At 60.1% G+C, this 137,212-nt stretch overlaps 4 protein-coding genes across 14 annotated transcripts in view; all 4 read left to right on the top strand.

Moving 5' to 3' along the window:
- The window catches only part of CARD10 (caspase recruitment domain family member 10), a 27,869-nt gene extending 22,459 nt beyond the window's left edge, over window positions 1–5,410 (top strand). For 2 of the 4 annotated variants that reach the window (XM_084876765.1, XM_084876762.1), the window contains exons 17-21: window positions 780–882; window positions 3,341–3,499; window positions 3,593–3,708; window positions 4,083–4,198; window positions 4,378–5,410. In XM_084876765.1, coding sequence (XP_084732891.1) covers window positions 780–882; window positions 3,341–3,499; window positions 3,593–3,708; window positions 4,083–4,198; window positions 4,378–4,615 — 732 coding nt within the window. In that variant the 3' untranslated portion in view covers window positions 4,616–5,410. The remainder of the gene's footprint in view (window positions 1–779; window positions 883–3,340; window positions 3,500–3,592; window positions 3,709–4,082; window positions 4,199–4,377) is intronic. The other 2 variants (XM_084876764.1, XM_084876763.1) reach the window with 2 other exon arrangements.
- A 3,416-nt stretch (window positions 5,411–8,826) lies between these two features.
- Window positions 8,827–23,179, top strand: MFNG (MFNG O-fucosylpeptide 3-beta-N-acetylglucosaminyltransferase). Its single transcript, XM_084876955.1, is given in 9 exon segments — window positions 8,827–9,274; window positions 14,216–14,264; window positions 14,571–14,673; window positions 15,520–15,673; window positions 19,316–19,401; window positions 19,602–19,767; window positions 21,535–21,620; window positions 22,895–22,949; window positions 22,951–23,179. Coding segments are annotated over 9 exon segments (1,053 nt in total). The 5' UTR covers window positions 8,827–9,010; the 3' UTR covers window positions 23,041–23,179.
- Window positions 23,180–60,266: 37,087 nt separating this feature from the next.
- LOC311618978 (uncharacterized protein) lies at window positions 60,267–106,687 on the top strand. Of its 8 annotated transcripts, XM_084876824.1 has the most exons (4): window positions 65,848–67,655; window positions 69,391–69,552; window positions 93,490–93,620; window positions 106,551–106,673. In XM_084876824.1, exons 1-4 carry the CDS (start codon window positions 66,845–66,847, stop codon window positions 106,629–106,631), a joined length of 1,185 nt encoding a protein of 394 aa, XP_084732950.1. In that variant the 5' UTR covers window positions 65,848–66,844; the 3' UTR covers window positions 106,632–106,673. The 8 variants fall into 8 exon arrangements, 1 of the variants encoding a protein (XP_084732950.1); XR_014794423.1 differs by lacking the exons at window positions 65,848–67,655; window positions 93,490–93,620 and adding an exon at window positions 60,267–60,308 and having other exon boundaries at window positions 106,551–106,687; XR_014794424.1 differs by lacking the exons at window positions 65,848–67,655; window positions 93,490–93,620 and adding an exon at window positions 60,284–60,317 and having other exon boundaries at window positions 106,551–106,687.
- Window positions 106,688–106,828: 141 nt separating this feature from the next.
- Window positions 106,829–109,662, top strand: ELFN2 (extracellular leucine rich repeat and fibronectin type III domain containing 2). Its single transcript, XM_084876767.1, has one exon. It carries the CDS (start codon window positions 106,958–106,960, stop codon window positions 109,565–109,567), a length of 2,610 nt encoding a protein of 869 aa, XP_084732893.1. The 5' UTR covers window positions 106,829–106,957; the 3' UTR covers window positions 109,568–109,662.
- The last annotated feature ends 27,550 nt before the right edge of the window (window positions 109,663–137,212 follow it).

Here is a 137,212-nt window from a genome sequence, read left to right as displayed (position 1 = left end):
GCCAGCAAAGAGAACAGCAGGACTCAGTCTAGGGTAGTTGAGAGAGTAAATGAGGTGGAGTGTGCCTCCTGCTCACGAGTATGCCCGGCCCACGGTAAGCACTTGACAGAACAACAGTCACGTCCCCTTTTCCCGTCCCCGGATGAGGGCCGGGCTGGGTGGTTGGCCCCCTTACACCTGGGCAGAATGAGTTGCCATAGTAACGCAAGAGGCTATGGCACTAGAGAGGGGGCTGAGAGCGCAGGCTCTGGAGCCAGGCTGGCCGGGTTTGAATCCCAGCTCTGCCCCTTCATCAGCCATGCCGCCGTGGACACCCGCTGCCCCCCCCCGAGGCTCTGTCCTCCGCTGTAAAAGGAGGGGTCACGCTGCCTGCTTGGCCCCGGGGCGTAGAAGGCTTCAGTGGTCCATGCACATCCGTGGCCTACTTAGTATGAGTCACATTGTGGGCTTTTGATACCTGCCGGCTGTCGGTATAATAAATGCTGTTGCTGTTGGGTTCATTCATCTTCCTCCCCAAGGCCGCATTGCGAGTTCATTGGAGGAGACCCCAAAGTTCCTCTCTTGTGACATTTAGGTTCCTCTGGTCTCTGGGCCTCAGTTTGTCCATCTGTAAAACGGGGGCGGGCACACCTCACTTGTTGGGTCCTTGGCTGCCTGGCAGGGACAGGAGAAGAGCTGGTGGCGTGGGCCCCCTCCGCCTGGGGTTTCGTGTGCTCTCCCCTCTCCCCGAGGGGGACAGCGCAGAGTTCACAGGTGCCCCTCTCCCTCTGCCCGCCCAGCTGAAGAAGCGAGCGCTGGACCAGCTGCGGCTGGTGAAGCCCAAGCACGCGGGGGGGCCTGCCGGGGACTCCCCGGAGCAGCTGCTGCCGGAGCCCTGCTCAGGTGAGTGCTCCCTGTGCGCCAGGAGGCGCCCCTGCTGCCTTGGGCCTGGAGAGATGAGGCTCCCGTGGTGGAGGATGGGCCTCCGGTGGAGAGAGCCGGTGGGTGCAGGAGGCCATGTGTCCTCGTGGGTCCGTGGTCTGCGTGAGTGTGGGGCACGCATGAGCTCGGGCCTGTTCTCGTCTGGCAGAGCAGGCGTCGCTGTGCCATGAGGACCGCAGAACAGGTTCCTGGAGGCAATGGGTGAGGCTTAGGGCCAGGTCAGCGGGGCGGGGCGGGAGAGCCCACATGAGAGAATGGCAATTCTGAGGGGCCAGGAGCGGAGGATGGTGAGGGAAGACGTGCTGGAGCGGAGACGGTTTAAACCGGGTCCTTCCGGAGGGAGAGGGGTTGCTTCCAGGCGGAAGGCACGGCTGGTCCGGGCCCGGGTGGCTCCGTTGGTTGGGCGTCATCTGTGCACCAAAGGGTCATTGGTTTGATTCCTGGTCAGGGCACATGCCCAGGTTTCGGGTTTGGTCCTAGTTGGGGTGTGTACGGGAGCCATTGATCTGTGCTGCTCTCTCTTCCCCTTTCTCTAAGATAGGGGTGTCGAACTCAATCAGAGAAGGGGCCAAAATCTAAAATCCAGCCTAAATCGCGGGCCGAATGGTTTACTGAACAGTCATAAACTGACAATGTCATAAACTGACAGCGGAGTGCAGTGATGACAGCGCGGTGCGGGCCACATTGCAAGGCCTGGCGGGCTGGATTTGGCCCGCGGGCCTTGTGTTTGACACATGTGCTCTAAGAAATCAATAAAACACATTTTTTAAAAAAGGAGGCACAGCTTGTGCCAAGGCCCGGAGGCATGGCTGTGCCTGGTGTGTTTGGAGGACATCGGTATCAGTGCCAGAACTGTCATTCTTGGTCCATGGGACACAGGGGTCCCCCTCCCCTCTAAGCTCACTGCCTGGTGGGGATGGCGAGAGGCAGAGGCCTCTCAGCCACATAATCGCACTCATGGACGTAACTGCAAAGTGTGACACTGTAATGGGGGAGAATGGGATGCAGAGCGGGGCTCTGGCCTGCCCAGGGCACGGCCAGGCCCTGTGACCGGAGGCGGCTGAGGGCAGGCTGGGTCTGTGTAGGAGGAGTGGGATCTGTGATGGGGTGCAAGGCTTGCTGCCCCCAGGCTCTGGCCGTGCTGGGTACCCACAAGGAGGATGTGGGCTTTTCGGTTGGCACTCATTGAAAACATGAGAGTTATAAGATCTGACTTTCGTTTTAGAACCTCTCTCTGGCCTGGCCAGTGTGGCTCAGTGATTGAGCATTGACCTATGAACCAGGAGGTCATAGTTCGATTCCCAGTCAGGGTTGTGGGCTAGATCTCAGAAAGGGGCAGGCAGGAGGCAGCTGATCCATGATTCTCTTTCATCATTGATGTTTCTATCTCTCTCTCCTTCTCGCTTCCTCTTTGAAATTAATAAAAATATATTAAGCCCCGACCTGTTTGGCTCAGTGGATAGAGCGTCGTTGGCCTGTGGACTGAAGGGTCCCAGGTTCAATTCCGGTCAAGGGCATGGCATGTACCTTGGTTGCAGGCACATACTCAGTGGGGAGTGTACAGGAGGCAGCTGAGCGATGTTTCTTTCTCATCGATGTTTCTAACTCTCTCCCTTCCTCTCTCTAAAAAAATCAATAAAAAATATATTGCCGGGACCGGTTTGGCTCAATGGATAGAGCGTCGGCTTGGGGACTGAAGGGTCCCGGGTTCGATTCCGGTCAAGGGCATGTACCTTGGTTGTGGGCAGATCCCCAGTGGGGGGTGTGCAAGAGGCAGCTGATCGATGACTCTCTCTCATCGATGTTTCTAACTCTCTATCTCTCCCCCTTCCTCTCTGTGCAAAATCAATAAAATATATTTAAAAAAAAAATATATATATATATATATTTTTTAAAGTGCATTTATTTCCTTGGTGAGAATTTCAAAAGTTAACATATTATTCCAAACTCAGATAGTACTCAGAAAGATAGTGCTTAAATGTAGGAATGACACAGTTATTAAAAAGAAGCAAACCTCTGCATCATCTTAAAATTTATATAAAAGATATATATATATATATATATATATATATATATATATATATATATATATTTTTTTTTTTTTAAACACTTTCTGACTGCTGAGAGGACAATGGCCTTTAGGGGGCGAGAGTGAGGCAGAGATTAGGGAGGAATCTACTGCAGCAGTCCCAGGGAGGACTGGGCAGCGTGTGTGTGTGTGTGTGTGTGTGTGTGTGTGTGTGTGTGTGTGTGTGTGTAGCAGCGGGAGTGGGGGCGGGGGAGGGGGAGAAGGTGGGGAGTAGCCGCAGGACTTAAGAAGGGAAAAAGTTAGATGGGGGCATGAGAAGAAGTGATGGGGTTTCGAATATTGAGGGCACTGCCTGCACCCTCATCTCTCCTGCCCCCGCCCCCGCCCCAGATCCAGAGTGGAGCCTCAAACCCTACAGCGCGGTGCGGCCGCTGCTGGTGCCCTCCCTGCGGCCTGTGGTGCTCTTGCCTGAGTGCCTGGCACCTCGGCTCATCCGCAACCTGCTCGACCTGCCCAACTCCCGGCTGGACTTCCAAGTGTGCCCGGCAGGTGAGCCTTGGTACCCGGAGAGGGAGGGCAGGCTGGCACTCGAGGGCAGCCAGGCCCACCGGCCCTCCGTTCTGGCTTCTTCCCGCCCTCCAGAAAGCCTGTCTGGGGAGGAACAGTGCGCCCCCTCCGCTCCCGGAGCCCCCAAGGCCCGGCCTGCCACCCCTGGGCTGGGCAGCAGGATCCGTGCCATCCAGGAGTCTGTCGGGAAGGTAGGTGCCGAGGTGGGGCTGCTCTGGGCAGTCCCTCCCATTCCGGGGGCCTGCCCTCACCTAGGAATGGCTGGTCCATCTCGCCGGTCTGCTCCTTGTCCTCAAACTCTCCCCGTCCTGGGAGCTGGCCGGGACAGTGCGGGTGGGGGTGGAGGTAGCTTGATCCTATAGATGTGGAGGCTGAGGTCCAGAGAGGCAGAGTGACATGTTCCCAGGTCTCCCGCCTCTCCCCCTCCTTGTTTCCTCACTGCCAAGGTCCGTCCGGATGGGGAGGCAGGACCCTGAGGGGCAGTGCTATGGAGCCCGGTGTGGGGGGTGTGGGCAGGGACATGGGTGTCTCCGGGCCGGAGTGAAATGTAACCTTGACCCCCGAGAAGAAGCACTGCCTGCTGGAGCTGGGCACACGGGGCGTGCGGGAGCTGGTCCAGAATGAGATCTACCCCATCGTCATCCACGTGGAGGTGACCGAGAAGAACGTCCGGGAGGTCAGGTGAGGCCGGGCCTGAACCTCCTCTCCGGGGGCATCCGTCTCCGTCTGGCTCTTCGCCGTCCTCCTTCGCCATCTGTCTCTTCGTCGTCCTCCATCCGTTTGTCCTTTCTCTCTCACTCCCTGTCATCTCCGTGCCCTTCTCTGCCCACTGCCCACCGCCCGCTCTCCTCTCTCGGCAGGGGCCTGCTGGGCCGGCCGGGCTGGCGGGACTCGGAGCTGCTCCGGCAGTGCCGCAGCGCGGAGCAGGTGCTCTGGGGGCTGCCCTGCTCCTGGGTGCAGGTGCCCGCCCACGCCTGGGCCCACTCGGAGGAGCTGGCCAAGGTCGTCCGCGGGCGCATCCTGCAGGAGCAGGCCCGCCTCGTGTGGGTGGAGCAAGGCAGCAGCCGGGGCAGCAGCAGCAGCAGCAGCGAGGCCTGAGGGCCCCTTCCGAGGCCTGCGACGTGCTCCCGCGCTCAGATGCCCCCAGGAGGCCCTGGTGTCTGTGGCGGAGCTGGGTCCTCCCTGTCCGGAGCCGTCCAAGCCCCTTGGGCTCAGCTCTGGGCTGACACTGAGTGACCCTGCTGGAGCCGAGCCGGAGTCAGAGCCAGAGACAGAGCTCCCACCCTCCGGCCTGTACCTGCTGCTCTGGGCCTTCCCGTGAGCCCTCAGGTCTCCGTGTCCCCGCGCGTGGGTCTGTGTCCCTCCGTCACTGCCCGCGGGGAGCATCGTGGTTCTCACTCCTGTGTACTGTTCCATCCGCCCGCGGCCTCACGGGCAGGCTGCTGTCTGTGCCTGTCCGGGCGCTCGAGGTCTCCCAGGCTCTCGGCCTGCCCTGCTCACAGGGGGGCCGTGCCCGAGCCCCGCTTCGTGACTCCCACCCGAAAGCTCGCATCTCTGTGGATAGCTCCCCACGTGGGCGTGGTGGCTGCCCTGGTCCTCCGTCGCCTGTGCGGTGTCTCAGGTCGCACACGTGTCCGTGGTTCTCTCCTGTGTAAATGTCCTGTCCCCCACCCCCTTGACACTTGGGCACTTAACACGGGTGTGTTCCCGATGAGCACACCCTGGACCATGTTCTCAGCACCTCCCCCTGCCCGGCTGCCTCCGGAGGGACGGGGGGAGGGGCCGGCTGCTCCGGCACCAGAATGTATGTATGGCTCGTTTTCATGGGCCCCTTTCACTCAGAAGCTGCACATTACGGAACATTAAACAGTTTGTCATAGAAGGTGGTGGCCTCCTGCTTGTTTGCATCCCTGGTGGGGGTGAGGGCTGGGGGCGCTTGTCCCCACCTCCAGCTCAGCTTGATCCCACCTTTCAGGTTCCCTCTCGCCCTTGGGGAGGGTCAGATTTCACTCCTGACTCATCCCAGAGCTGCCCAACCGCCCGCCATCTGTGCTGGCATCACCTTACCTGCCCCCGGCCCCCGAGTGACCGGAGCAGGGCCCCACGGATGGGCCACCCCCACAGTTAGCCCACAGCTCGCCCTGCTTGTGTCCCCTCATCAAAGGAGAGTCCCCTCGGGTGGGGACCCTGAAGCCAGCAGGGCGTGGCGTTGGGGTTGAGGGCCTGCCTGCAGAGTCCAGGGGACCAGGAGCAAGCCTTCGGTATGCAGTCTGGTCCCTGAGACTCCTCCAGGGAGCTGTCAGTTACCTCCACCGGGAGAAACCTAGGCGGGCCTGCTGGAGGAGGTGCCACTTGAGTTTGAAGTCCCTTTTTAAAAAAAAAATATATTTTACTGATTTTTAACAGAGAGAAAGGGAGAGAGCTAGAGAGCTAGAAACGTCGATGAGAGAAACATCGACCAGCTGCCTCTTGCACACCCCCTACCGGGGATGTGCCCGCAACCAAGGTACATGCCCTTGACCGGAATCGAACCTGGAACCTTTCAGTCCATAGACCGACGCTCTATCCCAGGGGTCTTCAAACTACGGCCCGCGGGCCACATGCGGCCCGCAGAGGAGTCTGATCCAGCCCGCCAGGTTTTTTGGGCAGTGAGCGCAGCCGAGGTGTTACAGTAGGAATTAGTAGTTCATATAGTCCAGCCCTCCAGCTCTCTGAGGGACCGTGATCTGGCCCCCACTTTAAAAAGTTTGAGGACCCCTGCTCTATCCACTGAGCCAAACCCGTTTCGGCTGAGGTCCCTTTCTTCAAGAAGCCTTTGTTGGACTTGTGTGCCTATGTGCTGTCCTAAGGTCCTCCTGTGACTGTGTCCTCGGTAACAGTAATGAACTTGGGCTGGGCCCTGGGAGATTTGGGGCCAGTGGGTTACTAGGTGGAGAAAACCTCAAGAACAGAGGCTCAGAGGCAGAAAACGGGTTGTGTTTGGCCACAGGGAAGCGGAGGAAGTGGCGCTGGGACGTTCAGGGTGGGGGCTGCCTGATTCCGTGTCCTCTGAGGTCTGGCTCAGACACCATCTCCATGCAGCCGGCTTGATTCTCAGCCCCTGGGGCTTCTCCTGGGCCGTGCCATGCCCTGCCGGGTGGCAGGATGGCGGGCCGCTGTGGGTGGCGGTGGGCTCCCTGGGGGAGGAAACTGGGTCATTCTCATCCGGGTGAACGAACCTCTCCCCTCCCTGCTGTGTGCCTCGTCCTCGGTCTAAGGACCCGTGAGTCTGGGTGAAGAAGTGGGACCCGGGTCCGATGTTAGGTGGGTGGCCTTCCAGGGATGAAGGAGTCCACTAATCTTTTCATTTTTACCACGTCTTACATTGTCCTTACTTTATATAAATGATGAAAGTCAAGTTCAGAGAGGTCGGGTAACTTGCCCAGAGTTACACAGCCAGGATTCGAACCCTGGTCCGTGTGGCAGGAAGCCTGGTGACGCTGGTCTGAGAAGATGAGCTGTGAAGGGCCTGGCATGGGGTGATTCCAGAGGGTTAGCTCCAGCTCTGCCAGCGTGGCTCAGTGGTTGAGTGTCAACCTGTGAACCAGGAGGTCACGGTTCAATTCCTGGTCCCAGCTCTCTCCCCTCCTTGAAGCCTGCCAGACTTTTGCTTTTGCAGTGGGTGGGAGTTGGGGGAGGGTCCCTGCCTCACTCCCTTGCACTTCCTTCAGGTCCTTCCGTAAATGTCGTCTTCATAAATGTCATCTTCGCCCGGAGGCCTTCCAAGACCACTTTATTGAATTGCGATCCTGCCGAAACCAGTTTGGCTCAGTGGTGGAGCGTCGGTCTGCGGACTGAAAGGTCCCGGGTTCAATTCCGGTCAGGGGCATGTGCGTTGGTTGCGGGCACATCCCCGGTAGGGGGTGTGCAGGAGGCAGCTGGTCGATGTTTCTCTCTCATCGACGTTTCTAGCTCACTCGCTCTCTCCCTTCCTCTCTGTAAAAAATCAATAAAAATATTTAAAAAATAAATAAATAAATTGCGATCCTGCCCTGGCTGATGTGGCTTCGTTGGCTGAGTGCCCTCCCTATGCACCCAAAGGTCAGGCTGCTGGTTCAGTTTCCAGACGGGCCCATGCTCAGGTTGTGGGTTCGGTCCCCAGTTTCGGTGCATGTAGGAGGCAGTCAATCAGTGTTTCTCACATCAATGTTTCTCTTCCTCTCCCTTCCTTTCTAAAATTCAATAAAACATATTAAAAACAAAAACAAATGATAAGTAAATCCCAATCCCTTCTCTCCAGCTACTTCCCAGGCCCCTTTCCTACTATATTCTCTCCACTGCTCATCCACCTCCCCACGCCTGTATGTTTTACTGATCTATTGCCTGTCCTCCTCAGGAGACTATCAGGGCAGAGATTTCTTTTATTCGCTGAATCTACAGTGTCTAGGACAAATAAATATTATTGATTACATATAAGGAAGTACCACGTGGCTGTGAACTGAGCTGGCTGAGCTGGGCCTGCTATGACCCAGCCCTACATTAGGACTGGAGAGAGTGTAACGGAAAACAATTTTTTAAAAAAAAGTATTTTCATTAATTTCAGAGAAGAAGGAAGAGGGAGAGATAGAAGCAGCCATGATGAGAGAATCATTGATTGGCTGCCTCCTGCATGCCCCACACTGGGCGTTGAGCCTGCTTCCTGGGCATATGGCCTGACCAAGGATCAAACCATGACCTCCTGGTCCACAAGGCGATGCTCAACCGCTGAGCCACACCACCCGGGCCACTTTGGAGCCTTCTGGGCCTTATGTGTTCAGTTCTAAACTGGGCCTAGCAGTCCCAGTGCTGTTGTGAAGACCAAAGGGGCTGAGCCAACCACCGAGGGAGCCCTGGACGTTGGGAGGGGCATCAGAGAAGGCTTCCTGGAGGAGGGAGCCCTTGAGCGGAGCCTGAAATCCCAACGGAATTCAGCCTGGTGGAGGGAACATGGTGAGGACGCAGGGGGGTCGGGGAGAGCATACAGGGGGAGGAACCCTGGGCAGAAGCTGGGAGGCCGGAGAGCAGGGCACCATGAAACAATGGGTGTTGAATGAGCTCAGCTGGCAGTCTCTGGGGAGCGGGAAGGCTGGAGGGCCCCTCCCTTCCCCCTGGCACGGACGGACGGACGGGTTGTGGTTGCCCCCACCCGCATGGCAGCAGCTGGCAGGAACGGGGCTGTCCCTTCAGCTGCCTCTTCTGCAGCCACCTCTGGGGCTCCCAGGGGCCGCCCCGCCCCTTGGGCTGCGCTGGAAGGAGGGGCGGGGCCGGAGCCCTGAGCGGCGGGCGGCTGCGGTGGGGAGGGTGGCCAGAGCAGGTGGAGGGCTGGCGGAGCAGAGACAGAGGGGCTGCTCTCCCCTCCTGGCCGCCCCCGATGCCTGCCAGACTTCTGGCTGTGCCGGAGCCCCTGCCTGACCAGCCGCCCCGCCCCGTCCAGCTGGGATTCGGGGGCCCGAGCTGTCTGGGGTCCCAGGGCCAATGCAGTGCCGGCTCCTCCGGGGCCTGGCGGGAGCCCTCCTCACCCTCCTGTGCATGGGGCTCCTCTCCCTCCGCTGCCGCCTGAGCCGGTCCCCGAAGGGCGAGCAGGAGGCCCCCGGGCCGAGCCCGCCAAGCCCGCCGCCCCCGCCGCCCCCGGAGCTGCGGCTGCAGGACGTCTTCATCGCAGTCAAGACGACCCGCGCCTTCCACCGCTCCCGCCTGGACCTGCTGCTGGACACGTGGGTCTCCAGGACCCGGGAACAGGTGACGCGCCGGGGACTGGGCCGCAGGAGCGGCCCCTGGCCTGCGGGGCTCATGAAGGCTTTTCTGTGGGCTGGGGTCCCTGGCAGCCCTGAGGAGAAGCGGCTCACCCACCTGCCCACGCCCCCTTCTTCCCAGGACCCGGGGGCTCCTGCCGTCCTGGCTGTGCCCTGCCTGGCCCTGGGGTGCACCAGCCCTCGGGCCCACTGCTCCGTCTCTTTTAGGGGCCCCCCTGGGCTCATGCCCCAGGCTCTGGGGTCCCTCCAGGGGATCCTCTATTCCCTCGTGCCCAGCCTGGCCCAGCCTGGCACTGGGGGCAGGGGTGGGTGTTGGGCAGCGGGGGCAGAGGCCTCGAAGGGGTCCTGGCTGACATGAGCCTGGCCAGGCTGCCCCCGTGCAGGCTCTGGTGCTGGGAGAACTGGGGTGAGCCCTGAGGAGGGGACCATCTAAGTGGGCCTGTCTGGAGAGGGTGGAGGGGGAAGCACCCACAGCTCTGGTGCCCAGGGGGGATTGTGTGTGTGTGCATGCACACGTACATTTGCACATACATGTGTGGAGCCAGGGTCGGTGCTAGACATGCAGACAAGGCGCATGTGGGTGACAGGCTTGTGGCTTCTGTTTCCCCCAGAGGCAGCTCTACAAGCCGAGTCCCTTCTGGCTCTTCCCTTTCCCTCAACCATCGCCCTCCTCAGTGGGTTGGGGTGTTGGGAACCATCTCTGGGGGAGGTGGGGGCATATTTACACACACACACACACACGCACACACACGCACACACACGCACACACAAGCACGCACACACAGACACGCACATGCTGTCACCACTTTGGCGGAGGCTCAGGGAAGGAAGTGACTGAGCCTTCAGAGGGGCTTGGGGACTCCTGGGGACCAAGGATGGGGGCAGGTGGTGCCTGGAAGAGGCCAGGCCCCTGGGGAGAGGGTTACCGGCCCCCAAGTTCCGGCCCTGATGTCCTAGCATCTTGGATTAACACTTCCCCACCGGCCCCAGCAGCCCAGGCCCCGCCCTGCGCCTCCCCTCCCCTCCCCTCCCCTCCCCTCCCCTCCCCTCCCCCCCTCCCCTCCCCTCCCCTCCCCTCCCCTCCCCCCCCTCCCCTCCCCCCCTCCCCTCCCCTCCCCTCCCCTCCCCTCCCCTCCCCTCCCCTCCCCCCCTCCCCTCCCCTCCCCTCCCCTCCCCTCCCCCCCCCCTCCCCTCCCCTCCCCTCCCCTCCCCTCCCCTCCCCACACACACACACCCAGCGCCTCGCCTGGGGGAGCTCCTAGTTCTCTTGGCGGAAGTCCCTGCGCCCGGCCCTCCCCGCAGACCTTCCTGTTTGTGGCGCTGTGTCTGTGTGTGCCGGGAGCGTGGCCCCACGTGGTCTGAGGCCCCTTCCTGTCTTGTCTGGATCACCGTGCTGGTGCCCTTCCCCGGACAAGGAAACTGAGGCCCAGGGAGGAAGTGCGTACTTGCCGGTGTGTCACCCCGAAGGCCTGAGGGGACAGAGCCCATGGGGCCACCCCCACCTCTTGGCCGGGATCCAGCTGCCTGGTCACTGGCTATGGGAAAGGGTCCTGGGCCTCCAGCCGGGAGAGGGGAGGCACGCAGCCAACCCCTCTGTGTCCCCAATTCAACCCCAGATGCCACCCCGGCAGCCAGGGGAGAACCCGGTCAGCATCTAAGGGCCGCGAGTCAGAGCATCCCTCAGCCTAACCCTCCCGACAGCCCCACGTGGCAGCCATGACGGGGTCGGTGGCAACTTCTACTGCCCCCACAATGTGCCCCCTGGCACGCAGAGGCTTTGGAGCTGAACTGTACCCAGGAAGAGGCTCAGACCCGTGCCTTTGGTGCCTAAAGAGACGGGAGAGAAAAGCTGGTCCAGGCAGGAGCCGCAGCACAGCCGCTCGGCGGGAGTGAGTGGGACGGGCAGGGGGCAGGGGGCAGGGGGCAGGGGGGACGCAGGCGAAGATCTCTTCCCCAGATGCCCCTTCCCCTACGCTCCCCGTCGTGTCCGTTATTCCTGGAGGCCCTGCCAGAATCTAGCCCACGTCTGCTCTTCCTCATCCACCTGTGAATCCCTCTGGTCCAGAAGCCTCCCTATTTCGGGAATTTTCGTGCCTATGTGAATTCCCTGTGTGCAGGCATTGCAATGTGATTTTCTCCTGTTCGTGCGCTGTCTGAGCGACTGCACCGGCCAGAGGAACGGAAGGGGCGAGAGGAGAGTGTCCCCGGCTGACGCTGTGGATATTCCCATTTCACAGGCCGGGAAAAGGAGCCAGTGAGGCAGGGGCGGGAGGTGAATTCACTCAGTGAACTCCCCCCTCAGTCACCCCCCCCCCCCCACCAGTGCAGGGGCGGAGTCCCGAATCGTGTCTTCCAGGGCGGGCGGAGGTGAAAAGAGGAAGGAGGAGGGGGGTCAGACCCACTCCAGCGCTGCGTCTGCAGCCTCTGGCTCCTCTCTCTGTGACCTTGGCCCAGGCCCTCCCGCTCTCAGCCCTCAGTTTCCCCATCTGCGCAGGACAGGAAGGCCTCGGCACCTCTCCCAGCTCTGCCATCGGGAGCTGCCTGAGCTGGTTAACGCCAGGCTGGGCGCCCACCCCAGCTGGTTAAGGGCGGCGGGTGGCAGGTGGGCCTTTGTGGCTGGGGCCGGGGCTCGTGTGCGGCCTTTGTCCCAGGCAGGAGGGGTGGGCTGGGGGAGGCGTGTTTTGTGACCCAAGAGGAGCCTTTCTCTTCCCCACAGTTCCCTCCAGGGCTGGGGCGGGGCTGGGGGGGAGGGGTGGGTAGGCGCGGGCCCCTCACTTCCCTCCTCTGGAGCAGATGGCCCTCCAGCCGCCCCTCCCCTTCTCTCCCCTCCCCTCCCCCCAGCAGGCTGCCGGTCCCTTTGTTTTCCTGTGAGATTTTAGTCTTTGTCAGGGTCTCCTCTTTAAACAAATCGAATGCAGCGCTTGCTTAAAGGACACTGCCCGCTGCCCTGTGCCACCCTCAGGATTCCCATGCCCCTGCCCAGCCCCCAGGCCCTGCTGTGGGACCCCCCCCTCTCCCGCCCCCTCCATTAATTCCCGCTTACTCGCCCATCCACAAACATTCCCTGGCCCATTTGGCTCGGGCTCCAAACTAGAAGAGTTCCACTATCTGGTGGCAGAGGTTCGCCAGGGAGCGGGGCCGGCCTGGCTGACGTGCTGGCTCCCTCGGGGGCTGTGTTGACATGGGTTGGGGGCAGGACCGAGCAGGGAGCCCGGGGGAAAGGTGACTGGGAAAGCAGGCAGGAGGGGACAGGGAGGGCAGGCTGGACCACAGTGAGGCCTGGGCTGAGGCTGTGGGGAGAAGTTACGTCTTGGGTCATTTAACGGTTGAAGGTTAGCTGACAGACTGGATTGGTTCAGTGGATAGAGCGTCGGCCGGCGGACTGAAAGGTCCCAGGTTCGATTCCGGTCAAGGGTATGTACCTTGATTTTGGGCACCTCCCCAGTAGGGAGTGTGCAAGAGGCAGCTGATCGATGTTTCTCTCTCATGGATGTTTCTAGCTCTCTATCCCTCTCCTTTCCTCTCTGTAAAAAAAAAAAAAAAAAAAAATCAATAAAATATATTAAAAAAAATAAAGGTTAAAGGTTAGCTGACAGACTGGATTAGGGGAAGGAGGGAGGTGAGAGAAAGAGAGGAGGCATAGGGACCCCAAGGTGTTGATCTCAGAATGATGGGGAGACCAGGAGAAAGTACAGACCTGGGGCGCTGAGCTCAGGGTCGAGGCCCTGGGTCTGGGAGCTTTCCCGCGTAGCCGGGGCTTGAGAGTCAGGGAGTGGTCCCGGGCCTGTGGGTTTGAATCCCGGCTCCCCTTGCCAGCTGCCACAGCCTCGGTCCGTCACTTCGGCTCCGTTTTGCCATTTGTGAGGGGCCAGACGGAGCGCCTGTCTCATGTTTAGTCGGGAAAGCCCCTTTTGGGGGGCGGGCCTGTCTGCCTGGAGAGCTGATGGGGACGGGATGCAGAGTCTCTGAGGTGCGAGGGGCCCCCACGCTCACACGGATTTTTTCGTGGCTGTGAAAGCCACGGCTGCTCCCTGAGTGATGCCGTCGCCCAGCTTGGGGGTCTGTTCACACAGCCTGTCTCCTGACATGTTTAGGGATGTGTATGTGTGGCTGGGAAGGAGCCAGGGGGGACTCTGTGTGTTTTGTGTGTGACTGACAGGGTCCCTGTGGTGCTGGTCCGTGAGGGGGCCGAGGGAGTGAGACGGAGGGGTTGGGGCACACAGGGAAGGTGTGTGTCTACAAAAGGAGGCTTGTGGGCGGAACCAAAGCCGCGTCGCCCTGTGGCTGCTCTTTGGGGCCTGGATGTGAAGCTGTTTATGAAGGAACAGACCCTGAGGGGCTTTGCCCGGCGCCCCTCCTGCCTGCCTTCCGAGGGGAGCTTTGCACAATCACCTTAAGAATCTCCACCTTCACCGTTAGCCGGCCCCTCCTGCTTCCTGCCAGGTGTGCTCTGCTCCTTAACGACCTGCAAACGGCCCGTTCTCACCTCTGAAATCCAATTCCTCCCCCTTTTCTCCTTCACCCGAGATGTCTTCTATACCCACTGTGTTTGGAGTGTTTATGCCTGTGTGGATGCCCCCTGCACACGTGTTAAAACTGTGGTTTCCTCCTATGGTCCTCTCTCTGGGAGTTTGATTGTGTGCCCAGCTAGAACTGAGCAGGTGGGAGGAAAAGTGGCTGTTTTTTAGTCCCCACATTTGAGTGTGTGTGTGTGTGTGTGTGTGTGTGTGTGTGTGTGTGTTGTGTGGGGGTGCAGCTAGGAAAGTCAGGCTGTCCTAAGGGAGAGTGTGACAGGGCGAGGGCGTGCCCCTCCCTGACGGAGCAGAGAGGTCTGTGTGTGCGTCTACCTGGACGGGTGGGCTGTCGGGCTGCAGGCACCCTCCGCGCCTCCCACTACCCCATCCTGACTTCTCTCTCTTCTTCCTAGACGTTTGTCTTCACGGACAGCCAGGATGCAGGCCTCCAGGAGAGACTGGGTAACTGCCTGGCCTCGGGGTGACAGGGCTGCCTGCTCTTGGCATGTGGGGGTTCCCCTTTGCCCCAGAGCAGAGCAGGCTTCTTCCCTGGAAGTGGGTGTGGGTGTGGGTGTGGGTGTGGGAGGGGCTGTGCTGGACAAGCCATCAGCTGTGGGGTCCTGGGCAGGTCAGCCCTCCCTGGCCTCAGTTTCCCCGTGTGGAAATGGGAGTGGTGGACTGGCCTTGCTCTGCCCTGTCACGGAGCCTGTGTGCAGAGCTGTGGGGAGGAGGCGGGCAGGGGCCTCACACTTGTCCTCCCTGCTCCAGGGCCCCACCTAGTGGTCACCAACTGCTCTGCGGAGCACAGCCACCCAGCCCTGTCCTGCAAGATGGCTGCTGAGCTGGATGCCTTCTTGGCCAGCGGACTGAGGTGGGTGCCTCTGGGTCTCTGAGGGCAGGCGTAACCTTTGCCTGAGGCCATTTCCTGAATGCGGTGTGGTGCCAAACGGTGAAATTCGTCGTGGAAGGCCTCCTGTGGTAGGTCTCTGGGCAGACTGTCAAGGTTCAAATCCTGCCATTCACTGGCTGTGTTACCTGGGGCAAGTGTCTTAACCTTTCTGAGTCTTCGTGCCCACTGGTTACATGGGCACACGTTCTTCGAGAGCCTACACAGATGCTGCCTGGCACAGAGCCACCCCCACCCGTAACTCTTTATTGATTGACTAGAGGCCTGGTGCACAACATTTGTGCACGAGCGGGGAAGGGAGATGGTGGTGTCCCTCAGCCCGGCCTGTGCTCTCTCACAGTCCAGGAGCCCCTTGATTGGTCCCCCCACAGAGGGAGCCCCTGCCCACCCACCGCAGTTCCACCGCAGGGTAGCCTGGGCCTCCCTCTGTGGGGCGACCAATCGCGGGGCTCCGTGATCCACCATCCAAAGAGGTAGGCCCTACCCACCAGCCGGGACTTTGTGATGGATCCCTACCACAGAGGGAGGCCCCGCCCACCCGCTGCAGCCTGCTGGTCAGTGGCCTCCCTCTCTGGGGCGATCATGGGGTGATCATGGGGCGATGGCTGGGCCCCGACCAGTCGCATTGCACCCGCCTTGGCTGGCCTGGCGCCAGTGGGCGCCAGTGGTCATCCGGACGGTTGTTCCGCTGTCTGGTTGTTTGGTCGATTTGCATATCATGCTTTTATTGTTATAGATTATGGGGGCACAGCGGCTGGCAGTCCTTGGGGAGCCCCCTCCAAGCTCACTGTCCCCCTCCCATCCCCTCAGGTGGTTCTGCCACGTGGATGATGACAACTACGTCAACGCCCGGGCGCTGCTGAAGCTGCTGAAGGCCTTCCCGCAGACGCTGGACGTCTACGTCGGCCGGCCCAGCCTGAACCGGCCCATCCACGCCTCGGAGCCGCAGCCCCACAACCGCACGGTGGGTCCCTCCCTGGCCCCTTCGGGCCTGGCCACCTGGGCCGTGGGGCTCGGGGCGGGGCTGGGCTGCGGGCAGGGCTGCGGGCCAGGCGGCGGGTTTTCTGGGTCTCGCGCTGGCTTTACCTCTGACCCTCTGTGGAATGGGGAGACTGCGATCCTGCCAGGAAGGCGGAGAGACTGGCACAGGGTCGGGCCTCGGTCACGGGGGAGCGGTGGCTGGTCTGGCCACACAGCGAGCGCGGGGATGAGCCGGGCTCCTAGCCGCCTGGTGCGCCGTGTGGCTGTACAGGTTGTTAACGTGCAAACACTGCCGGGCCGGCTGGCTCACCGCCCAGGCCTCAGCCCCGGAAGGTTCCCCTCCCTTCGGGGACCCCCTCCCTTCAGACTTCACCAGCCTGCCCTGGAGAGTTGACCCCGACAGAGCAGGGCCCCAGCGCCAGCTTCCGCTCCAGGCCTGGGTGGACTTGGACTAAGGTCGCCAGTTTTAGGAGCCAAATAAACCAAACCAGATGCCGGTTACGTTTGACTTTCAGACGAGCAGAGGATTTCTTAGGTCAGGTATGTTTAAGGTGATCAGACGTCCGGATTTTGAACAATTTGTCCTGTGTCCCGAGGCGTTTTAAAAAAGTCCCCTTTTTTTGCCGGGACCGGTTTGGCTCAATGGATAGAGCGTCGGCTTGGGGACTGAAAGGTCCCGGGTTCGATTCCGGTCAAGCGCATGTGCCTTGGCTGCGGGCATATCCCCAGTAGGGGGTGTGCAAGAGGCAGCTGATCGATGACTCTCTCATCAATGTTTCTGACTCTCTATCTCTCTCCCTTCCTCTCTGTACAAAATCAATAAAATATATTAAAAATAAATAAATAAATAAAAAAGTCCCCCCCCTTTTTTTTTTATTTTTTTATTTTAAATCGGGACTTTTTTTAAAATGCTGCGGGACACGGGACAAATTGTTAAAAATCGGGACTGTCCCGCCAAAAGCGGGATGTCTGGTCACCTTAGGTATGTTGCATGCGTTCCCACCTGCCCCCAGGATGCCACCCGGGGGTTCAGTATGGGGGGCCCGGGCCTCAGGGCTCCCTCGGCCCCAGGAAAAGGCAAGTGGCTGCTTCTCCGGAGGCAGCGTCTGCGGCAGGCGCTGGGCCCGCACGGGGCTGCCTCCTCCCGCCCGCGGTCACCATCTGCCTCATTAGGGAAACCAGGAGAGCGAGACACACAAACCTTAATTATCAGCAGCTAATCAGCCTCTGAGTCCTAATTAAACCCTCCGGGGCCCCGGGGTGTGTGTGTGTGTGTGAGTCGATTTCAGGTGAGTTGAGGTCCCCCAGGCTCCCACACCACCTCACCCTGCCCTCAGAGGGGGAGAGCTCTGCTCTGGAGCCAGACTCCCTGGGTTCACACACCAGCCCTGCCACCTCTGGGCTTCATGACCTTTGATGGAAGTCGCCTTACCCCTCTGTGCCTCAGTTTTCTCATCTGTGAAATGGGTGGTAATAGTCTCTTCCTCATAGGGTGGTTGAGAGAGAGAGAGAGAGAGAATGAAGTGGCATCTATCCAAGTGAGTGCTCGGAATGGGATCTGATATGTAATAGACACTAGTAAGTGTTAGCCATCGGTACCCCACTCAGCCTTCATCTCTGAGCGGGTTCAGCACCCTGCTGGGCACACCCAGGCCCGGTCCCCAACAACGTGCACGAATGCCCTCCTTGGCACATTTCCTAGCCTGTTCAGAGCCTGGGACAGCCCGTGTGGGTCAGAAAAAAGGGCAAGATCTCTGGCTTTGGGCTTAGTCCCAGCTCTGGGACCTCGGGCAAGTGTCCTCACTTCTGTGCATCTTGGACACTTCATCTGCGGCACAGTCCTCGGCACAGCCGGTGCTCAGGGTGCGGTGGTTGCATTGTCACTGCTGCTACTACTGTAATTATCATCAATGCATTAAACAAGCACTTATCGGGCACCTCCTGTGTGTTCGGTCCTTAAGAAGCCATTCATCCTGTCCTGTTGAGCCCTGACCTCCCTCTGGGAGGGCAGCGTCTCCAGAGTCAGCTCAGAGAGGTTTTCAGAAGGATGCTCTGGGCCCGGGGACCATCGGATTTTAGAATTTAGAGCCAGCGTCGCGCTCACAGGTGACAAATCAGGCCCAGAGGGGGCAGTGACCTTCTTAAAGTGGGGGAAGCAGGAAACCCAGTATCGGGCTCCCCAACTCCCTGCGGAGGCCTCTTCTCACTGCTGCATCATGGGAGATGCAACCCAATGCAACATGCATCCATGAGGCAACAGCTGTGTCCGTGGGAGGAGGTAACCTTGGGGAATTTGCTTGACCAAGGGATGGTACAGCTCAGAGGGCCCGGTGTTTCTCAAAAGCCTTCGAGAAATTCCAGGGTGAATTCACAGGGCCTTGCAGAGGAGCTGGGCAGGGGCGGAAAGTGGTTTAAATCCCAAAGGGATGTGGTTGGTTCCTGAGGTTGAGATGTCAAGGGGTTTCTGGCCTCAGCGGCTCACAGGCCTGCTGGTTCTCTTCACTCAGTGAGAGGTCTCAGTCTCTCCTTTTGTGGAAAAGTGTTCTTGGTCCCCGGAGACAGGAGTGGCAAGAGCCGTCAGTGTATGTGTCCCTGTAGGTGGCATTGGGATTATAGTTTGCAGGCCTGGTGAAAACATGTCTTCCTCACAGTTGCATAGAGAGCTCAGGGAAGGATTCTGATTGGTTGGGTCTTAAATGATGTGCCTGTTGCTGAGCCAATCACCTGGTTAAGAAGTGTGGCCCTGTGGTCTTTGCTGCCCACCCCTGTGGCCTGGGGGAGCAGGTGCTGTGTTTGGCAGCCCCTCTCAAACCACAGGGGCAAGGTGGAGACATTTATCTGGGGAAGCGGGGAAGGTGTGCAGGGCACACAGCTAGCACACCTGCCCTTTTTAACTGGAAGCCAACCAATGAACTGGTCTAATTGGTTAGACCCGTGGTCGGCAAACTGTGGCTCGCGAGCCACATGCGGCTCTTTGGCCCCTTGAGTGTGGCTCTTCCACAAAATACCACGGCCTGGGCGAGTCTATTTTGAAGAAGTGGCATTAGAAGAAGTTTAAGTTTAAAAACTTTGGCTCTCAAAAGACATTTCAATCGTTGTGCTGTTGATATTTGGCTCTGTGGACTAATGAGTTTGCCAACCACTGGGTTAGACCCTGATTAGCTAGCTATGTGACGTTGGGCCTCAGTTTTCTATTTTCTTTTTTATTGCTTTCAGTCAATCTTTAAAAAAAAAATAATTTTATTGAGTTTTTATAGAGAGGAAGAGAGAGGGATAGAAATCTAGAAACATCGATGAGAGAAAAACATCGATCAGCTGCCTCTTGCTCAACGCCCCCTGGGGATGTGCCTACAACCAAGGTACATTCCCTTGACCAGAATCGAACCTGGGACTTTTCAGTTCGCAGGCCGACGCTCTATCCACTGAGCCAAACCGGTTTCGGCAAGGGCCTCAGTTTTCTTATTTATAAAAAGGGCATAATAATGTGAGGCTGTAGTGAGACTCCAGTGAAGTGTGAATTAAAAAGCTTTGGAGCCATGCTAGGTGGTGGTGAGGGGTGGCCTGGCTGTTGCCCCCGCCCCCCCCCCCCCCTCCCCCCCCGCTCACTCCCCTCCTCTCCCCCTAGAGGCTGGTCCAGTTCTGGTTTGCCACTGGGGGTGCTGGCTTCTGCATCAACCGGAAACTGGCTCTGAAGATGGCCCCCTGGGCCAGGTAAGCGGAGACCCCCAGGTGGGTGGGGAGGGAGGGGGTTGCTGAGAGCAGGTGGCGCTTGGTGTGTGTGTGTGCACTTGGCCTTGGCAGCAGGAAGGTCTTAAGGGACAGTTGGCCCCAGGAGAGCCTTGTGGGCGGCAGGGAGGGCTCCGGGTGCTGAGGGTCCAGGCCAGCGGCCACAGCACGGCTCTGCCCCTCAGCGGCCCCCGCTTCGTGGACACGTCTGCGCTCATCCGGCTCCCCGACGACTGCACCGTGGGCTACATCGTCGAGTGCAAGCTGGGGGCCCGCCTGCAGCCCAGCCCCCTCTTCCACTCCCACCTGGAGACGCTGCAGCTGCTGCGGGCCGCCCAGCTCCCGGAGCAGGTGAGCGCTCAGGGCTCGCGGCTGTGGGGAAGGTGCTCCTGTTTGGGGTTCTTCCCTATTGACAGGGAAACTGAGGCCCGGGTGGCAGGGGACCCCATAAGGGCACCCAGTGGCTCTCCGCCGTCAGACCTCGAGGGTTGTGATGTGACTGGTCCCTGAACTGGTCCCCACGTGCCGGCAGGAAGGACACGCACAGATGAGGCGAAGCTTGTCTTCGGGTTCAGACAGCCTTGCTCCAACCCGCTGCCCCCCGTCCCCCTCTCCTTTCTCCAATCTGCCGTCCTCCCCTCGGAGGGACGAGGGGACCGGCCTGCCCTTCCAGCTGTGCCCTTTGTAGAGTCCCTTCCTTCGCCAGAGCTTACCTGTCCGCTGCTCGCTGTGTTTCCTTTGAACCCAGACATTACTGGGAAGGACCGGTCTTCGGTGAGGGCGCTGAGTATGAAGTCAGGCTCGGGGAGGGGTCGTGACTCCTGAGGTCCCACTGGCTCTGCCTGGAGGGTGCTCCTCTCCAGCTCAGAGGTCCCAGCCCTGTTGGCGGTCCCAGCGGGGGGCCCTGGGATCTTCCGCCCAACAGCGCGAGGCCCAGCCCTTTCGGCACAAGTGATAGCAAAGCAACGGGGACTGGATCAACAGCGGGACCGTTATGGGCCCGCGCACCTGGGAAGCAGAGGGCTTGGCTTGACTGGCTGGGCCTGGCTGGGCCTGGCTCTATGAGTCTGTCCCCTTGTTCATCTGCCTCCCCGACACCGGCTGGTGCTCAGGCAGACTCGCCCCTGTGCTGGCCCGTCGGCAGCCCCAGGTTTCTCTGACCCGGAGGCGGGGAGTGCCTCCTTCCTCCAGATCCTGAGGCTGTGCCCTCTGGTCAGGTGGCCCGCTTGGGTCATGTGACTCGTCTGTTGTCAGCGCCCAGAGTTAGTGTAGGTCCTCGGCCTGGAACTGGGCATGGGGTTGGTCCCATTAGGACTTCGGGGCCTGAAGCCAGGATAGGGGGCCAGATTTGGGGCAACCAGAACCAGGGCACCCTAATGGGGTAACCAGGGCACCCTAAGGGGGTTTCCAGAGCACTCGCTGTGCCGGGCACCACGCTGGGGCCTTATCTTCTTTCACTCCCTGCTTCCTCACAACATGCACATGCGGTGGCGCTCACACTTCCATTCCACAGATGGAGAGACTGAGGCCCAGAGAGTGGAACTAACCATGGCCATGTTAGTGCGTGGCAGAGAGGGATTGGAGCCCTGGTTGGGTGGCCCCTACGCACACAGTCGATGGCCACTGGCCTTGACAGCCTTGGACTGGGGTCGTTGTCCCAAGTCCCTGCTGCTTGCGGAGACCCTGAGGCTCTGGGGTGTGGAGGGAGGTCTGCTGGGGCCCCACAGTGAGCCCGGAACCTCCACCGGGCACACAGCACACTGGGAAGGTGCCTTCCCTCTTGGGCCTCAGTTTCCCAACCTGTAGATGCGGGAATCATTGCAGCCTCCTAGTAAGCTTACTGTTGGGGCTGCGATGGGATTTGGGCCTGAAGGTGGGCTTCACACTTAGAATGCTTGGCCGGGGGGCGGGGGGGTGGGGGGCCGGCAGGACGGAGTGGGGGCTCTTCAGGGACACACCCTCCGCTAACGGGGTTTCAGGCGCAGAGGCAGGCTCCTCTCTGTGCCCTCCAAATGCCTTGTGTGCCTTCCTGCTTCCCCCCCAGTTCTGCCCTCTTGTGGGGTCCCCAGTGGAACACCCCTCAACCCTCGCCCCTCTTCCCCGCTTCTCCCTGCCCAGGTCACCCTCAGCTACGGCGTCTTCGAGGGAAAGCTCAACGTCATTAGGCTGCAGGGCCCATTCTCCCCCGAGGAGGACCCCTCCAGGTGGGTCTGGGGCTGACACTGTCCAACGGGGGGGATGGGGGCTGAGCCCAGGCACCCACAGGTGGGCGAGCCAGAGGGAGGGGCGTGAGAGAGGCCCTTGGGCTGACAGCACAGAGCGGGGAGTGACGGGCATGATGCTCGTCCCTGCTCCACCACTGGCTTGCTGTGTGATCTTGGGCAAGTGTCTTGCCTTCTCTGGGCCATAATCTCCCCATTAGAGAATTTGACAGCAATTATTAAACCTCCTGGGTGCGGTGGGTCTGGAGGCTCTCCCAGCCCCGGTCCCCTGGAATATGGGAATGTCTTCTCTGAGCAAGGACCTGCCCCCGCGGGGGACCTGCAGGCACCGATGGGGAGTTACTGATCTTTGTCAGCTCTTTGTCTCCTTCATTCCCTTCAGTGGCTCTTCTCTGTGGGTAGACGATCCGAATGGGGGCTAAGATGTCACCAGGGCACCTTCCGGTTCTGCCCCTACACTGGCCCCAGATTGATGGGGGCTGCTCGGCTGTGGAGCAGCTCAGAGCTCAGCCTGGGACACACGGCGGCGGGAGGGAGACCTGCTGCAGGAGGCAGAGGAAGACAGTGGGACACGGATGTGGGACAAGAGAGGAGGGTGGTGCCAGTTCCTCTCCCCGCAAGGCCTTGGGTCTTTGGATTTATCTGAAGTCTGTAACCCGTGGGGGGACCAGGCCTCCTGGCCCTGAGGTTCTGCACAGCTGCCTGGTGGGGGGCGTGAGACATGACTATCCCTAGGGCTGGGGGACAAGGGGTTCCCTCTAATGGGGCCAGCTCCCCATTAGCGGAGGTGTGCAGACTGTGGCTACACTGCTGGGAGGTTTAATAATTGCTGTCACATTCTCTAAGCCCGAAGGTTCTAGTGTCCTCGAATTTCTGCCTAATGGGGCTGGAGCCGACTGGGATATGCAGGGTTAGAAGGTCCTAGGTCCGCGGAGGAGGCCTCTGGCTTCTCTGGCCTCGGAGGTGACGCTAAGCCAGGGGTTCCTAGCTGGGGGTCGTTGGCCCCTGCGGACACGTGGCGACGTCTGGAGACACGCTGGAATGCTGCGACTTAGGGAGATGCTCAGGACCTCCAGTGGGCAGAGTCCAGGGGATGCCGCTAAACATCCTACAGCGGACGGGACAGCCCCACAGCGAAGAGTTCGCATCCCGAATGGGAACGGTGCCGAGGGGGAGAAACCCCGCTCCGAACGCTCGGAGCCCCGGGGTAAGGGTCGGAGTGGGGTGACGCTTGTCCATTTCCGGTCTCTCCGTAGGTTCCGCTCCCTGCATTGCCTCCTCTACCCTGACACGCCCTGGTGCCCACAGCTGGTGGCCCAATGACCCCTGCACTGCCGGGCGACGGCTGAGCCGAGGCCTCTGGCTGTCCCTCGCCTCCCAAGGCGGCTCCGAGGGCCTGTGACGGCAAGTGCCCTGGGGAGGGTAGCCCCTGGCAGGGCTCCCGAGAGGTGGGCAAGCCCAGGATTGGATGGTAGAGGCATCCCACACTCCGGAGAGGTGGGTCGGCTGGCCCCGGGGCTGGGCTCCCACGGGCCCTGGGTGGCTGCATTGAACAGGGTAAGGGCCACTGAGTTGGCCTGGGACACAGAGTCTTAAACCTCAACAAAATGACTTGGGCTTCTGGGTGGGCTGTGGCACCAGCCGCAGCTCTGGCCTCTCAGTCACTCCCGGGGGTCAAGCCCTGGGCCCGCCCTTCACGCCTGGATCCCCGGGCCTGATCCGCCACCACCGGGCGCCAGGAGGAAAGGTGGCCGGTGCAAGGTCTGCAGCAGGTGCTGCTGGTGCCTGCAGTCTTCAGCTCCGTGCTCCCGCCCCCTGCTAACAGACCCCGGTTTTGTTTGGAGCATCGGCCTGCCGGACCCGATGCTGGATCCTCCTGGGTCCCAGCAGAGCTGGATGAGCCCTTTGCTTCCTCTCTCAGCTCCCCGAGCTGTGAGGCGCTTCCATTAATCTATGGAAGCTCTGCCCCTGCGTGTGAACTGAGCAAAGCCACGGGGGAGGCCTCCGGGGAAGTGGCGCAGCCCCGCACACCCTCTTCCTGCTGGGAATGTGGGCGTGATGTCTGGCTCTGGGCAGCCCCTTTGTGGCCACGAAGCAGAGGCCGGGACAGCCTTCCACACCTGTCTTGTCTAGCTGGTTCTGCTGGAAAATTAAACCCCTGTTTGTTCACAGCTCTCCCGGCCCGGATTTTTGTTCCCCGGGCTGAAGGGTCCCCGGCGGGGCCGGGTCTCTGATCTGCCGGTCACAGTGGCGTTGAACTGGGACCTGAGCTATCTCCATCCTTCTCGGCCCTCGCTGTGTGGCCTTGGGGAATCCGCTAGGTCTCTCTGGCCTGTTTGCCCAGAGGGTCCTGCTCTAATGGATGAGGAAGAGAATGCCTTCCTCCCAGCCTGATGTCTGGACGGAAGGATGCGGTGTGGGGCATGGCACAGAGCCTGGCTCAGGGGAGGTACCTGGCTCAGCTTGTGTGAGTCATGGTGTGGCAAGGTGTGTGTGTGTGGCATGTACTCTTCCCCACATGTCCGTGCTAAGCCTTGCGTGTGGGGTATGTATGAGTTTGTGCCCCTATCACATGTGTGTGCATGTACACGTGTGTGAATATGTGTGTGCCATGAGGTTCTGGTATGCGGGAGCTGCTCCTCCTTCTCTCTGCCCTCAGGCCTGGGCTGGGGGAGGCCAGGGCGTCAGGGAAGGCAGAGTGGAGACTCGGAGCTGAAGGTTCAGCCTCTGGTGTCGGATAAAGTGGAGGGAGGGGTGTGTGACAGCCAAGGTGGGAGCTGAATAAATGCAAGTGCCCTGAGAATGTCAGGTCCCAGAGAGCCTGGCTGGGGGAATGGAGTGGTTGTGGGAGATTTTGGCCAGTCGTGCACGGCTGGGGAGGGCAAGGGATGGGAGGTCTCCTTCCCCCACCCATCCCTCCCAGGGATGTGGGGAGTCAGGGACACAGTGGGGCTCTGGGCTGGGGAGGAGAGAGCCTAAGGGGTGGGGCTCCTGTGGACACACCCTCCAGCCCTTGAAGGACTGGTCCCTGCTGCTCCTCTATCTGGGACCACTGAGCCCCAGAGCCTCAGCCCTGTTCTCCAGCGGGAACCTGAGCCCCAACGAGAGACCACTGTGCGCTTGGGGCCACACAGCAGGCCAGATGCTGAGCCAGAGAGCTGGGCTCTCCCCCGGGGCTGTGTCTGTGGGATGTGAGCCGGGAGGAGTGGCCTCGGGCCTGCAGCCCGGGGCCGGTGGTGTGTGCTCCAGAGCCGCGGTCCGGTCCGCGGTCCTCTCTGCGCTGCACCTGGAAGGCTGCCTGCCGCCCCACTTTTAGAAGCAGCGGAAGACTTGCCGGCTGTTCCCAAATTCTGAGGGTCGAGGGGAGGGAACAGGCCATCTGCTGCCTCCATTGTCCCAAAATAGCTGTGGGAGGGGGAGCAGAGTCAGCAAGGACCGGAACTGGGATGGAGGACGGAGGCTGGGCTTAACCCTGTGTGTGTCTGGATGGGAGAGCACGCAGCCGCCTGTGCTCTGCACTAAGGTGGCCCGCTGGGCCCGAGGGCCGGGCCTGGGAGGAGGGGCAAGGGTGAGCTACCCCATCTTGGCCTTGCTGTGCCCCTGGGGCACATATCACTCCCATTTTGCAGGTTAGGAAACTGAGGCACAGAGAGAAAGCAGTCCCTTCCTTAGTCCCTTCCTTCTAAGTCACAGGGCTTATGGGTGCCAGAGCCAAGATTTGGGTGCCCTGGCCCTGCCGAGGTCATGGCAGTGTGGGGCGGCTCTGGAGGTCAGGAGCCTCTCCAGGCCATGCCCCGCCTCCGGTCCACAGCCCTGTACCACAGGCGCCATGACTTGTGCCTGGCGTGCGGTGTGGTCTCTGTAGGCTGCACAGGAAGCTCCTGGTGCGGGCAGCCTCTTAAGAAGCACCACCTCCCTGTCCTCTCTGAGCTGAGCATTCTGGGCTGTAAAAGGGATTAGAAAGGGGTGCTGGTCTGGCCTCCCTCTCCTCTCCGCCACCCAGGTCCCAGCCATGTCAGTCCCACCGGCACAGAAGCCTTCTTGCTGGTCTCCCCACGCCACAGGCATGGCACACTGCTCCCACCCCCGTTTCTCCTGCCGGGGGCCCAGGCTCTCTCCCTGGAGTGCGCCCCATCTCTGTGTGGCTGGATCAGGCTCCCGTGTCCTCTCCAAGGGGCTCCCCCGGCCACCATGGCACAGTGGCCACCTCTGCAGAGCTCTCACCCTCGCAGACGAGGCTCTGGGGCCTCTGCTTGCTCACGTGGTGGTTGTCTGCTCGCTCTGACCGGGGCTCCGCGGTTCCAGGAGGCGTGTGGGTTCTGTTCCCTGCGGCTCACTGCCTGGCAGAGGGCAGATGCTCCACAATCCTGTGGGACGAGGAGAAAAACCAGTGAGAGGGTTTCTCAGGCCTCTCCAGGTCTGCGAGTGCTTCCAGGTACTGCGAAAGGCGCTAACACCTGCGGGGGAGAGGCGGCAGGCAGCTCCCTCATGGGGAGACCAGGCTGGTGACACTGGTCATTCTTAGTACAATCCCAAAAGGATTTAAGTGCTTTAAGTGCTCCCGGTAGATCCAATAGGGAGGGCCCAGTACCACCCAGGAAGTCTGTTTGTCAAAATAACCGACCCTTCACAGAGCGGCTCTCTGGGTCGAAATACCCATTTTCTGGAAATGGGGGGAGCAGTGGAGCATGCCAAGTGACACCATGAGGGTGCAATCCACCAGCCAACAGTGAGGGCAAAGGACCTCATTTCTTCAACAAGTAAAAGGGCATAAAAAAAAGGAGAGAGGACCAGAATTGGTTTGGCTCAGTGGATAGAACGTCGGCCTGCAGACTGAAAGGTCCAGGGTTCGATTCCGGTCAAGGGCATGTACCTTGGCTGTGGGCACATCCCCAGTGGGGGGCGTGAAGCTGATGTATGTTTCTAACTCTCTATCTCTCTCCCTTCCTCTCTGTTAAAAATCAATAAAATATATTTATTAAAAAAGAAGGAGAGGGACTAAAGGAGAGTTGGGAGATTGAGGGTCATGACAACAAAATACAATCGATGGACCTTGTTTAGGTCCTGGTTAAATGAACGGATCCTGAAAAGACATTTTTAAATTTTTCTTTTCTTTTTGTTAGGAAAATGAGACTATTTGAACATGGACTTTATTCGATTGGGATTCAGAAATAATTTTATTAGGGTGTGATAACAATATGGAGGTTTTTCTTGATGTAACATACGAGAGACACATTTGGAAGTATTTATAAGTAAAATGATAAAACATCTGGAATTTCTTAACAAGGTGCTCGAGGGGAGAAAGAAATGAGAACGGCAACGTGGGGGCGTTGTTGAAGCTGGTGACGGGCACACGGGTTCCTTGTCTCCTTTTTACGTCGGCATGTGCTTGGAAACTGCCGTAACGAACGGCAGACTTAGGTGCAGGGGGCCTGTGGGTATCCCAGTCTGCGGGGAGCCTCTCCCCCGTCCCTTTCTCCTTCCCCTGCCCCCTCCCCCATGCCCCACATTCAAGCCCGGAGGACATCTATTTTCATCAGAAACAGCCACCCGGACTCCACTTCCTGTTCTTCCCAAACGCCCAGAGAAAGGAGAGCTGACCTTGACCCCTGCCGGGTCTGCATTTGGCTGGTCGCCTGGTTTCACTCCTCACCCCCCTCCCAGGCCACCCTGATGTCTTTGGGTTCTGAGCACTTGTCCCAGCTGCTTTGTAATAAACCAGCAGCACTTTCATTGACACATTCCCCCACCCACTTACCACTTCCCCCAGCTAGCCAGCCAATGAGGATGCTCACCTTGGGGTGGGGTGGGGGGCTGTCCCTGTGCCAGAGGCTACACAGGGGACTCAGATGCAAGCCCTGCCCTCAACAGGAGCTCATATCCCAGCTGGGACAGCATAGACTGTCACTGATGACATGCCACCATGGGGCACAAGGAGGGAGGACTGGAATCTGGGGGTCTGCGGGGCAGCAGTGGTCAAGAAGACCTGATGTGGGAAGTGATGTTGGGTCTGGGGCTTGATCCATGAGGAGGTGAGAAGGAGCAGAATGCATCCCATGCTGCCTTGCAGAGAGGGCTGTGGAGACACAAATGCTATGGCTATGAATACAACTGTTTTCATGCGTCTACTTACCTTGCAGGGTGAGTGGAAGGGGGTACCTGGCCCAGTGTCCACATAAAACACGGAGGACTCACCCTCTTTCCCTCCCTACATGTCCTGGATGATTTTGTAAATTCCCCACAGAGCAGAGACCATATCTGATGCATCTCTCTACCTCAGGATCTGGCACTTCACGACAATTGACTATGTAGGTGAGAGAGTCCGCCTCAGGCCAGAACCAAGACTCACAGGTGCTCGATAAAAACATATTCCAGAGCCCCTGAGCTCTTGACCTGCAGAACCCAAATCTCCAAAGGAAGGGCCAGGGACGCTGTATTTTTACCTGGTTCCCCAAGGGCTCTTGTTTGGTTGGAGACAGATGGGGCTAAAGGGAATTCAGCACCACGGACAGATCATCCATGGCCGCCTCCGTCTACTCTTCCTGGGACTAGCTGGGCAAGGGCATTCTACCTGAGCCTGTGGCGGGGGCTCCGGGTCTAACTCTGACGGGAGCGAGGTGGACACCGGTGGCCTCGGCCCCCATGGGCCACAGCCCTCGTCTGAGCTTCTGGAGTGAGTCTGTGGCAGACAGCTCTAACTGCCCGGGAGGGGACCTATCATAAGTATCCCCTCCATTTCTTTTATTCGTTGTAAGCAACCCCGTGCTGCGCAAGCAGCAAAGTATGAAGCCTGAACCTTAGGGAACAAATTAATCCCCGAATGTGGTTTGAGCACCCACTGTGTCCACGGGCTGTGCCGGGAGACGAGGGGCACGCAGGGATGAGCGAGATGCCGCCGCCAGCATGAGGAACCCACAGCTTGTCAGACACGGTTCGTCGGTTGTAAGGCGGGAGAGCTGCCTTCACGATAATGAGACTCCAGGCAGCGAGTGGGGGTGGTGGAGAGGCAGCCAGGAGTGTGCAGAGAACAGACATTTGGCGGGGGGGAGTTTCAGGGTTTGAGACCGGGCTCTGACAAGCTATGTGGCCTTGGCTCTCAGACCCTCAGTTTCCTAATCTAACAAATGGGGGCATTACCTCTATCCGGGCCCCCATCCCGGGCATTTGTACCCACTCGGCCCAGTACCCAGGGCCCAGGGCCCAGCACCGTTCATTCACTCATAGACTCCACCCCTGTGCCAGGCATCTTGTACTGGGGAGCAGGGCAGCAGTGGCTCTTCCTCTTCCTGCTGGCCCCCGGCCAGACTCCATGTCCAGTCTCCCTAGCAGGGAGGGTGGTCATGGGACGAAGCTCTGGCTGCTGGATGCGCCCCACATGCAGACCTGGCCCTTAAAACCCTCCCACTCACCATGATCTCTCTCTGTCCTTATCGTTGGTTGGTTGGTTGGATGGAGGGGACCGAGGTTAGAGGTGGGTGGAGCCTGGAGGTGGGAGGAGCCCAGGTTCCTGACTCTTCTCCCAACCTTTTCTCTGTGCACCAAACGGTGCAAAGAACTGTTAGAAAACCCAGAACCAACTTGTGTTGAGTTGAGCCTGTGGGTTCGGGGGTGTTTGCTACAGGGCTTAGCCTACCCACCCTGACTCATTCAGGGAGACACAACCCGCAGGAGACAGATGAGCAGGAGTTGCAGTGAGTACTGCATCCATGAAGATCTTGGGTGGAAGACACATGACGGGTTTGTTTGCAAATTATTTTGAGCTTAACTCAGAACCCTTCAGCCCCGAGCGGGCCTGCTCCCAAAGCCTCTGGCTCTGACCAGGTAACTGCCCAAGAGGGGACCTATCATAAGTATCATAAGTCCTCTCAAGCCTCCTGAAACCCCCTCTCGCGAGGCATACAAATCCCCCACTCAACTCGCCACCTGCTAGATTTTGTTCCAAGGACCTGCCTACCTGGTTTGCCTCTAACTCAGCCCCGCTGGGTGGGAAGCCATGCTGGGCAGCTCCAGCGACCTTTCTCTCCCCAACCCATGTCCTTCCCCTCTGGGTGAACAGCCCTCCCGACAGACCTCCGTTCCCGGCTCTCCAGCCCATGGGCCACCCCACCCAGCTCACTCAGCATTCGGTGAAGCATCTTCGCACCTTCAGTGGCTTCACAGAGGCAGGATGCAGAGAGTGAAATCACCCCGTTGGTTTGCAAGAGGCATTGATGAAGTCCAAAGCGGTTTTATTTGTGTCTGATTATTTTCAAATCAAATGGAAATACATTCGAATACATAAGTAATGTGCTTGCTGTTCCATTTAGCCATTTTTTTTGCATAACAAACTACCCCCGAAGACTCAGTGGCTTAAAGCAGTAACACCACTTATTTTGATCACACATGTGTGATTTGGGCAGAGCTCCCCAGACAGGTGGGGCGGGCCATGGGAGTGCTGGGAGCATGCGCAGGCTCCCTCCTGTGCCTGACACCTTGTTGGCCCCGTTCCCGTCTCTGTGAGGTTGCAGGGCGCTGGACGTTCTATGCTGGCTCAGGGCAGCCCGCCCAAAGAGCGAGGTAGTCGCTGGGTGGCCTCTCAGGACCCAGCCTAGGAGTCAGGCAGCATCACGTCATTGGAAACCATTAACCAATGCCCGCCTACATGCAAGCAGAGGGGACTTGGGCCCCTGCAACCCCCCTATAAACAGTACATTACAAATTTTAAAAATTGTGTTTAAATATATTATATAAAAATTCCCATTTTAACCATTTAAAAACATTTTCTTTATTGATTAAGGTATCACATATTTGTCCTCAATCCCCCATTCCAACACCCCCCTCCATGCCCTTACCCCCCTATTGTCCTTGACCACTGGTTAGGCTCATATGTGTGCACATAAGTCCTTTGGTTGATCTCTGCCTTTTATTCCCACCCTCCCTCTGAGGTCCAACAGTCTGACCCATGGCTCCTTATCTCTGGGTCTGTTCTTGTTCATCGGTCTATGTTGTTCACCATTTCCCCTAGATGAGTGAGATCATGTCCTACTGGAAATATACTTATAAGAATAAAAAATGAGACAAGCAATAATCATTATGCTGAAAGGCATATGAATCAGTCTGTAGTAAGCTTCTTTCTGGGCCACCAGGTCTTTTGAGACCCAATTTCAATGTCAATCAGTTCCTTATGTGTACATGTCAGCCATGATATTTTGGTTTTGGATGGTGGGCAAATGGTGGTAATGCAGGTCCAACCCTCTCTGGTTTGGTCCTGGGCAACCTGCAGTGACACACAGCTGCTGACTGCTATTATGGCAAAGCATCATCAGCGTCTTCCATCTCTGGACTGCTTCTCTCTGTCTTCATGGTTGTAGTAGTCCTGTTAATTCCTCTCTGTTGCCAGAATCCACATTAACCATTTTTTTAAGTGTACCACTCAGTGGCATTAATTATATTCATGATGTGAAAACACCACCAAAACTTTTTCATACTGTTTAAGCCGACGTTTTCAAGGCCCATCCATGTTCACCATGCGTCAGAACCCCCTTCCTCCCATGGCTGCATACTAGTCTGCTGCAGGTGTCTGCCACGTTCTGTTTTTGCATTTATCTGCTTCTGTATTTTGTGAACAAGGCTGCTATGAACTCAGGTGCACAAGTATCTGCTTGCATTCCTGCTGTCAATTCTGTTGCGAATGTACCCGGGAGTAGAATTGCTGGATCATGTGGTAATTTCATGTTTAAATGTGTATTTTCTTTGTGTGTGTGGTTTTTTTAGGAACTGGCATACCATTTTCCACACCAGCTGCACCATTTTGCATCCACACCAGTCACGCATGAGAATTCCAATTTCTCCACATTCTCGCCAACACTTGTTATTTTCTCTTTCTCGTGTGTGTGTGTGTGTGTGTGTGTGTGTGTGTGTGTGTTTAAATAATAGTTATCTAACTCAGTGTGAGGCGGTATCTCATTTGGTTTTGATTTGCATGTCCCTAATGATTAGTGATTTTTTTTTAGCACATTTCCTAGTGCTTATTGGCATTTGAAAATCTTTGGAGAAATGTCTGTTCCAGTCCTTTGTGCAGTTTTTAATTGGGTTGTTTTCTGTTGTTGTTGATGGTGAGTTACCATTCTTTTATATTTTTACTTATTTTTTATTTTAAAATATATTTTATTGATTTTTTTACAGAGAGGAAGAGAGAAGGATAGAGAACTAGAAACATCGATGAGAGAGATACATCGACCAATTGCCTCCTGCACACACCCCACCGGGGATGTACCCTCAACCAAGGTACATGTCCTTGACCGGAATTGAACCTGGGACCTTTCAGTCCGCAGGCTAATGCTCTAACCACTGAGCCAAACAGGTTTCGGTGAGTTGCCATTCTTTAGTACAGCCATGTAGTATTTCAAAGAACAGTTATGTAGTTACTTATTAGCCTGTCTCCTCTTGATGGGGATGAAGGTTGTTTCCAAACGTGCTGTTCCAATAATTCCACAGGTTTTCTTCTCCAGCTTATTCCGTGCTCTGTGAGTGTATAGAAGGGGACATCTGAAGCAGTAGGGCTGGTGGGTGAGAGAGATAGTGTATTTGTCACGTAGGCAGATACTCCAATGCCCTTGAGAGTGGACGGACCGATTTAGATTCCCCGTAGTCATCCAAGAGAGCCGGCCGCAGTTTTAAAACTAACATGTATGTTTTCAGCATCTGCCAAAGAGTCCTTCCTTCTCGGGGAGGCTAATCTGACATTCCCTGACAAGGATTAAGACGTTGGCCCAGCACTGTATTCTGTGAAGGGATTTGCAACTTAATTGCATTTGTTCACAGGCGGAATTAATACCGGATCACTCGCCCTCAACAGAACTAATGTTGACCCCGTGCTATGAAAAAGCCATTCACGTTTTATGCTTTAAAAAATACGTTTAAAAAATTGCTACTTGAATACCATTACAAGGAGATTAAAAATCAGGTTCAGTCTCAATTTGTATGTTCATCTTTCCAAATAATACAAAACTTGTTTTTATCAATTCTTGCCCAGGGGTACAAGCCAAGAAAATTCATGACTGAACATTCCTTGCTCTTGTCAGCAGGTCTAACAAGATAATGGAACAACACACACGACAAATATTAACTCCACCTGCATGTTCAGGGCTCTGTGATTCAGAAGCAGAGAACGCCCTTCACAAGGCCCTCACCAAACACTCACTCCTTCAACTTCTGATAAAAATAAGTAACTGAAAATTGTTGAGTGAATTAGAGTCCAATGAAAGCAGATGAATAGATTATAGCCACATTACCAATGTTATATTAATATATGCTATTTTTTTCATCCTTACCCAAGGATATTTTTACAATTGATCTTTAGAAAGAGAGTGGAAGAAAGAGATGAGGGGGAGAGAGAGAGAGAAACATTGATGTGGGAGAGACACATTAACTAGTTGCCTCCCGAATGGGTTGGGAAACAAACTTGCAACCAAGGTATGTGCTCTGGACCAGGAATCAAACCTGCGACACTTTGGTGAAAGCCGGTGCTCTAACCACTGAGCAACATGGCCAGGGCTAATATATTTTCTTCATGAACTGGTTACAGTTTTTAAGAAGGGGAATTTTTTTTCGTAGGGATGAAAAAACTCCCCTAAATGAAGCACTAACTTGGAAGTAAACTCAAGACAGCAGATGCTATGTGTCCTGCATGGAAAGTAATGCCATATTGATAGTAACCGATACTAAACACATATGCCGAATGACGCGTGATGTGCAGGGTGAAGAAATGAGAAGTAACCAGTGTGTGAAAACCAGAGTAAACACACAGTAACTTTACGCCACGGGTCGCTTTAGAAGCTGGTTTATGTAAATGTCAGCTCACGTCACCTTCCTTGCATCATACCTCTGAGTCCGTCTAGTCCAGTGGTCGCAAACTGCGCTCTCAAGCCACATGTTGCTCTTAGGCCACCTGAGTGTGGCTCTTCCACAAAATACCACGGCCTGGGCAAGTTTTTTTGAAGAAGTAGCGTTAGAAAAAGTTTAAGTTTAAAAAATGTGGCTCTCCAAAGAAATTTCAATCATTGTCCTGTTGATATTTGGCTCTGGTGACTAATGAGTTCGCCGACCACATGTCTAGTCCAACCTCTCCCGCAGCACAGGAAGCCCAGGCCGCCCAACAATGCTACTTCTACCAGTTTGACTCAGTGGATAGAGCGTCAGCCTGTGGACTGAAGGGTCCCAGGTTTGATTCCGGTCAAGGGCATGTACCTTGGGTGTGGGCACATCCCCAGTATGCATAGGAGGCAGCTGATCGATGTTTCTCATTGACGTTTCTAACTCTCTATTCCTATCTCTTCCTTTATGTAAAAAATCAATAAAATACATTTTAAAAAAAGAATGCTCGCTTCCCCCAGTGACGACAGTTTCACCACCTCAGATGGCAGCGAAGCCAGTGTGGGGCCGTGGCTTTCCCCTCGGGAGCTGTCCACACACACCAGCGCCTCGTCAGCCTCCCCGGGTCCGAGAGGCACACCTGGCCGGAGGTATTTCTGAAACTGCCCCAGGTGGTCCCACTGCACAGCCACGGCTGGAGCCCCTGCTCTGGAAAGCTCCCCCTTCACCCCTTCACTCACCAGTGCCTGTGGAACCCCTCCCTCTGTGCCTTCCGGAGACACCGCCTTATTCGCCTGATGTTTTTCTTTGCATTCACCCTTTATACCTGCAGACAATGTTTTAAAATCATGGGTTCGACGGGCCAGATATATCATACACACACCAAAAATAAGTGCATAATTCCTAAAATAAGTAAGTTCATCATTATTATCTAAGTACTTCCTTGTATATTACTAGGGATGCTCACATTACCATTTAGGAAGCGGAATTCATTTATTCGTTCATTAACTCAGTGTACGCGTACTCCCAGGGGTCCGGGAAGGGTTTGGTGGGGGTCCGCGTTGCACCGGAGTTCGGTGGGGACATGCACTGCACCGTGCTGAGCTGCGCCTAATTCTACGTTCTCATGAGTACGAGGGGTACTCAGCGCTACGAAAATTATAGAAGGGGTACCCGTAGGTCAAAAGTTTGGGAAACGCTGCTGATTAACTCATTCCTTCATTCATCGCACATTTCCTGAGCTCCTGGGATGGACATCTTTCACTGCCCACTTTCGAGGCCGTGCTGGGTGTCCACCCGCCTCCACAGCCTCCTCTGCTCCTGCTGCTGGAACAGGCACGGAGCCGGCCCCAGCTTCTCTGGGACCCATCAACTCCTCGGGGTTCCCTTGCCCTGCCAGGCACATCAAGGGATGGCTGCCTAGACTCCAGGTTGGAGTCTCAGTGGGCAGTGCGGGCCATCACCACTAGGGGGCACTCTGGCCCCACCGCTGGCTTCTCGCTCAGGCCAGGGCCAGGGCCAGGGCCAGGTGAGTCTGTCTGGAAGGTTAGTGTGCCCAGGGTGCTGCTGGGGGAACAGAGGAGGCTGGGAAAGGCCTTTTGGGATAGGGGGCATGAAAATGAACCCTCTGGACTCAGATTCTAAGCAAAACCTCCCTCCTCCCTGCCAGAGGGGGGGGAAAAAAAAGCACACAGGACATCTCTTTACCAGGTTTAACAAAACAGGACCGGTTGGGGACAGCCGCCATCAAGCAATCCTGAGGTTTGGTGAAGGGCGAGGTGGCCCACTTGCCGATGCTGAGCCCACCACGAGCCCCAGACAGCATGCCTGTGGCCTGCCCCCGGGCCTGCCCCGTACCTAGCCCTCTGCTGATTCTGTCCGGGAAGAGGAGAGGGGCAGAGAACGGGTTCAAAGGTCAGTGGCGGCCTCTCCTGGGGACCGGGGCTGCTCTTCAGCCAGGGAGACCAGGACAGGTGGACTGGGCCTCCTGCAGCTAGCTATCCTCCTCCAGTGCCCCGGGCCTCAGTTTCCCCTTCTCTGAAATGGGGCTGAAGTCATGTCTGTCCTGAGAGTGTGGCTGTGAACGCCGCTGCAGACAGCGGAGAGCAGGTTTCAGCAAAAGCAGGAGAGTCTGCAATGGAAGCCGCCCGCCCGCCTCCCGCCCTCCCTGCGGGGGAGCCTGCGGCCTGCGATCTGGGAGGGCGGCCCTGGCTTCCGGTGCCTTCCTCAGCGGGTAATTAGGTGCCGCGGTGGCTCCTGCCTCGCCCTCCAAGGCCTCCTCTCCGATGGCTCTGATCTGTGCTCGCAGGGCCCGGCTGGCAGTGAGAGGAGCCACGGCTTCACAGGACTGAGCCCCAGGCGAGGGGTGGAGGCTGGGGGGCCCAGCGCCTCCTGTCGGCAGCCCCTGGGCTGTGGGCTGGGGAGGCCACAGGAAAATGGCGTGAGGTCCTTGTTCCTGGCTCCTCAGTTCCCAGGGCTGGAGGGCGGTCATGGAGGAGGTACGTGGGAATGAGGAGATTCCTGGGGGGGAGGCGGTGAGGGCTGAGGACTGGGAAGGGGGTGAAGGAGGAAAGGGAAGCCTGGTGGGTGTGGTTCCCCCAGAGAAGGCTTGGGGCTCCCAGGGGGAGGAGGGGAGCTGAGAGCCTCCGGGGCGAGATGCCCCCCTAGCTCGGGCAGGAATGGGGCGCAGGGGCAGAGCGTCCCCCGGGGAGGCTGACCTATGTCTCCCTTGTCTCTGGGAGAGCACAGCCTTGGCCTTGGCCTTGGCGGGACGGCTCCGTGTGGCCCCTCTGGGCTTGTCCCGCCTGCGGGAGGACGGCTCAGCGTGTGTCTGTGTCTGGTGTGTGTCCCTCGCTGTGCACGAGCGTGTGAGCGGGCAGCTGCGAGCTCCACTGCATCCAGCTCCCGGCTCTGCAGGCTCCCGCTCAGAGCCTCTGGGAGCCCCTCCTGGGACCGAGGTGGCTGGTGCACGGGGGGAGGGGTGGAGCTCGCCTGGATAGCAGCTTACGGCCCCTGTGGCTGGGATAAAGCGATTAGGGTGTGTGTGTGTGTGTGTGTGTGTGTGTGTGTGTGCATGTGTGGGCGGATGAGGCTGAAGTCACAGCCGTCAGCTGCAGGCCTCTCAGCCACTCGAGAGGGTCCAGCATCTGCCCGGCCTCGCCCTTGCGGTGACTCACTCCCCCGCTGACCTGGCTGCGTGCGTTTCCCTCCAGGCGCTGTGTCCGCACTGCTTCTTTCCCCGGGATCTCTCCTCTCAGGGGGACTCTCAGCCGGCGGCGGAGAGGAGAGCGCTTGGGATGCAGGGAGCTTCCCGGCGCGGCCTCATGACAAGGACACATGGAGATGCGTGACCTTGTGCTTGACAAACGTGTCGCGTATAATCACCTCTTATTTTGACTTGCATCAGCCTAAGTGGCAGGGAGGGCTCCGCCGGCTCCTTCCGGTGCCAGGAGGCCCTACGCGGGGTTAATGGTAATGAGAGCGGGGAGTGTGAAGTCAGCGAAGGCGACGTGCTGAAACTCAGCAAGCTCCGTTCCCTCTCACAAACAACGGCGAAGAAATGACATTCACGCTGCGAACCTAACGGCAGCTGATCCTCATCACCCGTCCCCAGTGACTGGCACGGCCCCCAAACTCTGCCCGGGTCAGCTCCTCATAGCCACCCTGGGCGCCCATTTTACAGATGGAAAAACTAAGGTGCAAAAAAGGGTAAGGCGCTTGCCCTGAGAGGACCCAGCTCATGGAGCGGCAAGCGAACCCAGGCTGTCCGGTGCCTGTGCTGTGCTCCGGCCACGGTGCGTGCAGGCTGGCCGGGGAGGGGGTCATGGTGCGGGTTTGACGGGGCCCCTCTCTCCGGGAACCACGGTGACTCAGTCTCACGGGGCAAAGGCAGATGAGGAGCCGGGTAAAGGGGACGATCTGCTCCCTGGCCAGTATTTGCTTTGTTTGCTTGTTTGCTCTCTGTAGCTATTATCCGGCTTCCCCTTTATCTCCCTCACCGGCGTGCTCTCCGGCCCTGCGATTTGCTGGCTCAACAGCACTAGGTCAACAGCTCCGGCCAAAACCGGCAGATCCGCGCGGAGCGCCATGTCTGCTGGGCTGACTGACCCCCAGGGGCAGGGCGCTGGGGCTTGGACGCTGGCCTGTGGGCATCTGGGGAGGCAGGGAGGCTGTGGCTGCGTCTGTAAGATGCGGATGCAATGATGCGGGTTGCACAGTAATACCCCCTCGCAAGGCTTTTGTGCATCACTTAGGGCAGTGGTCGGCAAACTCATTGGTCCACAGAGCCAAATACCAACAGGACAATGATTAAAATTTCTTTGGAGAGCCAAATTTTTAAAACTTAAACTTCTTCTAATGCCACTTCTGCAAAATAGACGCGCCCAGGCCGTGGTATTTTGTGGAAGAGCCACACTCAAGGGGCCAAAGAGCCGAATGTGGCTCGAGAGCTGCAGTTTGCTGACCATGGACTTAGGGAGTGTTTCCATTGCTGATGGGAGGCTGGAGATAACAGCGAATTAAACAGACTGAGCGCTCTTTCTTTCTCTCTCTCTCTCTCTCTCTCTCACACACACACACACACACACACACACACACACACACGATGTCAGGAGGCAGGCATGCGGGACTGGTAGGGGGCTCAGCAGTGACACAGGGACCCAGGCTCCTCTCTGTGACAGCACATGGCCTTCCACCCTCCAGGCCCCTCACGCTCCCAGCGGGCTGCTGGGCTCCATCATCACATCTCTTCCTGGGAGGCTGTGAGCACAGACCAGCGGCAGGTCCCTCGGTCCCACCTAATAACCGAAGGCTCGCCCCTCGCTAGCCTTCCCTAGCTGCAAGGGATGCTGAGAAATCAAACTGTTCGGCCGGACACATTGCACACAAGTGTTCGTTACTAAGGTAAATGGGAGACAAACTATATTTTTAAAAAGTTTGCTTTTATTGGGATTTATTTTATTTTATTTTTTTTAGAGAGAGAGACAGAGAGAGAGAGAGCGAGAGCGCGCACCAGTTGGCCAGGAGTCGGCTTGGTGACCTATTGGTGCCTGGGTGAGGGGAAGGAGCCCAGCAGTGAGCCGGGCTCAGGCCTCAGGGCCTGGCTATTGGGATTCATCTCCCCTCAGTGTGTGTCCTGTAGCAGCTCCAGCCTTGGGGCGGGGTGGGGGGGGGTGGGAGGAGGGGGGAGGAGGCTGCGGGGCAGGGGCCCTGTGCCTGCAGGAGGACTGCAGGCGGAACTGTGATTGATGACCTCAGGGATGCACAGTTGGCACTGAGTTGGGAGGTCTGAGTGGACCACCTGGCTGCTCCTGCCTCCTCACCCCTGTTAGAAGTGCCACCAGGAGCAGGGGGGAGGCGGGCCGAGAGGAGAGGGGAGTCTGTGGTGAAGTGTGGGGTTAAAGCCTAGATTACCGGCCGCCAGGGACACCAGATCTGTGTTGCTCACCCCCGGGGTTGGGTTTGTGCTGGGCTGCCAGATTAAAGCCAGAGAGATTAAAAGATTAGCTTCAGCTGGGAAAGCAAAGCAAATCCCACCCCCGCTCCGGGGTAGGGGAGGGCAGTGGTGGCGATGGTGCCCTCCCGTCCTGCCCAGGCCCGGCCACCCTCCCGTGGGTGGGCTTGGCCACATGCCCATCTCTCTGGGCCTCAGCTCCCAAACGACTGAGCGGGCAGGGAGCTGAGCTGGCCTTAACATGTGGCCCCAGAAAAGCAGCCCCAGTGTCAGCAGGAACGGGGTTAGACATGTGAACGGTAGCCCCTCGCAGACCTACTGAGGCAGGAGAACGGGAGGGGAGGGGGTGGCGGGCAGGCAGCCTTCTGGGTTTGAGGGCCCTGCGGGGGATCGATGCACAGGGTGGTTTGCACACCAGCGCCCTTAATGCCGGTAACAATTGCTAATTCTTAGAGCACTTACCTGTGTTCACCAGTGACTTCTACAGAGTATGTACCCATCCACTGAGGCCAGTGGTCGGCAAACTCATTAGCCCACAGAGCCAAATATCAACAGGACGACGATGGACATTTCTTTGGAGAGCCAAATTTTTTAAACTTTAACTTCTTCTAACGCCAGCTCTTCAAGATTGACTCGCCCAGGCCGTGGAATTTTGTGGAAGAGCCACGCTCCAGGGGCCAAAGAGCCGCCTGTGGCTCGGGAGCTGCAGTTTGCCAACCACGGACTTAGGCTGCAGTGGGGTTGCTCCACAGGAGCAAACAGGCTCGGAGAGGCGAAGCGGCTTGCTGAGGGTCACACAGCTTCCCAGGGGCTGAGCCTGGATTGGGACGTGGGAGGCTGGCTCCCGAGGCCGAGGCACTGACCACTGCTCTATACTAGTTCAGAACCCTCGGAGGGTTCAGAATCCGGGCCGTGGCAGAAGCCTACAGTTTTTTATTTTTTAAAAATATATTTTATTGATTTTTTACAGAGAGGAAGGGAGAGGGAATAGAGAGCTAGAAACATTGATGAGAGAGAAACATCGACCAGCTGCCTCCTGCACACCCCCCACCGGGGATGTGCCCGCAACCAAGGTACATGCCCTTGACCGGAATCGAACCTGGGTCCTTTCATTTTTTTTTTTTTTTTTTTTTAAATCAATCTTTATTGTTCATATTATTACAAAGGTTCCTCATTTCTTCCTCCCTCCACCAGGTTCCCACCCCACCCTCTGCCCCCTCCCCATCCCCCATTGTCCTCATCCATAGGTGCACAGTTTATGTTCAGTCTCTTCCTCCCTCCCTTTCCCCGATAGTAAATCCCTTTTCAGATAGTAAATCTGTTACTTAGCATTTTCTCATATCAATAATACCTCCACATGCCCAATGATACACTTCACACAAAAGACATTTTCAAATAGGTCAACCAGCCTCATCCAGGCCCCACCCAAGGCACTCACAGATCAACACCCCAGCGCTATACTAACTCAACACATCCAGATCTAAGCCTTCATCACTTGATTCAGCAGCCCCTCAAGTTTCCGCAAAAGTTTCCAGCCATGTCTGAGAGGCAGCCGTGGGCAGGTACAGGCGAGGAGCAAGCTGTTTCGGGCCTGGCTGCTCCGGGCCTGGCCTCTGTTGCTCTGGTTCGTTCCACAACCAGCTGCTCCGGGTCTGGTCACTGCCGCTCCCGACCTAGTTGCTCTGGACTTGGCTGTTGCTGCTACAGGCCTGGCCGCACCCGACCCGGCTGCTCTGGGACCGGTTGCTCAGGTCCCGGCCGTTCCGGGCCTGGCCGCTCCCAGCCTGTCAGCCGCTGCTCCGGGCCTGGCTGCTCCCAGCCTGGCAGCCACTGCTCCTGGCCTGGCCGCACCAGACCCGGCTGCTCCGGGCCTGGCCGCTCCCAGCCTGGCAGCTGCTGCTCCGGGCCTGGCCGCTCCCAGCCTGGCAGCCGCTGCTCCTGGCCTGGCCGCACCAGACCCGGCTGCTCCGGGCCTGGCCGCACCAGACCCGGCTGCTCCGGGCCTGGCCGCTCGAACCTGGGTCCTTTCAGTCAGCAGGCCGGCGCTCTATCCACTGAGCCAAACCGGTTTAGGCAAGCCTACAGTTTTGATCAGCTGCTCCAAGGGGCAGTTGCTCTAAAAGGCTGACAGTTCTGGGGGGCCCTGACTCTCAGGTCCTCTCCTGGGCTCCGCCAGGGCCGCTGAGCCAGCTCTGACCACCGGGGCCTCCTCACAAAGGCCTCTTCCTGCTCTGGGGACCGTGCTGAGGCTGAGGGGAGGGTGCTGAGTGCTGACCCCAGCGGAGGCTGAGAGAGGATGCTGAGAAGCACAGGCAGGCAGAGAGCCGGAGCAGAGAGGAGGGAGAGAGATGACGGGGAAGCCTGCCCATTAACGTTACAAATCTCCTGGCACCAGGGGTGGCGAGAAACCCCAACCCCAGTGCTGGAGTGTGATCAGGAAGAGCCAGGCTGAGAGGAGGAGGCTGATTTATGGGGGGAGGGCTGGCGAGCGGGAGTGAGTGCGGGCGGCGGGGGAGAGCAATTCATCATGGCTCCCGGGAGAGCCTAGAGGGCCGGCTCCCAGCGGCGAGGCCTGGGCTGGAGGCCTGACTACACATGGGCTGCCCAGCCTGCCCTGCTCTCGTCAGGCCAGCAAGGACCCTGCGGTCAGGGTCAGGGTCAGGGTCAGGGGGCATGCCGGGAGCTTCAGGGCCCCAGCACTCCCTCAGTCCCTCACCCACTTCTCCTCCTCACTTCCCTTGGGCCTGCGGTCTCTTAGGGCCACTGAGTGGGTGGGGTGCAGCCCTGGGCAAGCCCCTTCCCGGAGCCTCAGTTTCCTCATCTGTGAAATGAGGGCTGCAGCACTGAGGGCGGTTGTGGAGGTGAAGCGGAGTGTGCAAAGCTCGGTGCCACCTGGAGGCAGCGGGTGTGAGGCCGGAATAGGGACTTGCCTCCTCCTGCCGTGCTCCGGCCATGTGCTGGTCTCTCGCCAGAAAGACGTGTGCCGGGCACCGGCTGCTGCGGGGGAGTGTCTGTACGTACAGGGGAGCTCACCTGTGCGTGTACACAGCAAGTCCAAAGCTGCAGCTGCAGGCACGGTGCATATATGCAGGTGTGTGCACACATATGTGTGTATGCATGCGTGTGCGTATGTGTGTGCACTTGTGGACACATGTGTGCAAGTGCACCGGTTGTGAGCTGCACTTCTCATGTAATCCTCCCCCACCCCCACCTGCCCGCTCGGGAGGACCCCCCTCTGGGGCGGGGTGGGGGTGGGGCGCCCGAGTGCTCGTGCCCAGGCCCCGTGCAGCTGGTTATTTATTGATTAATACCGCTGCCAGCTGATGAATGCCAAGCCCGTGCCAGGCGCAGGCCCCGGGCTGATTTACATAATTAAAAACCATCAGTAATAGAGCCTGGCCTCGCCCGCCCGCCAACTGCTCCCTCCAGCGTGACAACAGGCTGAGCCTCCCTCCTCCTCCACCCTGTCCTCGGCTTCCCGGCCCCTCATCCCCGGCCCCTCATCCCCGGCCCCTCATCCCCGGCCCCTCATCCCCGCCGGCCTGTGCGGGCCCACCCACCTGGCCGCTGATGGAGAGGCTGGCGCGTTCTGGGATTCTCGAGTCACTGACTCCGAATTCTATTAGTCGATGGCTCGGAGGCTCTTTGATGGAGAGCCTCAGATTATAAGATTCAGCTGTGATCCTCTGAGTATGTGATTTTTCAACAGTCTATTACTCTGTGTGACAGGGGGGTGTTTGCTCTCCGCAGTCCTGCCTGCTCTCTGGAGGTGGGCCCGCCCCGGAGGGCCAGGCTTGCTGGGGAGGCCGCCATGGTGGGGTGGGCGAGTCAGCCCCTGCTTTATGGAGGGGGGAGGGGGGAGGGGGAAGGAGAAGGGAGGAGGGGGAGGAGGGAGAAGGGAGGAGGGAGGAGGGAGGAGGGAGGAGGAGGAAGGAGAAGGGAGGAGGGAGAAGGGAGGAGGGAGGAGGGAGGAGGGAGGAGGAGGAAGGAGAAGGGAGGAGGGGGAGGAGGGAGAAGGGAGGAGGGAGGAGGGAGGAGGGAGGAGGAGGAAGGAGAAGGGAGGAGGGAGAAGGGAGGAGGGAGGAGGGAGGAGGAGGAAGGAGGGAGGAGGAGGAAGGAGAAGGGAGGAGGGAGGAGGAAGAAGAACAAGGGAGGAGAAGGAAGGAGAAGGGAGGAGGGGGCAGGAGGGAGGAGGGAGAAGGGAGGAGGAGAGAGGAAGATGAGAAAGGAGGAAGGATGAGGGTAGGGGAGGGAGGAGGGGAGGGGGAGGGGGAGGAATTGCTCACTGAGGGGGCTGAGCCCGGTGGGCACTGCAGGGAAATGGGCAGAAACCGAGCACCAGGGACGCCAGGGGAAGGTGAAACCCTTGATGGCATTCGAGCCACCGAGAGGGGCCGCAGAGAACATGGATCCGTGGGCTGTGCAGTGTTCACCCCTGGCCTGTCACCCCTGGGCCGTCAGAAAGGCTGTGGCCTGTGGAGAGGCAGCTGGGGTGCCGGGTGTGGGCTTCTCACTTGCCAGCTGTGTGTCCTGAGAAGCGGCTCAGCCTCTCTGAGCTGTGGTCACCTTCCCCCATGAAATGGGGTGGCTGTGAGGATTAGATGCAGTCAGCGTAGTCCTTAGCACGCAGGCAGCCCCGGCTGAGCCGGAGTGAACCGGACGATTACTGTGTGGGTGGGCTTTGGGGGTCTTCGGCAGGCTGGTCAGAGTCGGGGAGAACAGCAACGCACAGGAGGGCTGGGCCTGCTTTTCTCCGCGGCAGAGCAGTTCCCAGCCTGCTCAGAGGATGCTTGTTGAATGAATGAATGAATGAATGAATGTTTTTCTCTCAGCCTTTGTAAAACACAGAGCCTGCAGTTTAGGGAGGGTGCCTGGGACAGCGGGTCCCCAGGCCTTGTTCTCTGCTCCTCCATCTGTCCCATCTCTGCCTCTCCCTCTCCATTCCCACAGTCTGATCCCTCTGCTCAGCTGGAGTCCCGGCCTCTCCCAGTGGCCCTCCCTGCAGCCAGCCCTCCTGGGGGCAGCCTGGGGCAGCCCCCAGGAGGGGGCCACCGCCTTGGCCTGGACGTGCACTCACAGACCCTGTCCCATGGAGCCACGCGCCCTCGCCTAGCATCTCAGTCCTCTAACCCAGGAATCCCGGAACCAAAGCCCCAGAGCAGCCTTGTCTCCTCCCTGCCCTCCGCCTGGGACATCCTTGATTATGTAATGGTGCAAGGCGCTCCGGTGAACCACCAATCTCAGGTAAACTAAGAAAAGATTTGTCATGATTTTAAAAATCTAAATAAAGTACGTTTAAAATCAACGACAGACTGTCAGACAGTGCAGCCGCTGTGGAAAACAGCTTGGCAGTTCCTCAAAAGGTTAGATGTAGAGTTTGCATGTGATCCAGCAATTCCGCCCGCGGGCATAGGCCAAGGACCCTGAAAGCAGAGATTCAGCCTCTGTACCCCGGAAGCAGCAATACTCACAACAGCCTGCAGGGGGCAACAACTAAAATGTCCACCAGCAGATGACCGGATATGCAAAATCTGAAACACACAAAACGCATGCATGCAGTGGGTCACTAAGCAGCCTTCAAAAAGGAGCACAGCCTGATACTTCACAGTACATGAATGAGTCTTGAAGACATCATGCTAAACGAAAGAGACCAGATACAAAAATGACAAATCCCGTATGATCCCACTTATTGGAGGTGCCTAGGACAGTCAAGTTCATAGACAGGGAAAGTAGAATAGAGGCTCCCAGGGGTTGGGAGGGGAGTGGGGATGGGGAGTCAGTGGTTATGGGGACAGAGTTTCAGTTCGGGAAGATGGAAAAGTTCTGGAGGGGGGTGGTGGGGATGGTTACACCACAGTGTGAATGTGCCTAAGCTGCTGAACCGTACACTTAAAAATGATAAACGTTGCATCACTAAAAAGGCTTCACTTGAATGAGAGAGATTATTATATTTTTGTAATCCTCTCCTTTTCATTTTCTTTTTTGAAAATATTAGTATTGATTTCAGAGAGGAAGGGAGAGGGAGAGATAGAAACATCAATGACGAGAGAGAATCATTGATTGGCTGCCTCCTGCACACCCCCTACTGGGTATCGAGCCCAAAACCAGGACATGTGCCCTTGGCTGGAATCAAACGCGGGACCCGTCAGTCTGCAGGCTGATGCTCTATCCACTGAGCCAAACCGGCTAGGGCTTATTTTCATTTTCTGATGCCCACCACTGGTCCCCCGGCCTCTGTGTCCTTGGCCACCGCAGGCCTGGAGCCGCTGAGGCCTGAGCGGGTGAATGGGCCAGGCCCCCTTCGGGCCGGGTGACCAGCCAGCTTGACCAGCGCTCACGGTTCCCTGCAGCAACTGCTTTCACTTTACTCGTGATTTCCGCAAACCGGGCGACCCAGCCCTCAGCCACGGGTCGTCGGAGACAGGGACAAGGGCCTGGTCCTGGGCTTTGAGGATTGGACGTGGCCCGAGGTGAAGGGCCGTGATTTCTCCCGAAACCTCTTCCCAGCGCCCCTCCGAAGAGAGGGCGCCATGGCAGCACTCCGGAGAGCCGGCGTCCCCCGGACCCCGCCCACGCGCCCTGAGATTCATTCATGGGGCCGCCTTTCACAGCGGAGAGGATTAGGTTCCTTCTTGGCGGCGGCGGCCGGTGGATGTCGCTTTAATATGCTCATCACTGTGTCGTCGGCATCCCGCCCTGAGCGAGGGAGAAAACCATCAAGGGCTGGGCAGAGTCAGGCCTTTGGGGATCCAGAAGTTTGGACCACAGTTTGGTCCTAGGAAACTCGTATTTTTTCATCAACCGTGAGAATTGCAATGCAACTCCAAGGTGACAGAATCAGATCAGGCCAGGTGCTGACTGCATAGCCAAGTCATTTCCTAAAATCAAAGAAATGGCTTTCACGGGTGCTCTTGTGCCACAGAGACTGTATATATATACAATATATATATTATTGATTTCAGAGAGGAAGGGAGAGGGAGAGAGAGGTAGAAACATCAGGATGAGAAGGGATCATTCATTGATCAGCTGCCTCCTGCACGTCCCCCAGCAGGAGACCAAGCCTGCAACCCCAGCAGGTGCCCTGAACAGGAATCGAACGGTGACCTCCTGGCTCCTCTAGGTCGATGCTCAACCACTGAGCCACGCCGGCTGAGGGGATGTTTCATCTTGTCCCTCATTTAAAACAATGGGATGTGCACCTTCATCCGAGAGCGAGGGTTGCAAGGGTTGAGGAGTTAGATACTAGTGTTTGTTCAGCCCATCTCTCCTGACAGCTGATGCCCACTCCGTGGCCTCGGTTTGATTGCACTAATTTTCTCCATTTCTCTCGGTGCTGAATGGAGACCGGGAGGCACGCCGCTGCCCACCAGCTGCTCTCGGTGAATAGCGCTGAGTGCTGGCATTCCAGTAAGTGGCTTCGTCCTCACCGCGGGAGAGGCACCCTGCCTCACGTCCACATGGCGCCCTGACCTCAGCGTCCCTTTCCTGTCTACGTCATAGCTTACAAGGTCATCATCAACTTAACACAGCGCCCTCCCTGCAGCGGCAGCAGCGCTGGGGGGTGAACAGGACCCAAATACATTGTAGTGATAGGAAAAAGGAAAAAGTCCAGCTACAGAGGCCTTCCTAGAGGTGTGTTCCTGAGTATATAGGTCGGTCTGCTACGATACAAAGCAACAGTGATTTATTTTAAAAAAAAATATTTTTATTGCTTTCAGAGAGGAAAGGAGAGGGAGAGAGAGAAACATCAGTGATGAGAGAGAATCATTGATCAGCTGCCTCCTGCACGCCCCATCCCAGGGATGGAGCCCGCAACCCAGCCCTGACTGGGAATCGAACCGTGACCTCCCGGTTCGATGCTTAACCACTGAGCCACGCTGATCAGGCCAAAGTAACAGTGATTTATATAAGATAGAAGTTTACTCCTCTCATGTGCACTCACTCCCCTGAGTATAATGTGATCAGGGCTGATCCGTTACAACTTTTTATTTTATTACTTTAGCCCACAGGTGGCTGTACCGTCGGGTTTCAGATGGCTGCTCCAGCTCCTGCCATTGCATTTCCATTCGAGCCTACGGGAAGGGAGGAGATAGGAAATTGCACAATTTGTCTCTGCTCTCATTTCATTGGCCAGAATACAGTCACATGACCACACCTATCTGTGTGGCACGCTGGGAAATGTAGTCTTTATTTGGGCATCTATGTATTAAGTAAAACTTCTGTTTCTGTAGAGGGGAGTGTGGCTATTGGGGGACAACTAGTGGTCTCCTCAGGAATTCAGTGAGTAGTGTTGACCTTCCTCCCAGCCCCCAACAGTGAATAAGAAAACAAGCATCCGGTTTTTGCAGAGCTTACAAGAAGGTGGGAGGAGAGGGCTTTGGGAGAAGTGAGTGGCCGGCTGTGTCTAATGTGGCTGGTGGCCAAATCCGAGGTGAGGCGAGAGCCTGGTGACCTTGGCAAGGAGTGTGTATGTGTGGGGTGGGGGTGGGGGGCATACAAAGACCGCCTGGAGGAACCCGCTGGGGAGGAATTGGGGTGAGCAAATAGAGATGGTCTTTGGGTATTTTTCTTTCTATTGTAGAAAGGAAAGGAGAGAAAGGGGCTGTGAAGTACATAGATGTTTGAAGATGGGGAGAGAGCAGTGTGTGTGTGGTGCTGTGAGCGATCCTGGAGAGGGAAAGATGGAAGTGAGGATGCAGGAGAAAGAGGGAGATGCCGGAGGAGCAGCTGGAGGAGGAGGAGGGGTGGGGTCTAGGGCACCGTGGAGTCTGGGCCTTAGAGGAACCTGGGCGTTGGTGGAGCCTTTTCTCCTTCTGTTTCCTTAGTGACTCGGAAGCAAGGTCGTCGATGGCTTGGGTGAACATGGGGAGGAGGGACTGGCGGTTGGGGAGCAGAGGAGAAGGGATGTGCCTGCCACCGGGGGCTGTGTTCCTCGTGTGACAAGAAGCCTTGAGGGGGGACAGGAGGGCGGCCACAATGGCGCCAGCATTGCAGGGGGTGGAGGCCGGGGGGGGGGGGGGGGGGGAAGAGGTGAAGGTGAGACCTCACCAGTCATGTCTGACTTTTAAAAGAAGAGACAAAACAAAAGCTTTCTTAGAAACCCACTAGCCGCTTTCTGCTTGGATCCCATTGGTCAGAATTGGGCCACATGGCTACCCCCAGCTGCAAGGGAGGCTGGGAAATAGGAGCAGGTTTGTCAGGATCGGCTGAGAGCAGAACCCATGGCCTCACTGAATGCAGCCAGGCTTCAGCTGAGAGAAAGAAGGGGGCTTGCCCGCCACACCCTCTCCTATATGTGCCGAGTCCTAGATGCCCCCCCCCCCCAGCAGTTTTGTGCACCTGTGAAGGGGAACGTATGGCGATGACTGACCTTTTACCTTATTGGCCATTAATTTCACAGTCCTCCCCTCCCCCCCCACATGCTGTTATCCAATGAAAGTAATTTTGCTTAATCTGTTTTTCCCCCCCTCGGACTCGGCCCTCACTCTGTGGCTGGCTTTCCTCACTCTGTCCTGGTGACAGAGAGGTTTGTACCTGGCTTATCTCGGAGGGCAGCCCCCTGGAACCACATCTCCGTGGCTTTGGGGTCTCTCTTCCCTGCGTTCGGTGATGAAGTCACCAATTCCGTGTCTGAGAGCTTCCTTCTGTGCTTGTGCCGGAAACACCCCGTTGGTTCCCCAGAGCGATGCCTGATGGTTCCCCGGGGGGAAGCCGGGAAGCTTCAGAGGCTCCCGCCAGCCCCTGTGACCTGACGTGAGAGACCCCACGCTGGCTGCCGCGGTGACGCCACCCCGCTTCCGGGCATTTCGGGTGGAACTGTCTATTTTTGCTTTCCTCTTCGCTTCTGCAAAAGCCTACCTGTCCATGCCAGCCCCTCCCACAGGCATAGCCGGCCCTGGGCACCGCTTCTGGCCACGCCTTATTCTGAACGACAGAGCTTTTGTTAACACTCTCATCCTCACGTTAGTGCTCCCACAAACCACCTGGCACCGTGGAGCCGTGGTTTTTATTGGGGCTGTCACACCGCCGCAAACACGTCCGGGGGCTTAGTCCGCGCCAGACGCCGTCCTCAGTGCGTGCTCGGTGTGATGGCGGCTTAAGAACAGGCCCCGTGTTTCAGCCCCTGTCCGTAGGCGGCATCGATACCCTTCCACTCTAACCCGGCTGGACCAGGGGCCCCCTGCTCACCGGGAGGAGCAGGCAGAGGGACGTTTTGGGATTTCCAGGCCCGGGGTGGAAAGGCCGGTGATTTCTGCCCATTTCATCCGAGACAACTCATTCTGGGGGAGGCCAGCCACCCTGTCAGTGGCCCAATCCCCCCCTCCCCTGATCCTGTCATGCTGGAGGCAGGCACCTCACACCCCAGCTCTAGCAGAGCCGCCAGCCGCCAGTGGGCACCAGGTGCCCGCCGTGGGCATGAGCCGAGCTGGATGTCCAGCCCAGCCAAGTGCTCAGACGATGGCAGGCCCCCACTGGCACCAGGCCCCACCGGAGTGAGAACCCCCAGTGAGAAGCGGCCGTGGAGCGCGTCCAGAACTCTGGCCCCCGGGGCTGGGGGCAGAGGGAGACAGGGACTCGGCCTTCCTTTGTTTCCCGCACCGCCCGCGTCCTTAAGCAGCGACAGTCATCGCAGACACAGAGCGGGCTCCGTCTCGGCTTCTCGGAGGGAGAAATGGAGCCCCGGGGAGATGAGCAGCTCGCGCGCGTCCTCACGGCGGTGATGAGACGTGCAGGCTGGCGGGTTCTAATATTCCGCCTCCCGACGATGAACGGGAAGAAGCAGCAGAGTTAACAAACACGCAGGAAGGCACGCGGTGGGGGATGGCTGCTTGGCGAGCAGCACCCGCCGAGGGGAGGCTGGGGCCTCTGGCCCTGCCGTTGGAGGCGGGTCCATGGCCTCTGGCGCACACAGCACCTTACGGATGGAGCGATTCCTGCAGAAACCACAATTCATCTCCCATCTCCGCCTTCTTATTTCATCCAAAGCTTCCGAACCGCCTGGGATGTCGAAGTTTGGAGCCCAGACGGGGAAAGCGTTGACCCTCAGCTCAGCATCCGAGGCACGGGGGCCCCAGGAGCTTCCCGGCCAAACACATATTAGAGCCATAAAATCAAAGGACATCCGATGTGGTTGTTTCACCTCCGAGACAAGGAGAAGCCACGTGAGAGCAAGCATCCGCTCGATACAGTGCCCCGAGCGGCGTCCGTGGGCGGCCGTGATTAATGGCCGAGGAATTGTCAGGGAAACGTGGCGGTCGGAGCAGAGTGAGGGTGGTTGCCAGGCTGGGGACTGGGTCGGCTGCTGCCATCACACAGGGCCCCTCCCTTAAAGCCCCCACACTTGCTTTAACACGCTGCACTGCTGTCTTGAAATTCTGAATGATTTCTCAACAAGGGGGTCTCACATGACCAGTTTGCTCTGGCTCCTACCAAGGCTGGGGCTGGGCCGGGCTGGGTTGGTGGGAGAGATGGCTCAGGCAAGCAGGGCCAGCAGAGCCTGGGGGGCTGGAAAGCCCCAAGCTAGCTTGGAAGGCAGACACTTGCCGAAGACCCCCTTGTCAGGAACGGAACCCCGTCTTGTCCAACGCCAAGGCTTGTGGTCTTAAACACTCTGCTCTCCTGGCTCCTGGGTGGACCTCACCCCTGCCCTGCCCTCCCGATTGTTCCTACCATGGTAGTCTCCTCTTCCAGGGAGCCCTCCTGGATTGTTCCGGCCCACTCATGCTTGTCATTCCCTCCTTCCTTCATCCTTCCTACCCCACCGATTCCTTGTACCAGCAGCCTGTCTTCTTTCCCTCCCCGTCCTGGTTAGTCTGCTGTGGCTCCCGAGCCCCCAGGCCAATCCTGACAGGGCCCCCCAAACCTCAGGAGAAGTCCTCCTTGCTGGAAACCTCATTCAGGCTCCATGGTGCAGCCTCTCGCACTTTCCCATTCCCACCGTGGGCTGCTGCCTCTGTTTTCCTGCCTAAAACTCCAAAGAACCGAGGGAGAATGGGGGGTCAGAAAGGCCTGGTTCACATTCGGTGCCAGAAATGACTCTACCACGAGCAGCTCGGCCTCTCCAAGCCTCAGTCTCCTGATCTGTTAAATGGGGAAAGACCCTAACGTAACCAAGTGACCGAGATGGCCGTCACGGGTCACGTGGGTGTCCTGTCCCCGCTGAGATGCAGCCGAGACAAGGGCACCGCCCCTCTGTGCTCTTCTCCCTCCCCGTGACCCAGACCCCTCCGGGGAAACATCAGATAAAACCCCAAACGAGGGGCATGTCGCAAAATACCCGTCAAAACGGCTCAGGCCGTGAACAGCAGAGGAAGGAGGAGAAGCTGTTCTGGGCCAGGGGAGACCGAGGAGGCACGGTGACAAGTGCGGGGCGGTGTCCTCGGTGGGACCCGGGTCCGGGACGTGGACATCCGTGGAGAAACAGGTGAATTCGGATAGGGTCCGGCGCTGTGCATGGGAACGGACCGGCGCTAATTCCTTCGCTGGATGGCTGCTCCGTGATTACATAAGGTGTTACTGCCGGGGGAAGCTGGGGAAAGGGTATACAGCAACTCCCATTGCTAACGTGGCATCTTTTAAAAATAAATCTAAAATTGTCCCAAAGGAAGATGTTTATTAACAAAACAAATGAACAGAAAGAACAAAACCTGCGTGGCTGCTGTTGCTCTTGTCCGCCAGGGTCTCCCTGTCCGCAGCTCCCAGGCTGTCTTCCAGCAGCAAGCTGGGGTACATGACCCCCACTGGGCATTCATCTGCCCGAAGCTCTTCCCAGGCATGGCTCTGCAAGGCTGCAAGCCTGGGTCTGTGGGTGCCCCTGGAGGGCGAGAGAGCGAGAGCGAGAGCGAGAGCGAGAGGGAGAGAGAGAGAGAGAGAGAGAGCACTGGAGGATGGCCTGCCCCTCCTTCCCAACTTCCTCAGGCAGACCCTCCCTCCTGCCCTGCACGGGAGCCAATGTACCCTCCTTTGAGTCTGAGCCGGTTCAGACTGGGCTCCAGTGGGTGTCTGTCACTTGCAACCACCAGTGCTGACTGATACCTTCTTCTCAGGTGGCTGTGAGGATCCCTGGCGTCTGTATGTGACCTGGCCCAGGGCAGGCCCGGGAAATGGTGAGAGAGACTGCTGTGTTCTCCAAGGAGGGGGGCCTGCCTGAACGCCATCCTCCGGGGCAGTGGTGCCTGCCTGGTCTCCCTTCCCCTCCCCGCCCCTCCCTCCCTCCCCAGCCCCCCAATGTTCTGGCCTCCTCCTCCCGGTGCTGGGAGCTGAGTCTGCAGCTGCGGCTCAGCCCTGCTCTGCTCTGGGAAAGGCATCAGGGAGGGGGAAATGGAACTGGTGGAACTCGGCCTCTGGCAGAAAATCCCCTTCTCAGAAGTGTGTGTGTGTGTGTGTGTGTGTGTGTGTGTGTGTGTGTCTGGGGGGCGGGGGGATGGACCCCAACGCTGACCTGGCCAGACCCAGCGGAATGAAGGTGTAGCTGGGAGTCTGGGAGGCCAAGGTCTGCTAGGGCTTGACTTGGGAATGAAGCGATGGGGCTGGGAGCCCGAGGGCTCCAGGCTGAGGCGGGTGGGGGTGCAGGAGATGGGAGGGGGGTGCAGAGAAGCCACAGGCAGAGCCATCAGAAGGATCTGAGTGGGAAAGGGCAGAAGTTGCTCTTTTATCTCAGGTCTGGGCTGCGGGCCAGGAAGAGAGAGGCACCACCAGGGGGGAAGGGGGTTCGGGCCGAGGGGGTGCGAAGAGGAACCTGAACCCAGCGGGGAAGGGCCTTGCTGAGCGTGTGTGTGTGTGTGTGTGTGTGTGTAGGAGGAGGGCAGTGGGGGACAGGGCCGGGCTGCCTTCCTGGGTCTCAGTTGCCCCGGCTGTCCTGGCCCTTTTGCGCCTGTCCCTTCCAGGTGCCCTGCCTGCCCTTCCCTCCCCTCAGCCTGGCAGGTGGCCAGAACATCCCTTCTGTGTGAGGTTCCTTTTGCCCAGTGCCCTCCCTCCCTTCACTCAGGCACGAACTTGCTCATTTTGTTCCACAAATGTTTTTGGAGTGCCCACCGCATGCCAGTTTCTGGGCAGCGACTAGGATAGACTCTGCCCTCGCTGTGGCCGTGACAGTGAGGGCAGGGGGCTGGGCGAGGGTACACTGCGGACCAGAGCTGATAGGAGCTGATGGATCATATTCGCAGGGAACCTGGGTGGCTTCGAGGAGGCACCTGGGTCTTGGGCCTGAGGAACGTGGGGGTAGCCACACGCCTGTCCTTCCCCATGGAGCGTGGGAGCACACCACTGCTCACCCGCCTCCGGGGACCTTCGGACACTCAGTTTCCAGATGGAGAGAACACGAGGAAGGTTCTGGAATGACAAGCTAGTTGAGGGCTGGGACTGGGACGGCCAACCTACCATCCCCAGGAATCCTGCAGCCGCGGCACCTCCGTCTGCGGGGAGACCTGGTAACCGTGGTAACCTCGCCTCTTCCTCTCTGTGCGGTCCTGGTCGAATCGCTCAGCATCTCTGAGCCTCATCAGGAAAATGGGAAGAAGTCCCGTGTAAGACTGTCACTGTTCACCGAGAATTTAACTCTTGGGAACACCTGCCCCTGAGCCGAGAGAGTCGACGCCCCCATTTCGAGCTCCTGTTATGATCTGGGTAGAACGAGGCCAGGCTGCGAACTCCAGATGTCGCTGTAGGAGCTGGTGGCGAGACCCCTGGAGTCGGAGCCTGGGAGCTCTGAGCAGAGAGAGAGCACGAGGCAAGCAGCCAGCCAGCGCCTCTCAGTCCCTGCAGCGTCCGGGTCCGTGGGGCCAGCAGCAGGTCAGCGGTGACAAGCCCGGCCACCAGGCCGGTGACCTCCAGCTCCCCCGGGCCTCCTGCTGCCCCAGTTCCGGACCCAGGCGGTGCGTGAGCCTGCCCCCGCCCCCAGCTTCCCTCTGGCAGAGCCAGATAGATGGTTTAATAACACAGGCTGCTGGTTGACCTCATGGCCGCTGAGCCAGCTGAGACGCTCACCACCCCCCTCTGCGGCTCAGGGCTCATGCCTGAGGCTCAGCAGGATCCCCGGACTGCCCCACGTTAGGGTGCTGAGACCCAAACGGCAGCCCCCGCCCCCAAGGGCAGGGCTGAGGGCTCAGTGGCCTCTGGCTAGTGGGCAGCCTAAGTCAGGTAGAGACAGAGAGCCTGACTGCCCCACCCCCTCTGGCTCATCCTGGAGACTCCTGGCTGGGAGGACTGGGGAAGACAGTCTGTCACAGAGCTGGGCACGCCTGCAGACCCCACCGCGTAGGAGCAGGCCTCTGCAGCGTCTCAATCGGACCCTTGCACCCCTGGGTGAGGCAGCTCACGAGAGCCATCTCCAAGTACCACTCCCGCCTCCCCCAGACTGGCGAGGGGCTGGCACCTAAGCGCAGACGGGGTCAGACGTGAGAACTGCTCATATTCTAATGGAGGCACCAGGAGTATCAACGGGGGACTCCTGTTTCTTCCCTGCACAGGGGATTCTCAGGCCTGCTCTGCTGGATCTGGTGGGGAGACTGGCTGGTCAACCTCACCTCTCAGCAATCGATGTCTCTCTCTCTCTCTCTCTCTCTCTCTCTCTCTCTCTCTCTCTCTCTCGCTCTCTCTCCTTCTATCTCTGAAATCAATAAAAACATATCCTCGGTGAAGGTTAAACAAGCAGCCGCCATTGTGGCTTCCTCCTTCTCCCCCTTTGGGGCGAGCAGCTGCCATGCTGGGAGAGGTCCCCGGACAGGGAACTGAGGCCCCTGCCAACAGCCAGCACCAACTGGCCAGCCACATGCATGAACCGTCTCGGAAGCAGATCCTCCAGCCCCAGATCCTCCAGCCCCAGTCCAGCCTTCAGATGAGTGGAGCCTCAGCCAAACACCTTGACTCAACCTTATAGGGGATGTTGAGCCAGAATCACTCACTGCTGAATTCCCGACCCCAGGAACTATGAAAGAATAATCTTTTTTTTTTTTGCTGATGTAAACCACTGAGGTGTTTTTGTTGTTGTTAATCCTCACTTGAGGATATTTTTTCCATTGATTTTTAGAGAGAGTGAAGGGAAGGTGGGAAAGGGGAGGGGAGAGAGAGAGAGAGAAAGAGAGAGAGAGAGAGAGAAACATTAATGTGAGAGAGAGACATCGATTGGTTGCCTCTTACACATGCTGTGACAGGAGCCAGGGATCAAACCTGTAACCCAAGTATGTGTCCAGAGCAGGAACACAACCTGAGATTCTTCTGGTCTCAGGCAAGACGCTCTAACCACTCAGCACCAGGGCTAAGCCACTGAATATTTTAAATGAATGTTTCTTTATTTTATTTATTTTTAAATTCTTTATTGTTGAAAGTGTTACATATCTCCCCCCCGCCACTGACCTCTCCCCACCCCCTCCAGCCCCCCCAACACAAGCCCTCACCTCCCTACTGTCTGTGTCCATGGGTTATGCTTATATGCATCCATTCAAGTCCTTTGGTGCTCTTTTACCCCTGGCCCCACCTCCCACCTTCCCCTGCCTTCCCGCTGAGGTTGGACGGTCTGTTCGGTGCTTCTATGTCTCTGGATCTATTTTCATTCATCAGCTTATGTTGTTCATTATATCCCAGAAATGTAAGCCCCTGAGTTTTGAGGTAAGTGGTTGCACTGCAGCAGATGACCAATAAAATAAACACGTCGACGTTTCTGAAGGAAGAGGGGAGGGAGGGGCTTAAATGGCACACGCCACAGAAAAACAACTTAGAAATCCCTGTACCACCAGGCCTCCTCCAGGGCTTCCCCTCCCCACTTCCTCCTGGCCTGCGGCCTCCTTTCCCACCTCCCACTCCTCTCCCACCCCCAGCCCCAAATCCTCCATCCTCACCAGGCCTGGGAGCTAGCTGTACCTTTGACCTTGCATCCCTGGCCTGTCACAGTGCCCAGCAAGACAAACCTCCCCAGATAAAGGACCACCAGTCTGAGAAGGCAGCTCGGTCTCTGGGTCTTCATACTCCATTCGGGATGGTATGTGGCAGCGGTCACCAACCTGTCGGACCTCACGGACCACCGGTGATCCTCGGACCACTGGTTGGCGGCCGCTGGTCTATGGCAGGCAAGAGGCAGAGGGGTGAGGGGGCAGTCTGCCTTGTTTCCCCGTCTGGGTTCTGTGTCTCGGCACTGGCTCCTGTCCCCAGTGATTGTAGTTCTCGGTGCGATGCGTGCTGTCATTAAGGCCTACACAGTATGGTCTGGGAGCCAGCCCCGGCTCTGGAGGCAGCAAAAAGCCTTCTTTTGGTCTGGATCCAAAGCAGCAATGTGACACCCATGCATGCTCCTGTGTGTGTCGCTTAACCTAATTTTTTTTTAGCATCAATGCCAAGCGCCACGGAGACCCAGTGAAAACTAATCCACCTAAGGACAATGGGGAGATCTGTGATGCGCCTTACACAGTGCGTGAAGCATGTGGCGCTTACATGTTCCTCTCACTGCGGCCGCTCTGTTCTCCACGCTCCGCCGAAAGGAAGGTCTGGAACACGTTCTTGTGGGGTCATCTGGCCCTGGCCCCGTCTGATCACCCCGGGTGAAAGGTCACTGACAGGAGGGGTATCAGAGGCAGCTCCGGAGCTGGGAGGTCCCAGCACAGGGTGGGAAGGCCTGGGGCTCAGGACAGGGGTGCAGGCAGCGGGAAACACCTGCCTGTCGTTGGCGCCGAGGCTTCTGGGATGGTTCTGCTTCAGCTGTTGTTCCTGTCCACATAGGGACACTCCCCCGTGACTCAACTTGCCCCGCTTGGTTCCCATTCCCCAAGGCTGCCCCTGGCAGAGGGGAGGGAGGGAATCGGGGTGTTGGGGGAAAAGGGGGGAGATGCTGGGTGTCCAGAACAACCCCTGGTCCCTCATGTCCACCTGGGTGACGTATTAATGAGAATAATGTAAGAAAGGGCCCTGCACAGGGTCTGGCCCCGAGTGTGCCCCTGGGTCACGGTGGCGACTGCCATGGAGGTGACAGAGTGAGGAGTGAGGGAGGGGTGGAGGGTAAGAATGAATGATATGAGGTGATGTGTGCTGTCATGATGGCTGCACAGCGCGGTCCGGGAGCCAGTGGGTGAGGGAACTGGGTAGCTTGGCTTAGGGTGGTCAGCGGAGGCTGCAGGAGGAGACGCCCTTTGAGCAGTGCCTGATCACAGACCGGAAGTAGGTAGTTGGGGAAGGAGGAACGGCTTCTGGGCTGAGGGAGCACACAGGTGTGGAGATGATGGGGTGAGAGGCTCATGGCATGTTCTGGAAAGGGCAGGTAACGCTGCCGCTGGGCCCCAGGGCATGTGAGGGGTGAGAAGAGACGGTGCTGGAGAGGTGAGCAAGGGCTTCCTGTAAAGGGCCTGGCCCGGGCAGGCGGAGGACTGTGGGTTTTCGTCCCTCTGCCTGCACCGCAGGCAGGCACCCCTCATTGATCATGACTGTCTGCAGAGGGAGCGGCTGGGCAGCTGCCGTGGAACATCTGACGTCATGAAACAGGCTGCCTCCCTGGCATGGCTCTGGCTCTGGCATGGCTCTGGGCTCTGGCATGGCTCTGGGCTCTGGGCTCGGGAGCTAATGGAGGCTTTACAAGCATTGATCTTACAGAGAGAGAAACAGTGACCGGTTGCTTCTGGTACTCACGTTGATCAGGGATTGAACTTGATTGGGGATTGAACTTGCAACCTGGGTATGTGCTCTGACCGGGAATCAAACCCGGGACCCTTCAGTGCACAGGACGATGCTCCAACCAGCTGAGCCGGACCGGTCAGGGATACTGGAGGCTTTCAGTAGGTGGGTGGTTAGGGGGTTTGCAAGTGTCCAGGTGAAAGATGGCCAGGCCTAACCTAGGACAGCGATGGGTGGACACGTTGCTGCCCACGTTTGTCTCAACTTAGCTGTCCTCCTAGAGATTCCAAGCAGTCTCCTCACGCCCCACCCCGCCTGTCAGGGTGCTCAGGGCTCATGGTTTGTGTGTGTGCACGTGTGTGCGCACGTGTGTGTGTTCTGGGCCTTATTTTTATTTTTAAAAATATATTTATTGATTTTTTACAGAGAGGAAAGGAGAGGGATAGAGAGTTAGAAACATAGATGAGAGAGAATCATCGATCAGCTGCCTCCTGCACACGCCCTACTGGGAATGTGCCCGCAACCAAGGTACATGCCCTTGACCAGAATCGAACCTGGGACTCTTCTGTCTGCAGGTCAACGCTCTATCCACTGAGCCAAACCGGTTAGGACTGAGGTTTTTTATTTTTTATTTATTTATTTTATTTTATATTTTATTGATTTTTTACAGAGAGAAAGGGAGAGGGATAGAGAGTTTGAAACATCAATAAGAGAGAAACATCAATCAGCTGCCTCTTGCATGCCCCCTCCTGGGGATGTGCCCGCAACCAAGATACATGCCCTTGATCGGAATCGAACCTGGGACCCTCGAGTCCCCAGGCCGACACTCTATCCACTGAACCAAACCAGTTAGGGTGGGCGGGGCTTCATTTTATTGAGGAGGTTTCTGTCTTTCTGGTGGTCCACCATGACCCTCGGTTAGTCAGGCCGACCCCATCTTCTCTCGGTGGAGGGGACTAAGCTAAGAGTGTGAAAGTCTCGCCAATTTGTCTGCCTGGCGAGGAAAAAGCCTCCAAAGGGAGAATCTTGGAAAGTTTTAGAGCTCAAAAGCAGCTCGGAGCTAACTCAGCTCGACTCGGAGGTCCCAGGAGGGAAGGCAGGCCCAGGTGCTGGCCACAGGGCTGCTCCTTCTCATGTCACAGGAGAGAAGACAGAGGCTCGGGGGGGAGGCACTTGCCCTTGGCAGATGACTGGGCAAGTCGCGCAAACCGAACCAGAAGAGGCCGCTTTGCCGCCTGCTGCCTGGTATTTCTTGGGAACGTTGCCCGGTTCCTTGGGCGGAAGCCAGGGTCTCCGCCAGTGCCCACCTCTGAAGGGTTGGCACCGGGGAGAGCCGCAGGCACCGGGGGTGAATCGGGGAGCTCGCTGCAGTTGTGCTAGGCCCGCCAGGGGGCGCAGGGGCCGCTGTGTCAGGGCGGTTGGGGTTGGGAGGGGGAGCGGTTCTTCCAGGAAGGACTTTGGGCTGAGACCCGGCTTCACACCCAGGCCCGCCAAGGGGACATCCAATGTGTCCCTGGGAGGGCTCAGGTGTGAGGGGAGAGGCCGCACACTGACTTGTTTGGGTCTGCAGCGAGGGGCCTTGAAGGGTGGGTAGGAGTGTGCCAGCTGCCCGGAGTGCCACTGTGGAGGGCTGCGGTGAGCGGCCCGAGTCTGTCTCCCACTCCTGGGTCCCAGGGGTTGTCTAACCCCCTAACCCCACCCTAGACTCGCTTTCCTGTTTTCAGAAGACAGGAGGGAGGGATTTCTGAGCAGATGTTCTTTCTGTTCTAATAATATCCGCCTCCATGGAGTCCCCTGTGCACACACACACCCACACCCACACACACACCCAGCTGTCTCTCGCCTCTGTGCCTTTGCAGACGCTGTTCCCGTCGCCTGGGACATCCCTCTTCCTCTGACCAGCTCCTGCTCCCCAGTCCGGATGCAGCTCGGGCTGTGGCTTCTCCCAGGGACTCTCCTGGGCTCCTGGCCTGGGTGAGATTGCCCTGGCGGGGGTTCCTGCAGCCCTGGCGTCACCACCTGACAGGAGGCACTGGTGCCTGCGGCCCTGTCAGCGTGATGGGGCCGTGCGAGGCCTGCTCTGGGCCGGGCTTGGGCATGCTGGTGACTGGTCCCAGGAACGGAGAGAAGGCGGGCCTGCTTCTTCCTGTGCCTCGGACACAGGCCCAGTCTCCCCGCGAGGAGGGAGGAGGTGCGGGGTGCCCTCTATGTGCCCCAGAGCCGGGGCTCAGGCTCCAGATGCCACCACTTCTCCCGGCATCTCCTACCTCTCCCCGCTGGCATCACCCCTTCGCAGGCCAGGGAGGCGCTCAGGGGTGAGGGCCGTAGGAACCGCCCCCAGCCTGCCACAGAGCCCAGCACTCCCCGGGGAGACTCCCCATGAGCGGGGAAAGGTAGTGAGCAGCAGCCAAGAGCCCTGGCTCCAGGGTGGAGAGACCTGGAGGCTAGCACGGCCTCTGCCATCAGGCTCCGGGGTGACCTTGGGGGTGTCACTCCTCTCGCGGAGCCTCAGTGGTCTGGCCTCTGGAAATGGGGGCGCAGCGGCCACACTTCCTGGCTTGCCCGCGGCTGAGCGCAGGATGCAGGCGGCTGGGGTCAGGGTCAGCAGGTGTGGGGAGGGGGGTCCGCCCAGGGAGACGGAGCCAAGGGGTGCGGGCGTTCGCTGGAGGGCGCTGGGGGGCGCTGTGCACCAGGGCGGCCCGCCCCGCAGCAAGTTTGCCTCCAGCTGTTGAATGCGCTCGCGACAGACCGCGGCGGCTGGACCCGGAGGGGTGAGCGGGGTGAGCGGGCTGGGGACTGGGGGAGGGTGGAGGGGTAGAAGGGAGGGGGCGGGCGGGGTGGAGGGGGGACACGCCCGGCCAGCGCCCGGGCTCTGCGGTCCTGGGGCCGCCGCCTCCCGGGGCCCTGCAGCTGCAGCGCGGAGCCAGGCGCGGCGCCGGCGGCGGGTGCGTGTCCGGGGAGGGATCCGGCGGGGAGGGGGGCGGGGGTCTCGCTGCGGAGAGGCCTGCGGAGGGAACGGGCGCCGGGCGGCGTGGGCGGACGGACAGACAGACAGACGGCGGCCCGGGCCCCTCCGGGAGGCGGCCGGCGGAGCAGCGGCGGGGGCGGGGGCGGCGGCGGCGGTGTCTGCGCGCACCCGATCGCCCAGACACACACACACACACACACACACACACGCACGCACACGCGCGGGCCCCGCCACAGACACACGCCACGCGCCGAGCCCGCCGGGCGCCGCGCACCCGCACCCGCGCGCACTCACACTCACGCGCACTCACACTCACGCGCACTCACACTCACACTCACACTCACACTCACATTCACATTCACGCGCGGGTCCCGCGGCCGAAGCCCGAGGCGGCGCCGGCTGGGCCGGGTCGGGCGGAGGTGAGCGCATTCCTCCGGTCCCTGCGCCGGGGCCGGGGCCGGGGCCGGGCCGGGGAGGCGGCGGAGCCGGGCTGGGACCGGAGGGCACCCCTCCGCGGGTGGGGGGAGGCTGGGAGGGGACGCGCAGGGGGGTGGGGGATGAGACAGGGACGCCGCCCCCACCGCCGCCCGGGTCCGGGGATCCCGTGAAGCCCCGGGGACCACCCCGCGCGGGGCGTGGAGCGGAGCGGAGGGGGCGGCGGGCGGAGGCGGAGGACGCGGCGGGCGGGCGGGAGGCGAGGCGGGGTGTTTGCGGTGGTGCAGAGGCTGGATGGGGACGGAGGTGCCAGCCGCACCACGCCGCCTTCTCTGCCCCCATCTTTTCCAATCGGGGGGCCCTCGTCCCCTCTTTCGCGGAGTGCTGCCAGGGTCGAGGCATTCATCTTCCCAGCGGGTAAGGGGGCTTTGGTGCGTTCTGGGTGACAGCTCCGGCGGGAGGGGCGGGACCCCACCCCCCAGGAGGGCGATGGGTTTGGAAAAGGACTGGAGTTGGGGAGTGGGGGCGACCAGGAGGTGGGGACCCTTGCAAAGGCTTCACCCTTTCTCCGAGGCGCCCGTGTGGGGCAAGCGGGCAGGCAGCCCCTGGGGAAGCAGCAATCGGCAGAGGCTGCAGCTCTGGCAGGGCCAGGGCCAAGGCCACCGCCGGCTGTGTGTGTGTGTGTGTGTGTGTGTGTGTGTGTGTGTGTTTGCATTGTGGACTCCAGCAGCTGGCAGAGGAGGGGGCAGGGGGTGGGCGTGTTGGCTGGTGGGGCGCTGTGTGCACGTGGGGAGGGATGTGTGTGCAGGGTGGACCCCGCTCTCTCTGTGCGGACACACACAGACACAGGCACACACACACACACACACACACACACAGGCACACACACAGTCCGAGTCCCAGCAGGGCTTCCTTGGAATGCCGAGAGGAAAGAGAGCTGGGGTGTGCATGGGGGGCATCAGGGAGTTTGTGTCTGGGATGGAGGCAGCCAGGCCAGGCTGCAGTCGGGCCCAAGGAGAGAAGAGGGTGGTGTCCCTGCTCCCCCTCAGCTGGGAGGAGAGAGGGCGAAGACGTGGTACTTGAGGGCACTTTCTGCAGCTCCGGGCTTCCTGCGACGCCCCTCCCCCTGGCCTCCTCCCGCCCCGCCCGCGGCTGCCTCTGGGGGGCCCTGCCTCAGCCCCATGCCGGAGACACAGGTGTTGCCCTGAGTGTGTGTGTGTGTCTGGGCTGTCGCCGTCGCTGTCAGCAGGCCAGGCTGCGGGAGCAAAGCTGGGGGAGGAGAGGGCGCTGGCAGCACCTGGAGGGAGTCATGGAGGCCGGGCCGCCGGCTGCCTGCCTTAGGGACCGAGGGGCGTTTTCATCTGGGAGCTGAACCGTGTGTCAGCGTGTGTGTGTGTGCCCGGCTCCCACACCTACGCCCGTGGCCTGTGCCTGTGGGCACCCGTGGGACGTGTGTCCTGGCCATCCACAGGGCAGGAGGGCCTGCACATGTGTGCACATGTGTGTCCTGTGAGAGGAACGCACACACAAGCACACACACGCAGGTGTTGTCCGTAAACGCCTGTCCTGTGTGCTGAGCGAGCTGTGTGCGGAGTGAGCTGTGTGCGGAGAGAGCGGTGCATGGGGGTGGGGACCTCTGGGCCGTTGGACCTGGGCAGGAAGAACGAGGCGTGATCGGAGGGGGGAAGGGGGGGGGAGGGAAGCGTGTGTGTGACGTCAGTGAGAACCTCTGGTTGCGACATCAGCTCCAGGTTGCCAGTGACGTCACCGGGACGGCAGCGTGAGGGTCACCCTGCCGGCCGGAGCCTGTGATGTCAGTGGGAGGGGTCTCTGTGTGTGTGGCTGGGTGTGGGCCTGTCCCCCGTGTGGTGAGGGGGTGGAGGGGAGCTTTAGAGCGAGTGGGCCCTCCCAAGAGGCCTCATTTCCTGAGTGGGTGTGGGACCCCTTTCCTTTCCTGCCCCCTCATAGTGCACTGCCTCTGCCCTTGTAGGGTGTCTCCTCTTCCGCTCCCATGTCTGCGCCCCCACCAGTGCCTGCTCCGGGCCTCGTCAGCCACGTTGCACAGACCCTTGGGTGTGTGTGTATGAGTGTGTGTGTGCGTGTGTGTGTATGTGTGCATATGTGTGCGTGCAAATGTGTGTGTGTGCTCGTGTAAGCGCATGTGACAGCAGAAAGTGGCCACAACAGAGACTTTAGGTTCTGATCCCTAAAGTCTCTCATAGACTTTAGGTTCTGATCCATGTGGTCTGTGCTTTAGGCATTCCTGTCCCCTCCCTGAGCCCCAGCTCCTCCCTGTGACCTGGGGGGACTCCAGGAGGCAGTGGGTCTCTGGGCCGGGCGCCTGGCGCGTATGGGGCTCTGTCTGTGTGAGCTCCATCCCTGCTTCCCTGCCCCTCCCCAACCCTCCCCTCTTGCCCCGCCCCCCATTCCCCAGTTTTGAGTCTGACTTCGTGAAGAACTTCCTTTTCTCTCCTTGGATCCTCACAGCAGTGAGGCTGGCAGGCTGGCCGCTGTGATGTGGACATTTGACAGATGAGCAGACTGAGGGCTGGAGATTAAAGTAAGCTGCTGCTGGGACACCCATTTGGTTGGCTGCTCATTCCCAGCAGGGCACCCCCACTTTACGGAGGGACAGGGAACTATGTGACGTGGGGGTGGGGTGGGAGGTGCCAGGGTGAGGGGCCTCGGGGGGAGAGGCCGCCCTTGACCCTGAGTGCAGGGCTTGCTTGTTCTCCCAGGGGGAGTCAGGGCGACAGACCTGGGTGCATCCAGCTCCCAAGCCTTCTTTAGTGAGGTCGGTCTGAGGTGGCCACTGGGGGCTACCCGTTCCGAGGCCTGCAGAACCGGTTCCAGTGACACCCTTGATTTGTCCTGTGTGTGACAAGGGGCCCGGCCTCTCCTGACTGCAGGGCCACGCTGCTTGCCTTGCAGGTTTGATGAGTGAGTGTGAGAGCGTGGCATCCACGTGCAGGGCCAGGGTGACACCCATTGCCATTTCCCTCACCACGGCAGTGACAGCGGCCCTGGGCCCAGGTCCTCCTCCTGCCCCTCCCGCCCTCCCAGCGTGCTGTGCAGAGCAGGCAGCGGGAAGCAGGATTGCCTGGAAGCCCAGCCTCCTTAACAAGGGGCAGCCTTCAGAGTCCCGCAGGCTAACCCAGTCCCCGGCCTCCTGCGGCCCCAGCCCCAGCCCCTGTTACATTTACCTTCTTCCCGCTCAGTCAGCACCCGGGCAGCGGCACCGCCACTGTTCCTGGGGATATGTCTTTGGGGGGTTGGAACAATAGATCTTCCTCCTCCGCCCCGCCCCCCTCGGCTCTGCAGACAGTCCCCAGGGGGTCTCCAGAGAGCCACCTGGGCCAGCGCACACCCGGGGCGGGCGCAGAGGCAGCGGGCCGGCTGCTGATGGCAATGATGAGAGGGATGATAACAATGAAGATATTAGCCAATACTCCTCGAGTCTGCAAGCCAGGCCGGGTGCAGAGGCCTTTGTGGGGGGCACTCAGGGAATCCCCCAAGCCTTCTGAGCAGCACCTCTAGTCCTCACTGCACAGAGGAGAAACAGAGGCTCCAGACCCGCTCAGCCACACGGCTGTGGAGCCAGGACCGGGAGCTCCGGGCAGGCGGGACTCTTGCTTCAGTCGTTAGTCCTGAACTTCATCCCCCGCAGCCCCTCGGACCTTTCCATATTGGGGTGTTCTCCTTGAGGGGCCTCTCTGGGCCTGCTTTGCTCATCTGTCAGTGGAAGCAGGGGGTGTGGTGGTGGCTCCCCGGACAGAGGGACAGAGGGACAGAGGGACAGAGGGACAGAGGGGCTGAAAGGCTCTAGGGCGAGCGTGTCAAACTCGCGGCATGCTTGCGTCTAGGGTCTGCTCTGGGCCCTCTCCCTGTGCCTTCCTCGCCCCTCCCGCCACAGAGACCCGTGACCATCCAGGGACCTGTTCCCTGGCCCCACAGCACTGGCACAGCTGGGCACACAGGGGGCTCTCTGTGGGGCTCCCCTGGGGGATGGAGGGGATGCTGCTTCAGGGTCACCACCTCTCCAGGCCCCGAGCCGCTGGTGGGCTCAGCTGTGGCTGTGGGACCACTGCACCACACTCTCCCTGTCTCCCTCCTGGGAAGGGCAGGGCCACAGGGTCCAAGTTCAGCCTTATTTCCTCCTTGAAGCATGTCCTGGGCAAGTAAGTCCACTTCTTCCCCTTCCCCTTCCCCAGGGCCCTGCTTCCTCCACATACAGTGGGGCTCACGGTCCCGCATTCCTAATGCCTGTATGTCGGTTATGTAAGAGGATAGATACCGAGTGTGTAGCATGGTGTCTGGCACATAGTAGGTGTCAATGAGATGAGTTCCCGCCCCCCTTCCCATCTGTCTCCTAGATCCGTTCCTGGTTCCCAGGAGTGGGTCTTGGGCTGTGTGTGTGTGTGTGTGTGTGTGTGCGCGTGCGAGATATGTTTCCTTCCCTCTTTTTCAGCCTTCACTTTCACCCCCTGAAGTGCACAGAACCTGTGTCCTGGAGCAGGGCTGGGGGCTGAGGAGGCTGGAGAAGGGAGGGAGGGCCCGGGAGCCGCCCCTCCCCCAGCTGAAGTGTGCAGACGGGGAGGAGAGGGAGGCAGGGTACGTCGCTGTGCGTGTGGCTCTGTGTGTCCCTTCTCTCAGTGGGGAAGCAAGGAGCAGTTTCCAAGGGCTCTCTGACCCATTCTGCTCTGGACACAGGCCTGACTCAGTTTCCCTCTTTGGCTTATCTCTATCATCTCTCTCCTCCCAGAAGTCTCCCTGGATCTTGGGGCTAAAGAGGCCGTGGGGTTGGCATGCCCCTCTCCCTCCTTTCCTTGACCTTTTCACGGCCAGGGGGAGAGGGAAGGGGAGGGGCTGGCTCTGCTTGTTTAGCCATTTCCTGTCTGTATCTCCCGGCTCCATACAGGTAGAGGCTCAGGCTGTATTTGTGGAACAGCTGCCGTTTATCTACACCCTCACATACACCCTCACATTCTTCTCACCGGGGGCAGCTTCTGTGCTGGGGGCTCAGGCAGGACCTGCTGGGGGGTGTGAGCTCCTGTCCAGGAGGAGAGAGGGGACATTCTTGCCAAGTGCCCAGCGTGGGGCCTGCCCACAGTCAGGCTTGCTTGATGGTGGTTCTCTGTGGTCTGTGACCCCTCGGAGGTGGGGCGGATGCTGCGGGCGGGAGGGCACGTGCGGACCAGACTCTGCGGGGCGGAGAGGCCGGAACGGCTCCTGCTCGGGGCTTTGCAGGTCTCCCGTGATCGCACGCCTGCTGTTTGCCAGGCGCGGGGCAGAACACTCTCTGATCTGGTTTAACGTTGGCCGGAGGCCTGTGAGAGAGGTCCGAGGGCCTCTGGCGGGGGGCAGGCCAGGGCCAGAGAACACAGGAGCTGAGGTCCGGAGGTCCGAAAGCCTGACATGGATTTTGGGGAGATGACACTTGGAATGTGGTTTGGGGATCAGCCCTAGAAGACCACAAACTCTGAACAGAGAAATGAAGCATTATCCTTCCTTGTCAGGGATTCCCCAGAGTCTCTGGGTGTTTGTTAAATGCAGGTTCCTGGGCCCTGCCTGCGGAGACTTTGAATCAGTAGGACCCAGGAATCTGCATGTTAAAAATGCATCTCCAGGTTAGCTCACCCATGTTTGCTGGCTGTCTGGCAGCGGAGGAGGCTGCTCTATGTTCCCAGCCATCTCCTGGACTCCGCCCACCCGCCCCCTCGTTTGCCAGAGGAGCCTGAGCTCAGAGAAGCGAGGCGCCTTGCCCTGGGTGACACAGCAGCCAGAGGGAGGCCGATACTGACTAATCCTGACTAATAAGCGTCCCGCTCCGCTGGCTGCTGGCCCGTCCAGAGAGTCCCTCATGCACTTCTCAGATCCATCCTCTACCTCATTCCTGTGGCGTGGATGAGGAAACCGAGGCAGACAGAGTCTGCGGGCACGGGTTCAAGGCCGCGCAGCCGGCAGAGGCATGCAGCGCGGTGGGGATGGGGGACCTTAGCGTCTTGCATCTTTGGACAGAGCGACGCCCTCCCTCTCTCTCCCTTTCTTTGCTGCGAGGCCTCGGGTGGGGCTGAGCCTGCGGCTGTGCGTGTGAGCGGAGGCCAGGCCAGCGGAGGGACCTGGTGGGGGGGAGGCCGGAAAGCCGGGAAGGCGGCCCGGAGGAGGCGGCGCGGAGTCGCAGAGCGCTGGCCAAGGCGTGCCCCGGTCTGCAGGGCAGCGGGGTGTGCCCGTCCGTCCCCGGTAGGCGTCCGGGGCTGGGCCAGCGGTGCACCAGGCGCAGTCCCAGGCTGGGCCAGCGGTGCACCCAGGCGCACGCAGTCGGGGCTGGGCTGGTGCAGGCGGCTGGGCCGGAGGAGGGGGGCCGGGCAGGCGGGGCCGGAGCTGCGGGGGCTGCAGGGGCGCGGCGGGAGCGGGGGCGCGCACAGCCCCTTCCGGGGGCGCCCGCCCTCGCGGGCTCCCAGTCCCGCTGCCCGCGGCTCGGCTCCGCGGCGCCCCGCCCGCGGCCAGCCCGGGTTTCCGCCCTGCTTCCCTGTGCTTAGGATTCGCAGCCGCATCCCCCGACGCTCGCAGCCAATTTCACGGCCTCTGGGCCCGGCGCGGGGCGGGGATCGTAAACCCGCGGGTGCGGGGCGGGGGTCGGCGAGTCCCGGCAGGGACTGGCCTGCCCGCGGACCGGGGCGACCAGGAGCGATCGCAGCGAGGATGTGTGTGCCCGGTGGGTGTGCCCGGGATGGGGTGGAGGGGACGTGGCTGGGGACCCACCTGGGCGCACTGTGCGGGTGTGCAGGTGTGGCCACGTGTGCGCTGGAGGGCGGGGAGCTCATCCTGGGAGGGGCATGCTTGGGGCCTGGATGTGTCGACCCATGAGCTGTGTAGGGGCCCCTCTGTCCGCGGGCAGGTGTGTGGGGGTGCATAGGGTGAAAGCTGTGTGCTTTGGGTGGCCTGCTGTGTTTCCGTGAGCGTGTCACCGTGTGTGTGTGCAGGGTTCCCAGGCATGTCGGTGCACCCGTGTGGGCCCGTGTGCTGAGGTGGGCCCCCTGTGTCCGGGCTCTGCGGGCAGCTGTGCGCAGTGGATGGGGGGCTGTGTGCCCATGTGTGTCTGAGCGCGTGTGAAAGTCTGGTGTGCTGGTTGCTGCCCTGTGGGTGCAGGTTGTGTATGAGGGTGTGTGTGGTCCTTGGGGTGCTGTCCTGTCCCTGCTGGCCACAGGGCTCAGGGTCAAGTGTGAGCCTTGCAGCTGGGGCAGGAGGGGGAGCAGTGACCCTCCCGGGCCGGGAGCCCTTTCCCGGAGCACGCCAGCTGCTGGGCTGTTTTCTTCCTCTGGGTTCAGGTCTGGAGCTGAGGCAGCGCAGGGCCTGTGTCTGAGCTGTGGCTGCGGCTGCCAGCCCGGTGGGTCTGCGTCTGCTTGTGAATGGCCATGCCGAGGCGCCCAGGTGTGAGCGTCTGCCTGATGGGGAGGACCAGGAGGACCATCTGGGCTGGGGAGGGAGGGGGTGCAGGGCCAGACTGAGAGAGGGGCCTCCGAGGGGCGGGGATGAGCGCGAGGCGTGCACGTGTGCGCACAGATGGAGGGAAGGCCCCGCCAGGCACGTCTGGCTGGGAGTGAGCCTGGGCAGGTGGAGGTCGGGCAGGCCCATTGCTCTTCGGGTGTGTGAGCACATACGATGAGGAGCGGGGTGCAGGGCCTCTTGGAGTTCTGAATGGAGATGTGTGCGGGGAGACGGGCCTGCTCCCTGCAGCAGAGGGAGCGGGCCCAGTTGCCGTTGGGGCGACCAGCAGAAGGGGGGCGTGGTTGGGCACGAGAAGGGGGGGCCTATGTGTGTGGGCACGGGGCGTCAGGGCAGGGTGAGGGTGTGGGTGGCCACCCTACCTGGTGTGTGTCCATGACCGAGCGAGATGTGGGGCTGGGACTCTGGCTCGGGGCCCAGCAGGGAGTGAAGGACAGGGGGTGGGGGGGGGGGTGAGGGCCCTGTGGCTCTCAGAACATCCATCCATCTGTTGCTTGCTCCTCTGCCCAAGAGGCCGTGGAGGGATTAAAAGAAGCCCTGTGGCCTCTGGCCCCTCCCCTCCCCCCTGAATCCATGGGGTAGGATGGGGAGCCCCCAGCTCTCTATCCGGCCCCCGAGGCCCTTTCCCTCCATCTCTCTTGCCCCATCATTTTCTCCATCTCCCTCCCCCCGCAATCTCCTCATCTCCTGCCTCTATCTCTCTCCATCTCTGCCTCCATCTCCCTCCATTCCCTCCCTCTGTCTCCTCCCTCTCTCTCACACTGATATTCATTTGTGGTATATTCGGTTGCCATGGGAAACCTAAGAAAGAAGTGAGTGTACCCTTCAAGACTTCAGCATTTTTCCCTCCTCCCTCCCTCCCTCCCTCCTGCTGTCCCCTCCCTCTCCTCCTCTCCTCTCCCTCTCTCCCTCCCTCCCTCTCCCTTCTCCCTTCGCCTCCACAGGAGAGGACTTGGGTGAGGAGCTGCTGCCGCCTGAGCTGGGCCAGGACCGGAGACCCACTGCCACTGCTGCTGCCACCTCTGCTGCCGCGGGGACCGCCCTGAGACCGGGCCGGGAGCAGAGCCTCGCTGGCCGGAGGGGCCCCCTCTGCCCGCAGGCGGCTGGTAAGGACAAGGTCCTTCCCGAGCGTGTGAGTGTGGATGGAGGTGAGCCCGGCTCACATGACCTGGCCCTGCCAACCCGTGATGCGGGCCAGCCTCTGCCCCACTGTTTGTCCCTTCCTGCCTTGCCCAGCCCTGCCCCCAGCTGCGGGCACCCCGACCCGCCGCCCCTCCTTGGCTTCCCTTCCCCAGGGCCCGTGAGGCAGCTGGTAGAGTGGCAGGCCTTTTGGGGGCTGGGACCGGTCCACTGGGAGGCTGGGGAGGAAGCCGCTGCCGACTGCTGGCTCAGACACCCCACTCCTGCCGCTCCTCCCAGCTGAGACCGAGCAGGCCTGCCTGCAGCTCAGCAGCGGGGGCATCTGTGCATCGGGTGGGGGTGAGGGACTGGCTTCCCGGGCCGGCCTGGGAGGAGATGGCCTCCTCGTCCTCGGGGGGGGGGGGGGGGGGGGCTTCCTGTGATGGGGAGGGGCAGCCTGAGGGCCTGGGAGTGAGCTGGGAGCCCGGGAAACGCCGGGCAGAATCAGTCCCTGGGCCCGATCCGGTGGCTTGTGTGTTGAGGCGGCAGGGAGAGCCGGCTGGGCCCGGGGCAGAGGAGCGGCTGAGGCTGTCGCTGTCACTGAGGCTGTGTTGGTGGCGGCCACGTGGAGGGAGCTGTTGTCCTGCCGGTTGCTGAGTGACGGGGAGAGGACCCGCCTCTGTGGCATTGTGGTCTCCATGGAGAGAGGAGGAGACAGGGAGGAAGGAAGCTTGCAGCCTGGCCTGGGTGTTGGTGGTTGCTAGGGAGAGGGAGATGCGTCTCTAAGCTGTGATGGTCCCCACGTGGGGGGCTGTGGCTGCTGAGGTGCTGAGGTCCTCAGGGAAGGGCTGGGCTCTGGAGGGGCTTGTGCAGGGATGGTAGGGGTGAGGGGGCTCCAGGAGGACAGTGGGGTGTGGCGGGGGAGGGGCTGCTGCTGTGACTTGGTGTGGTGGACACAGGCTGACGTGGGCTGAGGGGGGGTGCAGTGGGTGGTCTGAGTTGTATCTCCACATCCAGTGCTTTCCTGCCTGTCACGTGGCCAGACTGGACCCTGTTGCACCGTCACTGTCCCTCCTCCCAAGGTGCCCTCTGTCTGTCCTTTCTTCTCACTTCTGCGGCCAACTTCTCTGCCTCTGCCTCCTGGAGCCCTCCCGCCTCCGGGCCTTTGAACGTACAAGTCCCACCCGGATGCATCCTCCTTCCTGCCCCCCGCCCCCCACGACTGCCTTCACCCTTGCTGTGCTCGAAGCCTGGCATTGGTGCCTGCCTTCGAGGTATCAGAGAGGGGAGGCGACTTGTCTGAGGTCACACAGTGGGCCCACGCTGGGGCTGGGATTGACCCTGGGGCACCTGCCTCCCCCAGATGTTCAGCTCACCAGGCCTCATTCCCCTCCCCCCATCCTCCCCGGGAGCCTCTGCTACCCTCCCATTCAGAGTCATCTGGCTCTAGCACTTACAGCTGCAAAGCCCCGCGCCTCAGTTTCCCCACATGTGAAATGGAGATGTACATGCCTCTCGAGGTCGCTGTCCCTTGGGATAAAGTATGTGATGCCCTTGGTGTGGCTTCTTGCACTTAACAGACTCTCAGTAAGTGGCCGCCACGATCAAAATTCCATTTGAAGCGGGTTTTTGAAAGGATGTTCTGACATGCCCTGGGGGGAGAGCAGTGCCTGCTCATCAGAGACCTGCCTTCATGTGCATGCCCTTACTGAGCTGGCCTCATGGCAGCAGGAAGCGGGCGGGAGAGGAGGGCCTCCGGAGGGTCCCGCAGCTCCTTGGTGGCAGAGCCAGGATGGGCCGGGCATGACCGGATCCTGTCCCGTGTTCCCCCCTGCTTGCTCCAGGGCCCTGTGTGTGCACTTGAACCCAGTGGGCCTTGTCCCCTAGCTCTTGCCCGAGCCCCTGCCTTCTGGCTTTCTTCACAGCACACAGCGTGCTGGTGCCTCGGGAGGAACAGATGCAGGGAAAGTCAGTCCCATCGGCCTCCATGACGCCACCAGGGGCCAGGCCAGGCCAGGGACAGAAAGAATGCCCAAAGCGGGCATTGGAGGGCCCTGGGGAGTGATGGGTGGCCATCTTTTGAGGGACAGAGATCTGGTTCGGATCCTGACTCTGCTACTCTCTAGGTGGCTAGTCATGGGCACGTTCCTTTGTCTTTCTTGGCCTCAGTTTCTTCATCTGTACAATGGGGATGAGAAGAATTCCTATTTCACCTCAAGCAGGGAATAAAGTTAGTGCACAGGGCCTGGTGCCTGGGAGATGCTTCCTGGGGCATGGCTCGCTCTTTCTTTCTTAAAAAATATATTTTATTGATTTTTTACAGAGAGGAAGGGAGAGGGGTAGAGAGCTAGAAACATCCATCAGCTGCTTCCTGCACACCTCCTACTGGGGATGTGCCTGCAACCAAGTTACATGCCCTTGATCAGAATCGAACCCGGGACCCCTCCAGTACTCAGGCCAATGCTCTATCCACTGAGCCAAACCGGCTACAACATGGCTGTTCCTTCTATCCCACCTTCTTTACATGTCAGGTTGAGCTAGGGAAGAGGGCTATCAAAGGGCAGAGGTGGACCAACCAGGCACAGACCTCAGTTCACCCCAAGAAGAGATGGTTAGCAGGGAGCGCTGCCTTGGGATGGGTGGGGAGACGTAGTGAGTGGTCTGTGTGCAGTGAGACCACGGAAGGCTGGCAGGAGCATAGGGTCTGGGATGATAAGACTCAGGCTCACATCCTGATGTTGCCATGTATGGCCTGTGGGATCTTGGGAGGGTCAGTTTCCCCACCTGCGAAGTGGAGGGAAAAGCAGTGGAGCGAGCATTTGCTTTAAATGAATTCCTATTTGCGAAAGAGACCCAGGAGTCCTCTGAATCTGTGCAGTATCCCATTTTCCAGGAGAAGACAGTGGGCGCGAGGAGCTGGAGATTTGATAGCAATAATCCAATAGCCGCTCTTTATTGAGCATCTGCCGTGTGCCAGGCGCTTTCCTGCGTGCTCTGGGTCGCACTTAATTTCCCAGCCTTTACGTGTGCTGTTCCTCCTGCAGGAGGCGCTGTTCCTTCTTTGCTCGTTGCTGCTTGCTGGGCGTGTGGCCTGGCTGTCTCCCGGTTCGGTTCATTACTACCTCCTCCGGGAGGCCCTCCCTGACCACTCTGTGTGATCTGAGCCTCCTTCTGTTTCCTGGTAGTCCCTGACACCACCACATGCCGTTTTGTTTATGTGCCTGTTACGTACCCACCCACCGCGGTAGATTATCAGCTCCAGGAGGGAAGGAGTTTTTTTTCTGTCTTGTTCCCTACTCTATCCCAAGTGCCTTGAATGGGGCCTGGCACATAATAGATGTTCAATAAATACGTATATAGTGAATGCATCCCACTCTAATAGGAATGCAGGGCCCGGGAGGCTTGTAAGCTGCCTGAGGACACGCAGCTGGAAGTAGGTGGCAGGGGGAGCATTTGATCCCAGGTTGGCCTGGCTCCAGATTGTCCGCCTTCTCTGTTGCACGACTCCGCCCAGCGGGAGGCCTGGCCTTGCAGGCCGGAGTTTGGACTTCCTTCTGAACACAGATGAAACCACAGAAAACCTCTTAAGGAAGAGCTTTGGTAACAGCCTGAACTGTCAAATTAGTTCACTAGCTGTGTGACCTTAGGTAAATTACTTAACCACTCTGTGCCTCAGTTTACTTGTCTGTAAAATGGGGGTAATGTCTTGGCTGGTTTAATGATCTTGGCGGGCTTCTGGGAGGCAGTGGACTTTGGGGTTTGATTTGCAGGCTTGGCTCCAAGCACCCCCATCCCCCCCGCCTCCGCCTCCCCCTGCCTCCCCTGCCTCCCCCGCCTCCCCCGCCTCCCCCGCCTCCCCTGCCTCCCCCGCCTCCCCAAGGTGGAAAAACAGCCTTTGCTGAATCACCCCAGTCCTGGAAGGTCCCACTGCCCACGCCTGAGGGATCTGAGGTTTTGACTTCTGAATAGAGGACTTTTTAAGAGCTTGGGACAAGCCATTTTCTGCCCCACTAGCCCCCTCCATCCCTGCCCCCCCCCCCCCCCCCCGAAAGAGAGAGAGGGATATCAAAGAGGAGAGAGAAGGAAACTGATTTTTACTGAGTACCATCTGTGTGTAGGGACATTCCTGTCCTTAACCCCTTCCCAGTCACAGCAGCCCATGCAGAGTGGGGTTATTAAAGCCATTTGACAAGTGCCCCCCCTCAGGTTTGGGGAAACCCTGTGCAGAGAACAGAGCAGGTTTGGACCTAGGCTCAGAGGCTCTGCCTGTGTGTGATGGAGAGAGGCGGGAACAGTGAGGCTCCTGGGATGGGGGTGCTCTGGGGTTACCCAGAGAGCGGGCTGTGGGTCCCAGGATGGGGCTCAGAGTGGCCCCAGTTTTAGAGGCTGGACCCCGAGGGGCTGTGGAATGAATAGATTGCTTTCCCCAGCCTGCATGCCTCCCCGCCCCCCGCCCCCCCACTGCTGGCAGCCACGCGAGGCCAGGGAATAGATCTGGCGTTGTGCGTGGTTGTTCCAGTGTCTTGCTCAAGACCCCATTTGTTTGGGGAGGAGAAAGGGGGGTCTGTGGTGCCCAACAGAGGTGGGATTCATGGACAGGCCTGGGGGCAGGGTAGCCTGCCTGGTACGGGCTAGGCCTGGAGGAACTCCAGAGGGAGAGGAGGGGGTGGGGGCACGGTCCGGTCCGGGGTCCTGCTTTTGTGGCCGGGGGCAGAGTATTGTACCCCAGGTTGGGGGGCTGTGTGAGTGGAGGGGCAGGAGGAGGGGTAAGAGTCTTGTCCTTATGACTTTCTAGTCTGAAGGAGGAGAGCATGATGACCCTGTCCTCAGGGAGCCCTAGTCTTAGGGGAGTGGGGGGGTGGTGGTGCGGGGAGAGACACCTAACCATGCCATCAGGATGCTTGTCTGAGGGGACTCAGCTCTGACTTTGGGGAGTCCACATCTGAGGGGGGATAGAGCCTCAACTCCCAGGAGCCCTAGTCTGAGGGTGGAGGCACTGTGGGTTTGGGGTTCAATCTGCTCTCTGAATGAGTGGAGGCTCCCTGAGTTCTGGGAAGACTTCCTGGAAGAGGCGGTCCCTGAGGCCTGGGAAGGGATTGGATTCAGGGCAGGGATTACAGGAGGGACTGTTCTGTGGTTGGAAGCAAGGCATGCTGGGTAAGATCCCAGTGCTGAGTAGTTACATGTGTCTGAACCTCAATGTGCTCATCTGTGAAATGGGGACATTGCCTGGGCACTGCCCGGCTCCTGGTGGGAGGGTTGGAGAGAGAAGTCTCTGTACACAGTAGGCCCACAGGGCTGCCAGGGGCTGCATGGTTGGTAAGACCGACCGTGCAGGAATTCTAGAAGCTGCCTCAAGCCATTTCCCCGCCCCTCCTCCACCCTGGGCCACAGCTCCAACCCAGCTGCAGTCCTTCCAGGTGCAGGAGGAGCTGTGAGGTGGAGAAGGGCCCTAGGGCTCCTGCCTTCCTCCAACTTGCTGGGACCATGGCTAGTTCCTCAGGCTGAGACCCAGACTCTGTCCCTGAGGACACAGCCTGAGGCCTATGGGAGGTCAGAGCTTACCCCTGGCACCCAGGGCTGGGCCTCAAGGACAGAGGTGGGGGCTCACCGAGGCCCCGCAAGCATCCTGGGTGGAGATGGGCCACACAGAGGGGTTGGCGGAGGAGAGTGGGTGCCCCCGTGATGGTGGCTCAGGAGCCCTTGAGCTAAACAGAGGCTCAAGGGGTGAGGTCTTTCCTGCGAGTGCCAGACGCTGGGCGCTGGCTAGGAGCAGTGAGTCAGAGCGGAGGGACTCCTGGGCTGTGAGTGGGTGACGCAGTAGTCAAGCACTTGGGCCCAGGCCTGGGTTTACCTCCTGATTCTACCCACAACAGACACTGTGTGCCTCAGCATCCTCATCTGTAAAATGGGAATAAAAACAGCACCTGCCTCCTAAGGTGGACACCGGAACGTGCTCAGCGCTGAGCCTGACCTTCAGTGAGTGCCCAGTAAGTGCTAACTGCTTGTTGGGATTGCCGGTGGCGGGAGCAGCTGGGCAGGGCTTCCCCAGCCACCCCAGCCCCCACCTCTCAGGCTGCTGGGCACAGGCTATGTCCTCTGTGTCCCGAGCCTGGGACGCTGGCTCAGAAAATGTGGGTGTGTCTGCCTCTCTGGCTCCTCCCACTCTCCCCAGGGCCTGCCGAACAAGGTTTGCAATGAGCTGGTAAGTTTGGGGGTAGGCAGCGTGGGTTACATCCCAGCTCATCCATCGCCTCGAAGGCTGCATGGCTCCGAGCAGATCGCTGAGTGAACCTCAGTTTCTTCATCTGTACAATGGGAGCAAGGGCCACTATGAGGATGCAGTGAGACGATTCAGGAAGGCATCGTCCATCGTCTTCTCCGCAGGCACGTGTTGGGTGCCTGCTGGCTCCTGTCCCTGCCCCGAGCTTCTCTGTCTGCTTCAGTGCTGGGGCTGATGGCCGGGGAGGGGCTCTGGGGACTGGGTGGCTGGACTGGCTGAGATGGCAGCTGATCCGGACGTTCTGTCCTGGCTTCAGGGAAGCTCAGGGTGCCGGGTAGGGGGACTGTCCTTAGGGAAGGGGTGGGGGTCAGGCCTCCATGGGGAGCCAGGACCTCGAGCTGAAGGGTCAGAGCCTTAGGATCTCCATCCACTTGCCACGCTCACTGGCAGGTGATGCCCAGAGGGGCTCTGACCCAGGTCACACAGCAGTGAGGGGCCAGGCTGCGGGTCGAACCCGGGCCCAGCGGTGTTGGCTGGAGCACTTTCGCCTTCCACGTTGCCTGGTCCATGAAGCGGCTGTTTCTGAGCGGGTTCCCCGGGGCCTGGGCCAGCTTCCTTACCCTCCAGTGTCTCTCACTCTGTCCTCCCCTCTCTGACTCCACCTCCCGCCATCTCTCTGGCCTGCCCTGTCTGCTCCCAGCAGCCTAGTGCCCCTTCGCCAGCCCATGAGGAGGTGGATGGACGGAAGCTGTGTGTGTGTGTGTGTGTGTGTGTGTGTGTGTGTGTCCTGGGTGACGCATGTGCGTTTGTTGTGAGTTGGAGAGGGTACATGTACAGGAATGAACCCACCTCTCCTCTGACTGAAGGCTGGTATGTGCTCTCTGTATGTAAAACGGAGAGGGACATGCTGCCGCCCCTCCCCCCACAGGGGGCACTGCCAGCACGTGGACGCCACCTGTGTGTAGCCGGTGGGACCCCCCTCGGCCCTTGGCGGGGCCCCTGACTCCACAGCCCAAACATCTCCCCTAGGGCACAGAGGGCTATCCTGATCCCCCTGGGGGAGGGGTCCCCTCCTTGGCATGTTCCCTAGGTCCAGGGTTTGAATTCATCTCTGCCCCTTACCCTCTGTGGACCCCAATTCTCAGACTGCCCATATAATCAAAGGGAATCATTTATTCCTTTTAAAAATATATATATTTTATTGATTTTTTACAGAGAGGAAAGGAGAGGGATAGAGAGCTAGAAACATCGATGAGAGAGACATCGACCAGCTGCCTCCTGCACACCCCCCACCGGTGATGTGTCCGCAACCAATGTACATGCCCTTGACCGGAATCGAACCTGGGACCCTTCAGTCCGCAGACCGACGTTCTATCCACTGAGCCAAACCGGTTTCAGCCGTTCATTCCTTTTATTTAACGACTTTAATGACACCTAAGTAACACTCACCCTGTGCTTGACACAATTCTAAGAAATTTATAGAAATTAAATTCTCACAACCCAACAAAGAAGCATTATCTCCATTTGACAGATGGGGAAACTGAGGCAAAGAGCACTAAGGACCCTGCCCCTGGTCACACAGTGAGTCAGTGGTGAGACCAGGATTTGAGCCTGGGTCATTGGTTCGCAGGCACCCTCCTCACCACCTTGCTGGGTTGCTTGCCCTTCGTAATCCATGGCGAGCGGCTGGGCAGGGCCTGGGCCGGCCTGCTCCCCTGGTCCAGGAAGGTGGTCCTGGCACATGGTAGGTGTGGCAGCTTGGGATCGGGTTGGATTGGAGACCCTAGTGTATCATCTACTGAGCAAGTCAACCGACCTGTTTGAGCCTCAGTTTCCCCATATGCACAACAGGGTAACAGTGTCACCTGTCAGAGCTGCTGTGAGAATTTGGTGCAGTGAGGCATGGGGGCACGGGGCACATAGGAGGCACTCCATGTGGGGGGCAGCTGTGAGGATTCCATGACAGGGTGAGAGGGAGGCAGTTTTGGGGGGGGACCCTGTGTCAGGGGAGGGGAGCATGTACTCAGGAACCTGGGGTCAGGAGCGGACAGGCCGAAGGGATGCTCTGCCAGCCCCTCACTGCTGTCCACCTGTCCATCTGGTGTATCTAGTGTGCAGCGGGGCCCAGGCTTGGGACATGATCAGCTGTGTGAGTGTTTGTGTATGTGTGTGTGTGTGCTTGTACCTCACTATCCTGGTGTCACACACACCCATGACGGAGAAACAACTGAGATTCCTTGCTTGTGGGGGCTGAACCTTGGAGACTGTCGCATCCTGCCTTTTCATTGTTGCAAATGGGGAAACCGAGGCCCAGTGAGGGGGAGAGATTTGCACTGGGGCACACAGTGAATTCTGGTGAGCTGAAGTTTCACTGCTGGGCGGGACCTTTTCTAGAACATGCAGTGACAATCCTGCCTGCAGCAGCCTCGTCCCCGCCACCCTGGCCCACATCCTGCAGGCCGGTGCTCTGTGCGGCCTTTCTGCACCCCTGCTCCACCGCCTGGGCTAAGGGTGGACGCCCTGGCCCGTCCCCCACCAGGAAGCCATCAGGACGGGGACTTGCCTGTCTGTTCACAGCTGAGCCTGTGCGCACAGAGCCTGGTGTGTGCATAGTAGGTGCTCAGCAAGCATTTGCTGAAGGATCAGTGACCTTGGCCATCATCCCCGCCACCTCTCTCATGGTGACGTCAGTCTGAATTTCAGGGGGGCAGGGACCTGCCCAGGTCTGAGCAGGGAATTGAACCCAGGCCTCCTGGCTCCCAGTCCTCAGCCCTCTTGTTTGTGCATTTATACACATGCAACACACACACACACACACACACACACACACCACGCCGTGATCCAAAAGCTTCGCTCTGATCATTGCTCAACTTTCTAGCCTAAAAGTGTCCATCTGTCCATCTGTCTGCCAAAGCCGTAGGCTGGACACCTACTGGGCACCTGTTCTGTGCCCGCCCCCCCCCCTTATTCTGTCCCGAAAATGGGGCAGGAGCCTTGAGAGGGAAGCCCGGGAGGGTGGGGCTAGTGCAGGGGACTGTGTCCCCTGCTTCTGGCCACATGCACCCAGTCCCCCCGGAAGCCCCACCTGCCTGAGCCTCCCGGCCCCCCCACCCTCTCCTCCCGCTTTTTCACTGTTGCCAATGGCTCAGGCTTTGGGGGAAGGGGTATCATTCCCGGGAACCAGCCTCCCCCTCTGCCTCCCCCAGGAAGTCTGCCATACTGCCTGGGAGGGTGGTAATTAGCATGAGGCAGGCTGATTAGCTCAGAAATTAAGTCTTTGTTTCCCTGGCTCCCTAGTTTCCCTAATTGAGCAGATGCAGAGCAGGGGGAAGGGGAGGGGCTGCCCAGTTGGCCACAGGGTTGGGAGGGGGCACACGTGGCCCTGTGTTTGCTGCAGGAGCTGGCAGGGTGGGAGGGAGCATAGATGGGGCACAGTGTGGGGCCTTGGTGGAGAAATGTGGGGGAGTAAGTCGGGGGACAGGGACCCCGGGGTGTGCTTGTGTGGCTCAGTGAGGGCATCTCACCCGAGACCCCACTGTGAGGGCTGATCTGCATTTGTTTGCCCCTTCAGGTCTGCACATCCAATCACTGGCCATAGTAACTAGTAGGAGCACCTACTATGTGCAGCCCCTAGGCCGGATGCCTTCTGTGTATTGCCTTGTTCTGTCCTCAGACAATAGTGAATTGAGAGGACTCCTCCTTTTGTAGGGGAAGAACCTAAGCCTGAGAGAGAGAGAGAGAGAGAGAGCGCGCGAGCGAGAGAGCGTGCGGAGGTGACCTGTTCAAGGTCACACAGCTCGGAGTGGCCAGGGCAGGCAGGGCTCAGACCCAGACCCTGTCCTGGAGGGAGGGGGGACCTGTGATGGTAGCCAGTCCAGGCCCTGGAGGAGCCTTTGTCCTTTTCATTTGTCACACAGCAATGGCGACCCTGCCTGCTTGGGTTGTTGGGAGGAGCCGTGACTGCAGCTGTAGTGGTGACAGCATGATTTATTCAGTGTTTGCTGCGTGCTAGGTAGGTTTCAAGTGCTTCACATGTGTTCATATTTCATGCTCACGGCCATCCCGAGAGCCACGGCTGGGTGCCCCCCATTATCCCCATTTCACATTCGCAGAAGCCAAGGTGAGGCCCTTGTCTGCAGGGTCTGTAGTAGCACAGGTGAGACACCTGGTGCACATAGATGCTCAGCAAAGGCTAGTGGCCTGCCCCCTGGCCCTGAAAGCAGGTCCCTGGAGATCCTGCATCTCCGGGGCTCCCCCTGGAGGGCCCAGGGGGACAGCCCTCCTCATGAAAACCTCTGCGGTAGGTACTGCTTTTGCTTCCATTTTACAGACGGGAAGTTGAGGTTCAGAGAGGAACTGTGATCCTGGTCCTCATCGCTCTGGGGCGATGCTCCCACGCCCCCGCCTCCTCTCAGCAGCCGTGGCACCGGTGCCCGGGCTCCGTCTCTGCCGTGCCCTGCCTCTGGCTGCGGGGTGTCTGATAGGGCCACCTGCTCACGAAACAAGACCTTTGGGTGTTCCTCTGGCTCCTAAAACTCACCTTGTCCCGTGCTGACCCTTCCTCTCTCCTCCTCACCTGGGCCCACCTGCTCCTTCTCTGAGGCTCCTGCTCCAGGGTGGGCACTACCCTCACTGACACCCACCGGGACCCTGAGTCAGCTGCACCCACCCGGGTCTCCTGTCCTCACCCTAGCAGATCACTGAGCCCTGCTCTCACCTCTTCCATTGCCTTCCACCCGCTGCCCTTGCCTGCATCCAATCACTGTCCCTGGCCTGGGCCTTCGCCCTTGCCCCTCTGTCATTGGCATGAGCTCCCAGCATGCCACTGGCTCCCCACCGTCCCTGGGCTAAGATCCAGAATCCTTACACTGGCTTCTGAGACCCACTGGAACTTGGCCGAGCCTGGGGTCTTCATCTCCAACTTCCACACCACAACCAGTTCCTCAAAAGTGTGTAGGGGAGGTCCTTGACCAGGATCACCCTCCGCAAAGCCTGCTCCCAGCATAGAGGGGACCCCTCAGGTGCCCTGCCCCGGGGACCTCCCTCTCATATTCCTAAGAGACCTTTGAAGCCAGCGGTGCTGCCCATTTTGCAGAGGGGGAAGCTGAGACTCAGCTGACCTGGCATCCGAACCCAAGTCTCTCTCTCTCCCTGTGGAGCCAGTGTTCTCCTCGGGGCGTGCTGACTGTGCCAGGTGCAGTTTGGGCCTGATGAGCCGCCAGAGAGGAGGTCTGTGATGTCTTCGGAGGGCCGGCCTGCCTCTTCCTGTTGGGGGTGGGGTGCTGCGTGTGAGGAGGGTGGTGCCAGCCCCTCGCCAGGCCCCCCTGGACCACGGCCTCCCAGCTCCTCCCCCTTCTTCTCCCTTCCTTCAAAACAAACACCCGCGAGCCCAAACCGCCCATCCAGCCAAGGCACAGATGGAGCCCGAGTTGGAATTAATTAGTCCTGTTGCCAGGGCAACCAGGACCGGACCGAGATCCAGCCTTTTCTCTCGGCCCGCCCCCACCAGCCAGGCTCCACCCCTGCAGCTCATGGCCCCGCCCACCAAGGCCATGGCCCCTCCCTCTCCCCCTGCTGCAGCTGGTGGTTTCTGGAAGGAGAGGAGGAGGATGTGTGGGAGCTGGGTTCGAGTCTCCAGCTCTGCCACGTGGGCTGGGCCCTGCACCGCTGGGAGCCACACTCTGTTCAGCACCTGCCCGGGGAGAGGTCCGGAGGGGCGGTTTGAGACTGGTGAGAGGAAGAACGGAGTGGCCTGGACTTGAGAAAGCAGGGACTAGCGGTGGGCACGCAGAGGCAGGCGGCAGTGATGGGAGCCAGTGGACCGCAGTGATGGGGCTGCCTGGGCCCTCCTCCCTCCCAGTCTTGTCCCTCTTATCCGCGGAGCCCGCGTCCCTCCGATGTGTCCCCTGGACACCAACCAGCAGGAGTGTGTGCTCTGTCCTTGCCCCTCGGTCTCTCTGCTAGCTCGCCTCGCTCTGCTTCTTCCTGTATGGTCCTGGGCAGATTGCTTAGCTTCTCTGTGGTTCCAGTTCCTTGTCTGAAAATGGGCATCTCCACGCCCACCAGGGGAGCCACGGGAAGTCCCGGGGTGGTATCTAGTCTGTGGCCACCACCCCATGGCTTCCTGTGCCACTGCCAGCGAGGTGCAGCGTCAGGCCAGGGCCATTCCTGGAGGTGCCCTCAAGGTGGAGGAGAGAGAGGGGACCTGAGGGGGGTGTGCCAGCTCGAACCCCTGTCTCCCATCGCATGGAGTCCCCAGCGCTGGGCTCTGCTGGGCTTGGCACACGGGAGTGCCACCCTGGCTTGGCATGTCCATTGCGGGGCTGGGATGAGGCCCAGGACAGGTTCTAGCTCCTGCTCAGCTCCCCACCTGGTCCCAGAACAGGCTGAGCCCGTGGAGGCCAAGTGCCGTCTCTCCTGCTTGGCTGGTGGCTCATGGGCCATTTGCTTTGTCCAGTGCCGAGAAGGCATCTCTCAAGCTGGCATGGTGGGGCAGAGGCTCAGGAGAGCAAATGGGCTAGGACTGGTGACTGGACTCTTACTGTGGGCTGCCCTTCTGTAAGCCTCAGTTTCCTTATCTGTCAGCTGGGTCTAATGTTGATACCAGTGGTCAGCAAACTCAATAGTCCACAGAGCCAAATATCCACAGCACAACGACTGAAATTTCTTGGAGAGCCAAATTTTTAAAACTTAAACTTCTTCTAATGCCACTTCTTCAAAATAGACTCACCCAGGCCGTGGTATTTGAGCCACACTCAAGGTGCCAAAGAGCCGCATATGGCTCGAGAGCCGCAGTTTGCCGACTGCAGTTTAACTTTGAGGAGTTAAACTAGGGTGGCAGCTTCACGCACCCACAGAGGCCAGGCCACTTGAAGGTGTGCCTCTGGCCCCGGGGGAAGGCAATAGGGTGGGTGAGGCTCAGGGTCTGCCTAACAGCATCCAACTGGGATTTGTATCCAACACTGAGCAGGCAGCAACAGGGATCCCCAGGCCGTATTTGGAGCTGTCAGCTGTCCCAGAGGGACAGCTACAAATGGATTAATTGGGGGGGGGGGTCGGTATTTAACTCTCCTTTACATAATAACGAGGGCTAACCTTTATTGAGGGTTTGATTGCACCGGGAAGAGCTAAGCACTTTACTGGGATTATCTTGTCTGATCCTCACACTAACCCCGAGGCGGGCGGGCTGCAAGTGCAGTTCCTTTTCTGTAGATGAGGCCATCCAACCAGAGAGGTTAAGTCAGAGCCCAAGGTCACACAGCCTCGGGGAAGGGGAGGGAGCAGGGCTCGTCCCTGGGCCTCCCGGTTCCTCATCTGGGGTTTTCTCTCAGCTCTTTGGTGGAGAGAGGGGAGGCAGGCGGACAGGCCCGCTGGGCAGGGAAACACCAAAAGCTGCGGCTTTTCCTGTCTCTCGCAGAGGAGGCTGGGAGGGAGGAGAAACAGAATTAAACAAACGCAGGGTGCTGTGAGCTCAGGAAGAATAACTTATTTTTTATGAGCTTGTTAACATTTGTGAAGTTAAGTAAGCAGAAATTTATGCCCTTCATTTGCATGCATTAAGGGAAAGGCTGCCTGGGCCCAGTGTGCTTACAGGAAATCTCCCGCCTCCGGGGGCAGCCGCCCCCCTTCCCACCCCCCCACCCCCCCCACCGGCTCACATTAGGCAGCTCCCGCTCTGGAGGGTTTGCTGGGGCTGTAGTTGGTGACTTTCAGATCCAGCTGCGGCCCCTGTTTCCTGTGGCTGTGGCTCTCCGTACTGTCTCTGGGAGCAGCTGGGCCCTGAGTTCAGAGGCCGAATGTTCCAGAAACTCTTCCCAGCCCCTCCGGGGGCCTCAGAAGGAGCAGGAGGCCCACCACCTTTGCTGCCCAAGAGCTGTGGGCAAGTGGCTTTAGCTCTCTGGGCCTCAATGTCCTCATCTGTAAAATGGGGACAAAACCTCCTAGGTTGTGCCCTCCCCATGATGCCACGTATCTAAGATGACATTAGCTTGGGGAGGACGGGGGGTTAGGGGGGGTGCTCCCTTTGCTAATTGACCTGGCTCTTTGGAGTCTCATTGTTTCCCACGGGCCAGAGCGAGGGATGATCTTCCTCTAACTCATGTGTCAAACACAAGGCCCGCAGGCCAAATCCAGCCCGCCAGGCCTTGCAATGTGGCCCGCACCGCGCTGTCATCACTGCACTCCGCTGTCAGTTTATGACATTGTCAGTTTATGACTGTTCAGTAAACCATTCGGCCCGCGATTTAGGCTGGATTTTAGATTTTGGCCCCTTCTCTGATTGAGTTCGACACCCCTAGGAGGTCTGACTGGACACCCTCCCCGGCCCGGGCCGCCTCGTCCTGCAGCCCTGCCCCTCCCCGCGGTCCTCCAGGTCTCTGCTGGCTCCTGCGCGATCCCCGGAGCTGTTTGCGTCCTCAGACAGCGCCACATCTGTCCTGATCACCGGGCCGCCCGCACTGCCCTGGGGCTGGAGAAATGGTATTACACGGAGGCGTGTGTGAAACAGCCTCAGCCTCGGCTTTCAATCCTTTGGAATTAAAAGTCCCTTCCAGGTGTGGAGTGACTCATGGTGTTGAGAGCACTTTCCGGCAGGTGCCATCTGCGGCTCAGATCCCCCGGCAGGGCAGGCCCGGCGAAGACCGCGGTGTGCCAGCCGCTGCAGAGGGGGAACCGGAGGCCCAGGCGGAAGCGTGGGATTTGAACCCGGCGCTCCCTCCCTCGCCCATTGGTTTGTCCCAGGAGACTTTCGGGCTCCTGCTCTGTGGTAGGCACTGGGGGTCTTGGGAGGAGTGAGAAGGGGGTCCTGCCTTCCAGGCTGCGTTCAGTAAGCAGAGGCAGCGAGGGTCGGGAGCTGCAGGGCGAGGAAATGAAGTCAGGAAAGGCGGAGGGCTTTACTCCGAGTGCACGGGAGTCAGGCGAGGGCGGTGGAAGTCAGGGAGGAAGGTGAAATGATGGTCGCGGCTCAGGTGAGCGCCGGAGGCTGGCGGAGGAGGGGAGAAGGGCCCGATTCGTGCTGGCTGGGGGCTAATGCGCTGGCTCCCTCTGCTTCCAGGAGGAATGAGGGCGTTTGCTCGGCAGACTGTCCTAGAGCGTCTGCTGTGGGCCACACATCGTGCAGGACGTGGGCCCGGGGTGAATGGCAGCAGCCCCTGCTCTCAGGGACTCCACGGCCCAGCGGGGAGGCAGATGCCTGGTGGGGCGAGAGGGCTTCCTGTAGGAGGCAGGCAGCTTTGAGTCCTGCGTAAGGAGTGGCATTCACACGGTGGAGATGGGGCAGGCGGGCACGCCAGTCCTGGGCATCTCGAGGGGAAAGGTCAGGAGGTGTGAGTTCAGAGCAGGGTGAGAAGGTCACAGTGCTGGGACCTGGCCTTCTCACAGGAAGGAGGATCGGGGATTCTGGGGAGGAGGGAGAGCTCCAAAGAGCCCTCCAGGCCAGGAGAGGGAGTGTGGGCTGTTCGGCTCCCAGCAGCAGCGGCCACTCTGGGTGTTCGGAACCGGGTGTGGATGACGTGCTCACACAGGCACAGAGCGGGAAGAGCCGAGGCGTTGGGAAGGGGGTTCTCGGAGCTGCTGCTCTTGGGTGAGGCTGGAGGGGTGGGAAGCTGGTGGTGGTAGAGACGGGGGGGGGGGGGGGTAGGAAGTGGTCTCAAGTATGGGAGGAATCAGGGGACTCCACTGCCAGAGGAGTGGGGGTCATGTGTGTGCACACGTGTGCATGCGTGGTATGTGTATGTGCGCCGGTGTGTTTAGTGTCCTCCTTACAGGAGGCGTTGGAGGGCAGATTGGCAGAGGCAGGGCCGGCGCACAGGGTCGTGAGGGTCTTGAGTGCTGGGATAGGGACCAGGGAGGCACCGGAAGCTTCTGAGCAGGACTCTGACCCACTTGTGCCTGGGCTTGGGGAAGTTGCCTCTGGGGGCCCAAACAGCTTGGATTCAGACCCTTGCTCAGGAAGGGCGCAGGCAGGGCGATGGGGGGACTGCGCACCTGTCCGGGAGCACTAATGAGGGCTGGCGAAGCCGCGGGGAGGAGGAAGGGTGTGGAGCACGGGGAGGGCGGGAGAGGGAGAGGCAGCGTTTGATCAGGGCGCAGAGGTGAGCGCTGGGCTCAGTGGCCGTGGGAGGGAGGACACAGCAGGTGGGTGGAAGGCGGTGGGGGAGGGCAGTCTATTCAGGATGCCTTTGAAGGATTAAAGGGAGAGTCTGAGCCGGGAAGAAATATCATTAGTGAGGACCCCGAGGCTCTGCTTTCTCTGCCCAGCCCTGCGCACCCAGCTCCACGCGCACAGCTGCAGATCCTCTGACCCCGGGCCTTCGCTTTGTTGTCTGTGAAATGGGGCTGCTTTTAGAGCCCGCCCGTCGCGGGGGTGTGGAGAGGATCGGATGAGGTAATCCACCTGCAGCCGGGCCTGAGCGATGCTTGGTAGTTACCGGCCGTGCGTGGCCGTGGCAATCTCGGGGGGGGGGGGGGGGGGCCCAGGGACAGATAAGACATCTGCTCAGAGAGGCTGATCAGCCTGCCTGAGGCCACACAGCGGGGTGGGGTACTAGCAAGGGTCTGAATCCAAGCTGTTTGGGCCCCCAGACTTGGTGCTCTCTCTCCTCCGTGCCTGCTCGCCTAAATGCCCTGAGAGTGAGCAGGAGTCCAGTTCTGACCCCTCGTTCAGCCCCCACTGGCTGTGGGACCCTGCTCTGCTGCTTGGTCTTGGGGCCTGTGTCATCTGCAACGGGGTCCATGAGCCTAGTTCAGGGCCGCTGGCCCAGGCAGGCTCCGGTAGGGGGCCTATTCACACTGGCTCGCTTTCCCTGCACCTGCCTGACCACACTGCCCATTGTGGGCGCAGGAGCCACCGCCCCGGTCCCTGCTCTGATGGAGATAACGGGAATGCTAACGGCTGGGAGCCCTGCTGTCAGCAGCGTTAACGATGAGCCCTGAGCCTGCTCAGAGCACCGGGGCTGGGTGGTGGGGACAGAGGCCTCTGGGAACTGCATGCCTGGGGGCTGTGGGGTCCTTTTGCTTTTTCAGTTTCCCATGCTCCAGGTCTCCTGCTGGCACGGGGGCATCGAAGGGCACATGCGCCTTCTTGGCCTTGAGGAAGGAAATGGTGGCTGTCCGGGTTGGGGGGTGCTGCTTGTTGCAGGTGGAGGTGAAGGTGCCTCGGAGCGGTAAAGCCAGGCCTAGGGTTCAGGGCGGGCTTCCCGGGGGAGGTGATGCCGGAGCTGAAGCTGGTCGGGCTGACAGGGATGGTGGCCAGTGGCAGGGAGAGGGGAGGGTGTGTGCCAGTGCAGGGTGGGCAGGGAAGGTGAGGAGAGCTGTGTGCTGGGGCGGGAGCTGGGAAGGTGTAGGTCCCCCTCACGGACGTATCAAAGGCCGGTAAGGATCTTGGCCTCTGTTCCTGGGGTGTGGGGAGCCCTAGAAAGATCTCGAGCAGGAGAAGAAGCATCAGAGCTCCCCTCTAGAACATTCCTTCGGGCCCCAGTATTAGGGGCTGAAGGAGAAGGAGGCCAGAGTGGCAACCGGGGCAGTGATGGTGGTGGCCTGTCCTGTGAGGGGGAGACATGCTGAGGGCAGAGGTGGCAGACTTGGTGTCTGGTCTAATTACCTCTGGTGAGAAGGGGAGGAGTTGAGGAGGAAGCCGGGATCTGTGGCCTGAGCGAGCAGGTGGAGTGGTGCTGACCTTGACCAAGAGGTGCAGGAGTGGGCGTGGGCGAGATAGGACCTGGACTGGCTGAGCCTGGGCATCTGAGGGCACCTGTGGAGGTGTGTCCAGCAGGCAAAGGCCGGGCTCTGGGTGACCAGGGGCATGAGGCCACCCACCCGGAGGGAGGAGCAGCGGTGTTTAGGGGGCTAGGACAGGAAGGGGCGCCTGGAATCAGGTGGAGTCAGGTGGGGGGGGTCCATGTGGCCTTGGCAAGGCTCTTGCCCCCTCGGGTCCATTTTCCTCACCTGCTGCGTGACAGCGGCCTGGAGGTCGGAGGGAGCTGCCAGCTCTGGCCTTTCCTAAAGGACCCAGGGGGGTGCAGGGCCCGGAGCAGGGTGCACTGGGGCAGGGGAGGTCCCACATACAGGAGCTTTGATACGGGGCATGGAAGTGAGTGTGCTGGTGGCGTTTGCTTGGCCAGAACTTACTGAGCACCAGCTGCGTGCTGGTCCCCAACGTGTGGAGCAGGGACGGAGGGGGACTTGGCCATGGTCCCCACTCTCAGGGTGGGTGTGTGATGATACAGCACCCAGAAGGCCAGGAGTGGTACCTGACTTCAAACAAGCCCAATCTGCGATTCTTTAGGTATTTTATAAGAGACTAGTGGCTCAGTGCACTCTCTTTAATCTAGGAACCCTTAGAGGATTTCCGACTGCCAGTTTAGGCCTGATCCCATAGGGCTGCTGGCTCCTAACTGCTCACCTGCCTGCCTGATCACCCCTAACCACTCTGCCTGCCAGCCTGCTTGCCCCCAACTGCACCCCCCTCCGGCCTTTTCGCCTCCAACTGCGTACCCCCACCCACTAGCCTGATTGCCCCCAACTGCCCCTCCTTACCGGCCTTCTCACTCTCAACTGCTCCCCCCGCCCCCCCGCTGTCCTGATCACCCCCATTGCCCTCCCCTCCTGGCCTGATCGCCCCTAACCACCTCTGCCTCTGCCCTACCACCATGGCTTTGTCCAGAAGGACATCTGGAAGGTCCCTTGGTCTAATTAGCATGTTACCCTTTTATTAGTATAGATATTAGAGACTGGTCATTTACTTTACACAGTAATTCACAGGAGGGTTTCCTTACATAGCTGCCATCTTCAGGGGGTGTGAACTAGGTTTCCATCTGCCCGAGTCCCCTCCTGGCCCGTGAGTTCCATGTGGTGCCAGGCATCCTAGGCTGGGCACGCAGCAGGTGCTTGCAGGCTGCGTGGTTGGCAGGCTGTGGCTCCTCTGGGGTCCCCTCTGGGGCGTAGCAGCACCCCTGGCCTCTCTTCTGGGCTTTCCCAGGTTTCGTGCTGCTGCTCTTGGTGACAGCAGGCAGGGGCTTGTCCCCGAATCCCGAAGGTGCTCCCTGCCCCTTCCCAGCCTGGGTTTCCGCCCCCTGCTGGTCCCCCGCAGGCCAGTTTGCCGGCCCAGGACCTGGTGGTGGTAGGCCCACAGGTCTGTGGGTAATGGGCCATGGCTGAAGGGACCCCCAGGATGTCTCACCCACCCCCTTACAGAGGAAGCCAGAGCCCTGCATGGGGACCGCCTGCTCAGGTCCTCGCTGCCCCAGAGCTGGAAGGCGAGGCACCAGCGTAGGCGACACCGCACCTTGAGCGCCGTGGCTACACTGGGTGTGTCCCAGGCTCTAGCTGTGTACCTTTGGACGAGCGGCTTCCCCTCTCTGGCCTCAGCGTCCTCATCTCTCACACGGGGATAATATAACGCCCACCTCGCAGGCTGTGCAAACGGAGGAGTGAAATGGTTACTGAGTGCTCTGTGCGCAGGCGCAGAGAGGAGGGCTCACGTCCCAGCCTCAGCCCTGACCAGGGTGACTGGAGGCCGCTTAGTCTTTCTGAGCCTTGGTTTCCTCATGTGAGAAATGGGCCTGATGAGCTGCCATCCTGTTACACTGTGTGTGTGTGTGGGGGGGGCCTGTATCTGCACGCAGATGAAGTTTGGCCAGGTCCTCATTGGCCACAGCCCCGGGCGCTTAAGGCGGGACACTGTGCTCGCCCCGCGGCCCGAGGGTGGGGTAAGCATGGGGAGACTCACCGTGGGGGGAGGGAGAGCTGCCTGGGGAGAACACAGGAGGAAGGGTCTGCAGTGGGCGGCTGGGTCAGGTCATGTGGGGCCTTGATCTTCAAGAAAGACTTCTGGTTTTATTCTGGGAGCCACAGAAGCTTCTGGAAGGGCTTTCTGTGGATTCGTGCTGGATGGCATTTTGAGAGGCTGTCTGGCAGCTGAACAGAGCAGAGGGAGAAAGCCCGGGGCTGGAGGTGGTGGTTGTCACTCAGAGAAGAGCCAGCGGAGGCTTGGACACAGGTGTGGCCTTACAGGTACTGGGATGGGTTGGCGGGGAGGGGTAAGGCAGAGGGCAGGGTCAGGTGTGCTCCAGGGGGTGGGACCCAGGCACAGAGAGGTTCGGTGAAGGGTCCACAGTCACACAGCCGGAGGCTCCGGGAGCGAAGCCTCAGGCCCAGCATTTGCAGGAGGCAGTGGCTTGGCCGCCGCGACGGTGGTGGGCGGGCCACACTGGAGCTCCGTGCAGTGGAGGCGGAAGGCTGGCCAGAGCGAGGTGGCACCTGGCACGTGTGACTGTGAGAGAGACCCGGGTTACAGCTGCACAGCTTCCTGGGGAGACGGCCTGGGCCTCACTGACCTGGGCTTGCCCAGCTGTAAAGCAGAGGTTGTTCCAAGGAGGATGAGGAAGTTGGGACCTAGCACAGGCCCGGGGCATGGTACCTGCTCAGGAAATGGGGGTATTATTATTATTATTGTTGCTGTCGTCGCTGTGGTATTGCAGCTGGAGCTGACCTTGTTGGCTCTGGGGTCAGTGGCCTCTATGAGTTGGGACATGTCATGGTCTGCCAGGCCAGCTTAGCTCGGACACAGAAGATGTCCTCGAAATGGTGGGCCGGTGCCAGGCCCGAGGCCCACAGGCTGCAGAGCCCAGGCCGGTGTGCGTGGAGACCCCGGGTGGGGAGGATCAGGAAAACCGGAGGGAGACGGGCTTCTGTTTCATGGACGACAGAGGGTTATGTAGAGTGCAAGAAAGACCGTGCAGGGAAAGTACATGGGAGTTGGAGAAAGCATGGGATGGGCGTGACTCTGAGGAGACTGGGCCGTGCTTAGAGACCGTCCTTCCCTGATTTTCCCAGGTAAACATACAGGAGGCCCAGAGAGGGCGCTGGCCTGGCTCAAGGTCACACAGCAGCTGGTGCTGGGAGCAGACCCGCTTGGCCTGGGGGCCTGGGCGCCGCCCCTCTCTGTGAAGGAGGAAGGCGATCATTTATCAGGGGAGTTTAATAATGAATGAAGTCGAATGTCTTTAATGCAGGCAGCAGGCCCGAAGTAATAAGGGCCTCTGTATTAATTCGGAAGTTAATGAATATGCAGGTGTGTCTGAATGATTAATGGGGCTTCTCAAGGCCTTGGGAAGGCGTGCGTGAGCCGCTGCCGCTGCTGCTGGGAATATGAATATTACATGCGTCTGGGAAGCCGGATAAGCTGGGGAGCAGGTGGGCATTCACGGAGCGGAGGAGTCCAGTGGCGCCCAGGGCTGCAGAGTCAGGGTCCTGGCTGAGGGCTCTTGTGTCTTGCTGAGTGATCTTGCAAGAGTCACCGGATCTCTCTGAGCCTCAGTTTCCTCATCTGCAGAGTGGGCATAAACACAGCGCCTGGTTCCAGGGATCTTGGGGATGAAACGTGTGACCGTCCTTAGCTCAGGGCAGGCGCAGGCTGAGCCCCTGATAACTGTCATAGCCTTTCTAGAAAGGATGGCAGAGAAGTGGCTGGGGAAGGCCAAACAGGAATAAACCCCTTTAAATATGGACAGACTTTACAGATTGTCAGGGGAGGGGGGCTGTCTCTTTAAACGACCCCTTGGTTCCTCGCAGCAGTTGCTCGTGCTGGGGCAGAGGAGGCGGGTCTTGGGGAAGCCGGAGCGCAGAGAGGGCTGGCCCAGGCTGCCGAGCCAGCAGGGTCCCCGTCTGCACCCTCACCGTGAAGCTCAGAGGGGCTACAGGTGGGACCACTGGCCAGCAGGAGGGTCCCTCCATGCACTGACCGGAAAAGGGCCTTCACGTCTGTTGGGCCTGGGGTTCGTCCTGCGTCACCTCTGGGAGCCTCGGTTTCTCTGCCTGTCGGGTGAGGGTCTGCCTGCCACCCAGGGCTGCTCTGAGACTTGGGTGAGAAAATAGGACACTGACCCCTCACCTGTGCCGGCTCATTGGGGGTCTCAGACTCTGCAAACGGCACCCCTGTGATCCTTAGAGCACCCCGGGGTTGGGTGGGGGGGAAAGGATCGTGTGCACCAGGCTGTGAAGGGAAAGTAAGCTCTGACCCCACAGCCCCGAGAGGGCTCAACGCCACCCTGAGGTCCGCAGGCTGCAAAGGCCCGGGCCGGCCGGTGTGAACATAGGTCAGCAGAGACTATTCATACGCAGCCGGGCCCCTGTCTCATTCCTGGGGGCTGTGGGTGCTGGTTCTTGAGCACATCCCTTAGTCTCCCTCAGCCTCAGCTTCTTCATCCTTCAAGTGGGTGGAACATGAGAGCCCCACCTTCCCTCCCCCCTTCCGCGCCCCCCCTCACCCCCGGCCCAGGGCACACATCTCAGCCCTGTGCACGGGCGTCTTTTTATGCTTTCACGGTGCCTTATTGCTCCTTGCAGCCTGGGAACATTTAAGGGGCGCCTCCCGGGCACAGGGTTGGGCCCTGGGTTTACGGGTGAGACCCCCTCCCTGCCCCTGTCTGGGCAGAAGGCAGGTGTGAAACCAGGGCCGCTTGATGCGAGCTGGGCTGGGCCTTGGAGTCGGAGGGCAGCCCCGCCTGGCCGTGGGCAGGGAGGGCCTGGGAGAGGTGCTTGTTTATCTCATCGTCTCCCCGACTGGTGCTCCCACCTACGCTGTGTCTTGGGGCTTCGAGGCCCCTGCTCCTGCCAGGAGATGCTGAGGATGGTTGTGGGAGTGAATGAGTGAATGGCGGGGGCCTAGGCCCCTTTCCCTGACTCTGCCCAGCTCCAGGCCAGCTCCTGACCCCTCCCTGGGCTGTCCTGTAGACCCGGCCCGAGCCGGTCTTGCATCTTGCTCCTTTCCTCCCGGGTCTCTGGCTAGGGCTCCGCGGGCCTCCCTGCTGTCCACCTGGCTGGTTCAGGGAGCTGTAGGTCGTTGGGTGAAGAACCTGAGCCATCATGGCCATGGGGTGGCATGCTGCTGACAGATGAGGAAACCGAGGCCCAAGGGGAAGGGGCTGTGGGGCAGGGCTAGGGTCACAGCACCGCGGGCTGCTCCTCGGCGTGGCCCTGCGTGCTGGCCCGGCTGCGTATGAATAGTCTCTGCTGACCTATGTTCACAACGGCCGGCCCGGGCCTTTGCAGCCTGCGGACCTCAGGGTGGCGTTGAGCCCTCTCGGGGCTGTGGGGTCAGAGCTTACTTTCCCTTCACAGCCCGGGGCTAACCCTGGGTCCTTTGCCTGGAGAATGTCTCCTGCCTGGGCCTGGGCCCCTCGGTGGTGGGCTCGGGATCTGTCTGGCGTCTGTGGTCCTGCCTCGCTTCCCTCCAGCTCTGCAGGGAGACGTGTACACAGCATGGCTTCGAGTGCATGGGCTGCGTGGCCTCGGGCAAGCCACCCCGCTCCGAGCCTCAGTTTCCTTATCTGTGGAACCGGGCACAGTCCCCACCGGCGTTGTGGGCCAGCCTCTGAGCACCCAATGCGTGGGCGCCGGAGTCACGCCTCACGCCTCTTCCAGTCCTCGTCACGCGCAGTGTCAGAGCCCCCGGGGACTCGGGTGCCATCTCTGCTGCAGAGATGAGGCCCCCGAGGCCCCCGGGGTGGCCTCCCTCGCCAGGGCCACGCTGCCTGTTGGGACAGAATTCGGACTCATCTAAGTCCGAGGTTCCAGCTCCCCAGACCCCATCTCCTTCCCGGGCCCTCAGGGTCCTTGGGAGGCCAGACTCCTCACCCGCCAGCTTGGTTCCCACCCCCGTCGCCATGGGAACAGCTCCACTAACTCTATGCTTCTCTTACAGAGCAGAGACGACTGGCCGCCCTGAGCGCAATTCAATTCAACAGACATTTACTGAGTGCCTACTATGCGCCAGGCCTTAGGCTAGGCACTGGGGTGGGGGAGCAGCGAGGAAGACGGGGGCCCCATCCTCAGGTAGCTCCAGGCTGGGGGGCTCGGAGAGGACAGGCCAGGGCTGGACGACAGCTCGGAGCCAGGAGAGAAGCTGCCTGCGGGGCTGGAAGCAGCAGAGATTCCTGGGTTCCAGTCCTCCCTTGTCTGTGCCTCAGTTTGCCCATCTGTAAAATAGGGGGGAAGGGGAGGGGTGAGACAGACTCTAGGGTCCTTCCAGGATTCCATGGGGATGGGGTAGAGCAGGGAGGCTTACCACTCCCCGCAGAGGAAACCTGAGAGCTGCTCCGGGCTGCAGAGGGTGGGGAGGTGTGGGGACAGCACCCCAGGCTCGGGACAGCATGAGCAGAGGCCCAGGGGACACACAGGTGGGCTGTGAGATGTCCTGGGTCTGAGCTTAGAGAGGGAGGGCGGGCCCAGGGCTATACGTGGGGGTGAGAGCTCTATTCTGTGGGCTGCTGAGGATGGACATCGAGAACAGATGGTCCTGCTCTGTCCTGCGCCCTCTCCCCGCTCTCTCCCTGGGACACCCTTCAGGGTCCCTTTCCTATAGGAGCTTGTGGCCCTATAGGGGTCGAAGGGTCCCTTTCCTATAGGAGCTTGTGGCCCTATAGGGGTCGAGCCTGCTCGGGGCCAGGCCCTTTACATTTAGTCCCCATGGCAACCCTAAGAGAGGAGCATTGAGGGTCCCACTTCACAGGTGAGGATGCCCAGGCTGAGAGGGGAGCTTTTGGCCCAAGGTCATGATCTGACCCTCCAACTCCCCCTCCCCCCATGCTTCTCCCACTAGTGCTCACTAAGGGGGGTTTGTATCTGTCTACTGGGACATCTCCCATCCTAGAAGGTTCCAAGCTCTGAGGAGCGTCTGCTGAGGCCACCGCAGATGGGCTTGGAGGGGAAGGGGGTCCCTCAGATGTTAGCAGGACGGGCTTTCTCCAAGACCTGAGTGTTTGCCCCCACAGTGACCCTCTGAGATGGGGCGTGAGGCGGGGCTCCTTCCCACTTTACAGATGAGCAGACTGAGGCTCTGGGAGTCACGTGGCTAGGTCAAGGTCGTGGCAGTGACATCCTGGGTAGGAGTCCCATCTCCTTATTAATCCTTATCTCTGTTCGAGTCCCCGAAGATTTGTGCAGAAGCTGACCCCACAGGCACACCCCCTCCCTCACCCCCTTTCCAGGGAGTGGGAAAGACTGACATTGGAACCACAGACCTGGGCTGACATCTGGGCTTTGTCTCACACAGATGCTGTGATCCTGAGCAAGTCATTCATTGCTCTGAACCTCCATGTCCTTATCTCTAAGGGGGAGCAGGCTCTTTCCTCAGTCACTAACCCATCTGTGCTGAGCACCTTCTGGGGCCTGGTGCTGGGTTCCAATCCGGAGCTCAGTCCGGGTGTAAAAGCTGCAGTTATGAGCCCAGTTATGATGGAGAAAGCCCAGGGGGCAGTGGGAACCATCAGAAGGACCCCAATCCGAACATTTTATTTTTTTAAAAGATATTTTATTGATTTTTTTTTTTTTACAGAAAGGAAGGGAGAGGGATAAAGAGTCAGAAACATCGATGAGAGAGAAACATCGAGCAGCTGCCTCCTGTATACCTCCTACTGGGGATGTGCCCACAACCAAGGTACATGCCCTTGACTGGAATCAAACCTGGGACCTTTGAGTCCGCAGGCCGATGCTCTATCCACTGAGCCAAACCGGTTATGGTCCAATCCGACCATTTTAATTGGTGGTGGTGGTGTGGGGAGGCAGGAGGGCACGGGAGGAGAGCAGGAGCCAGCCCCACAGACCCCAGTTGCCCCAGAGCAGTAGGGAGCCAGCAAAGGCTTCTGGGCGGAGAGTGCCATGCTCAGAGTTACGTTTCAGCATTGGCTCACCCTCCGCTGGGAGGACGGGTGGAAGGGGAGGTCAGACGGGGGCAGAGGCCAGCAAGGATGCTAACGGAGAAATGCAAGCTGAGGCACAGGGAAGGAGCCGGGAGCAGAGCAGGAGTAGTGGGCAGGCACACAGACTCTCCAGGTACAGGGAGCTGGGCAGCTGAGGGTGCTTCTCGATGGTGAGGGGCCGGGGGGCAGCAGCAGCAGTGGGGAGGCAGCAGGTGCGGGAGGCGAGTCCAGCAGAGGACGTGGATGGGAGGAGCTTCAGGTGCCAGGAAGGAGGCAGCTGGGACCAGTGGTCTGGGCATGGTCAGCACTTGGGAGTTGATAGAAGAAGTCTTGAGAGGGAATGAGATGGGGAGGGGGGACTGGGAGAGGAGGGCAGGTGGCTGGGATAGGACCCCAAGGAAGGCAGCCGAGCTGGAGGGGGGCAGCCCGGGGAGTAGGAGGAAGGTGTCAGGACGTAGGGGAGGTCGGAGGGGGAATGACAGGTCACGTGTGTCAGGCGCGCTCCCAGTGCCAGGTGCACAGAGGACCCAGGAGGGGCGGTTTCCACCTGTCTCCTCACGGGAAGGCAGACTGGTAGGGCAAGCAGAACCCAGTCTGTCCCCTCGCCATCTGGAGGGGGAAGGTGTTGGGGAAGGAGGGAAAGGGGGAAAGACATTTGCATGCATAACGAGGCTGGAGCGAGGGAGAGAGAAAGAGGGAGCAGGAGATGAAAAGAAATTTCCATACGCCAGGATCTTGTTATTCAACCCAATTTTCAAAGGACCACAGCTGTCGCACTGAGATAATCCGTTAATTATAACAGCCATTGTGGTTGGCAATGGGCGAGAAACAGAGGCTGGGGGCCGGGCTGTAGGAGGTGTGGGGGGCAGGTCTTGGTGGGGCTGGACCTAGGAGAGGGGCCAGGCGTAGGCGAAGAGAGGTGTGCTGCCCTCGGGAATGACAGGAAGACCCTGTCGGGGGCCAGGCCTCACCCCTTTCCTGCTGCCACCCTGGCGAGGACCATGATAACCACACCGGCAGCAGCTAACTTTATTGAGCACTTACTATGTGCCAGACCCTGCTTGTAGCTTATTCCCTCTACGGTCCCCGCCCGAGGTAGTGCCCTTCTGGTCCCATTTTACAGAAGAGGAGACTGAGACTCAGAGGAAAGGAGTAGCTTGCTGCGGCCATGGCCACGCTGCTGGTTCAGTGACAGAGCTGGGATTTGAGCTGAATGCGGCCTGCCCTGCTAGGGGGACCGCAGGGAGGGCTGGCCTCCGTGGCTTGGCCACTCTGACTTGGTGGCCATGTGTCCTGAGCAGTGGCTTCTGCGCAGCTAGCAGTCATGGGATGCCCCTCTACCCCCCCATTTCTGGGGCTCCTCTGCGGGGACAGAGCTTCCTTGTTCTCCGAGGCCACAGCTGCAGGCCTCTGAGGGCTCCCCCACCCGCTCCCAAGGAGACAGTCTCAGTGCCAGGAGAGCGACCCCGTGTGACAGCCGCTTTGGGGCTGTGATGGGTTTGTGGCCCCAGGAGGGGCTCTTCTCCTGGCTCTGGTGTCTGCCAGCCCTGGGTGCCGGTGTCTGGAGAAGCCGTGGGAAGCTCAGGCGAGGAGAACCCAAAGGCTGTGGGAGAGCCGCGGGAGTGAGGGGCCACCCCAGAACCCCCAGAACCCCCAGAGCCTGGTGCAGCAGGGCTGCTCCAGGGCGTGGCTTCAGCAGCCAAGGCCTTAGGCCTCCTGGTGTCCACCAGCCCTGGCCGGACCCTCAGCCCTGGCGGTGTCTGATGGGGTGGAAACTGTATTTGGGAGTGAGGAGCCCATTCACCCCACCAGGAGCCCCAAACTCTACCCAGCAATCCAAGCAGCATTGTTGAGGAGCCCGGGGCCCCACGGAGTGACAGGCAGGTTTGGGGGGCCCTCTGGGTGCTCCCCTGGTTTGGGGTTCCCACCCCAATGGGCTTGCTTGGAGCCAAGCTGATGGGGGTTGTGAACGGGTCAGAGCAGCTTGAAGTTGTGTAGGACTGGTGACCCCTGAGGCAGGACTCAGAAGACATTTAGGACATTTAGGAATCATAGAGCTCTTGAGCCCCAGGTGCATAATCAGAGAGTCCCCCGCAAAAGAAGCAGAGCCAGGGAGGCAGGGATGGTGGTACCTTGGGTCCCAGACCAGGAGGCTCATGGGATTCCCCCTAACAGGCCAGGCTTCTAATTGGTTCCAGTCTGATCTTTCCTCTGTTGCTGACCTTGAAATCCCCAGTGCCCGGGGTCAGCGGGAACCTCAGCCGAGAGGCAGGGAGGAGGGCCCACCAGGGCCATGACACTGGCTCTGCTGCTGATGGGGTGCAGACCCTGGCTGGCCACACCCCCCAGGGTTTTCAGTGGATTCCGGAAATGGAGATTTTAAAAATAAAATCTCCTAAGTCTTTACCTTTGAAGGCCCGGATGAAAGAGGAATTCACGGCATCTCCTCATCCAAAGCCGGTGTCACGGAGGGCCAGAGCCACTGCGGAGCCGCTGTGAGGCCTCAGTTTCCCCCTCTGTAAAGTGGGAATAAGGAGAAGGTTGTGCTGAGGGTTCAACCCGTCAATACGGGATGTGCTCAGGCGCAGCCCCCGTGAGCCCAGGACTGTTTTCATCTGCCCCAGGCGTGCAGCCTCTCCAGCCAGGCTGCCTCGGAGGGGGTCACACCCCCTGCCACCCCGAGCCTCCATTTCTCCCGGGGGGGGGGGGGCAGGTGCGGAGGCGGGCCCTGATACACCACTCTGCCTTGGGGCAGCCCTGAGGATGTTGGAAGGCAGGGAAATGTCACCCCCGAGGCCCCGGAGCAGGAGCAGGTGGGAGAGGCAGAGTCCAGTGGGAGGGCGGGCCTAGCTGGCGCCTAGTACATAGTAGGTGCTCCATAAATGTTTATTGAATGAATGAATGGAGGCCATGCAGGCAGAGGCAGCCGCGCGTGCGCAGGCACTGGTGAAAGCGGGTCCAGTGAAGACTGGTGAGTAGTGCCCGGGGCTGCAGCTGAGTGGGGGCCTGGGGTTTGCTGGAGCCAAGGCCAAGAGGCCAGAAGGGACCAGGTGGGGGAGGCAGGGACCAGGTGGGGGAGGCAGGGACCAGGCGGGGGAGGCAGGGACCAGGTGGGGGAGGCAGGGGCTAGCTGGGGGGGTCAGGGGCAAGATGGCTTAAGGCAGGAACCAGGTGGGGAGTCAGGGGCTAAGTTGGGGGGGGGTCAGGGGCAAGGTGGATAAAGGCAGGGACCAGGTGGGGGGTCAGGGGCTAAGTGGGAGGGGTCAGGGGCAAGGTGGATGAAGGCAGGGACCAGGTGGGGGGTCAGGGGCTAAGTGGGAGGGGTCAGGGGCAAGGTGGATGAAGGCAGGGACCAGGTGGGGGAGGCAGGGACAAGGCAGGGGTTCAGGGATCAGGTGGGGGGTCAGGGACTAGGTGGAGGGGTCAGGGGCAAGGTGGATAAAGGCAGGGACCAGATAGGGAAGGCAGGGGCCAGGTGGGAAGGCAGAGGTCAGGCGGGGGGACAGGGGTCAGCTTGGGGAAGGTAGGGGTTAGGTGGGGAGGCAGTCATCTGAATAACCTAGAGGACTCTGGGAAAGCCAGATATGACCCCTGAGGTGGGAGTAGGAGATGGATTTGATACCGGCCATCCTTGGCTGTGGGCAGGAGGATCACATGCTCTACCAGATGCCTGGCGGGGGGTAAGGGGGTGCTGGGCTGTTTGGGGCTGGGGAGTGGGTGCCAGGGAGTGGCCGTGTGACCTGTCTCTGAAGAGCTGCCACAGAGCCAGGGTCGGGCCTCTCCAGCCAGGCTGCTGGGCGGCTTCCCAAGGCCAGGCCTCTGGTAAAACCCTCCATCCTCCCGCCCACACGCCTCCACTGAGGCCCAGACACCGCACAGGTGCTAACAACCCTGGGAGCGGGGAGGCCTAGGGGCCGGCTGAGTGCATGGGAATGGCCCAGGCGCAGTGCACAGGGGGCTTTGGGGTGGGCCCTGGAAACCTGAGACCCACGTGCACAGCTCTTCTCCCTGCACAGATGAGGAAACTGAGGCCCAGAGGGGTAAGGCGCTGACCGGCCAAGGTCACGCAGTGAGCCAGCATCAGTGTGTCCTCACTGCCTGTCACACTGCAGACCAGCCCAGGCCTCTTCTTGGGCCAAGGTGGCTGGGCCGGAGATGAGTGCCCGCACGCCATGGCCTGGCACACTGAGGCCTGGCACACCCAGCTGCTGCTGCTGCTGAGCAGGGTGCTTCTTACTGAGCTCTTCTGGGTAAGTCGGAGCTCAGTGCAGGGCCGGGCACAGAGTAGGTGTGCCGTAAACACTGTGGGTGTGTAAGGCACGTGGGTGAGTGTGTCGCTAATCGGACAGCGTGCCCCGCCTGCCTCAGGCGTGAGCTGCAGGCCTGGTTCCCGCTTCCTTCTGACACGGACACGGATGCCGCTGTGGCCTGCTCGCCCCGCGCAGGACGGCACAAAGCCAGGAGCAGGTGCCGGGACCGAGGGGCAGGGACCCAGCTCCCCTGATTTGTGGAGCAGCTGGCACAAGGGCATGAGACTAATCAGACCTGATTGAATGGGGGTGGACGGACACCTAGCTCCTCGGGTGAAACCCAAACAGAGGACGTTGTGAGGGCATCGGAGCTGCCCGGCGGTGTGTGTGAAGGGGGTTTGGCTGGCATCAGGACAAGCGAGGTGAGGACACAAAGCTGGCACCTCTCACTGCTCTGACAAGCACGATGTCCAACCTGGGAGGCAGAGGCCCCTGGTGCCCACGGCTGCTTAGAGCACATTGGCATAGGTGCTTGGCTCCGGGCAACACATTTTCAGGAGGGACAGCAAGTGTGACCCTGAGCAGCTGAACCCAAGGTGGGAGGAGACTGGACACAGTGGCGCAGGAGGAGCAGCGGAGAACTTGGATAAGCAGAGGCTGGAGAGAACAGGTTAGCACACGCCGGAAGGGCCTTGGAAGGGAACTACTGGCCATTTCTCAGTGGCTCCCCAGCACTGGGCCCGGTGAACAGAGGTGCGGAGCCGGGCGGGGCTGTGTGACAGAAGACGACATTCCTAGTGATCAGAGCCCTCCAGGAAGGGAGTGAGTGGCCTCAGACGGGAGCAGGGACCCCTGTCATTGGGGGCATGCGAGTTGGGGGGAAATCACCTCTGCAGGGCTTCTGGAAAGGCGGGCAGTTGCAGGATCTCAGGCTGCTCCAGGCTCCTGGCTGTGTGGTCTTCGGTGGATCCGGGACCGCTCTGAGCCTGGTTTCTCAGCCTGTGAAACAGAAAACGTAAGCGGGGGGTGAGATGGGGCTAAGAGGAAGGCTCAGCACATCCCTGGCACAACGTGAGCACCCCATAGAAAGTGGGGTCCCTCCCTCTGTTATTTAGCACCCTGTCCCTAGCCCTGAGCTCTCATGCTACACGTCATGTCCTGGGCGCGCGCCCCATGCCTGACCGTGCTCCCGGTTTGGAGGTTACAGCAGCGAACGAGATGCAGCCGGCTTTGATTTCATGGTGGGGCGGGGAGGGTGTGATGATAAAGAAATAAATGATGCCAGGCAGTGCTGAGCGCTCTGAATGGACTAAGGCATGGCGGAGATGACCTGCTGGTGTCAGGGAAGGGCGGGTTTGCGGGGCGCAGTTGAGCAGAGGCCTGAATGAGGTGATGGGCTGTTCAGATACCGGGGGAAGAGCATCCCAGGCAGAGCAAATGGCATGTGCAAAGGCCCTGCGGTGGAAGGGGCCTGGAGTAGCGTAGCCGGCCTGGAATCAGGGCTTCTGCTTGAGGGAGAAATTGCAGTCTCCGCTTGTGCACAGGCCATGCCGCACGCTTTCCTGATGGGGAGGGAAGTGCGGCTGCTTTCGGAAACCCACCAGACACCCATGCACGTCCAGGCCCTGCCGTGGGACCAGCTACTTCGAGGAAGTTGGGAAAGGAGAGAGCCTCAGTTTTCTCATCTGTAAAATGAGGCTGCCCAACAGTGCCAGCCGCGCAGGGCGAAGGAAGGTTCGAGGGACATACATGTCAGACACCAGTGAGCCAGGGGGTAAGGGGCAGCCATGACTGTCTTCCAGGGGCAGAGGCTGGGGCCCAGAGAGCGGCATGCATGTGCTCTGTGTCACACAGCTCAGCATTTACTCCGAGGACCCTCTGCCTCCGCATCCACGCGCTGTTCTCTCTGCCCTGCCGCTGGGCTCCTTCCACCTGGAATCCAAACGGTTCCGCGGTGAAGGCCTGGCTATCCCGTGTTAGAGGCGAGGACTCAGGGCCCAGAGCGGCCTGCCGAGGAACCCTTGTGGGGTGGAGGCAGAGACAAGACCCAGTGTCCGGCCCCGGGGACGGCAGGCTGTGTCCGGAGGGCAGTGCCATCGCCTGTCTCTGGGACCGTGGCCTGGTGCTGGCTCCCAGCAGAGAGAGGTGAGGTGGCCGCCTGCCCTGGCAGTTCTGGCTCCGGGGAATGGCATTGACACGGACAGTGACGGTGGCACCTCGGGGGGCCGTGGCCAGTCTGTCCCAGGCCGGCCTGTGCCAGGGCTGCCCAGCGCCTGCCAATGAGATTTCCCTGGCTGAGCCTCGTGTCCTGTTCCTGGGAGCTGGGACACCAACTGCCTCCACCACTCGGGCCCTGGACCCTCCGATGCCCCCGGGAGGGTGGCCCTGTGAGCGGGAGCCTGAGGCGGAGCATTTGCTGGGTGTAAGCAGACACCGTCTCCACGTGTCCTGGAATTCCATGGGAGTCCGGGAGATGGTGGAGAAGCTGAGGTTCGGAGAGGGCCTGTAGCTCGTCCGAGGTCTCTGAGCTGGCCAGCCCTGCTGCGTCTTCCTTGCTGACCCCTGCTCCCCACCTCCACCTCCTCCCCACACACACACACTTGGCCAAGGGACACTCAGGCAGGCCTCACCTGTCCATCCTCTCACCTGGCCGCAGGAGGTGGGAGGCCAAGACGCTGAGCCCTGGGCAGCAGCCCTGTGAGGTGAGCATGCACGTTATTAGCCCATTGCAGCCTCGAGCGCTAGGAAGCATTCATCCCACTTTATCGGTAAAGAGCCTGTGTCCCGGGTTAGCTGGTGGGGTCGGGGGTCGGGGAGGTCATTCGTGTCAGGGCAATTGCTCTCGGAAGGGACTCGAGGTTGGCAGGTCAGGATCTGTCACTGCCACCAGCGACCCCGTCCCTTCCCCAGGCCTGGCCCCGGTTCCCCTCCGAGAGGGGCTGGGCTGAGCAGGGGCCCCTGCTCCTCCCAGCTCGGAACGAAGTGCTAGGATTCTGGGTCTGCAGAGGGCTTCTCAGCCTCCTGGCACCGCCGCTGACTCCGGGGGCAGGTGCTGCTGAGGCCTGGAGACGGGGAGCCACTGGCCCAGCGTGACTCAGCTGGCGTGTCCCGTCCGTTCTGCACCAAGACCCCGCCTCACTCTGCCTCCCAGATCCGCTGGGCCTGGCTAACTCTCCTCCTCCTCCATCCAAGGGTGTCCCCCTAAGAAGGGACATCAGGTGGTGTGTGGTCTGCTGGACTGGAGCCCACCCCAGGATCCCTCCATGCACTCTGGCCCCCAACTTTGCCACGTTCCTTCTCTGGGGGGGAAGGAGAGAGGCACCGTAGAGCGGTGCTGGTGGACACTTGGGGCCTGCCCCTGCTCTGGCCAGAGGCCCCCCACGGCCGCCACACCTGTGTGTGGGATGGGGGAGGGGAAAGGACCCCGCACAGTGGGGACAGGGGGATGGAGGGGTCCCTGCAGGCCAGGAGCACTGCACCCAGCCAGACACTGTGCTGGCCCGGACTGCGCCATCAGCCAGCCCTGCTGGGCTCGACGCCATCCAGGCCTGGGCAGAGAAGGCCTCTGCTCCCAACAGCTGTGGCTGCCGTGTCCCCTCCCCCCAGCTGGTCACAGGCTGTATTTCAGTGGCTCAGCCGGCCCCGTGCTCCTCTGTCTCCGGGCCCCGGGGTGAGCGGTGGGTGGGCAGCAGGTGCTGCGTCCTCTCCTCCACCCCCTCCCATCCATCACCTCTGCAGACAGCTGGTCCCTGTGTCGCAGACGCAGCCTCTGTTCCTCGTCTCTCCCGCTCGGCTGTTTGCATGTTCTGCTTTGCAGTCCTTCCCAGTCCTGCCTCCTGCCTGCAGCTCCCTCACCTCTTCCTTCTCTCCCGGCCCCAGGTGTGTGTGAGGCGGCATCCTGCCCTCCCCTCCTCCCCCCCCCCCCCCCCCCCCCGTGTGCTGGGGAGCCACCCTCACGAACCAGACGGCAGGGGAAGGGTGTGATGCTCAGGCCCACGGGCACCCCTCCGGCCAGCACCCCCTCCCCCTGTGAGTGGGTGTGCAGCAGGCGGGGGGCCAAGTGCTGCCGTCAGCGGCTTCAGAGCCTTGCGGTCCCCTCCCGGCTGCGTCAGGCCTCCCCGGGGGGTAGGCGGGCGGCCCAGGGACAAGGACAGGGACGGGGTAGCTGATACACGGGACAGGGTGACGGGGAGCCTCCCCCCCTCTGTCTGAGCCTCAGGAGAGAGTGAGGGTGGGGGGAAAGCTGGACGCTGGCCCAGGCCGTCCTGGAGACCAGGAGGAGTGGGAGAAAGGACCACGGGCAAGGTCACCTTGGGGGCTCAGGTGCGGGGAGCTCCGAGTGGCTGGGGTGGGGGTTGGGAAGGGAAGAGATGGCATAGGACTAGCTCCCTCCCAAGCCTGGTCCCTTCTCCTCTTCCCTCTTCTCCCTCCCCCTCAGCCGTTTCACATTCCCCTCCACTCCCCCCAGCACGGCCTGAGGAGGTCCCGAGGCTCTAGCAGCTCAGCTCTGCCTGGCAGCCCCCGTGCCTGGCTGAGGGGCCCTGGTCTAAGCAATTCAGGTCTGAGGATGGGGGTGGGGCAGGGGGTCTCTGTGGGGCTCACGTTGCACATGTGCACACATGCATGCACATCATACATGTGCTCAGCATGTCAACATATAGGTAGGCGTTTGCCCGTGTTCCCCCGAGATGCCCCCCACACCTATGTTCACCTCTGTAACTGGCCACGAGGCCACGTAGCCCGTGCACACAGACAGCCGTGCGTGCTCTCGCCTGCCGCACCCCCGTCTGCTTGTATGTGTCAGCACACCCTGCGCCGGTGCTCCGAGCCACGCACACCTGCGCGTGCACCTGCATACAAATGCGGTCCCCAGACGTTCTCCTGGGAGGAGGTGCAGAGGGTTCTCGGGAAGGGCGACTCGGCGACTCAGCCTCCTCCAGTGCAGCCTCACTGCCTGTGTGTGTGTGTGTGTGTGGGGGGGATAGAGTAGGGAGTGGACTGGGGCCCCCAGAGGGATGAGAGGGACTGGCTGGGGGCCCCCTCGGGGCCAGAAGCCACACTGGACAGGAAGGAGCTCAGGTCTCTGATTCCAGCCCCACGGAGACTGCATTGCACCGTCAGGGGCAGACATGCTCCCTGCTGCCTGGGCACCCCTCCTTCCAGTTGCCCCACCCCCACCCGTCTGGCCCCCCGGCCCAAGCCGTCCTGCAGGCCTAGGTGTGAGGCCTCCTTCGGGAGGCCCCGGTCAGCCAGCCTCTGACCCCACGTCAGCCTGTAGCGGAGGGGTCATCTGCACGCCCTGGCCACCTGCCACTCCGCAGACACGGCCCGCTCGGCCTTCCCGGGCACTCCTCCTCCCCGCCACCCTCTCCTCTGTCCCCAGCAGCCCTCTGGGGCCAGGCCTGCAAATTGGTTTTGCTTTAAAGACAAAGGTTTAACGTTTTTTCTCCCTCAAAGTGTTTTCCTTCCTGGAGTTTCCCAGGAGCAGCAGCAGCAGGAAGCAGAGGTGGCTCCTGTGAACAGGCTTTCTTATCCAAACACGGATTTCTCTGCCTCATCTTCTCATCCCTGGCCACCGCCCAGGGCACGGGGTGGGAGTACCGGGCTCTTCCCGCAGCCGAGAGAGCCCTGGGTGGGGGCTGGAGCCCCACCTGCCTGAGGGGCCGTGTCTGGGGCTTGGTGTCCCCACTTGGTGAACGAGGGTCCGTCAGCTCCGAGCCCTGCGCCGTCTCCCCGCCCATCTTTATCTCGGGCACGGGCAGCCCGGCCCACCTTGCTTCCCGGGTCAGGTGGCCGGCAGGGACCCGGTCCCCGCTCTGTGGCTGTGCAGACCGGCCCAGGACGTGCGTCTGCTCTCAGAGCTGGGCTCCAGGCTTCCTGAGTCCCGCCGCCTCAGGAGCCTCGTCCTGGCCCAGGTTGTGCTGTGTGACTCATGGCAAGTCTCCGCCCCTCTCTGATGGCGCTTTGATCGCGTTATTCCGGAGGCCTTTGGCTCTCTTGCCTGCCTGAGGGCTCCCCGCCAGGCCTCCCCCATTCTCGGAGGAGGAGGGATTGGGGGCGGGTGTGTGTCTGGCTTCACTCTCTTGCCCTCTCTTTCCCTCAGCTCGGCTCCTGTCTATAAGACGAGCTTGTCCCATGTCCTCCCTTGTCGGAGACCCCAGCCCCTGCCCCCCCTGCTTGGGGGCCCCCAGCCACGCGGCTCTGCTCCCCTCCCCACGGAAGCCAAGACAAGGGAATTATTTTTGGAACGAGAGCAGTTACACAACAAATGCATTATTTATCTCTGGGCAGGGAGGAGAGGAGGCATTTTGCTGGACTTCTTAATTCTTTCCCTCGATTGGAGGGTGCCTGCCCGGGTATGTGGCCATGCGTGTGTGGCTCATTTGTCCTGCGCAAGACTAGGTGTGTGTGTGTGTGTGCGTGTGCGTGTGCATGTGTGTGTGTCTGTGTGTCTGTCTGTCTGTGTGCACGCCGTGGAGTCTGTGTCACGTGGGGGCATGCGGGTCTTTGTGTGGGCAGGTGGGCGAGCGTGGACGTGTGAGTGTGTGTGAGTGCATGTGAGTGCGTGTGCACCTGAACTGTTAACATGCTAGACTCCCTTCTGCGCCCACTGTCCTCAGACTCTGCCCCTCCACCCTTCCAGGCCCCAGCTCCCGCTTCCCTCTCTCACCGCCCACCGCACCCCCCTTTTACATAACAGACCCCAGCGTGCTGCTGGCAGAGAGGCCCCCCGCCCCGGGAGGGTGGAGAGGGACTGGGGGCCTGCACTCGGACCCTCACACTGATCTGTCACCCCTCTCGGTGCTGCTTTTCAGGAACCAGGTGGCAGATGGGTGCCTTCCTCCCTGCCCCTGTCTCGCCGGCTCCCCCTGGGATCGTCTGAGCCCAGAACCTGAGGAGAAAGGAGAGGCGGAGGCGGAGGCGGAGGCGGGAGAGGAAGTCAAACTCCTTCCCAGCAGAAGAGCCGCGTGGGAAGCAGGCTGTGGGGCCCGCAGCGCCCCTGGCCCCGGCCTGGCTGCGGTGCCCAGCACCTGCCGGTAGCGCCCAGAAGGCCCCCGGCCGTTGGGTCTGGCGGAGCCTGCCTCACCTGGGGCCCCTGTGCTGGGGGTCGCCCCCAAGATGGTGGCAGCCCCCGGGAGGACTGTGCTGCCCGCCCCAGCCCCGGCCCCGGCCTCCAGCCGCTAGGCTCCCCGTGCCTCCCGCCCCGAGCCCGGCCGGCGCCATGCTGCGCCTGGGGCTGTGCGCGGCCGCCCTGCTGTGCGTGTGCCGGCCCGGCGGCGTGCGCGCCGACTGCTGGCTCATCGAGGGCGACAAGGGGTACGTGTGGCTGGCCATCTGCAGCCAGAACCAGCCGCCCTACGAGACCATCCCGCAGCACATCAACAGCACCGTGCACGACCTGCGGCTCAACGAGAACAAGCTCAAGGCCGTGCTCTACTCCTCGCTCAACCGCTTCGGCAACCTCACCGACCTCAACCTCACCAAGAACGAGATCTCCTACATCGAGGACGGCGCCTTCCTGGGCCAGGCGAGCCTGCAGGTGCTGCAGCTGGGCTACAACAAGCTCAGCAACCTGACGGAGGGCATGCTGCGCGGCATGGGCCGCCTGCAGTTCCTCTTCGTGCAGCACAACCTCATCGAGGTGGTCACGCCCGCCGCCTTCTCCGAGTGCCCCAGCCTCATCAGCATCGACCTGTCCTCCAACCGCCTCAGCCGCCTGGACGGCGCCACCTTCGCCGGCCTGGCCAGCCTCATGGTGTGCGAGCTGGCGGGCAACCCCTTCAGCTGCGAGTGCGACCTGTACGGCTTCCTCACGTGGCTCGTGGCCTTCAACAACGTCACCAAGAACTACGACCGCCTGCAGTGCGAGTCGCCGCGGGAGTTCGCCGGCTACCCGCTGCTGGTGCCGCGGCCCTACCACAGCCTCAACGCCATCACCGTGCTGCAGGCCAAGTGCCGCAACGGCTCTCTGCCCGCCCGGCCCGCCAGCCACCCCACACCCTACTCCACCGACGCCCAGCGGGAGCCCGACGAGAGCTCGGGCTTCGGCCCCGACGACATCCTGTCGGCCGAGCCGCCCGCCTCGTCCACTACCGACGCGTCCGCCGGGCCGGCTATCAAGCTGCACCACGTCACCTTCACCGCGGCCACGCTGGTGGTCACCATCCCGCACCCCTACAGCAAGATGTACGTGCTCGTGCAGTACAACAACAGCTACATCTCCGACGTGATGACGCTCAAGAACAAGAAGGAGATCGTCACCCTGGACAAGCTGCGGGCCCACACCGAGTACACCTTCTGCGTGACCTCGCTGCGCAACAGCCGCCGCTTCAACCACACCTGCCTGGCCTTCACCACGCGGGAGCCCGTGGCCGGCGACCTGGCGCCCAGCACCTCCACCACCACCCACTACATCATGACCATCCTGGGCTGCCTCTTCGGCATGGTCATCGTGCTGGGCGCCGTGTACTACTGCCTGCGCCGGCGGCGCCTGCAGGAGGAGAAGCAGAAGTCCGGCAAGGTCAAGAAGACCATCCTGGAGATGCGCTACGGGGCCGACGTGGAGGCCGGCTCCATCGTGCACGCCGCCCAGAAGCTGGGCGAGCCCCCGCTGCTGCCCGTGTCCCGCATGTCCTCCCTCCCGTCCATCGTCGGGGAGAAGCTGCCCACTGCCAAGGGTCTGGAGGCCGGGCTGGACACGCCCAAGGTGGCCACCAAGGGCAACTACATGGAGGTGCGTACCGGCACCAGCACCAGCACCGGCACCGGCACCGGCACCAGCTCCGGCACCGGCAGTGGCAGCGGCACCGGGGCTGGCTCGGGCACCGGTGGCGGGGACGGCCCGGCCCAGCCCGAGAGTAACCGCCAGGGCCCGGGCAACAGCCAGGGCTCGGCCACGGAGATCTCCACCATCGCCAAGGAGGTGGACAAGGTCAACCAGATCATCAACAACTGCATCGACGCCCTCAAGCTGGACGCGGCCACCTTCATCGCGGTCCCCGGCGGCGGTGGCGCTGGCGGCGGTGGCGGCGGCGGCGGCGGGGACCCCGAGCTGGCCTTCGAGTGCCAGTCCCTTCCCGCGGCCACGCCGGCCTCCTCGGCGGCCTCCCCGGGGGGCCTGGAGCTCCCCACCTTCCTCCCGCCCCCGTTCAAGGAGAGCACCCACCACCCGCTGCAGCGCCAGCTGAGCGCCGACGCCGCCGTGGCCCGCAAGACCTGCAGCGTGTCCTCCAGCGGCTCCGTCAAGAGCGCCAAGGTCTTCAGCCTGGACGTGCCCGACCTCCCGTCCCCCGCGGGGCTGGCCAAGAGCGACTCCAAGTACATCGAGAAGAGCAGCCCCCTGCACAGCCCGCTGGACCGGCTCCCGCTGGTGCCCTCGGGCAGCAGCGGCAGCGGGGGCAGCGCGGGGGGCGGCGGGGGCAGCGCGGGGGGCGGCGGGGGCAGCGTGCACCGCCTGGAGGTGAAGCCGGCCGTCTTCCACTGCAGCGAGCACCGGCACAGCTTCCCGGCGCTCTACTACGAGGAGGGCGCCGACAGCCTGAGCCAGCGCGTGTCCTTCCTCAAGCCGCTCGCCCGCTCCAAGCGGGACTCGGCCTACGCGCAGCTCTCGCCCAGACACTACTACTCGGGCTACTCCTCCAGCCCCGAGTACTCGTCCGAGAGCACGCACAAGATCTGGGAGCGCTTCCGGCCCTACAAGAAGCACCCCCGGGAGGAGGTGTACATGGCCGCGGGCCACGCCCTGCGCAAGAAGGTCCAGTTCGCCAAGGACGAGGACCTGCACGACATCCTCGACTACTGGAAGGGGGTCTCGGCCCAGCAGAAGCTGTGACCCTCTCCTCCCCGGTGAGGCCGGAGGGGCAGGGCGGGGGCACGCGGGCGGGGAAGGGCCCGGGGCGGCCGGGCGGGGGCGGCCGGACGGGGGCGTGCCGGGGGCCGAGGCCGAGGAGCGGACGACGCACACGCACACCCACACGCACGCACCCACGCACACACCTGACCACCACCTGACTGTGAACAACCACCACCCGACTACAAGGGACAGGAAAACAAAGACACGTTCTCCTTAAAAGTTTACACAGATACCGACACCAGGCGTCTTTACTGTGCTGCCCAGGGACTCTGCCGGGGCGTGCGGGGCTGCTGGGCGGGAGGCCGGGCGAGGAGGCCGAGAGAGAGAGAGAGAGAGAGAGAGAGAGAGAGAGAGAGAGAGAGAGAGGGGGGCCTGGGGCCCTGGGACCAGGGACAGGTTTGGGGGCGAAGGAGCCGGCAGCAGGGAGAGGTCCCCTGCTGGGGGACGGGAGGTTTAGCACCAGGTGGACATGGGGCGTGGCTCCCCTCCTTTACGGATGGGGAAACAGAGGCCCAGGGAGAGGAGGTGACGACCCAGGGTCCCGGGACAGGTGAGAGTCAGTTTCCCAGCTCGGAAGCCCAGCGCTAGCCTGGACCTCCAGCGGGTCCCCTGGGGCTCCCACCCTCCATCCACCCACCACCCCTTTCCAGCGGTGGTCCCCTGGGGCTGAGGGACCTGAGAATCCAGCGGGTGCTTTTTCTTTCTGGAAAGCCCCATGGCCGTGCCCGCAGAGCCTGCGGCTGGGATTCATCCTGCTGGGGGGCCCTTCGCCCCCCATCGGCAGCCGGGAGCAGAGCAGAGGCATGGGGACGCCCCGCCAGCCCCTTCACGTGTCTTCCAAGCAGCCTGGGAGCTCCCTCTGGGGTCTGAGCCCCGTGGGGGGGCCAGCTCCCACCGCCTCTCAGAGGCAGGCCTCCCTCCCGCCCCCCAGCTCTCTGGGTCCCGGGACCCCTGCTCATCCCGGGGGCCGGCAGCGAACCCAGATGCTGGGAGCAGCGGGGAGGCGGGCACCCCTCCATCCTGACCTCCGACCTGTCTGACTCCCATCATGGGGTCTTGGGGCAGCGCCTCAGCCTGCCTGGAGGACGGAGGCTTCCCCACCCCGCTGCCCCTCCCGGCTGCCCCTCCCCCGGGCCCGAGGGGCCCCCATATTTCCATCCATATATGGAAATGGCCCCTCCTCCTTTGCTGACCCCCACCCAACATCGAACAAAGCACAAACAGTGAGCACCCCCCTTGCTGGGGGGGGAGCAGGCTGGGTTTGTGGGGCCCCTCCCTGTCCCTGGTTGCCTCTGTCACCATGGCAACCCAGAGCCTGGCAGTTGGGACCGTTGGGCTCCTGGGGGTGGGCTCCTGCGGGTTCTCCCGGCCCGGGCGGCGAGGCAGGGCAGGGCCGGAGGGCAGCTGCCTTGCTCATGAGCTAGGGGCTGCCTGGGGTGAGCTCTGGGACAGGTCTGGGGTCCTGGGCGCCGTCCGGGCCTCAGGGGGTCAGCTGGTTGTCCCCCGGCCTTTGGTCGGTGAGCGAGGACAAGCCTAGCCTGGCCCCCTGCCAACCTGCCCCCTGGCTCCGCACACACCTCAGGGCGGGCGGGGCGCAGCCCACGCAGCCCTCCACACCCCTCCTGCCGGAGACCCCGGCCTCCGGCCCGTCACCAGTTGGCTTTCTGAATATTTGGGAAGTGTGACGGGGGGAGGTGGGCGCCGGGGTGGGGCCGAGACCTGCACTGTGTGGAAGGCTCTGACCAGCAAAGCCAGGGCCTGCCTGCCGGCGGGACAGTGGGGACCAGCGGGGACCGAGGGCCTCTCTCGCACCCACGTGGGGGACGGACCGAGCCCGGGCTCACTTTGGGGTGACACTGACGCAGAAAGGACTGTTCTGGGAGCGGAAGGGAGGGGCCCGCATGAACATGCAGAGACCTCCCCCACCTCCCCCAGACCCGCTCCCAGGCCCTCCTCACACCGACTGGCAGAACCGAGGACAGCCAGCCGGCGCGGAGCCAGCGGTGTGAGAGAGCAGACTCCCTGTTATATTTGCATGATGATTTTCCTGTATTTTTCTGAGCAAACATCTGTCGTGTATGTGCCGGTTTGTCCAGACTCCCCTGCCCCCCTCCCCGCCTCCCCTCCCCCTTTGCCCACGAACCCTCCGGGGTGATCTGACAAGCAGCTCTTGACACCCGGGAGGCCCAGCTCTGCCACAGACCCAAAACAGGTGCCACCCAAGCGCCGCCCCCGCCCACGCCCGCATCCCGTCTTTCCCAACTTGGGGCTCACAAGTGCCACCTCCCCTCCTCCCTCCGTCCCTCCTGTCCACGGTCCCTTCCCGCCTGTCCTCCCTGCCAGAGAGGGGCAGCCCCGGGGAAGGGTCGTGGGGAGACCTCTGCCCTGTCCCACTTGCTCCCGTTTTGCAGATGGAGCAGTCCGGACCCCCAAAGACGGAGGGACCAGGTGGGGTGCGGGGTCAGGGGCCCTGCTGAGGAGGCCAAGGGCTAGGGGCTTCGCGGACGGCTTTATGGGGCGGTTTGGGGCCTGAGAACCCCTGGGAGGAACCGGAGAACTGGGGCCAGAGGATGGCCCCCAGGGAGGGTGCTGGCAGTAGGAGCAGGGCCTCTCTTTGCCACGCCCCGCCATTCCTGGTCGAAGTTGACCTAGGAGACCTCAGACGGGCACTTTGGGGAGCTGTATGGACGGACTTCTGTCTTAACAGCCAGGGTCCTGCCACCCCAGGGGGTGAACTGGCCTTCACCGCGAGGCCCCCTCCGGTCTTTGGGGCAGAACAGTTTCTAAAACTCGGGCCTCTGGAGTTCCCTGCCAGCCTCACCCCTCAGCTGCCCGGGCCAGGCCCTTGCTTTAGGGCAGAGACCCCCTCCCGCACCGCAGCGCCCCCTGGAGGCTCCCTGCATCCGTGTCCCGCTCAGGGTGATTCCTCCCCAGGCTGGAGCACATAGTCACGAAAGACAGATGCCACAGAGTCCAGCTGGCCAGGGCCCTGTGTCTGTAACGGTGAACGGGGACGGGGGCCGCGGCCTGGGCCGGGGCCCTGGTGGCGTTGGGGGACCAGCCGTCTGGAGGAGACGTGGGTGCTGAGCCCAGACCTCCTGGCTGAGGCCCCCCTGCTCTGGGTCTGGCCTGGGCTGGCTGTTGGAGCAGCTCCAGAGGGAACCCCTGGATGCCCGTTCCTGGGGGTTGGCTCCGAGGGGCCCGCTCTCCCCTGAAGGGTACAGCAGGCCCCCAAAACCTCTGTGGGAGCCAGCGGCTTTCCAGAAGGGAGCCCCTCGCAGGGGGTTCTGGGGGGGTTCTCCTCTCTGCAGGAGCGGCCTCTCCCTCGGCCTCTGCGCCCTCCCAGGGGGCCGTGCAGGAGGACGAGGAGGCCGCCCGGGTCCCGGCTGGGAAGGGGCGCCCTGCGGGGGGCCGGCGGTGCGGAGGCCCCTGTGGGAAGAGGGGACGGGAGGGCCCCAGAGAGGCAGAGGGGGTCTGGGCCTGGCCGAGCATCCCTGACGCTCTCAGCCGAAGTCGCTCCCTGTCCCCCTCTGGGAATTGAAGAGGAGAAAGGGAAGGAGGGAACTCCTCTAGGGTCTTGTAGGAACAGACTGAGGCCAGGACAGGGGCCAGGCATGGGGACAGCAGTGGCCGGTCCCACGCTTAGATGGGGTTCACATACAATGAAGGGACAGCCACAGACTGCTCCCCAGGGGTGGACACTGTGCAGGGAATGAAATGGGGGTGAGGAAGGAAGAGGGGGGCCCGGGGGCCCCTCAGAGGAAGAGATCCTTGGCAGCCAAGCTCTGAAGGGCACGATCCAGAGGACTGGCTGCCGGCCGAGTGAGCGTGAGGCTGGAGGGCGAGGGGCTGGGCCTGGCTGATGCCCGGAAGTGCCTCCCCAGGTCGCCCCCACCCTCTGCCCCTGCCCTCCGAGAGAACCTGCCACTCAGCAGCACCACACCCCTCCCTGGACAAGTGGGGCCTCTTTCCCGGGGGGTGGGAGCGTGGGCAGGGCCCGGGGAAGCTCTGGGGTGTCTGGTAGCTGTAGGGTGAAGGTTGGGGCTCCCCTGATTCCAGGGCTGTTCTCTCCGCTGAGACGTCTGCTCAGCCCCAGACGCTGCACACCCCTTCATCTGGCCCTGTACCCCCACCTTTAAGACAGAACCATGCGCACACTCCCTGCCTCTCACTCCGACCCAGAGTCCCCGTCCGAGGTCCCTCGCTGCTGCTGAGCAGTGGGGAGAGGGAAAGGGGTGGGTGGGGAGAGTCCTCTTACAGCCCCTGCCCCGGCCCCGGCCCCTGCCCCTGCCCCTGGCCACCCCAGCCCGGTGCACGGCCAGGGGTGAGGGGTCCGTTTTCCCACCCTCCGTCCTCCCTCCCCGACAAGGAGCCCGCCCCCTGGCCCCGGGGCTTGGCACCTGGTTTGGGTCCCGCAGAGCTGGGCCGGGCCCTGGGCCCAGAACCTGTGAACCCTCGCTGTGTGGGACCTTTCCTCCCGGGGGGGCCTGAACCCTCCCCTTTCCTTCTTTTCGGGGGGCAATTTCTTTTCTTTTCTCTTCCCGACACCTCCCTCTCCTTCTCCCCAAATCCCTGTTTTAAACTGAATGGCACGAAATTGTTTTCCTCAACTCGAAGATTCCTGTATGGAGAGAATCAATTTCTATATTTGCAATAAATTTCTTATTTAAAACAACGGGGCCAAGGTCTGTGTTGACTGTCACTCTTTCTGCACCCCTCCCCCCCCCCCCCCCGCACCCCTCCCAGGTCCCCAAGTTGGAGTCCTAATGAACCAAGTCTCTGGTGCCCCTGCCCATGTCCCTCTCCCCTCGGCCTCCCAGGCAGGGGTGAGGGAGGAGGCGCACCGGGTGTGCGGTCACCACCCACGCGGCCCAGGAGGAAAGAGGGTGTCTGCCCCACAGGGTGGGCTGCCAGGAAGGTAGAGGCTGGATGCCCCTCTGCCCGCTGCCCTCGCTCCCTTCCCGGTGCCCTGGCCGAGTCGATGGAGGGACATCTGGGCACCACTGTCCCAGCTGATTCCCGGGGTTACGCCCCGCCCCTGAGGGGTGGGGGGAAGTGGGACCTGGTGGGTCTCTCTCTGGCTGTTGCCAGGCCAACTGCCAGGCTGCCGGCTCTTTGCGAGGTGGCTCCCGGCCTGCTGCCCGTTTCTCCTCAGCTATGACGCCCCAACCTGGGCCTCCTCAGGGGTCAGGCGATGCCACTCGGGGCTCCCGGTCTCCATCCAGTGACCTCGGGCCTGTGCTCAGGTGCAGCCCAGAGCGCACCCCAAGCCCAGCCTCCTTGTCTCCCAAGAAGCAGAGCCCCTCCCCATCCATTTCTTGGACCCCTGAGTCCAACGGCCACAAAGCCCTGGTCAGGGAAGCCCCCATTCAGCCGGGGGCTCTGGGAGGGGCACGTGGAGTGGCCCCCTGGCTCTGAGCGGGTCCCAGTGAGTGAGGTCCCGGCGGGGCGTTTGCCTCTCGGACCGGACCGTGGGTCAGAGTGCTGCGCCTGGTGGCTTTCAGCCCCTGGGTCTTTCCTGATCCCTCTCCCCTCCCTGGGAGTGAGTGAGGCCTGCGGGGAAGCTCCGGGAAGGCCCCTCCACATGGCCCTCTGGCCCCCTCAGCGCCTCTGAGCCTGGGGCCTGAGCATGGGCCAGGCCCCTGCCTCCTTCCCCTGGATCTCCTGCAGCTGCTCCTGCCCTGCTTCCTGCGGGAAGGCTCCTAGGAACTGGCACCGTGGGGAGGGGAGAGGGAGGGGGGAAGGAGACGGAGGAAGATACAGGGCCAGGTTTGTGGGAGGGGACGGAGGAGCAGGTACTGGAACCTCATAGGTTCTGTCATCCCAGGTCCCCAAGCTCGTCTGGGGCTCAGGGCAGCCTCTTCCTCAGCATGGGCCTCTCCTCGGGGTGGGAGGCCCGTTATTTCTGAAGAACCAAAGATGTGACCAATGGTGGGCAGGAGCCTACCCCCCCCCCCCCCCCAGGCACTGGGATTAGGGGTGACCAGCAGTTACCGGAACTGCGAAGGGGCCTCCAGGGCAGCTGTGCTGTCGTGTACAGAAAGGCTCCTCCCGTTAGCTAGTACTCGGGCTTCACAATGAACTTGAGTCACTCCAGTTACAAATTCAGAGTCCCACGCCTTTTCTTTGAAACACGAAACTATTCTCTCCCTCTCAAACGAGTGACTGTCACACTCACAGGTCAGGAGGCTTGGGGTGAAGTTAGATCCTGTTTACAAATGTCACTAATTCCATGTTCTTGTCTCCCCCCACACTTGGTCCAGAAATCTAGTCTATCTGACTTCCTTTTTAAGTGCTTCCTGTATCTGAAGCATAAACAAGACCGCGTGTGCTGGGAACTCTGCTCACCACGCCCCCATTTCCTGGTCACGTGAGTCCCAAGGGAAGTCACCATCCTGAGCTAGTTCCTCGTTGACAGATAACTAACCTGAATGTCAAGAACGCTGGCACTTAAAAGAGCAAACATCCGCACATCCCCGGACGCAGGCACGCCCAGCTGTCCAAACATGAGCCGACAGGTGTGTCGGGGGCGAGATGTATGCATCGGTGATGAAACAGGTGCCACCCAATGGGTTGCCTTGGGGCATTGGGGGGTAAAACCTCCCTGGCAGTAGCTCCCACAGACTGGGGTGTTGGCTGGGATAGGGGTTGGGGTACTATAGGCAGGAGCCAGTTCGGGGAGACCCCTCTCTCACACGGTCTATGTTGGGTACTCGAAATGGGGCGCTCTCTCACACCAGCACCAGGGGGCCACGCAGCCAGTGCCCTGGCTCCTCTGTCTTCTCCCGGAAGTATGTCCGGAAGTATGCCACCCGCCCATGTCCTCCCTCCCGGTCTTGACCCTGTCCAACACCTGCCTGCTTCCCTCCCCAGGTTCATGAGCACCCCTCCCACACAGCAGCAGGGGTGGGTATGGGGTGCAGCTCCCACTCCGCTGGGGCCGGGTGCTCCCAGTGCATCCATCTGGGCTCCTGTGTGTGGGGAAGTCGGGGCGGGGGGGCGGGGGGGAGAGAGGGAGGTTGGGGGAGGCTTGGTTTGAAGGTGTTCTCAGTTCCAAGCAACCCCTCCTGGCAGCTGGCCAGGGAAGTCCCCTGGTCTGAAGTGTGGCCTGGTTCAGCCCTCTCTCCCAGGCCCCCACCTCACCTTAGCAACAGCCTCTTCCTGCAGCGCCCTCACGAGCCACCGCCGGAAGGGGCATGAGGGCATCGCTGTTCCCGGAGGCCCGCTCCTGAAGGGGTGGTCCTGGCACCCAGCCCCGGTCTGTGGGCCGAGCCCCGCTTTCCCCAGGCTGCCACCTTCTGCCTCTGCCTCAGGGGTGGGGGTGTCTGTGGGACCAAGGGACCCCCTCCCTCCTCCAGGTCAGGGCCAGGGCAGCCTCCACCCAGGCCTCACCACTGAGCTGGGCCCGCTAGCCTGCCCGTCCCCGAGTGTCCCCCCACCAGTCTGCAGTCTGCTGCCCTTTTCTCCACAGCTATGCACCCCATGCTTGCTCCTCCTCAGGGCAGGTACTGGAACCTCACACGCTCTGCCATCCCAGGCCTGCCACTGGGCTGTCCCGCCCGTCTCTCCCGCCTCCACACACACACACACACACACACACACACACACACACTTAGACCATGTCAGGCCACCCCACCAGCTGCCACCCCTGCTGCGGGCGTGGGGTTCCCCGCCATAGTAAGTATGACATAGTTGCAAATCTGTCCCTCAGAAGGACCTGGCATGAGGGTCCCAGGAAAAGGGCTCTTAGCGGGCTCATGCGCGTTCTTGCTCCTTCACACCTTGGTGCTGCCAGTTTGGACCTGGCTTCTCCTGACTTCGGACCTGGGGCCTCCGCAAGGAAGGTCCTCACTCTGTGGGAAGCTGGGGGCAGCCACCCAGCCCCTTACTGCCCCCCATGCCCAGGCTTTGCAGGTCTCCTTAGGCTGTACACCAACCTGGTCCTCATTGCTGGGTCTGGACTTTCTCTTGGCCCCAACTCACCCTGATTCCCTCCATAGCAGGCCCCCAGCTGCAGCTTTCCTTGTTTTGCCTCCTCACGAGTAGCCACTTCCATGTGGGTCAGGGCCCAGCCCACACGAACCGCCTTCCGAGGGCTCTCCACCTGCCAGAGAGGAGGCCCGGTGCCAGGTGTGAGCTGGGGGCGAAGGTTCCGGGCTCCCGCATTCATTGTCCCCGTTGCTCCTCCGGTGGGTCACGCCGGGCGTCTGTCCTGGTCCCTCTTGGGCCTGGCCGTCCGGGGAACTCAGCGGCCGCCGCCTCCTCGGGGCTCCTGGCTCTCTGACCATCCTCCCTGCATGCCCGTCGGGTCCCACGATGTCGCTATGTGTGAGCCCCAGACGGCAGGGTCCCTGGCACTGAAGCCCTCGGCCGTGGTTCGCTCAGGTCTTCTCAGCTTCTTTCTTCAATCCTGCCTGGAGGGTTTTATGACTTAATCTTCACGGCCCAACCTCCAGGCGTGGTCTGGGGCTGCCTCTCTGGCCTGGGGCCCGGGCCTGCTCTGGGTATGTGCTCTGTCCTCAGTGCCAGCACTGCCACTTCCACCCTCCCCAGGTCCCCTCGTAACGGAGGCCCTGGCCCAGATCTCCTTTCTTGGGTGCAAGTAACTGTCCCCCACCTCTCTGCCAGGCTGTCTCCGGTCCTCTTGGTTCCTGCCCAGCAAAGGCACGATCATGCGTGAGGGAGTGTACACAGTGACGGGTTGGAGACATGGGAGGGAGACAACATCCTTATCCTAGTATCCTGGCCGCCTCCCCATCCTTTGTGTAGACAGCAACCAGAATCTGGAGTGGTCCAGGGGAGAAAATGCACCCACCTGCCCCTTCTCTTTCTGCTTCTGCAAACAATACATCTGTCCCCACCCTCCACTTGCAAACGATGTTTCTGTCCCCACCCTCTCTCGGCTGGGCACAGTAGCAGTGGGGTTATCACCTTCGGCCTGGGCCAGGACAGAATGCTCTGGAGCTAATGCAAGCAGGGAAGCGGTTCCTGAGAAGAAACCCAAGGTGTGGGGATTGCGGGGAGCGCTGAAGACCCAGAGTCAGACCTGTGCGGCCCAGACTGACTGTCACAGTAGCGGTGCAGACCTGGGCCACCCCGGAGGCCGCGAGCCCTTGCTCATCAGGAGGCCTCAGGCTGCCGGGACCAGCACCCCTGCCGCCGAATGGGTGGCCATGGAAGTGGGTGCTGCCGGGCTGAGGGTTCCTTGCCTCCTTCCACACCTCTTAGAAGAGCGACCCGCAGAGCTGAGACCACCTCTGACCTCAGCTCCAAGAGGGCTTGGCAGGAGGTTTCATAGCTTTCTGGCCTCCGCAGTGCCAGCGGGTGCCCTGCCGGAGGGCGAGTCAGTCCCTCGCATGTGTCCCTCAGGCCAGGTTGCGTTGAATTCCCATAGCAACCTTGTCAAGTACAGTAGGTGCTTCAGCTGTTTTACGTGTTGGCAAACAGGATCACAAACAGGAATTCCTGTGAGCTCCCTCAGCTCATCCACAAGCCGCAGGCGGGGGAAAAACCCCACCCCATTTGACTCCCAATTCGAATTCTTCCTGTTAAAATCCTGGTCACTGCTGAGCTATCTCACAGGTTTTTCATTGAACGATGAGGAGAACCAAGTCCAGAAAATAGTGGTGTTATCAATGATGCCGACTCTCAGTTCTTGAATTCGTCAAAGAAAGAATTCAGACCCAAGAACCCCAACATAAGAGGAAGTTTATTTAGCATGCATGAAAGTCCACTCAAAAAAAAAAAAAAAAAAAAAGATTTGAGCAGGCTGCTCAGAGAGCTGCCCTGGCCTGCTAGAGGCAGAAGGAAAGAAGTGAGCCAGCTAGGCGGTGTGGACTCAGGAAACAAGTTACAGAGGCAAAAGAAGGGCCCTTAGAGACAGGTTCAAGGGGTAGCCTACGATGAGCTGCTGCTGCCTGCTGCTCCCCTGGTTGCAAGTCTCATGGGGACCCTCAGAGCTTAGGAGAAAGAAAGATGTGTGCCCCCAAAAGGAAGGTGGGCATGTTCTGTAGAAAGAGAGCATGAACTGGGTCCTTTGCCTTTAGGGTTGTTTTGTTTTTTTTAATCTGTTTTCTAAAGGCAGATATTTAGGGGAGGTCTAAGGGAGGATCTCAATAGAATAATATCAACTTTCCAGGTGTGTCCTTTTAATATGCTGGTTAATCAAATGAGCATATAGGGTCAGAATGTGGTCTCTACAGATTGGTTAGCACTAGGGTAGGGAGTTCATTGCATCTGATGTCAGCCATGGTATTTGTTTTGTCCAAATTTTTTTTTTTTTGCTTTTTTGGGGCCTGAAGCTAAAATACAAATGAGGCCTAGATGTTATCTCTAGTTTGACCAAAACTCTGTCTCTGGTCAGACAGACCCAAGGCTTTGTTCCTAGGATTATGTGATGCTAAACAGAACCTCATTGTCCTGAGGGCTTAATGCTTAAGGGAGCGGTCCTGCAAGGGAGAAGGCTGGTGAACCAGGATGCTGGTGAATCGGTTACCTGTCTCAGCTTCCCCACCCCACTTGCCAAGGAATTTTCCTGGCTCTTTACTGTCATGTCTGAGAGCCTTCCCAGGTCATAGGGATCACAGGCATCTGGCAAGATGGAGGCTAGGTCTTGCAATATTTCCATTAGGCCCCAGCGACAGGAAGGGGAGAAGGCAGATGGGGCCAGGGTCAAGAGAGGCCCTGCCCTAGACCGTGGACATTGGAGGGCATGCTTTGACCCCTCCAGCTCCCAGCTCCTCCCACAGGAGGATGAATCTGAAGGACCTACACGTGGATGCCTGAGACCTCCCCACTTCTAGACCCTGCCCTGCGCAAAAGACCTGGGGTCCCGGGGTGGTCTGCCTAGTTTGCTCTGGGCCTGCGTCCAGGGTCTGTCCTCCCAAGGGCAGACTATGCCACCTGTGTGGGCACCCCTAGCATGAGAGATGGCCAAAGGGTAGGTGTGTGGGGCAGGTGTGGACAGAGCTTGGGCATGGGGGTTGAGGGACTATATGCAGGCACAGGAGGCCCCTTAAGCTGTGTTATAGAGCTAAGGGTGAGAAGGGGGGGGGGGGGCGTGGGCTGGGGAATGGGGGCTCGCTTTCATGGGACCACCACATTCAAAAGCCCAAGAATTTGAGCTCTTTCTTTCAGAAAATGACCAGAGATGACCTCTGAAAATGGTTTGCCATTCACTTGGCCCAGAAAACCCACAAAATCATGCAAATCTAGAGGTTCAAATCCTCGTGTTCACGTTAAGAACACTCGCGAAACTGCCCAGGCCATCAGGGCATGTGTATCCAAAAATATGAAGGATGTCACTTTACAGAAGCAACGTGTGCATTCTGTGGTTAGTGGTGGAGTGGTTGGTAGGTGTGCCCAGGCCAAACAGTGGCCAGACACAGGGTCGGAGGCCCACAGAGGCTGGGTTTTTGCTGCACTTGCTTAAAAAGGCAGAGAGCAATGCCGGCCTTAAAGGTTTCCATGTAGGTTCTCTGGTCATTGAGCACATCCCTGCGATCAAAGCTCCCAAGATGCAGCACGGAACTTACGGAGCTCATGGGCGGGCTAAGCCACCGGGCCCTCCCTGCCCCATAGAGAGGATTCTCCTCCTGCACAGGAGGAAAAGATACCCCAGGAGAGATGGCGGAAACCAAAACTTATGGCCCGGAGTAAATTCAGCATAAAATAAAAGCAAAAGCAGACGTTCAAGATTCAGACATTCGAACGTGTCCTAGGTCTTTAGGAAGGTGTCTCTGTCCAGGCAGGAAGTTGTTCTAACGGGTTGTCAGCTTGATCGATAACGGTTGACTCGTTGAGCCTGCAGCTCTGAGCTTCCCTGGGTGTTCTTGCTCAGGCCTGGCGAGCTGTAGGGTGGGACTTTAGGGTGGGACGGGCTTAGGGTGAACGAAGCCCGTGGAGTATGGCAGGGGGTGGGGGAGGGGCCCACAGGTGGAAGAAAAGGCTCCAGATTTGGTGTTGGATGAGAAAACGATTTCATTTTTATGTGCTTGAGCAGGGCACAGAGGAGGGGCAGAGCTGAAAGCAGATACATTGGGCCCTCAATGGGGAGATGCGGGGGCAGGGGGGATGGTTTCTGAGGGAAGGTGAGGGGGCAGGATAAGGGCAGTCAGAAGGTCAGCTTGTGTTTGGGGTGTGACCTCCCTCTGAGGCCTTTTCCAGTGACCTGGCAAACCTATCCCTTCTTTCCCCTTTTGCTGATTTACAGAGCCCCACAGCCCAAGTGGCTCTCCTAGTGTCTTCCTCTGGGTGCGCCACCGGGAGCACAGCCCGGCTGGCACCTGCAGTGGAGAAGCCTAAAGGCGGCCCGGCCCCTGTCTCTCGGGAGCTCAGAGATGCTGAGGCAGAGCCGGGGCCTTGGGCACAGCGAGGGGGTCGGGTGTGGGGAGCTGCCTGCCTGGGTGTAGCCATCCCGTAACTCTTTACCCAGTCCCCTTCCCATTCCTCAAGTGAGGATTAAATGCTGGGTGTACCCAGGCGCCCAGTGGGGCCTCCAGTGGTCAGCTCTGCAGCGAGCGCCATTCCGAAAGCCTGGTCCAGCCGCCAGGAAGAGCTGAGTGGGCACGGCCGCTCTCCACTCGCTTTCTTGAGGAGCTTCCAGACGGCGTGAGGATTCTCGGAAATCCTCCTCATAAGCCCTTATTTTATTTCTGTTTATTTGTCTCATCCCTCCGCTCCTCTGGTGGTGATATTGTCAGAGCTGATCCTGTTTTTGGTCCACGGGTGCCCCCTTGCCCTGGCCCTTCTGGCCGAAGGGCTGCACCGGCTTTAGGACCCGAGGGTGTAGAAGTCTCCCCACAAATACCCCCTTTCTCCCGTGACAGTTGGCAATTGTCTTCCCACAGGGGATCCCTGAGGTATCCCTGTGCCGGGCCTGCGGTGGCTGCTCTGCGGCATGAGGGGAGGAGGGGAGAGGACTGTGGCTCCTGCCCTGGAGGTCCTCCCTTAGGGACAAACCACCTACTGTGTGTCAGCACTGTGTTTGCACGCGGTGCGAGCCATGGAGACCCCACAACAGCGCCATGAGCGAGGTCTTTGCCGTTTGATAATTGATAAATGAGATCATTGCAGTTATTCTGATCCCCAGAGCACAGCCCAAGGGAACTGAGGCTCAACACCTGTCGCGTAGCATAGGCAAGGCCAGGCTCCCACAGCTCACGCTCTCGCCCCTGGCTGCTCTCCAACACCCTCAGTTGATGATGACATGTCCCAGGCCAGGCTGTGGGCCAAGGGCTAGGCTGACCTCCAGGGATTCCTCTGCGAAGGGAAAAAGTGTGGTGGCCAGGCACCGAGCCTTGGAACTGCTACCAGAACTCCAGAGCCTCAGTTTCCACCTCTGTAAAATGGAGCTGGCTACACGGACCGCAACGAGCTGGAGGCAGGCATGGAAGATCTGAGGGTGAGAGGCACTCCCACCAGGGCCTGGCCCAGGGAGGTGGCCCACGCATGTCAGCTGAGTGGAGGAGGGGGTGACAGAGCTGTGGACACAGTGATGGAAACAGATGCTTTGTCCAAAGGAAATAGACCGCGGAGAGGCTGTGCTGGGGCAGCGAAGAACCGAAGAGGGCGGCAGAGGAACTTGGGGTGGGCCCAAAGGAAAGGGGAGGGTGCCGGGGGTGTGGTGGGGTAGGAGCTGGTGGCTGCTGGCCACGGAAGGACCAGGCCCGGGCAGGGCAGAGCTGGGCATGCTGAGCATCAGACCTGCCTTGCCCAGTCCTCTCCGAGGCCCAAACTTTGGAGTTCTCTCAGCGCCTCCCTCCCTCCCCAGCTGCGCCTGGTTAGGCTGGGACTCCTCACTGGTTAGGCTGGGACTCACTGGTTAGGCTGGGACTCACCGGGATTGTATTGTCAATGCTTCTGAAGTCAGACCCCTCCTGTGTGGCCTTAATATCTATCTGGTCTCTTTTGGTTCCTGCAGAAACGAGGAAGGGGCATGGCTGCCCTGACATGCCATCACTCATTCCCTATTGGAGGCACTTGCCCAAGTGCCAGGGCTTCACAAACCAGCCTAGGCACCCCCAGCATCCCCCCCTCCCCAAACCTCCTGCTTCCTATATGAGTGGCACTGCTCAGCTGCTCAAGCCAACACTGTATTATTGTGTCATTATTATTATTATTGTTGTTGTTGTTGTTTCAAGCCTTTCCAATTTCACTTTTTTTTTTAAAAAAATATTTTATTTTTAGAGAGAGAGAAAGGGGGAGAGAGAAGCATCCATGCGAGAGCAAGACATCAATCCGCTGCCCCCTGCAAACCCCTCACCTGCGAATGGAGCCCATAACCTGAGCTTGTGCCCTGACCCGGCATTGACCTGCCGGCCCTCGGCGCACAGGAAGACACTCAGCCAGCTGAGCCACGTGGCCAGGGCTCCAGCCAACACTTCAGGGCATCTTCCGATCTAGCCCCTCACTCCCATGTTCGATGCTGCCACACGTCTACCCTATCGACTTCACCTTGAGCCCCAGCTTGGATCTACTGGTCTTCCCCATGTACGCCATTCCCCCTGTGGTCTAAGCCATGGCCTCCTGGCCGCAGTGATGAGCCCGTCACTGTCCTTGCAGCAGAGGGACCTTGGGGGGCATGCAGCTGGCTGTGCCCCATCAGTTTAAACAACCTGTCTGCCTCCTTCAGCCGGGTGGAGCTGGCCCTTCTCCCCGTCAGGCCCCCAGGCCTTTGCACCCGCTGGTCTCTCGGTCTCTCTGCTGGGGTTGGTTTCCCGCTGAACCTCCATTCCTCCCTTTACCTTCCCTGAAAGAACCCTTGTTTTGTTCAGGACAAAGGGCCCTCTCACCAACACACAGCTCACGAGTGGGCTCCATCCCCAGCATTTGAAGCAAGTCTGGATTGGACTGAGCCAGTCCCGGTGGCCCAGCCCCCCTCCCTGCCCCCCGCCCCCTTGCCAGGGGATGGTTCAGGAGGGGCCACGGAGCGCGGTTCTCCCAAGGAACTCAGTCTTCCTTGGATGACTGTCATGTCTAAGGGGGACACAGATGCCTGGGGCACTGCAGCCTGTGGCCACGAGGCCCCTCTGAGCAAAGCTGACAGACTGGGAAGGCCTCAGGGACAGAGGACAACGCTTGTACTGGAGAAGGGTGGCACTGGGCCGGGACCTGCTTGCTCCCGCCTTCTTTTGCTTGAGCTCAGAGCGGGCTTTGTGTTACTTGCAGCCATACGCAGCCATCCACCGTCACGTGACCCCCACTCCAGGAGACCGGGGCAGGTTCCGGCTCAGGGGCGGCTCACGGAGGGACAGGGCTGCGTCTGCGGCTGATGGCAGCCCCAGGCCACATTGTAGAGCACAGTGTCCAGGCTGTGGGAGGGGAGGGCTCCGGGCTGTTCGGTGCTGCCCGGACTGACCCCCGAGAGCCTGCGGCCAATTCGGGGAGACTATTCCAGGAGGGAGGCGAACTCTAGTTTTCTGAGAACGAGACCGTGTGGAAGAGTCTGGAAAGCCTGTCACCTACGGGACAGGTGAGGTCTCATTGGTCTCTTCAAGATGTGTGTGGGGCTGCCGAACTGAGGAGAGACCAGCCAGGCGTGGGCTGCTGCAGACGGCAAAGAGGGAGTGAGTGACAACACGGCGCAGGGCAAACTTTAAATTCAGCTGGCATCCTTCTCCCCTGGGCTCCTTGGTTAAACCACAAAGGCCCCGCCCCTGTCTTTCCAGGAGCCTGGGCCTCTGAGTTCTTAGCACTCCAGGTGGGGGGGAGGTCTGATACACCCCTACATTGGAAAACCCCTGACAGAGGGGGGAAAGCCAACACCAGTGGGCACCTCAGATGAGCCGGGTGCTGAGCTGGCCCCAGCACTGTGTCTCCCATTCGGTTCTGATACAAATCCTTCCAGCCACGCATGGCTATTACAGATCGCTTTGGGGAAGTAGTGAGTTCCCCACAAGAAAACACAGAAGACAGGGACAACTTAGGTGAAGCCATAAGAATGGCCAAGAAACCCATGCAAAGGCGCTCCTCCAGTGGGCAGAGGTCACAGGAGCCTGGTCTCCTCTCCCTCCTCCCCGTCTTCCTTAGGAGAGAACCCTGGGTTCTTGGCGCCATACCGGTTCACCGGGAAGAAAGACATTTCCAGCCTCTCACCTGCGCGAGGCCGCTGCCCACAGGGAGAGGCCCACGTCCCCATGCCGCTGGTGGGAGTGGAACTCTGGCCAGGTCCAGAGAAAAAGAATTTGCTGAGACGTGCACGGGAGAGTGGTTTTTATCTGCCTGGAATTCCATTTCTAAGCGTCCAAGGTCCCTCAGTCCAGTCCTAGAAGAACTGTAGCCAGGGCTCCCATAAGGCCAGAGTCAGAGCCGGTCTTCAGAGTTTTCCTTTCATAGCAGAGCGGCGTCCAATCCCGCATCTGGCTAGGTTAGCGTGTGTCCTGCACAGTCCACCAGCCCGTTGCCCGTGGGGTCCACGGCAGTGGGGAAACACAGGCCGACGCAAAGAAACCGAGAGAGCCAAGAGCAACAAGAGAGAGAATTTCTTTGTTTAGGGGGTGATGCATCCCCAAATTTTCATGGGCGTGCAGTAGCCCCGCCCATTCTGGCCAACAACCTCTCTTTCCAGGTGCGACTGACAGTTACCCTCCCTCGTCACCCCATCAGCCCACCTTCACTGCACATTCTCCCCTTTGTCCATCCTTCCCTTTGCCCAGTCCCTTCCCCCAGGATCTGCAGGGGACGGGCCGGTGGCTCCCTGGAGAGAGTGACATTGCAGCTTCCTGGTGAAGCTGCCCAAATGACAGGCCTACAATGTCTAGCCTCCTTTTTGCTCCTTTTCTGTGATCAATCACCAGGTACAATGGCTACAGCGGTATCAAGGCCGTGTGCCCACGATCCGGCCAGTGAGAAGCAGCAGATTTATGAAAAGACAGCTGGTGGGAGTGCTTTATTTCCTTTCCTTTTGCTCCTTCTTCCTTCCTGTGGTTTGAAGGTAGGGCGTGATGGTTGGGTCTCTGGCAGCCATGCTGGACTGTGAGGAGGTCTTAGGAGCAGAGAGCACACCAAGCAAAACAACAAGGGAAGGAGCTCGGAGGGCTGACACCATTGCGTAGAGCTGCCATGCCTGCTCTGGACTATCAGCCTGCAGGGTTTACTGGAGCAGTGCATTTTTGGCTCAGGTCTCTGTTATCTGTACCCCTGCCTGGTCCTCACAGGTACAGTGATAATAGAGAAATACAAAATAAGACCATGAACAGTCACTTTCCCCTCATGAGAGTGGGAAGAATGAAAGGATTATGATATCATTAGAGACAGGTAACACTGTGGCTCAGATCCCAGGTGTGCTGGCCCCTGCCTGGACTTACCAGCCATGGAAACTCGGGGGAGGTATGTAACCCCTGTGCCTCATGCCTTTTCCAGGTGTTTCCTCACCTGACAAAATGACTGGAGAAAAACAATACTTGTCTGTAGCGCTGCGGTGAGAAATTCTTAGAACAGTGCCTGGGACGGAGCACGTGCCTGCCATCTTGCTCTTACCACTCAGCTACCGCATCTGCAGGTGGGGTGCGGGGGTATAGCTGGGCCATGCTCACACTTGGTCAGAGGGAGTGGAAAATGCAGACAGCCATTTTTTTGTTTTTATTTATTTTTAAAGATATATTTTATTAATTTTTTACAGAGAGGAAGGGAGAGGGATAGAGTTAGAAACATTGATGAGAGAGAAACATCGATCAGCTGCCTCCTGCACACCTCCTACTGGGGATGTGCCCGCAACCAAGGTACATGCCCTTGACCGGAATCGAACTTGGGACTTTTCAGTCCGCAGGCTGACGCTTTATCCACTGAGCCAAACCGGTCAGGGACAGAGGGCGCTTTATAAGATTTTCCAATGTGTCCGCTCTCACCCAGCGATTCCAGCTCAGGAACCGAAGCCCGTGGGGGCAGATGTGTTGCAGATGTTAGTGAGGTAAGTTGGTGCATATGCCCCATGGGTATATTTGGTGCATATGCCTCATGGGTGTGCTTCTCCCACAGCGACTGGGGAGGCCCCAGATGCATATCCTCGGGGCCTCCAGCCCACCTCTGATTTCAGCCTCGTGCAGACACCATCTCACCCACCTCACCTGCAGCTGGGACGCTGCACTTGGGGCAACCCTTCACTGGTAGGGCCCAGGGGCAGGTGGGTAAATGCTCAGCAGTCCCTGGTCCTCCATGAGGGCACTCCTGGCTGCTCACAGGGCTCAGAGGAGTCCCCCTCCCCCTCATCGGTCCACTGTCCTTCACAGTGATCGTGACAACGACACTTGTTTCAGCTTGTCCCTGTATTTGTCTCATGATGGCCAGTCCCCCACCAAATAAACCACCTGAACCCAGTCTGCTTTTGGGGAGCCCAGCCTAAGACAACCCCCTTAATGAAACACATCAATATTTCTTCAGCAAGCGGCATACAGAGGCACAGTTGTGAGGTAAACAGACTAAATAGTCTCACATCCATTTGGGTCAGGTTTGCTGCCAAATGGATTAAAAAAGAATGTGTGTGTGTGTGTGTGTGTGTGTGTGTGTGTGTGTGTGTGTTTCAAGCATTTGGATTTCATGGCTGTGGGTAAGGACAGCTACATAAGGCGATTTGGCCTCTGCTAACACTGGGGAAGGATCCCAGGTGGGGAAGGAGGTCCCAGGTTGGGGAGACAAGACTGAATTCTGTGGGGTCCTCTGGGGAGGCCCGTCTGCAGTGGCGATGTCTGAGCAGGGACCTGGCTGACGAGAAGGCCAGGATGCTGACCCAGGTACAGGGAACAGCAGCTGCAAAGGCCCTGAGGCAGGGAGGGGTCTGACCTGTTTGAGGAGGAGTGAGGAAACCGCTGGGGAGGCAGAGAGCTGGCAGGAGGATGGGAGCAGGCCCAGGGTGAGTTTCCGGTTTGTAAGAGCAAAAGGGGGTACTGATGAGCTTCCAGGGGCGGGGGCGTGGAGGGAGCCACTATCTATCTGATCTGGGAGCGCTCTCTGCTTGTCCCTCACCCCCCATTGCCTAACAGTGTCCACACTGCACACAACAGGTGCTGCAGGGTGTGAGAACGGCCACCACTGAGGGTGCTCCTGATTGGTCTGAGGATGACCACGCCCCTGGCAGTGATAGGCCGGCAGCGGGCACGTGACAGCGCTGGCCAATGAAACACCAGGGAGAGTCGAGGGGTCGGAGGCTCTGCTGGGAGTCCTGGGGCACAGCCGGCTGGGAGGTGGCACCAGTGAGATGGGGGCGAACAGAACGAGGGGAGCGGCTGGATCCAAAGCTCTCGCCAGGCTTCCCGCTGCCCAGAAACCGGGGTCCAACCCAGACCGAGCAGGGGTCCCAGTCACTCGCAGCAGGAAACCTCCAGATGGACAACAAGCATAGTGGCCCTCCGAAGGCACAGGGAAGGCTTACGTCGGGGCACGTCTGGAGCCATTGCACCGAGTGGCCTTCTGGTCCGAGAAGGAACCGGCCACAAGAGACCCTGTTGGTTCTCAACTCGGGATGATTTCGTCGCTCAGGTCGGTTGCCAGATCCTGCCATGAAAATGCAGGACTCCTGGGTAAATTTGAATTTCAGGTAAACAACAGAGAAATTTCAGATAAACAACAGATAATTTCTTTACAGTAAGAAATATCCCAGAGAATAGCCGAAACCTGTTTGGCTCAATGGATAGAGCGTCGGCTTGGGGACTGAAGGGACCCGGGTTTGATTCCAGTCAAGGGCATGTACCTTGGTTGCGGGCATATCCCCAGTAGTGGGTGTGCAAGAGGCAGCTGATCGATGACTCTCATCGATGTTTCTAACTCTCTATCTCTCTCTCTTCCTCTCTGTACAAAATCAATAATATATATATATATAAAGAAATATCCCAGAGAATGCATATCAGCTGGGAGTCCTGTCTTTTTTTTTTTTTTTAATATATATTTTATTGATTTGTTTTTGCAGAGAGGAAGGGAGAGTTAGAAACATCGATGAGAGAGAATCATCGACCAACTGCCTCCTGCACAATCCCTACCAGGGATGTGCCTGCAACCAAGGCACATGCCCTTGACAGGAATCGAACCTGGGACCTTTCAGTCCACAGGCCGACGCTCTATCCACTGAGCCAAACCGGTTTCAGCTGGGAGTCCTGTCTTTTATCTGGTGATCCTACTCCCCGGGGGGACATTGGGCAACATTTGAAGGCCTTCCTGGTTGTCACCACGGGGGGAGGAGGAGGACACTGGTGGGCAGAGGCCTGGTGCGCTGGCCCCCTGCAGGGCATCCAGTGAGCCCGCCTGAGATGGCCCAGCGCCACGGTTGACATGCTCTGCATTCGATGGAGGACAACAGCCCAATTAGATGCGGTAGAAACCCATTTGTGTTAAAAACAAAACAAAACAAACATCAATCCAATTAGTTTTGCAGTTGCGTGGAGGAAGCTGTCTCTCCGCAGCCGTGCGGGGTGGGGAGCAGACATACTTCTCATGCCAACGACATCTGTGGTGTTTTGTAATATGTTTAATGTTAATATTTGAAGTCAATGACAACGTGCAGGCACAGAGGAAGGACACAGGTCAAAGTGATGGATTTTCCACAAAGTGAACGTACCCATGACGCCGCCCGGTGGGGGCGGGGTGGGGTCAGAGCAGGACCAGTGCCCCACGAGGCCCCGGGCCCCCCTCAGCAAGGGCTGCCCACCAGGTCAGGCTCTCCCACTGGCCCCTGCTTCGCACCTCACGTGGCCAGAGGGATCCTGCCTCGCACCTTCATTTGTGCCTGGCTTCCTCCCCTCAGCGGCATGGGGAGCTAGTCCCTCACGCTAGGTGTCACAGTAGTTTGTCCTCGTTACTCTGAAACCCGCCACCGCTCACTCATCAGCCGTTGGTGGGCATTGGGGTTGCGTCTAATCCGACACCGTGAGGAATCAAGCTGGTGTGAACGTTCTTCTCTGTGTCTTTCGGTGAGCGTGCGGACGCATTCCTGTCAGGATGTACGAGGAACAAATCGCTCAGGCCTCAGATATGTGTCAGTTCAGCTTTACCAGATACGACCCAAGAGTGTCCAGTGATTGCTCCATGTACATGGCCCCCCACTCCCCTCTGTGTGTGAACATGCTGGTTGCACTAACTCCTCACCAACTCCTGATGGTCTGGCAATGCCCTTTTACCTCTCTGGTGGGGGTGTCTCTGGAAACCCCTGGAATTTGCGGTGCCTTTATCCGATAGCGAAGTTGAACACTATTTCATATCTTTACGGACCCTTTGGACATCCTGTTCCGTGAAACGCCTATTCCAGGCGTTTGCCCACTTCTCGTTTAGGCTGTGTCTGTCTCACTGACTTGTAAGTCGGTCCTGTTTGCAAATCCTTTCCCGCTGCACGCCTCGCCTTTTCCTCCCCTGACTGTGCTGCATCCTTTTCTGGAACCTGACGTCACCTGGGCTCAAGTCACAGAAGGGAGAACTTTGGTCGCGTGACTCAAGGCTGAGAAGGTAACAGGCACTCTTAGCGGAATAAGGTGCAGGGCAGAGAGCAGCGGGTTAATCTTTGCTGTGGGGAGAGCCCCGTGGTCTCTGTGGGACAGGACGCCCGGGAGGGCTCTGCTCCTCTCCTCCCCGGCCCCGAGGCCTGGACAAAGCTGCGAAGGACCGGCTGCCCGTGAGAAGGATGGGCGCCAGGGGAGCAGCCTGTGGTGGAGAGAAAGAATGAAGAAGAACCAAGGATGGAGTGGAGGGCAAAGGAAGTGCACGGGGTAGAGGGTCCTAGGAGCCTGTGTCCCGCTCTTCATCGGGGGCCACGCAGGAGCAGAGGGAACGAGGCGGCCTCAGCCACAGCGCCGGGGAGAGGGCCTGCGGCAGCTGGCACTCTGTGCCTGGCCCAGAGGCGTTCGTACTAAAAACAAAAGGAAACATGACCAGGGCTGGGCCGCACCATAGCAGCTCCGGATGAAACACTGCTACGTCTGTGCACGGCCTCAGCGGGTGGGACACAGGTGGGCTTCACTTTACAGATGGGCACACTGAGGCACAGAGAGGGGGACTGGCTGGGACACAGCCCAAAGCCCCCTCTTCCAAGCTGTGAATTCCGCTGGTAGCCAGAGCTCAAGGAAGGGGTGGGTGCAGCTTGGGGGTGAGGTGGGGTCGGGGGCTTGCTTGCATTCAGGGCAGTGAGAGGACCATGCAGGCCTGGGAGGAGGGAGAGCAGCAGGGGGACTGGGGTTGCCCCCAGTGCCCTCTGCCCTGCGCTACCCACAGAGGGAGGAGAGAGGGAAGGAGGGGGAGCTCAGGGCTGGGCATTAGGATTCCAGGCAGCTCCAGACACCCAATTTTCCAGCTGGGTGCTCTGACAGGCTCTCTGAGCATCTTCCAGAGCATCTAATTGACAGGGAGCGAGGAGGCGGCTGAGGTGGGGGCAGGGGTGGAAGACGAAAAGGGGAGGAAAGGGACAGAGATGGGGGGGGGAGAGGGAGAGGAGGCAGGAGGTGAGGGTGAGGGAGAGGAGGCAGGAGGTGAGGGGGAGGGAGAGGAGGCAGGAGGTGAGGGTGGGTGGAGAAGAGAGGAGGATTTGGAGGAGAGAGAGTTGTGGGGGAGCAGCCTGAACCCTAGGGCGCAGGTGGACTCTGACACCGATGGGGGGAAGGTTTGCAGGGCGGTGCAGCTGGCAGGGAGGGGGAAATGCCCCCCCCCTTCCCCGGCTTAAGAGGGGAGCCCCGAGGGGAGCACTTACCTGGAGTCACACAGCGCGGGAGGTGGAGCCAGGAGCTTTGGGAGGGACAGAGGCTCCTGAGGAGGGAAGGGGCTCCTGGGGTGAGGGGAGGCGGAGTGGCCTGCCCCCCCGCTGGGCTGCGGGGGAGGGATAGTGCTGTCTGCCTGCGCCTTCGCCTCCGCCTCCCGTGGGCCCTCTCCACCTGGAGTGGCAGAGCTGCCGAGCGAGCGGGATAATTGGCACTTCTGTCGCTGAGACTGGGGAGGTGGGTGCCAGAGCCGCCCCTGCTCCCCACTCCCCACCGTGCTGATTGGAGTAATTAGCGCTAATGGCAGGATTGGGGCTCTGTTATCACACACACATGCAGGCCCCGCGGGGTGCAGTGCCGGGGAGGTGGGTGAGGCCTGGGTCTGCCTCACGGGGTCCCCGCCAAGGCTGGGCCAGTCGTGGGCATCTGCTCAGCCTCTGGGCCTGGAGTGTCCACTGTCCCCTCGGCCTGCAGTGAGGCCACCATGTCCCCTGCAGCTGCCCAGCGCCCACTGCTCACGGAGCGGCACACTGGGGGGCAGGAGGGACTTCGTTCAGGCCTCAAACTCAAGTGGAGTTTCCAGGAACTGACTTCCAAGTCTCCACTTGGTCCCGGTTAGATGAACTTGGTCCACATGGGATTTCCCTGCAGCATCGGGTTCTCACTCCTGGGGTCTGTCTCTGTGGGCTCTGGCTCATGGCTATAAGCTAGACAGAGTCCCTGGCAGGGGCAGAGGTCACAGGTCAGTGCTGGCTGCTCCTTCCTGTCCCTGTGTCCTCCCCAAGAAAGCCTCCTTGCCCATTCCCCTGCCTGCCCGGCAGCACCCACACCAGGAACCCCGAGGCTGCCATGCGCTGTGCATCCCGTCCCCTGGGGCAGGGCTCGGGTTCTCACTCCCTCGGGTCCCTTCACTTCTCCCGGACAGGAGTCCGAAACCACTGACCTCTCAACAGCCCTTCCTCTCCACGCCTGTGCCCTGGTCAGGCCGGAATGTCCTCCCCTCAGCGCTGCTCACTGATACCAGTTTCAGGTTTTTATTTAGAAACCAAAAGCTGAGCCTTAAGTCCTGTGGACACAGCCCCGCCCTGAAGGGGGTGAGCCTGGACTGTTCTGAGCAGGAGAAAGCTGGCCGGCCGGGTAAGCTGGTGGTGGTGAGAGTGGGGTGTAAACACAGTGCGATTGACACGTGGGCCCCGCAGGGTCCCGCAGGCATTGGTGCCCCCCAAATGGCCAAGGGTTCTCAGATGAGAAATGGGGGAGGGGCTGGGGCACCAGGAAGAAGGTCCATGAAGGGGGTCCTAGGCCGGGGCTCACCTTGTGCCGAGCTGGAAGGTGAGTGTGTGGGTTTAGGATGGTGTTGAGGCTGGGAGTTGGGGGGGAGAGGGGGGAAGGGGCTGGGCAGGGCCCCTAGGGGCTTCTCAGGAACCTCCAAGCATCCTTGAACAGAAGTAGGCCGGCCCGCCAAACTGGGGCAGGTGCAGGGAATCTGGGCCGAGGGCCTGACTGGTCCCCAGGGCGGTGCCTCGTGGGCCGGTGCCTCCCGGCTGTCCGTCTCTGCTGGGGGAGTCCAGGGCAGAGCTGCCTGGCCACCCACTGGCCAGGCCCTGCCCCTCCCCGTGCACAGCCCTGTGCTGACCCCAGCTCCGTCGTGAGGGTGCTGAGGCCGAGGAGGTGACGTGAGCCCATCTCCTGCCCCGGGCAGCTCAGTGGTGGGACCAGGGTCAGGAGCCAGGGCTCCATGGGTTGGGCCGTGGCCTTTCACAGGCCGTCTCTGTCTCCTCCTGGAGGGAATCAGAGACCCAGGATCCTCTCCGCCCTTCTCCTGTCTCTTGTCTCAGGAAGCCTTCATTCTCCCCCCCTTTCCCAGAGGAATCTGCATCTTTAGAGAAAAACCTTGGAATTCTTCCAGATGCAAAAGAATGGATCGCTACAGTAGGTTGCAGGCCCAGTGACGCACGTGCGTGCGAACATGTGCACACGTGTGCATGTGGTGTGTGCATGTGTGTGTGCATGTGTGTGTACCTGTGCCTTCCTGTGCACTCCTGTTTTCTGCTGTCACACACACAGATGCACGCAGGCCCCACAGTCTCTGGCCGAGGGCAGAGGGACTCTTCATTTCCATGGCCTTCCACAGCGATTAAGTCTCAAAACTTTTCCTTCACCATCATTTCTTCAAAATGAAAAACCAAATTGCATCTCCAAGCAGCTCAAAAATCGATTTCTTTGTAAATGAACTTTGGGAGAAGCGATTCCAAGGAGAAATGAGAGGAGAGAGGTGGGAGGGCATGGGGTGGGGACAGAGTGGCTGCCAGGCCTCCAGGGGCGGCGGGAGGGGAGGCGGGCGGAGCAGGGTGAAGAGCAGGCAGGAGGCACAGGGCCGAAGGGCACAGGGGCCCTGGCTGGGCTGGTTGCTGCTCCCCACCCTCTGTCAGGTCCACCTGCCCCCCACATGGGCTCTCAGGCCCCTTCCCCAGGTTCTTGGTGTGGGAGACTCCGGAAGTGCCCACCGGATGGACAGGCCGAGCTCTGTGGGGCCGACGGGGTCTCTACAGTACACCCGAGTGTAACGGTGGCCTCCACGTTTTCATTTAAATTTCCTGTCGATTCTGGGTCAGCATCATCACCCCATTCTAACGATAAAGCAGCCCTGGCCCAGGGAGGTCCATGGGTTTTCCTGAGGGAGCCGTGGAGTGGATTCGGAAGGACAGAACAAAATGCCAGCAGGTGCACCTGGGGCCAAGGCGGGGCTGACAGACCAGGCGTCCTCTGTGCCCCTGGAGAGTCATAGCCACGGCCAGGGAAAAGAGGGTGGATGGCCCTTCCTGGGGGAAGAGGTGTGCTCCAGGGTTTGCTGAGCACCTACTGTGTGCCAGGGACTTGGACACTAACAATCCATTTCGCACAGAAAGAACACACCAGGCTCAGAGAAGTGGTGCAGCTTGCCTGAGGTCACAACCAGGGAGAGAACCCAGATCACCCTGGGTGCAAAGCTGTCCTGGTGCCCTGCAGGACATGTGGGGAGGGCTTCCTGGAGGAGGTGGCTTCTGGTGACGGGGAAGGAGCATTGGGCAGGGAGTTCCTGGCGGAGGTGGGAGGATGAATGAGAACCCGGAGAGGAAGGCAGCCATTGGGGGCAGCAGAGGAGGACTCTGAGGCAGAATTTCCTAGGGTGTGACAAGGGCGCCGCAGACCAGGCCCTGTCTGTCTGCTCCCAGTGCTCTGTCCACCTGGCCCCTGAGAGCCCGCTGTGGCAGGGCTTTATGACGTGCTTAAAGCTCCGGGCTCAGCGGTGCACGTGTGCACAGATTTGTGTGTGTGAGAGTTGTCTTCTGGTTTGTGTGTGTGATGTGTCCACGGGATTGTGTGTGTGTGTGTGTGTGTGTGTGTGTGTGTGGTGATGGTGGTGGTGATGGTGATGATGGTGGGTCTCCACAAGGTGCATCCAGCCCTGTGCAGAAGGGTACCTATTACTCAGGGTAGGGAGAGGGTGGTGGCCTTTTGACTGGACAGCGGGAGGGGTGGTGCCATGGCTGCCCCCTGCAGCATGGCTCAGAGCCTCTGGTCCTGTGGGGTGACAGGTGGGCGAACAGTGCCCAGATCTCCCAGTTTTCCCCTCCCCCGCTCTGCCCCACCCCCTATTGGACCAGCCTGGGGACCCAGAGGGGATGGGGGTGGCAAGGGGAAGAGGTTGGGGAGATCTGCAGGGGGAGGGGCTGGACGGCTCTGGGGAAGGAGGAGTAGACAGGGGGCTCGGGACCCAGAGGGCCTGAGGGTGTGCAAGGGGGTTCTGGCTGGAGACGGGACAGGAAGGAGTTGAGGTCCTGGAGGAGGTGGGAGATGGAGAGGATGGAGGGGGAGAGGGTGGGTGGCTGGAGGTCAGTGGTAAGACGCGTGTGTGTGTGTGTCTGTGTGTCTGTGTGTCTGTGTGTGTGGCTGTGGGCATGAGATATGCAGCCAAGATGAAAAGTGCCAGCGAGGCTGCTCTCTTGCCTCTCCTCCCTCGATGGCTGGCAGCTGGGTTTTGATCATCTTCTTAGCACTGAGCCGCGGGCGCCCTGCGGGGTGGGTGCGGCGGTGCGGGAAGCCGGCCAAGGTGGAGGTGGAGGAGGCAGCAAACACAGACAGTGAGCAGGGGGGCGGGAGGGGGTGCTGAGAGACAGAACCCCCAACGGGAGGCAGCCTTGGGGGGGAGGCAGCCTTGGGGGGGAGGCAGGGCGGCAGACACCTCCTCTAGGCCGCCAGTCCTCACAGCGGACCAGGAAATGGGGAGCCTGAGGCTCAGGGTGGGCAGGTGTCAATGCCCCTGGCTCTGAGGGAGGGGGGGAATGAGGAGGGTTGGAGGGAGGAGAGGGATGGCATCTAGACCTTGGTCCAGAGACACCCACCGGCCTCTGTCTTCATTCCTGGTCAGAGGAAGGGCCCTCAGCCCTTGGCGGGTCCCTGCCCCTCCGCGGGCCCCTGTCTCTGAGGGATGGAGGGCCGTCTGCTACGTCTATTCCAGCTTCTGTGACTTGAACCCATGAAACCCACCGTGCCCGCAGGAACGAGGCGCTGAGTGGGCACAGCGGAGCGCCCTGCCCAGGACTGCCCGTTAGCTGCTGTGGGACCAGGGCAATTTTCTCAGGCAGCCTGTGCCCCAGTTTCTCTGCTCCAGAGGGGCTGGAAATGGACCTGTCTGCCCAGGCCTGGCACAGAGTGGCCGCAGGAATGTGGCTACCTTCCCCCCCCCTCCCTCCCCTGTTCTCCCCCCCCCTTCCCCTGCCCACATCCAGCTCCCCAGCTCTTGAGGCCCCTGCAGGCCAGCTCTGATGAAAGGTTCATTTTCCTTTCATTGTGCAGGTGACAAATTCTGCCACCGATAATCACTGGTGAGAAATCAGCAGTGAAGCCCAGAGGCTCCCAGGCCCCCGGAGAAATGTGAGTGGATTTCCGGAGGAGTGGGTGGGAAGACTCGGGG

This window comes from Pipistrellus hanaki (genome assembly GCF_964339955.1).
Source record: "Pipistrellus hanaki genome assembly, chromosome: 3".
NCBI lineage: Eukaryota > Metazoa > Chordata > Mammalia > Chiroptera > Vespertilionidae > Pipistrellus > Pipistrellus hanaki.
The sequence above is the reverse complement of the archived record's forward strand: the minus strand, read 5'-3'. Positions and strand labels throughout refer to the sequence as shown.

What these genes read in the sequence shown, in the direction of transcription:
- LOC311618978 (XM_084876824.1), top strand. Translation starts at nt 66,845, where the DNA reads ATGAGGAAACCGAGGCAGACAGAGTCTGCGGGCACGGGTTCAAGGCCG. An exon ending in CCTCTGCCCGCAGGCGGCTG is followed by an intron (nt 69,553 to 93,489) that starts GTAAGGACAAGG and finishes CTTCTCTTACAG; the next exon opens with AGCAGAGACGACTGGCCGCC. An exon ending in GACGGGGGCCCCATCCTCAG is followed by an intron (nt 93,621 to 106,550) that starts GTAGCTCCAGGC and finishes GCTGCTTTTCAG; the next exon opens with GAACCAGGTGGCAGATGGGT.
- ELFN2 (XM_084876767.1), top strand. Translation starts at nt 106,958, where the DNA reads ATGCTGCGCCTGGGGCTGTGCGCGGCCGCCCTGCTGTGCGTGTGCCGG.